The 144,179-nt window shown below is 37.1% G+C and overlaps 4 protein-coding genes across 10 annotated transcripts in view; 2 read left to right on the top strand and 2 right to left on the bottom strand.

Moving 5' to 3' along the window:
* Window positions 1–13,022, bottom strand: part of scn3b (sodium channel, voltage-gated, type III, beta) — a 14,099-nt gene extending 1,077 nt beyond the window's left edge. Inside the window, exons 1-7 of one of the 4 annotated variants that reach the window (XR_005282030.1) lie at window positions 12,251–13,020; window positions 9,782–9,948; window positions 9,448–9,676; window positions 3,099–3,237; window positions 1,783–1,855; window positions 827–878; window positions 1–94 (exon numbers count right to left, since the gene is read on the bottom strand). The exon at window positions 1–94 is cut by the window's left edge and continues 1,077 nt beyond it. Coding sequence is in view for 3 of the 4 variants with exons in the window: in XM_038299633.1 (XP_038155561.1) it covers window positions 38–94; window positions 827–878; window positions 3,099–3,237; window positions 9,448–9,676; window positions 9,782–9,948; window positions 12,251–12,305 (699 nt within the window). In the remaining variant the exon portion in view is untranslated. Of the gene's footprint in view, window positions 95–826; window positions 879–1,782; window positions 1,856–3,098; window positions 3,238–9,447; window positions 9,677–9,781; window positions 9,949–12,250 lie in introns of all 4 variants that reach the window. The other 3 variants (XM_038299633.1, XM_038299634.1, XM_038299635.1) reach the window with 3 other exon arrangements.
* Window positions 13,023–28,879: 15,857 nt separating this feature from the next.
* On the bottom strand, window positions 28,880–122,882 carry LOC119792815. The gene is made up of 103 exons (XM_038299623.1): window positions 122,804–122,882; window positions 122,610–122,718; window positions 122,411–122,498; window positions 119,292–119,480; window positions 119,092–119,197; window positions 118,767–119,000; window positions 118,577–118,678; window positions 118,184–118,375; window positions 117,834–117,944; window positions 115,413–115,605; window positions 115,152–115,288; window positions 114,660–114,884; window positions 114,345–114,486; window positions 114,121–114,244; window positions 113,574–113,765; window positions 113,332–113,469; window positions 111,714–111,896; window positions 111,404–111,598; window positions 111,132–111,280; window positions 110,875–111,043; window positions 110,666–110,800; window positions 109,552–109,704; window positions 107,958–108,159; window positions 107,407–107,547; window positions 107,098–107,283; window positions 106,806–106,877; window positions 105,558–105,684; window positions 105,344–105,477; window positions 104,710–104,907; window positions 104,372–104,521; window positions 103,693–103,872; window positions 100,268–100,384; window positions 99,491–99,640; window positions 99,232–99,384; window positions 98,825–99,040; window positions 96,772–96,876; window positions 96,053–96,197; window positions 95,758–95,969; window positions 95,338–95,556; window positions 95,095–95,222; window positions 94,492–94,645; window positions 94,014–94,113; window positions 93,486–93,658; window positions 93,016–93,252; window positions 92,746–92,933; window positions 92,497–92,617; window positions 92,027–92,177; window positions 91,761–91,900; window positions 91,048–91,194; window positions 88,849–88,956; window positions 76,962–77,117; window positions 75,645–75,761; window positions 75,395–75,556; window positions 73,389–73,607; window positions 73,049–73,219; window positions 67,228–67,368; window positions 66,304–66,519; window positions 64,711–64,889; window positions 64,298–64,400; window positions 64,042–64,200; window positions 63,047–63,209; window positions 62,666–62,769; window positions 59,523–59,702; window positions 59,204–59,425; window positions 58,876–59,055; window positions 58,591–58,782; window positions 58,050–58,199; window positions 57,861–57,961; window positions 56,898–57,100; window positions 53,037–53,257; window positions 52,756–52,902; window positions 52,061–52,225; window positions 51,292–51,443; window positions 50,964–51,132; window positions 50,786–50,894; window positions 48,653–48,789; window positions 48,381–48,506; window positions 47,318–47,497; window positions 46,020–46,244; window positions 45,818–45,944; window positions 45,480–45,676; window positions 45,190–45,402; window positions 44,458–44,603; window positions 44,147–44,274; window positions 43,852–43,996; window positions 42,725–42,857; window positions 40,464–40,622; window positions 40,244–40,370; window positions 39,954–40,165; window positions 39,689–39,851; window positions 38,029–38,117; window positions 37,316–37,476; window positions 37,108–37,222; window positions 35,218–35,393; window positions 35,089–35,137; window positions 34,854–35,006; window positions 32,672–33,004; window positions 32,446–32,543; window positions 32,252–32,358; window positions 32,097–32,170; window positions 30,980–31,008; window positions 30,747–30,875; window positions 28,880–29,764 (listed from the first exon to the last, which is right to left on the bottom strand). Exons 1-103 carry the CDS (start codon window positions 122,880–122,882, stop codon window positions 29,531–29,533), a joined length of 15,945 nt encoding a protein of 5,314 aa, XP_038155551.1. The 3' UTR covers window positions 28,880–29,530.
* Window positions 122,883–123,688: 806 nt separating this feature from the next.
* LOC119792819 lies at window positions 123,689–130,400 on the top strand. Of its 3 annotated transcripts, none has more exons than XM_038299628.1 (10): window positions 123,689–123,818; window positions 123,896–124,198; window positions 124,280–124,333; window positions 124,438–124,473; window positions 124,566–124,682; window positions 124,795–124,819; window positions 124,938–124,978; window positions 125,062–125,112; window positions 125,203–125,258; window positions 129,258–130,400. In XM_038299628.1, the coding sequence occupies exons 1-10, from the start codon at window positions 123,770–123,772 to the stop codon at window positions 129,387–129,389; spliced, it is 864 nt and encodes a 287-aa protein (XP_038155556.1). In that variant the 5' UTR covers window positions 123,689–123,769; the 3' UTR covers window positions 129,390–130,400. The 3 variants fall into 3 exon arrangements, with proteins under 3 accessions (XP_038155556.1, XP_038155554.1, XP_038155555.1); XM_038299626.1 differs by having other exon boundaries at window positions 125,203–125,306; XM_038299627.1 differs by lacking the exon at window positions 124,438–124,473 and having other exon boundaries at window positions 125,203–125,306.
* Window positions 130,401–131,289: 889 nt separating this feature from the next.
* Window positions 131,290–143,830, top strand: spa17 (sperm autoantigenic protein 17). Of its 2 annotated transcripts, XM_038299631.1 has the most exons (7): window positions 131,290–131,358; window positions 131,595–131,770; window positions 131,851–131,930; window positions 132,024–132,067; window positions 134,518–136,159; window positions 140,041–140,245; window positions 142,934–143,830. In XM_038299631.1, exons 2-7 carry the CDS (start codon window positions 131,617–131,619, stop codon window positions 142,987–142,989), a joined length of 2,181 nt encoding a protein of 726 aa, XP_038155559.1. In that variant the 5' UTR covers window positions 131,290–131,358; window positions 131,595–131,616; the 3' UTR covers window positions 142,990–143,830. The 2 variants fall into 2 exon arrangements, with proteins under 2 accessions (XP_038155559.1, XP_038155560.1); XM_038299632.1 differs by lacking the exon at window positions 131,290–131,358 and having other exon boundaries at window positions 131,403–131,770; window positions 140,041–140,199.
* The last annotated feature ends 349 nt before the right edge of the window (window positions 143,831–144,179 follow it).

Below are 144,179 nucleotides of genomic sequence, written 5' to 3'. Positions count from 1 at the left end.
CTGGGGGGAGTCACATGGCTGTCAGAGAAACTTGTCCTCATGGTGGCACAGAATGGATTGGGCAGTCTGTGCCATTATCCTGAGTGGTCAATACCTAAAGAGAGTGAAGGACATGATTATCTGAGTTTAACTGAAATAGTATGTACAAATTAGTTATGTATTTATAGAAGTTATGTTATGACTTCTAGAAATGGAATACCCATCAAAGACCAGATGGGACAAGAAATGTATTAGGTGTATCTGATAACTGCTGTTTGTTAGGTTTTTAGCTTTTTGGTAATGATACTGTTGGTGATAATGTCAGATTTTAAGAGAGTGAAACTGTTTAATTTTGATATTTTTTTCAAACTATGCATTTGAATCGCATAACTTATTTGAAAGAAGCAACAAACAATCAACAAACCTCCTTAGACAGCGTTTATTCAATTTTACATCACTGTCTATTTGGGCCTCTTTGGAGTTCACCAAGTCTTGGCAACTGTAATTACTAAGTTATAAGCGTCTTTCTGGTCCGGCTCCTTAATATTTAGAAATGCATATTTCTCAGATATGCAACAATTCTAATCTTCTTCTCTATGCTGACTTGCTTGTTTTAGTTGTCAGTTCCAAAATTCTGATCTATGTGGAGTAAGAACGGTTTTAAATTAACTGAACCTTGTGCTTTGAACTTTCTACAAAATAATTTAAAACTGAGGCAGCTGGTCTCATTGCAATATTTTCAAGACTTTTAAGTGATATGTGAGCTTCAACATCAGCATAGGCTGTTTTACATGATAATGAAATTCATGGTTAGTAAATAAACAAATAAATAAAAAGAAGCACTGACCTTCTCTGAGCTATGCAGAAAATCATCCATCTCATAAAGATCAGGTACTGAACTAAATATAAATAAAGAAAAATAAATAAATACTTTGAAAAGCCTTTAAAATAGTCTACTTTAAAATAAAAAATAAAAAAAACTCTATATATAATTGTAATGGACATTCAGTGCCTTACAAAGCTGTCCATAGCTCTTAAAACTTAATGGTGCAAGTTAAAACAATAAAGTTTAACATGCTTTATCAGAAATTTTATGTGAAAACCAACAAAAAATCAAAACAAATACATGCAAAGTGTATTTCTGGCTTTATTCCATAAATGCCTTTTTATGATTAATTAACGTAAGTAGTGAAACAAATTATTTGTTAGATATTTGGTAATAAGCATATTTATTGGTCTTTACAATTTAACCAGGGTAATTACTTTGGTCTGTCAAATCAGTCCTATAACTGAACTAAGGTTTGTGATACAAAAAGCGATAAAGCTCAAGATGTATGATTACCATTTGGAGGAACTGTATCTCCAAGGTTTAACAAAGGTTTTATATCTTAAACCATCTAATTCGCATAAACAAAAAGTATGGAGCACTACTTATCATGTAAACATCACACAAGTCACATATCAGTTTTTACAATGTTTACAGCATACATCCTGTAATGTATTGTTTATCCAGAAAGATCGTAGGCATGGGCTCAATATTAAAAAAACATGCATGTTTTGTCTTCTTAACTTTTTGAAAAGAAAATGATAAGAAAATAATATGTTTTTTAATATGAAAAATCTAAAAGGAGTTTTAAATATTGATTAAAAAGATTAGGTGAGTCCAAGGAGGACAGATATGAACGCTCTTTGAAAATGGAATATGAAGAATGAAACACAAAGATGGCTGAGACCACATAATTTTGTTGTACAAGGCTGTACAGTCATGATGATTATAGTTACAAATGATCACATGTAAAATACCGTGTCATTTTATTTGGTAGCGGGAGCAACCGGATTGTCTTTCTGCTCAGAAGGAACGGCTAGGTAGTTTGTCCTGCAGGAAAAAAGAGGAGTGTCTAAAATTGATTTAGTTCTCTTTTCTTAAAGGTACATAACAAAATGTTTCTTTTAAGATTGGTATAACTTTTTTAACATACATTTCTTTTTTAATTGCACAATACTTTTTTGCACAAGTCTTCTGCATGTTGCATTAACAATGAATTACACATCCAAAAGTTGACAATCATTCATTATATATCAGCAAGCTCTCAGCCTCTTGAATATGCTGCACAAAAAATGCCTCCATCTACAACAAAAGATTCAACAATGTCTCTCTTTTTGTTGTCTCTTCCCATCTACAGCTGTCATCAGATTAAGGTTATCTCACATATTACAGTTAATATGTTTAAACTAAATAGACTACCCACTTAACCCCTTCTAAAAGCTAGATACTTTTTCATGGTTGACTTTGGTCTCGTTTGATAAAGAAATTGCCAGGCCACAAGTCTCTGCAAATGTTTAACATCATCTAATTACCTTAATGTGCTTTGGCTAAAGTAAAAGAATCTTATTAAGAATTCAAATATATATCAGGGTCAGTTAATGCAGTGATGATCAGTTCACATCTTTAAAATTACTGCTGACCTCATAATTTCCAGAGGAAACAAGCTACTATATTTTAAAATATTTCCTAGCAAAAATAAATAAATACACACAAAAAAAATGCTCTTTAAGTTCCTTTTTCTATTTCAACCATTGTGTTGTGTATTTTTGTATTTGCTTCACTTTAGTAAATGAAAACTGTTGTTTTTTTGTTTTTTGTTTGTTGTACAAACTCAGCGGTGCATGGGTTGGCTCAATCAGTGTAAATCCAGTTGTAGCTGACTGCACAGGTGGCTTTGAGTCAAGGTGACACAAAAAGCCAGTTTGCAATGGTGCTGAAACTCCTGCTTGGTTGTAAAAAGCTTGTAAAAAACGAACGCTCAGCACAGCTTGGAATAATTCAGGTGTATCTGGCTGGCTGCGTTAGAAGAAAGGAGCGATTAAAGATGTAAGAGGGTTAAAAACCAGGGCACGGAATGTACTCAAGTTTCAATTATTCCCATGTCTGTTAGTCTCTCTTTCTGACAGCCCATTAAATCTCAGCAGCTGACGTGTGGGATTTTAAATTAGCATTATATAACAACAAGAAATGAAAGCAAATGTGATTCATATCTAGAGCTGTATATCACAGCTGACCGCTGTATGTTTTTCTCATATCACATTGATCTGAGTGTGTGGATCTGTTTAAGACTCACAGTGCATCCTGTGCTTGGTCGTCAGACTTGGAGATTTTCTTATAGCAGTAGACCATTTCCACCAGCAGCCATAAGGTCAAGAACACCAGCAGGACATACATCATGATCTCAGAGTAGATTGCAGCAGGGTCATTAGAGGCTTTGGAGCATAAACAGTAGAAAGACACGTTTTATTCAGGATGAATTAATTTTCCAAAGCATTTGTAAAGAATAACAAAATAAAGACTTCTGCAGCTAGATATGCTGAGTATATGGAGACTCCTGACACACAATCTAGTGTCATTTGTGTTGGGACGGAACAGGGATCAGCAGCTAACCTTCACATGACTGTATAAAACATTCAATATATCCTTTTATAAAAGATTAACTAATCAAATTTTTTAATCAATCACTGTAAATTAATGTGCCTCAATTCAGTTCTTTATTATTTATGTATATGTGTTTATATATATATATATATATATATATATATATATATATATATATATATATATATATATATATATATATATATATATATATATATATATATATAAGGGATGGAACGGTTTTTATGAAAACCATCCGAACCATTCTCGGTTCGATCTCGGTTCGATTCACGTGTGTTGCGTTCGGTTCATGGGCAGCTCCTTTTTCTCATAGGCGAAGCGTGTACACTCCAGAGCAGAAGGTGGCAGTACTGCGATCGAAGCCAACCACCAGTAGTAAACAAGAAGAAGAAGTGAAGCAGCGTAGCAGAAAAAAATCTGTTGTTGTGGAGAATTGTGTGGGTATGGCGAGTGGGAAAGAACAGGAATTAGAAGACGCACCAGCAGCAGTTTATAGGTCTGCTGTATGGGACCACTTTGCATTTAGAGTGACCTACGATGACGGCGGAAAGAAAGTTGTGCGCAAGCATTGTGCAACACATTTTGTTTATGCTAACAGCAACATGACCAACATGTCAGGCTAACAATCAACATATACCGAACCGAACCGAAAACCGTGACCACGAAACCGTGAACTGAACCGAACCGTGGATTTTGTGAACCGTTCCACCCCTAACATATATATATATATATATATATATATATATATATATATATATATATATATATATATATATATATATATATATATATATATATATATTTGTGAGAATTTATTTGACCACAAATCACCCAAAGTTTCAAAATTACACTCTATAGACAGATTTCTCAATGCAAATATAAACACCATGTTACAGTTTTTTTTTATTAGTTCCAACACACTCGTTATCATCTTGACTTCCTCTTATCTAGGAGGCAGCAGTCTCAGCAGACACTACCAGATTTCCCTCTCTCCAGACACCACTTCCAGCTCTGCTGGGGGAAGCTTGAGGTGTACCCAGGCAAGCCAAGAGACATAGACCCTTTAGTGGGTCCTGGGCCATCCTGTGGGTCTTCCCCCCAGTTGGACAGGCCTGGAACACCGCCTGAGGGAGATGTCCAGAGGGCATCCAAAAATGATGTCAAAGCCACCTCAGCTGAATACTTTTTCAGAGCCTCTCCTGAATAACCAAACTCCTAACCCTATCTTTAAGGGAATACCTGGCCATCCTGCAGTTAAAGTTCACTTCAGCCACTTGAACCCTTTATCAAATACTTTCAGTCATGTTCTAGATTTCAAGACCATAGATGAGTGCAGAAACATAAACCTATCGCTACATTGTGAGCTTTGCTTTTTGGCTCAACTCTTTCTTCACCACAGGACACCAGAGCAGCATCTGCATTTTAGTGGCAACTTCACAGATCTTGCTATTTATCAACTCAATTCTACCCCCTCGTCAGTAGGACCTAAATATGCTTAAACTCCTCTACTTGTAGCTGAAACTCTCCATGAAGCATGCAAGCCACCCTTTTTCCGGTTGGGAACCTTGGCATGGGACCTGGAGGAGTCAATCTTTATCCTGACTGCTTCGCACTGTGCTGCAATCTGCCTCTGTCCGTGTATTCAGTAGTTCTTAGCATAAGGGAACCAGCAGAAGCATGGCATCCACAAAAAACAAGAACAAATTCCACAGGTTTCTAACCAGACCCCTCAGACACTTGGTTGCACCAAGAAATCTTGTCCATTAAGATTATGAACAGGACCGGTGTCAGAGGACAGTCCTGCTGGAGTCCAACATGCACTGGGAACATGTTCGCATAATGCCCACAATGTGGAGGAAACCCAAGCTTTGCTTGTACAGTGACCAAATGGCGCCAAGTAATAGGCCCCCAACCCTGTAGTCCTGAAGCAATCTCCACAGGGCACCACAAGGAAAACAATCAAATTCCATCTCCACACAGTTTGTTCTGGAGGTAGATGCTTCTTAAACATTCTATCAATGTTTGGACAATCATGGAAAACTACATCCCTATGCCTTCTTTTCCTGAAGCTTATACCTTGCTGAAAGGAATGAAGATATCTTCCCTGGGTAGAGTATGCATACAATTCCCATATTTATTCAGCTACAGGAGTGTCTCCTTTTGAAGTTTAACTTTTTTCCTGCCGATGACAAAGATATTTCAGTTACCTCTTGAAGCATCACATTCATCGCTGCAAGGTTTGGTCAAACACTGCTGCAGCTAATCTTATGTGAATTCATGCTTTCCATGTCAATATAACTTCAGTTTTAGATTAACCTGAAACAATACCTTTAAAAGGTTACATACAGTACATAATATGATAAACATATGTATAATTTTTAATATATACCATATATCATAACCTAAAGAGGTTAAAAAAGGTACCTTGCAGAGAGCTATCAAAGTTATTTGCAGGTGAAGAAAAAACCTGCTTAATGAAATATGAAAAAGCTACACAAAGTGTCTTTGTATATTATATAGGATGGAGGTGCAAACTTACAGTGATTCCTGCATCAGGTTTCTTTTTTATTCTTAGATGTAAATACTGTTTGAAAACAGTTATCATTCCCAGCTGAACATGCAGTAAAGAACAGTTTCTGTGTACTGTGATCATTCACTGTTTTAAAATTTATAGAAGAGAAGGTATTACTCATGCCTACAATCTTGTTTGTTTATACATTAAAAAATCATCAGGATTGCTAGCGAGCACAAAAAATGTAGACAGAAGTGCACTGCAAAGGTATTCAAACTCCTTCAACTGTTTCATAAATTAAAAATTTATGACCACTGATTTCAATGTATTTTAGGTGATTAAGTGTGACTGACAAACTCAGCAGAGTGTTTGATTTTAAACAAGAGGGGACATGATATATGTTTTAATGCAAATAAAAATGTAGTTCTGTTGTTTTAAAATTCTGTAGTTTGTTTATATATTGTTTATATTAACCGATTTAACACTTATACGCACATGATGACCCCATACTTCCTATTATTAAGGTGCTGCCTATCCACAGCTAGAGGGAGAACATGTCAGTCAATAATCTTCTACAATGTAGAAGTATACATATTTGTTGTACAGGCAGTATGTCAAGTTAAGTTACTGTAACAGAATGACAAAAATGCATGTCCCACCTAAAATTTTAATTTGTAAAAAAAATTGTATATAAACAGCATAATATATTAATTTTCTTTTACTTAATATTTGTCACTCATTTTGTTTGTCTGTCACACATAATCCTAGTAAAAAATCACTGTATTTTAAATCCTCGTAAAAATACATTGTGTGTATATGAAATGCATTATAAAAAAATAAATATTATGATAAGCTATATCTCCTTGAAAACACATGCAAGCATTTGGCAATTGTAAAAAAAAAAAATAGATATATAATAATAAATAAAGAAAAAATAATATAGTAAAGCTATTCGTCATGTGATGTTTTCTTTTTTTACCCACTGTGGGTTTGTACCAAATTCCAGAAAACCTCAAGAGAAGAAAACCAACATATTTTTAGATTGATTTTTCCCACCCCTTCCAAATAGGCTGTTTTTGTAACATAATCCCTTGGATGGGAGCGCACAGATGCTTTGATCACAAGCTTTTCCACTTGGCCGCCATTGCATTACATTAATATTGTAGATGGTTAATGAACATTACTGAAAAAGCTTTCTGAAATTTGATACCATGGGTGTGAAATATGAGTAAAATTTCAATGTGCGTGCACATCAGCATACATAGGTGAAAAACAACAATGTGTACTTCTATATGCTTCTTCTATATATATTTCTTAATCAAAATTCTACCATATGCAAGCTTAAAAAAAAAAATTGAAAAATGGAAATAATTACGTTCAAATATACATTTTGATGTGTATATTTGATTTTTGTGGGGAAAAAAACACTCAGCCGGCCAGACTTTCGAGAAGCACAATACATTACCCAGTTTTAAACAGTATCTGCTGGTTTGAAATAAGCTGTTCCCTGACAACAGAAGTATGCTTTAATAGAAAATAAAGGCAGACAAAACCAAACACATTTGTTATGGATACTGAGGAATTGCTAGTGGCAGACTGCTTTCACAGTAATGCATCACTTAGCAAAAAGAACAAGCTGAGTTTATAATTGAAAAGCAAGTCATGATGGCAGATAAACACTTTAGAACCAGATGAAGAGGAGAAAGAGCACGTGAAAGGACTCTGTGAACAGATGTCAACACGCTTTTGTACTGCACCTAAACAGTACAGCCTTGATTAAATTTCACTAAAATAATTTTAGTAAACAGCAGCTAGATCAAATCATATTGTAATACAAGCATACAGAAAATCATAGTTGTAACACATATTATAAACTCTGAGATACCATTTAGGTTAAAACACAGCTGTTAACACAGACTGTATAAAAAAAAGAAACATAACCGTTTAACTTTTTTTCCATACTGTAGAATAAAATCAAGACTTTTAGCTTAGCAAGGATTAGCAAAATTACTAAATGCCAGAATAATTAGATAAATATTTTTTGTATGTGGAGTGGTCATAACAAAGACATATTTGGCTGTGTTAAGGTCAAGTTGTAATTGCAAAGATATTTCAAACAAAGTGAATTTTACATTAAAGATGTCATGATTAACCGAATGACATTTTATAAATGCTTAAAACTGTTGTTGTTAAGTCCTTGATGTTCATGACAGGTGTTATGCTATGTGTATGGCTTTGTAATGTCATTCTTATGCACACCGCTTCAAATAAAATTTTACCCAATTTGCTGACCTAAATCTAGCTTTTGAAATTATACTTCCTGAGTAATGAAGCTTAAGTGTATAATAAACCTCTAAGACTTATCAGCTTCACCTGAACCACCTGCGATGCCCCTCGTTCAGCACCAGCCAATCAGCTTGGGGGCCACACCTTCTGTAAAGCCAAACATCTTGCAAGCTCCCCTTCATTAAGCTCCTGGTTCAGCTGCTCTCTCCATCTCCTCCTTCTTTCTCAGTCTCACTCCTCCTCTGGCTTATTGCACCACCAGTGTCCGGCTCCTGGGGGAAGATTACTATAATCCTTTTCTAGGTTACTCATCAAATAAAATGCTGATTCAAAGCTTCGAAGTCTTCTGCCGGGGCCTGAGTTCTTGTTTCTTCATCTGCTTCTGTCTCTTTGAACCCCAGTCAGCCTCGGCAGAGGGCCACTCACACTGAGCTCGGTTCTGGTGGAGGTTTCTTCCTGTTAAATGGAGGTTTGCTCTCCACTGTCGCTACATGCATGCTCAGTGAGAGGGATTACAGAGAGTCAATGAGTCTTTGCAATCAGCTTGTTTCCCTTAGATAGAAATATTTATATAATATGATGGAGTGAACTGTATAAATAAATTGAATATTTTCTTACTGCAACTAATCTGTGTGTGTCAAGCTCTCCAGGTTGAAATAGTTTATCTTTCTTTGTGTGGCCTTTCAGTCAAAGTTGAGAGAGGATTTTTATTTTACTGTAGATAATCAACTAAACACATACTTATAATAATCAGTTACTGCTAGCCTCTTTTCAATGTCTTACTTTTGTCACTAGGTTGATACACAGCTCCAACTAATTCAGTTTAACCTCTGAGACACAGACTATTGTGAAATTTACAAAGATCTTATACTTGCATCTTATTGTTTCAAAGTGTGAAATACTTGTGCATGTTCACAATTCTCTTTGTACCCTTCTTCTGATTTCATCATGGTGCTACATGGTGCATTTTTGGTATATATCTAAGTTGTTGAAATGAAGCTTATAACGTAAAAAAAAATGTACATGTAGTTTCCCAAAGAAACCAGGAAAACATCTGCTCCCTTATTCTGGCATTTAAAAAACAGAATTGCTAATCTTATTAGATCTACAACAATAAAAGTTTAGATTTACACAGTAGAAGGAAATTTAACTTAATCTTTTTGTACAGTAATTTAAGTTTCTGGTTTTTATTTACAATAAAAAACCAAGGACATAAACATACCTTTTTCTTTCACAGTCAGAGTGAAGTTTATATTCCTTCTAGCTGTAGGCTTGAAGGCTCCAAAATCAAATGTTCTAAAAACTTCGCACTCATAGAAACCGTGGTCCCTCTCTGAGACATTTAAAATCCAAAGGGACAAATCTTGCAGGTCTTTGCTACCGTTCCAGGTAAGACGGCCATCAAAATGCCCATCAATAGGTTCCTTGACATCGTTCTCAACTTTGAAAATCTAAGTGAAAAGAAAAAATCAAGAAAATTACATTGTTAGCATGCAAAAAATAAATCCGCAAAAAAGAGGTTGTATATTTTATAGACGATATGTCTTGAAACCTACTTTTGTCTTGTTTTGGGTTTCTGTTGGCGTGAAGTACCAAATAACATGTGTGTCTACTTTAACCTCTTCCCTCTTCAGGCAGGAGATGCATGTCAGCTTCATGGAGTTTCCCAGCACTGCTTCTGTATCCGATGGCACGTCAACACATACTGGCTTGCTCAGGTGGACTAAGAAGCAAAAAAGAAGCAATATTACACATGTTTAGCACTGTGGACAACTTACATTTTTATCCCTAAGGCAAATTTCATTGTAAGATTTACAAAATTACAAAATTCTGAAACAAAAATATACAGCATTTTCTCTATTTGTTTGTTGACTGCCTTGATATAAACTATTAAAATTATTAAGTCATGGGGTGATCCTGGGGGTTTTCCTAAAAAACAAAATAAAATCTGCATATATATATATATATATATATATATATATATATATATATATATATATATATATATATATATATATATATATATATATATATATATATATATCTCAAGTACATTTCTCAACTGTGAGATCAATTAATTCAATAAATTAAGGCTATAGGCTATAAATAAGTGCTGCTATGTAGACCTAAACAAACTATAACAACATACACATTCATCAAATTAAAGAAGAAAAGCAAGAATTTTTGTTTCTTTATGTCATGTTTTCTATTATTATAAAATGCTTTAAATACTTTAAAACTAACAGAAATTCAATTATACAGCTCTGTAACCAGTGGAGAGGGCTGAGGAACAATAGATCAGTAGAAACAAACTTTTGGCCTCTGTTAAGTTAAATTTGATTGGAGTGGGAGGGCTACATAAAGACAATTCTAGAAACTGTGGATGCAATTTGGAGGTTGTATAACTGGGGTATAATTGCATTATGGGTAAATTAATATGTACAGTGACTGAGAAAATGGAAAAAAAAACAGAATTGTAACAACTGAACAGACTTGGAGTCTGTAACATCCAACTCCAAAGGCTTACATGGCTTTTCAGCTCCTTAAGAGTTGCTCTTAAGAAGTAGGATTAATTAGACTACACAAATATATAATAGATTCATAATATTATACTATATTATTATTATACTATACATTATAACTGACGTTTTTCATCTTCTATCCATTTCTTACAAGATTGGAGGGTCAAAAAAAAAAGAACATAACAACAGCAAAAGGAAGAACACAGACAACCTAAGTAAACATTAAAAAAAACTTCCAGAGCAGCAGGTATTCCTTAGAAATCCAGGAATGGAAGGCAAAACCTATGGTGATTATACAATATTTTCAATGGTGGTATATATCTGTTGCTGCCATTTAGTATTTAGTATGAGTGTATCAGTGAACACCTGTAACCAAACTCCCATGGTATCTATGCATGATCATGCTTGTGTATACAGGATTACCAAAGCTTTCTCTAAAGGAAAATATGCTTAATAGCAGGTGTGGGCAGCCCAAGACTCACCCTATTGGGCCAAGGAACAATAAAGAGGCGACAAGAGCTCCACATTTCCAAATGCCTCCCAAATAATTGGGACACAAGATGGGCAGACATAGGGATGGCCACACCCACCAGAGAAGGGCAGACGAGAGGACTCAGAGTATGATCACTGAGGGGCCAAAGCCCAAAGGGGCCCAGAAGGGGGAGGAGACAAATCCTGCTAATACTTGGGGCCTAGGATGTTCCTGTAGGTAGGGGGGGGGGAGACACACAACCTGACGAGTCAAAAAAAGAAAAATTTACACTCATCGAGTCACATTCACACATTCCCACCCTTACACCCATTTAATTATGTTTAGATAGTAAACATACTCTTACAGTCCTTATACATAAACTATCGTGACAGGCATAAAACTAATGTTGCACTGTACACATTATTTTCACAGTGAAAGATGGCATTAGCAGGATCTAGCAGTGGGGAGGTTTTCTTTAGCTGGAACAAGGGAAACTGGTCATAGCTGTTAAAGTAGATTAATAGATTTACAGCTGACTATTTTACCCCATAAAAAGCTAAATAAATAGGTAAATAAATACATTTTGAAAGAAAAAATAAATAAATAATAACAAAATAAACACTGATAAGGTTTTTAACTTCGGAAAATGTAAAAAAGCTCAGGGAAATGAATGCTGTAGCACAGGACATTACATATATGAGTGTTAGACCAACTCCCATTATATAACTAGAGCACCACTGGGCAAAAAGTGACAACATTGATTTTGTCTTTTCAGTGGCTCTTTACACAAACGCGTGGGTGGAGTGAAGCTACATATGATGACAGAGAGAGAGAGACAGGATGGAGATAAGAGAAAATACACAACTTAACATTGATTTATTTTGGCAGTTAGCCTGTCTATGTGAAATGAACTGCTGCCATCAGATGAATCGTTGTTCATAACCATGAATGTTCAGTAGCTAGAAAAATTGCATGCAATGCTCTTTATCTAAACATGGCATTGTAAATGCCATCGTTAAATGGATACTTACCAACAAACAGTAAAAGAAGCAATGTGTGCGGATGAACTCTGCGCAGAGTTACCATATTCAGCCCTACGAGGAGCTGCTGAGGGAACAACTTCTGAAGTAGCTCTACTAATTCCTAATAGTCTCCAAACCAAAGTCCTGAGTGAGAAATCTGAGTTCAGGACCACGAACAGCACCTTTTTTCTTGATCACTAAAGAGCGAAGGAAACTTTCTTCTCCTCCGAGAGAAAAAATCCCAAAGAAGCTGCTTAAAGAAACGATCCGAAGCGACAAGGAAATCTAATCAGAAACGCTGGGTTAGAACTTTTTTTTTTTTTTTTTTTAAGAATTCAGGGCGTCAAGATCTCATCTAAACAAAGGCAGGAAAATTCATAATCTCACTTTGATTGGGGCGAGCAAGTCCGTAATGTACTCGAGTGATGCAACAGTTTCCTCGCCCACGGCTCAAGTGCCTCAGCCCAGATTTACCCACAAACAGACATATTTACTGTTATTTTCTTGTAAAGTATACTAGACAAGATCAATACCTGTGGATTCTAACAGTATAGCCGGTTTACTCACGTACAGCCCCGAAATTGGAAGTCTTGATTAGATCTATATTGCAACGCCTATTTCATGTTACGCAAGAAAAGATTGATAAATATTTCAAATAAATTTCTTGTTTAGGAGAAAGAAACTGATTATTTCCTCGCCGCTTCTCATTCTTTGTTTTTCAATTAGTGTCAGAAGGAGAGCGTCCGATACGCATGCGTGAAGTCTCTCCCTCCCACATCAGAACGTGCATGATCATGTTATGGCCAGTATGGTCCTGCCTGCACCTCAAGGAGCCTACCCCTCCATTAACTTATCTTTTTTTTTTTTTTTGTCTCAAATCAAATCACTAGAGCCCCTGAACATATTACACATGCAGAAATCAATTGGAATCGTGTGTAGTTAAAAAAAAAAGAGATGTACAAAAGAGAGGGGGGTTCAAGTCTCTTTAACGTGGGTTACATAATGTGTTTAGAAGCTGCTGAAGGAGAGCCCACTCTTGACATTTCATTTGTTCAGCTGGGCGCTGCTTTTATTCAGCTTCCCCAGTTTCACAGTTAAAGCACGGACACAAAGTGTTGCAGGCAGTCAAGCCTTGGTAATCAAAATAAAATGAAGTACATGCAGCCCCTTAAAAAGTATTCACACCCTTTGTTTTCCTTTATATTTTGTCATATTGTTACAAGACAAGATGTTTTTCTTAGAGTAAGTGTATCATTAGTCTAATGGCCAGATCATCTGGTAAAGTGTTGAACTTTAAGGTGAAATTTTGATTCACCCCCTAACATTATTTCTTATAACACTTTTATTTTATTGTTATTTATATAGTTAAATAATAACAAAAAAATACCAATGACATGTATGGTTTGTGTTCTCTCAGTTGAGAGCTCAATTTTATTTGGAACGTTCCTATTCATCTTGCTGTATTCTATTCCCCTCTGCGTTTTGCTGTGTTAATAATTTAAAAATAAAATATTATAAATCTAATAATTTAAAAATCTAAAACTCAAAGTTTGTTTAAATATAGGTAGAACAAAGATAGACACCTCTTTGCAATATATACTGCAATATGAAATCTGCTGGAGTTCTTTGCAATCAGAAAACTACTGAACGAATCCTCTGTATTCTACAAGAGCCCTCACACAGCCCTTTCCCAGTGTTTGAGTGACTTCCCCTGGGACACAGGACCTGGCTGTTGGACTCAGTTAACAAAGACAACTTTTGTCCCTAGGGGCAGCCAACTCCTTAATTCCTAACCTTGTCCTGAAGTACACTTACATTCCACCAGCAAAAAGAAGAACCATATAATTTTTCTAGTGCTTCAGCTCAGTGCAGCTTACACTGAGCCTTGTTCTATTGGAGGTTTCTTTCTGTTAAAGCTGTGCAAGGAATTTGAAGTAGAGTCAACAATACAATGCAGTATAAGCAAATGTACACTGTTGCCAGACTCCTGCAATCAATGACTCATTACAATCAGCTGCTTTTCCTTATAACTTTCAACCAATCTGAGTGTATGATCTGCTTGAACTGTCTCTGTAAAGTGCCCTGTGATGACACGTTGTAATGTGGTGTTATATAAACAAACTGAATAATACTGAAAATGACACTAAAGAACACTAAACTGAATTAATGCACTTCATGTTTATTCCATTTAGGCTAACTAATGGAATTACCAAAATAGCATTTATCCAAACTTAATTGATTCGGTTAAACTTGAATAAACCAATAAACAGCACTAAATGAACCAAATTGAGCTGAACTTTAACTTTTTTATTGAAACACTGGACAACAAGTCACCTGAATTCATTGAAATTCCACTGGCCTGATTTTGAACCTAATTAATTTTTAATAGAGGAGACCTTATGTGTCTTTTACACAATATGAGCCATAATTGAATAAAATCACACATTTCCTATACTAAAAAAATATACTGTGTTAAATTTGCACTTTTTGGTTGATAAAGGTTGGAAAAACATATGGACATTCGTGGAGCTTCATTAGCTGACCGTTCAGTGAAGACATTTTCCTCAAGATATTTAATCCTTGCTCAAATCTATATGTGCTAATTCAGGCTACTAAAGCTGTATTTTACTATTAAATGTACTATTAAATGATGTAAATTGAATCAAAATTAAACTTTTGATTTGATCTAAAATATTGTTTTCACCAAGAAAGTCAATTTCATGTTCTAATCTGTGAAGTCTGTGAATAAAACGACAAAAAGGAATGATAGTTTAAAACCCAACTGTGATAAAGCCTGAAAGCAAAACAATAATCTCAGTGTATTTAATCCTGCAGCTCTTGTATCTGGAACAATAAGAGGATTACTTCTACAGAGCAAGAATAGAGAGTTGCTGAGATTTACCATAATTCTTTGATTTTATGTTCTCTATTTGTAAAAATTAAAACTAAAAATGTTGGTTTACAAATTAATTATATATCTACAGACATGAAACTGATGACTACATTTGTAATTGATGTGCAGTTGTAAAACAGTCCAGACTTACACAAAAATGGTTTCAGAGCTTTCACAGAAAAACAAAAAAATAAACAAAAAAAACAAGAGGAGCTAAAAGCACATCAGCAGCAGACTTGCTTGCTGAGAAGCAGACTAAATATGGCAGGTCTGGTTGAACCACATCCTGCAGATAAGGAAACCATAGCAACAGTAATGCAGTGCCATGGTGACTAGGCGCCTGCTTAGTGACAAGCTGCAAACTCATTATAAGCATACAGGAAGCTTCAGAACTATTTTCGTCCTTTATCTGCATCCAGACCTATTAGCTGAAATAACCAAACCCAAATAACTCCAACAGAAAACGGCGACTACATGTTTTCTCAGGTAGATCTACATAAGGTGGAAACGTGTAACGAAAAATATGATAATTTTCCCTAAGAAAAAGGTTTTAAAAATGCATTTAATTTCACAGTAAACTGTCACAGTGCACAAAACAAGCGACTGATTAAAGTTGTCAGAGGCACATATTGGTTCATAAATTAGCAGATTGTTTTGTGTTTGGGTTATAAGTGGTGGATTAAAAAAGGGATTTGGAAGGATTTCAAGATCATTAGATGATTACAGACAACAGTCGTAGATCAAAACAATTGAGAAATTGGGATCTAAACACCTTTTAAAGTTATAGATTGAAAAATAGGACTTTAATCATCATTTGGCATTATTATCTCTCATTGTGTGCACTACATCTGTTGACATGCCACAATAATTCCTTTAATAAACTTCATTTGTCTGATGTCTTAATAGTTTTTTTTCTAATATTTTTTCTTCAAGATTTTCCTTTATTTAGTTCAATCTTCAATCTTTCAGTGTGTCTGTGGTTAGGTTTTCAGGTAAATGTAAAGAGGACTTTTATCTGCTTTTCACCTGCCCTACTTGGCCTGGCTCTACTTCACCTCACTAGTTTTCATTTCCATTTCTGTTTTTTTGTTTCTTCTCAGTACAAGTCCTGTTTTTCTTTCAGCCCTTCTCAGGCATTAAGTACAACCAGAAATGAGTAGGGCCAAAAAAAAAAAAAAAAAAATCAGTACCAACAGTGAAAAAGAGGTAACATTAATGTTTGAAAACTGGTGAGGTGGTGTAGAGCTAAGCTTACCTTTTATTTTTACTCCAGTTAACAGTTATCATCATTTTGTTAGTAACCAATCAAAAGTACAATGTATAATATAAATTAAAACATACCCACACAAATGTAACACAAAACTATACTTCTTCAAATAACCCATGTGTTGTGATCTAAACAACTAGAGCAAACATAATTTGGTGCAACTGCAAATCATCCCACATATTTACACACACAGACATCAGACTCCTCAAGCAGTTCTCTGTCTCCATGTGCTATTGTAAAACAGAAGTGCATGCCACATCAGCGTTAAAATAAGCTAATCTAACTGATAAAGCACATAATATCAGGTCATTCACAGAACAACACCTCACATACTAACACAGAAGCACCCACTCATAGCTGCAGGGCAGTGCCAGATTCAACCAGGGGGACTTGGCATGGAGCTGAAAGCTAACACTGATATTAAGTGAAGACTTGTTCCATCTGACCTTCTGATTTGGCTCACATCCCCCCTGTAGGAATACTGACTTTCTATTATAAGACCCAGAATCTTGTGTGTCAGATAAAGCAGTAGAGCAGAAGAAAGCAGCAGTTATGAAGCTAAGACTGGCATGCATGCTGTGGAAAGGGTTATAAAACCTTTTCCAGAAAACCACAGTGAGAGTAATTATTGATAAATAAAGACAACATAGAACAGCAGTGAATCTTCCCAGGAGTGGCCAGCCACTCAATATTACTCCAAGAGTGCAATAACAACTCAGCAAGGAGATCTCCAAAGAACCCAGAGAAAAAACACCTATAGCATCACAGGCCTCACTTGCTCCAGTTAAACTGTGTTAACTCAGCCACATCGAATAAGGGTATCTCAATTAAGGAAATAAGATATAATAGTTTATGTATAAAGATTTGTATACAATTGATTATATATTTGTTAAAAATATAATATATTAGAAATGGTAAAAAAACAAAACAAAAAAACCAAAAACAAAGTGAGGCTTGCTTGATACAGTAGACTGATGAAATATAACTGTAATAATGAGGCACCGGGTGACATTCATGTTGATGTTATTGTTGTTGCCATAAGAGTCACTACTAATACTATTAATAATATTCAATATATTATTTCTGGAATAGAAGTCAAATACGGTCATGAAGTTAATGGTGAAACCTTTATAGATTAAAATACTAAGTAAATGATTGTGTGCTTTTGTGTCTGAGCGTGTGGCCGTTATTTTGTTACTGTGTGGGGAAGATTTCCCAAGAATAAGCAAGATTATGGGGACTTATGGGTACTTGTGGGCACCAACCACAGGTTCCCATGAGGAAAGGTTCTCTTCTTGTGTTGGGGGTAAGGTTAAGGAATAAGCTGTGATTTGAGTTCAGTTTAGGGTTACGTATGAGTTGGCAATGGTTAGGCTTAGGGTAATGGTCTGGGTTAGGCCATAGAAGTGAATGGGAAATAAATGGAACAACATATTTGTGCTCTTGTTTTCAATACATTCTGGTACCCATTTGAGGAAAAACAGCCCGCCGTGGAGATCTACTGCTCCTCATGGGATCTGATGCCTGAACCCAATGTGGGGAATCTGTGTTTTTGGGTCGGGGGTCATATTTTTGGACTAAGGTACGAATTGAGTTTAGGTTGGGGTTAGGGTTAGCTATGAACCTATAAAGGTTAGGTTTAGGGTTATGGTAAGGCTGTAGAAATTAATTGAGTCAGTAAAAAGGCATTTATAATATTCAAAAGTTTATGTAGGTGGGTGTTTGTGGGTGTGAGTGTGTGTGTGCACAGTATGTCATAACAGGGGTGGGTGTGTGGTTGTGTGTGTAGTCCACCTTGTCCCTACAGTTGTGGTCTGCTGCTTGAAGATCAAGACTTTCTGTCTGTGGACTTACCTGAATATTGCATTTCAATGCAGAGACCAGGACCTGCTTTTGGAGAGTGGCTACTCACTAAAAATCATGCATGAGCGTAGCAACATATATCAGAAAAATAAAGAGCAATCTGAAATTGCACATCTGGTAAAAAGTGATGCCTTGGGCAACACCTTAGCCTTAATAAAATTGTGTCATATATACCATTTATAGAAACTAAGTGATGTTGAGAAATTCTAGGTATGTATGTATGGATCTGTTGAAAATAGGGTTGAGAATAATAAAGTTCTTCTTCCTCCCATTCCATTTTGAGCTTGTGTGTCTCAGACCAGATTAGGATTCTTTTAAAGACATTCATTCAATTAAGTCTGGCATTAAACTGAAAAATTATTTCAGGAAAAGGACATATTAATAGTCATGAAAAAATCTTAAACTTTGTTAAATGGACAAGTCAAGATTTTGACAGGACCTTATAGAAGCCATTCATGCACAAAACCCCTTTAATGCGGCTAAATTAAAAAATTTCTGAAGTAAAGGGTGGCTAACATTTTTAAGACATAGCTGCACTGTGCTCATAACATATATATAAAAATGGTAAGGTAGGAGTCTGGAGTTTATTTGTTTGTTAAAGGATCAAATCTAGAAAATCCCAATTTACATACCTACTACTTTAGTATTTTTGTAACTCAGTGTCCAAACAAGAGACAAACAATGATCAGCATTGTCAGAAATATAAAGAGCAATTAGCAATAATAATGACAGCAAGTGCTTCAAATCTGAACAAAACACATAATGTCTCCTCCTCTTCCTCTTCTTTGGAGAGGGTCCCAGGTTACCAGATTAGAAAAGAGAAGGATGTAGTACAGCTAAATTCATATAAAGAGGTGAAAAAAATTCATTGCAAATCCTTTGAAAGAAGAAGCTTCTTAGGTATTGTTGAGACTAAATAAATATCAGAACTTCAACAAATTACTATTTAATTAAAGGCAAAGTATGAAACCAGATTCTATTGCTAACAACCAGCATATATAGGCAGGTTCTCTCAGACTCACTCTTTTGTGAAATAAATAAAAATTTGTAATACTTATCACATAAGGTATAGTTTTGGAATTTCTGAAATAGAAAGTTTTCATGAAATGAAATAGAATAGTAGTAGCTTTGTTGTAACAGAGAGGGAAGATTTCACGTGTCCCAACAGCAAGTAAACATTATATTCAGTATGCATTAAAAGGCTAATGTGCACACTTCTGACACCATTATAAACCTATGTTCTCCATAATTATGACTAACTTGTCTGGAGTAGGCAGAATTCTGTGCTGTATAGCTATCAAAATGCCATTTGGTACAGATAGTTTTGCACTGTGTATCTATTCGACATTTGGAAAAGCTGGAGCACAGAAAAATTGATTCATGCAAGGTATAGAAGAAATAATGATGAGTCTTTTTGGTTCTTTTCAATGTTTATGACTTACTACTTTATATCCTTCACTGCTAGTCCATTCGGTGGTAAGCCTGCAGAAATTAAACCATATAACTAGTCATTAAAATCCTAAAATTCTGCCGCAAATCTCTAAAAAATTAATAAAGAATTAATGCACAAAGCATTATGTAGTTGCTTCTCAAAACAAAAGTCCCTCTGTGTACTCCTTTAGCACTTAGCGGTATCATGGTGTATTTGGATATTGGATCATTTCTCAAAAACAAAAGCTCTTGTAGGTCATTAGGTTAGTAATAACTGCCTTTCTCTCCAGACCGACAATTGTTTGATGATGTTTATTGCTTGTAAAAGGGTAGAAATTACTTACACAACAGAGAATCTAATAGTACTAATGGATTTGTCCATTTCTTTATGAGGTACATCATTTTAACAGATCAATGAGAGTTAATTTGTTTCTTTCTAAACAGGCTACTATCAATGCCAGCACTAAACATGGCTAACATGATCATGCTGATATATAAAAAAGGTATTTTAAAATACATTTTAATTGTTCAAAAGAGATGATTTGAATAGATCATTCAAAGTGTGTAGTTTAGGTAAAAGTCTTGAGCATAGCTTTAATCTTTCTTGCAAAGAATGCTGTGGGCAAATGTGTTGTTGCCAATCATAAGTGTACTTGCTTATGTTTTATTGAGCTGTTTTTTTCCAGACCAATGCAGATGTCAGGGATTGAATAATTGTTTTAAATTTAATGGTGATGTAAACTTTCATAGTCTAAAAGTATTTTCACACTGAATGTGAATGCAATGGCTGGAACAAGTAATTTTGATGTTATTCCTAAGTGTTCAGGAGCAACGAAACAGGGTAAATTAATGTGTGGAGAGAGTCAAGTTACAGAAAAACAGCTAACTTTTCTGTTCATTTTTGTCTGGTTAACCAAATAGGAACTGGAGACTTTTGTGACATGGGCTTCAGTACGGTAGCGGATGCAGCAGAGTGTTTTCCAATAAAAACTGCTGATTGGAGCAGGTTGAACCTTACCCCTGTAGTGGGACACGTACTCCTGATACTGAGTCGATCCGACATTTGGTATAAATTTCCATATCACTTACAGTGTTGTCACTCTCTGTAATGATGAGTTGACACAAGGAACTGGTGCTACACCATACCTTATATATCCAATAATAAATATTGAGCCATAGGGCACAGAATATGGTGTAACACGGGTAAGTGGATAGATGCTCCTCCTATTTGATGATGCAGTGAGGTAAGCTTGTTTGAATTTCACCACGCTGTCAGCGATAGGGAGTTGAAATATTGACCCACAAAGAAGTTTGTTTGAGCATACCTTCATAATTAAAATATTTAGTTAATTAATGGGAATTAACCTTTAAGGTGGATTCCCACTGATCCTTCTGGGTTTTCAGCATGGTTTGTTGGTCGGTTGACAATTTCCCTCACTGTATGGCATAATCTTTGCAAACAGCGCTGGTCCTGTGATCTGCCTGCTCGCTTTACCACATCATCAAACAGGAAGAAAGTATCAGCTTGCAGGTTCCTGTTTTCTTTTCTACTGATCTTGGTGGATCTTAATTTCATGGAGCGAGACATGGCGCTGTAATGTAATATTGAAAGCATAGACTTAGACATAGACAAACTTTAATGTCATTTTGTACACTCTAGTTTGTATGAAAAGAAATTACCTTGCTTATAGCTTACAACTGTGAAATGAGCAGCTTACAAGAATGAAAACAGAACAACAGCCTTGGCTGGTAACCCTGGATTCACCAGATCATCTTCCAGTTATGCCATTATCACCACCTGCCCCAGGAGCTGGATGATCGCTTCCAAAGGTAATGCTATAAGTCCAGAACCCATTATTAGGGGCTGCCTTTGCAAGTCAGGGTAACAGATCAACCTCTTGTGAGTTATTGACTTAAAAAGATTCATATCCGCTCTTTCTATCATCACTTTGGCAAAGTAACTGCTTTGTTAACATTCAACTCTGCTCCTAGCATCATTATTAAACATTCTCCCCACCTGTGTAAATCAGCTCCTTCTTATAAGGGGGTAATGCTTAAAACCTGCTCCCATGCCTATAAACCAGACCTTAAATTAGTTTTTGTTGCCAGGTTATTTTTAAAGCCTCACTGCTTGTAGATGTCCACCGTTCCTTCCGTTCTTTCCGACCTGGTTTTTGCCCTGTGACTACTGATTCTGACCATAACATTGATTACCTTGTTCTGGTTTAATCTTCTTGGCTCTGACCCAGTTTCCGTCCCACAACAATGAGTACTGCCCCAATGTGTTCGCCCCAATCTGTTCTTGTGAGTAGCAGGCTCCTCATCAAGGCAGCAGAGACATCACCACTGAACCAAGCATTACTCTGGGCACTGTTGCGAAACCAAAGATTAGTATCTTCATTCCCACAGAGATTCTGAGAGGGTTAGTTGCTTTATTTATGAATCCTCTATTCTCACTGAGTTCCAACCCAGCCACTAACCTGATCTCTTATCCTCAGAGGTTCCTGTACCTACTGCTGTTTGGGTTCTCGCTTTATTAATATTAATAAAATAGTTAAGCGAAAAAGATTATGTTTGATTATATATTGGATCCTCAGTCTGATTCTTTACACATCCATCCATTGTAGTAACTTAGTAACTTAATGCATATTGACAGAAAAGCACATTTGCATAAAACATTTTTTTGCTTTGCTCTATTTGTGTATTTACCTCCCCTGAAACCATTCTGCTCACTCGACCTAATTTGGCAAGGCTCAAAACATGTCCTTCACATCAGTAACCTCTGATTTAAGCCTGAATACACCTTTACATAGGGATAACAGGTATATCCATGAACACGCTTATCCAGTCGCTGGCAACTCCTGTGGCCACCTCCATTATGATTTTATAATTTGACATTTCTACTATCTATTTTAACATTTAATAAATCCTGAATATATATTTAAGAAATAACACCAATATATTTAATATAGTAACATTAAATATGTTGTGTTTAATATGGGTATATTTAATCAAATCAATATACTGACATTGAAGATGGAAAAAAAAAAGAAATCTATATTCATGTGCTTTTGAGAAACTTTTTATCATTTATGTGTCCCTTCAAGTCATCCAAAGATCCGTTATGCAATTTTACAGGTAAAGAAATGCTCAATGCAACTAATACATACAATGGAGAACTATAAATAATTTATTCAGACAGTATAGATGTATACACGCTGTTTCTCGGCTGGCCTGGGAACGCCTTGGGGTTCCTCCTGAGGGGCTAGAAGAAGTGGCTGGGGAGAGGGAAGTCTGGGCCTCCCTTCTTAAGCTGCTGCCCCCGCGACCCGACCCCGGATAAGCTGAGGAAGATGGATGGATGGATGGATAGATGTATAATTCTGTGTAGATAGTAATTAGCAAGTGCTTAGTTTCCTGTTGGTAGATTGTGATTACTCTAAAGTAGATCGACCCTGGACTACTTTTGGTGCTTATGACTTTGAAAAAATTGTAAAAATCTATTCTGTTTTTAAGATAATGAAAGCCTTCAAATGAAGCCCTAAATGTACAGAATGACCTCAGTCTTTTCTACTTCAGCAAAACTTCAGCATTTCAGTATGATTGTTTATTTGTCTTTCTAGAGAAGCAGATATAACAAGTAGATTTGGGTGATTATAAATGGGGTTATCTGCTGCAGTACCGAGCCTGCAATGGATTGCTCTGCACAAATATTTTCTCAGAAACCTTCATTCATATCATTCTTTGAAAACTCTTTATCAAATGCCTTTACCGTTGACAATTTAATTCTATTTTTGAGTAGATCTATCACCTAGGATCCTCTCCAAAGAGCTGATGTTGCAATTTATGGAAATATCAAAACAATATTATTTTTGTCAGGTGCTGTATGCACTGGAAAATCGTTGCTGCAGTTGACAGAATTTTACACCCTATAGTGTCAACAAAAATACTAAGCTTGTAAATTAACTTATAACTGATGCTGAACAGTAAAATTTGCCATTACTGTGTTCATATTGATCGTTGTTTAAAGTTGAAGATAAGACACCCAGTCAAATTTAAAAAAATATTTATATCCCTCAAATTTCAAGTTGAAGAAGATCAGGAAGGTTAATTTAACATAAATTATTATAACCTCCTCTGCTGTTTTAGTTTTTCTCACCAACTCAGCTCAGTGAAGAGAGGTCTAAAGTGAAATCCGATTCAGAGAAATGGCTTCACTAATATGCCATGCTGCCCATCTAATGTATCAAAATTAAGTAGAAAAAATAAACTATAAAAAGTTATCAGCTTATATCACAAACTGTGCCAGGAAGATAAGTGAGCCTCACAGAGATCCATATCTCTGTTGAGCTCCAATTAAAAGAAAACTACAACAGCTGTACTGTGTTGCCTTGATTTCACAAAGACATAGTAATGTCTTATGATGCGTTCAGACCAGACCTCATTTCCACGGTGAGTGCAGTGGATTCATATAGGCAGGGGCGGATCTAGAAAAATATTTATGGGGTGGCAAGAGGGGGGCAGGAATTTTTTAGGGGTGGCAACATATGGCATTTGTTTACACTGAATTTAATCACAGTTATCAAAGTTTGGTGAGAATAGTATGTACAGTACTAGTGTTTCATGTGAAACAGTTCATATTAATAATACATCGTACAATGTGATCTCACTTAATAGGAGATAGAAGAATGATAACACTACTTCTAGAGGGGCCTTATGGCAGGAAAGGTATTAAGGTAAGACACAGGTGCTGAGTCGCAGATGTGTGAGATTGACTGTCAGAGAGGCAGCTTTGCAGCATTTGCACAAGAAGAAACTATAGAAAGAAAGTTTCCCATCAGAGATCTATGGACTGAGCTGGACTAAAGTGAGCAGAACTACACAGTAGAAATAAATGGGTCAAGGCACCCGAACAAGGTACTGGACATCTATGTATTGTTTACTCTGAACACAGATTTACCCCATTTGTTCCTCAGTAACTTGACATACAGCAGTTACGGCAACATGAAAGGGACATTTCATGCATGTAAATATGCTGTAGATAGAGCTGTATGGAGGACCAACTCCGCCATATTTAAAAATAAATACAGAAATAAATAAATGCTCAATAAATATATAAGCATACAATTAATTGCCACCAAAAATACAATCAACAAATAAATGTAATTAGAAATTATATGATAATGGCAGGCAGAAATGTTAAAAGGGCAGGCAGAAAGAAATAGCGGCGAAGAAATAACTAGGGTAAAAAAATACAAAGGAAGAATAAAACAGACAAAAATATGATAACATGCACATAAATAAATACTTAAAAATATAAGTAATGAAAAAATGAAGTTGAAGATAATAAATGACAAAAAATAAATAAGGTAAATATTAAAAAGGCAAAGAAATAAAGAAGCCAATTAAAAGAGTTATATACCTTTATGACTAGCTGTATAATTTAATTTCTACTCACATTTATTTGTTGTTTGTATTTTTGGTGGCAATTAATTGTATGCTTATTTATTTATTAAGCATTTATTTATTTCTGTATTTATTTTTAAATATGGTAGAGTTGGTCCTCCATACTGCTGTATCAACAAATCAACAAAAAGGCGGGTTCTGTATGTTACATCAAAATCTCCACAAATCTGAAAAGAAGCAACATAAAAATACATTTTGCTTGTGAGTAGGTTCATACGGGTCATTTCTGGATAATTTCATACTATATATACAAAAAATGAAACAACAACACTGCTTCATATTAAGCAGGATTCACACCAGTATCACACTTTTAACTTTTAACACTTTTGGTTTTATTAAAGGAAATATCAGATTTTCTCAGGTGCCAAAACAAAATGTAACAGCTCTGTAAAGGTTCACCAGAGAGCAAAACATAAAGTTAACATGACTATAACAGCTGAATGCGGCGATTTCCATGTTGCTCAGCAAAACGCTTCACAACTTTATTTAGATCCAATGCCTTTGTGCGTTTTGATTTGAGTGCAACCAAACTATATAGTCTCTTTTCTGTCATAGTTGACCGCAAATATGTCTTTATGAGCCTGAAACGTCAGGCCTAACTAACATCATAGTTAGAGAAATAACGTTCTGCACCCTGATTTTTATCATCTGTAAATCAGCATTGCAGCTATGCTAGCAACATTGAGCTTTCATTATGATTTCATTTCTCGATAGATAGTTAATCAGTTTTTACCTGTTTCATCCCGTGTCTCCTCTCCCCATCACCCCAGGCTCCCTCGCTTTGCCTCATTTGGTTTTCAAAACAATCAGTCTCAGTCGCTCTCGCGTCATTTCGTGCTGCATTCACTGCAGTCCGGCATTGGAAATTAGCGGTCGTAATTCTCAAATGATCCATAATTTATAAGCCTCGCCACCCCTACCGCCAACTGGGGTGGCAGCAGGGGTGGCAAGGCTGTCATTTAGGGTGGCAGTTGCCACCCTATGCCACCCCAGTAGATCCGCCTATGCATATAGGATTCCTATATGCGGTGAGATTCACTGCTCTGCTCTCTGCTCATGCTACTGGGCGGAACTGAGGTGTTGTCAAACAGCTGCACCACATGGTGATCGCTGAACTTTACTGTAAAATCGCAAAATGGCAATACAATCAGGAACTGGCTGTATTCGAATCTGTGCCACTTAAGATGGAAAATAGAGAAAATAATGTTAAAAAAGATCAAAATAAGGAATGATCTCAAGAGGTTTTCAGGTGCCTTAAAAAGAAGCTGTTTTAATGTGGCCCTAGAAGCACTGATCATCGTCCTCACTTACCTCCAGCACAGAGCCTTGTCTGTCAGTGCCCACTGTCCAGCATTGGTCCTTTCTGTGTGTGGAGGTTTACAAGGACGTACTGCCGAATCCGACCATTATCCAGACACAGCTCTGGATGAAACAATGTGGACTAATTTTTACAGACCTTTTTGGGCTTTTCCAAGATTTTAAAGTCTCCATAAGGCAATTCAAAAGTTGTTCATAGAGAACAATTAAACAGTAGTCCATTATGTTAAGTTTCCCCTGTAGTTTTATTGTGAAAATGCCAACAGCAACACCTTGACAGGAAATGCCAGGGGTAAAGGCAGGTCCAAAGTGAAGGGTCTGGGAGGCTGGTGATTTACTAAATGTTGAACAATCATTCCAGCCCCTAAATAAGGTGAACATGCCGACTTTCATATTCAATACCAGCACAGGAATACCATGTGACGTTATGCCATGACTTTATATCAGGAAACAAGCGCAGCACTAATGTCTACTGGAATAGCAATGTCATCGGCCGAAATTAAATAATTAAAAATGATTCCATCGTAAAAAACAAATCAGGACAAATGATAGTTTACCTGCGCAAATGAAATAGCATTAAAAAAATTAAATAAGCCAGATAATTCTGATTAATATCAAAGCCTAAAGGGGGGATATTTGACATCTGGATGACCTAAAAAACAAAACTATAGTATCTCTGAAACAACGGTAGCACACATGAACTTTTTTTACTTATGTATTTTTTATTTTTTACAAATGACCATATCATATGCACCAACCTGCACTAAGAATCAATAACCATTCAGTCTATTTGCTGAGATTTTTTTCACGTCAGTGGGGTGGCAGCTTCATGCAGCTGAAGCTCCTCCTATTTGATGACACGGACCAGGGTGTTGTCACGGCTCCAGTCTGTGTGTTTGTTTTTGTGTTTGTCTCCCTTCCACCAACAGGAGGCGCCTGGTTCTGGTCCGCCTCCTCACACACCTGCTGACGGTTACGTCGTTAACGGAGTGCTCCTAAGCTGCTGATTGCCACTACCTCTATGCCAGAGTGTTTGCCAGTTTTTGGTACTCTAGCCAAGCTGAGTTTTTTTGCTGAGTAAGACTGAGTTCTTATCTACCTGAGTTTTAACTTTGTTTTTGTCTTTGCCTCTCGGCAGGAAGTCATCCTGCAAACTGGACCTTTTCGGACCTCCACTCCCAGGAGGGATCAACTGAGCCTTAAACTGAGCCAGGGATTCAAACAGGAGGTTTGGATCCAGTCTCCTTGAGAGGACGTTGAAATTACTCTCTGTGCAAGGGAATCATCTTCACTATGACCCGTTCAAGTATAGCAGGAAATCTGAGTGGCAATCTGTTCACCTACACCGTCCGAGTTCTGGGTAAACCCTGTTCCGCCCTCCACCGAATCAGACAAACTCTGGATAACAACACACAGATTGGAGTCAAAGATCCTTCACTTCTCTGGAAACATGAGTCAACAACCAGATCCTCTTCTTCTATTCAAAAATTTTATTTCCCACTGAGCCTGAACTAATAGTCTGTCTTCCCCTCACCTTCCAGTTCCGGCTGAGCAGAGTTCAGAGCAACACGGCACCGTGCTTAATCTCTTCAATAAAACCTGTTAAACTTTTCATTTGTGTTTCTTTGTTTGGACTTCTGCATTTTGGGTCAGACCTTTAATTACATCATGACAGGTGTAAACACTGTGTATCTGAACTGCAAAGCGGTGAACTACCTGTGGTCACCACGGACACGGTCTGAACATACCATTAAAAACAAAAAAAATAAATCCGGACAAAACAAAACTGATGCTATATTTGAGGCAGAGACAGGTTAAACTGGCCAGGTTTCTTTTTATCACTTTTAGAAACAGCCCTATAAATAAATGAAGGGTGTTTAACTTCTCACAAAAAAAACTTCCAGTGGGTAGAAATGTTACGACAAACACATTTGCTCCAAACATAGCACATCCCTTTATTATCACTATATTAACTAGGTCTCACTTTACACATCTTTGAGAAGTTCTTTGTCTCTTTAAACTCCTTATTACAATATTTTTTCCCTCTTTTTGATTTGCTTCAGAATAAGCCAGTTATGATCAAATAACCCTGTTTTTGTTTGTAGTATTTTGCCTTTTCTTCATTGTGGCCATACTATACCATCCAGACTGGCAGTTTTATCTAGGCCTTATAATTCAAAGTTACGAAGCACAAATATTTGTGCACCACACAGTCCTAAAATAAAATTATTCATAAATAATTTTATATCATAAAATTACTTTTTCAGATTGCCTTGCAAATGTATGAAAGCATAAATCTTGTAAGCATTTTTGCCTCTTAAGATAAAACAGCCAGTAAGTTGTAGTCTTCTTATGAAGACAAGGTTCTTATCAGGAAACAAACACAGAGACATTTGTGAGTCAGCTTAAGTTTATTATCAGTATTAGATTATAATAATTAACAAAGAGTATATTAAAGGCCTGAATCCACTCTCTTTATCCACACCTGACAGGGAACCTATTTGGAAAGATTAAAGACTGTTATACTGCAACTCGGTGGCATAGTTTAGCCTGTTATCGCTGGGAGTTAACAGAGCACAGCTGAAATGTTTTAAAGCTGATGCATGCTAAGACTGAGATTACTGGGATCATGCTTTAGCAAACAAAACAGAGTATTATCTTGTACAAAGATTAGCTCAAAGCTATTATAGGTTAAAAATAACAGATGGGAAGTTGCAGAGGGCAGGAAATAGGAGTGCAACATTGCCATCTAACAAAACAAAACATCAAAAACATGTTTGTCATAGTTCTGTGTCCTTTTCCATTTCCCATTTGGTCTCACTATTAGGCTCTAAATTCCTTCTGACATTTTTTAGTAGAACTGACCTTTGGTCTTAGTCATAGTTTGGTCCATTGTTGTATCAGGATTATTAGACTGAACAGAGCCATTTTGCTGCTGGTCAGAAATATAACTCCCTATTGTATAATCTAAAACATTAGTGTTCTCTAGCCTGTGTGGGCTTGGCTTCTGATGGGCTGAAATATTGGATGACCGCTGTTGATAGGTAGGACTTCAAGGATCCCTTGCAGGATCGTGCTCCTTTTCTCTGTGTTGATCAGAGCCTTCATTGCTTTCTTTACAGCCTTCGTTTCCATCTTTCAGCCTGCTGTCAAACAGCTGGCACTGTCTCATTTGGCTTAATCTGGCTTGGAGCTCATTGAGGCGCTGTGATGTATAACACCTCTTCAACTCCAACAGGATCGTTCCATTTCGACTCAGACTTGGCATGTTTGTTGATGTCTCCCTCTGCAGATATAGATCATTCATATATATATATATATGCATACTAATGTCTGCTTCTATGTTATGCGTCAAGGCTGACTAGGAGCAAATTAACATAACCATGACAGAGGGATTTGTTTAAAAGATTGATACCATTCATGGCATTACAAGAAGGCAATATGCTTTTTATTTTTACAGGGTATAGCAAAATTGTTCACATTCCTTAAACCTTATCACAGTTTATTCTGTGACCTCCAATAATATCAGAATATTTTAAAGGCATTTTATGCTATAAAAAGTTGGGTGAATATAGAGTATAAGTGCAATGTGCATCTGTATTTAGCCTCTTTTACTCTGGTAGTCTTAAATAAAATCATTTGAAATTGTCTGATTTAATCTGAGAAGTTTAAAGCATGAGATTACAAACCATCATCCCAACGTTACATTATATTAGCTCATAAAGTGCTGATAGGTCATTAACGCTGGTGTAGTGCAAGAAAAAAATTTGTTTCAGAATTGAATCCCGACCCAAAGACCTTGGTAAGACGTAACACAAATAAACACCACAGATTGTGTTTAATTTGTTAAAGGGAAAAAAAAAAGAATATATATATATATATAAAACATTTCCTTTCACATTTCCAATTATGTGCTACTTAAGTTAAATTGAGAAATACTTAATTCCAAAGGGAATAAATAACTTATATATAACTTATACCTTTATAACTTAATAAAAAATACATTTAATGATTCAAAGATAACTATCACTCAAATACATTAGTTTGTTGTTGTAATGTCATCCACTGTTGTTAGTCTCAGGAATGTGAATATTTTTGCAAGTCCCTGTTTGTAATTAAAAGAAAATTTGTTACAAGATCCTTAAATTACATATACAATGAATAGATTAGAAATAATTCAGATGAAAGATAAATAATTTTGGGCTAGACACACCAAAAATCAATTAAAACAAATATTAATTCAAACAATTAATTCACTGAAAAGATACCATCTCTTCTCCAGCACTGCTCTCTGTATCCTTTAGTTTCAAGCTTATTTGAGCTCTCTCCTGCAGTTGCAGGCTTAATTGCAGGAAAGATTCACTAATACGGTCAATTTCTTCCTCTACACATGACATCTGAAGCAAAGGAAAATGGATTATGTATGTAAAGTATACAGGAAATCATGATTATTATCCTTGGTCATTTTCTTCTAATTGTTTATGACATGCAACTTTGTTACCTGCAGTGGTGTCCCATTTGGTGGTAATCCTGCAGAAATTAGACTACATGCTAATAAGTCAACATAAAAAAAAAAAAAAAAAAAAAATGCTTCATTAAATCTCTGTTGAAAGAATTAACAATTAATGCACAGAGCAGTATGGGGTTGCTTTCCAATAAAATAGTTCCTCTGTGTACTCCCACAGCACTCAATGGTAACATAGTGTACTCAGATGTTGATTCATTTGTTAAAAACAAAAGCTATTAAAGTCATTCAGGAAGTAGTAATTGACTTTCTCTCCATATGGACAATTGCTGAATGATGCTAATAGGTTAAAAGGGAAAAACAAATAAAACAACAAAGAGTCTGATAGTGCAGATGGATTTGTTAATTTGTTGATGATGTGCATTATTCTAATAGATTAATTGAACTTTATTGTTTTCTGAACAAAGGATACTAATCCAATAAATACCAGAACTGAACATGGATTGCATGCTCATGTTAAGATATAAAAATCGTTATCTTTTATTTTATTCTTTTTATTTATTTATTTAATTTTGTATGCCTTGTGTAGTGGTTCTTGAGTGGTTCATAAGTGTTAACCTAATGACCAAAATATCCAATTAATAAAATACATCATTAGTTTAACTATGTACTAATAATATATTGACTTGAACTGGCAGTGTTGATGCAAAATGTAATTGCTCAGATTTTAAACAGCAGAGCTAACTTCTCAGAGCTATTATCTGGTTAGTGGAAGCATCTTAATATATGACTTCCTGCCTTTTATGCTCTGTTTCCAATTTCTTGAAGAATTGAAGATTTTTAAAAGAGATACTCTTTGTCTACTATGACTTCCCCCTTCTTGTTAGAAAGCTAAAGAAACAGAAGGCAGACTGCAAACACTCTTTGTTGTACATTTTATACTATACTACATTGCCAGAAAAAGTTAAGAAAAATTTTACTAGTAATAGTCCTTATGCAAATTATAAAGGCATCTATACATTGAGAAAGAAATCTCTTTTTTTTTCTCCAAGTCCCCTAAAAGTATTTTATATGCATTTTTTTAATAACGTCCAAATTGGAAGAAAAGAGCAGGCTTATAAAATCATACATTGAGCACTAAAAGCTCCCATACCTGCATTTAAATCTGATCTTTGTTTGAGGTTGCAGACAAAATCCTCCAGTTTAAAATACTTGTATCTCTCTAATCTAAAACAAAAAAAAAAAGAGAAAAGTTATCATCAAATGAATATAATATCTTCTGCTGTAAGCTTTATTTTTCTCACCAACCTTCTAGCTAATTGGTACTCAGTGAAGCGCGCTTCAGAGGGAACTCTGATATTGAGAAATTGCTCCACTAATGCACTGTGCCGCCCATCTAATGCATCAAAATTAGGCTGAAAAAAGAAGCTATAAAAAGTTATCAGCCTACATTTCAAAGTCTGCAAGGATGATGAGTGAGTTTCATGTAGCTCTTAACACACCTCTGCTGAGCTCCATTTAAAGGAAAGGTTGAAAAGCTGAAGGCTTATAGTTGAAATGGCCTCATGTAGAGCTTGCAGAAACCTTTGGGGTTTGGATCCTGGATAACAACAATGAAAATTAATCATTCTGCTGCCGAAGAAGATTACATACTTTCTGCTCAAATATGATTGCACAGGCTATAATAGTATGCATGGCATTCAGGACTCTCTTGTACTTTTTTATTACCTACTGCTATGTGGGCCATGGACTGCAGAATGATAGCAATAAAGTGCCCCACATGCTGAAGCTTTGACTCTGACAGATAAAGGATTTGATTGGTTGGATCAAAATAGAAGTCCCCTGTGCAATGAGCCAAGAGATTCTCGTTATAGTGAGATGAGCAAAAGGGAACGGACTTTGCCAGTAAAAGAAGCACAGAGGGGAACATGGCGGAATCTGCAAGCAACTGCATCACATGGCAGCCAAACATGTAAACAGCTGAGTGGTGTGGAGACAGGCTATCCAGGGCAGTTGGAATTAGATTTCCATCGTGGTTCTCTTGGATATTAGGCTCCATTTCTGCCAAAAGAAAAAAAATGTATCAGAGTCTTATGTTTGGGATTATTTGACATTCCTTACCTTGCAAAAACAATCATCCCCCTTGGATTTTTCCCACCAATTTCTCATATTCAAACCCCTTTTCATTCAATAAGTTTAACTGTGCTAGGCTGACAAAAATAGTGCTTAATCCCCATACAGAAAAATAGTCTTGATGTTACTTTTTCTCCACATTTCTCCAAAAAAGACCAAGGAGATGGTGATCGACATCAGGAGAAGTCCCCCACCTCACTCCCACTAGTGAGAAAGGCCGCCTCTGTCCTAGGCTGCACTCTGGACTCAGTGGAGGAAGTGTGTGAGAGGTGGGTGCTGGTCAAGCTTATATCCATCATGGACAAAACCTTCAACCCTCTGCACCAGACTGTAGAGGAGCTGAGCAGCTCCTTTAGTGAAAGACTTAACTCCCTGTTTGTAAAAAAAAAAAGCGCTACTGCAGGTCATTAATTCCTGTTGCAACCTAACACTACAATGCAACACAACAATGGCAATAGCTTTTGCAATGTATAATGTGCAATCACTATTTATTACCCTGTGCAATAACGTGCTTCTTTATTCTTGATATCCAATGCAATAGCTATATATATAAATGTCCATCTATATAAATAACCATGTAAACACAAAAAAAAAGCAGTCAAACGTGGACGCACTGTATATATTGTATGTATCCCATCAACCTTTTTCTTCCTTTGGCACCTTCTGCTTCTCTATTTAAAGAAAATTTAAATGTCTCCACTGTGAGATCAATAAACTCAATCAATCACTTAATCAATCAATCAATCAAATAATCGGTTTAATATTTATTGGTGATCCTCTCTCCATTGACCCCTGAAAAATACAGTGTGGAGAATTTTTATCTAGCATAAGAAACTATATTCCTCGATTCAACCAACTCACAGAGCACTGATTGATCGTTGTGTATCACTGCAAACTTACCAAGGCATGGTTGACTACCTAATTAAACAGAGTGGGCAAGAAGAGAATGAATCAGGAAAGCAGAGAAGAGGCCAATGGTTACTCTAGAGTAGCTGAAGAATAGCGCATGTAAAATAAACTACTGTTAATGATGTAAACCAGAAATTCTGTCTGTATGGAAGAGTTGCAACAACAAAATGTTTAATGACAGAAAACATAAGACATTCTGTTTGCAGTTGCTGCAAGCTATGCAGGGATAGATATGAACATAAGTGCTCTGGTCAGATTTAATTGACACCTTTGGCCTAAGTGCAAAATGCAGGTTCGAAAAAATAATAACAGTGAGTAACCTTTAAGATCACCATAGTGTAGCAAGGTGGTAGCAGTATGCTTTTGCACAACAGAAACATGGAAGCTGGTCAAAGTTGAAGGGAAGATGGAAGAAGCTAAATCCAGCCCAATCTTTAAAGAAATTTTGTTAAAGGCTTGAAAGCCCTTAGAGAAGGGAATAGAAAATTAAATTATGCCCGGGCAAAAAACCCTTAACATCCCATCAGATCTTCAATGGAACAGTTAATCAAAGCATAATTATGTGTTACTAATGCCTTTCATGTAGAAATTTGCACCACCATCTTTAGGGAATTTGCAAAGAATTGCAAGAATCTGTATTCTGTAGATGTGAAAGGTAAGGGGAGATGCCTCCCCAAGAATTGGCATCTATAATTGCAGCAAAGGATGGTCTACAAACTAAAAACCTTTTTTATGTTTTGGAATTATGTACTCTTTTGTATCGGTTTACTGAATAGAATATTAATAACATGTGATGTTCAAGAGGTGACAATACTTTTGCAAGGCACTCTAAACTGTTTATTCTGAAGAAAAAGACAATGTTTTGTACTTGCGCCATTGCAGAGATTCTGATGTGACTCATCCTTGGTGAGCTGCTGTAAGGACTGCTGAATATCTTGCAGAGTTTTGAACAAAGGAGATATGGTTACCAATTTGGATAGATCGTCATCACTGAGACAAGGAGCTGTGGTCTGTTCACAGTCTATAGAACAGAGAAATATTTTTAGACACATACTAATACTTTGGAAAATAAAAACCTAAGAATGTAAAGATTTGTGTCTAACCTGTCTCATGAGAAGGAGATTCTCTTTTATTCATAGACACTGAGGAAAACTGGGGTCAAATAAAAGAGAAATACACCTTTATATTCTCAAAACTTGGTTTAAACAATTTATAAATGTTTCTAAATGTACCTGTGTAAAACACACATTGGTGTCTCCAGGATGCATATATCCAGCCTGAGCCTCACAATCTCTAGAACATGGTAAACCATGCAGATCCTGGTGTTGCCAAGATTCTCCCATCAGCTTGCATAAGAGACCATCAACTGATTTAAGAACAGCTCCCAGTAACGACACATATGCTTCAACTTGGGTGGTGGACATGCCCATTTGTAGGAAAATAAACAGATAACAAACATTTCATAAATTCAATGTATAAATTTAGCAAAATTTTTGTTAGTACATTTCACTAAACTGGTCAAAATGATTAGATAAGAATGATTTAGAGCATTAAATCTGAAGAAAAATAAATAAAAAACACACCTCTTAATATCACTAACACCCAATAAGTACCAAAGACAGACTTGCAAAACAGACCTCAGCACGATGCTGCCCATCTATGTTTGATAGGTTTTAAGCATACAGTATGTAACCTTAATGTTAAAGCCTAATCTTGACTCCTCTAAACATACCCCTTGTTACTGATGCAAACTGATTCTATAACTTTTTTTTTCAAAACACATTTAGTTAATCTAATTGGAAAACTATACATATTGGTTGAGCTGTTGGTGCTTATTTGAAACAGGGCCTCCTTCCTGGTTGGCACCTTGACAGTTCATTAAAATGTAAAACTTATATCACTGGGAAATGGTGGACAAACATCTTCCATGACCACCATGCTCTTAAAGAACAGAACTATAATTAGAGTCAGGAGTTAGGAAGTTAACCAATTTGGTTCTATTCAATCTTTTCTGATAGGACAAGAGCCAGGACTTTAGAATTTGGGGCCAAAAAATTTATCTTTAAATTGCTAAGACACATTAAATGAAGTTTGAGTTGAAGGATATTCCAAGTATTGATCCTGTAAGTATAATCTTGACTGTATGTGGATTAGATACAAGCCACAATGAATTCAAAATGTTTCTTCATGGTTTTTTGTTTTTTTTTTGTGTGTTAAAACCTTGTCTTAGAAAGAAAATGTTGAAATCAATCATTATAAGACCAATAAAAATGTTGCTAATGAGAGATTTAACTATGTGACTAGAGCTAGAATAGAAGAGAATAGAAAGTCCATTTATTGTCCCAAAATGGTGACTTGTATCTTATGTTGACCTAGTGGCCAGTTTAAATGATGCATTAGATGGAACAACAAATGAATATTACAAATTTAATTTGCCATTCATCAGATTAATTCTTATAGTTAGAAGACCAACTGTAATAGACAGGAATTTGATGATAATAGATTATATCTTTCGATCCAACTTTTATTATCTGTTAGATTTATGTCTTGATGTTTAATAATAATAAAAGCTCATCTTAAAAGATTCCCTCTAGGAGGTTTTCAGATAATATTAATATTTTTTTAGCCTGTAGTCACACGCAGACCACTCGATGAGCCATTACAGTAAAGCCGAAGAGTGTGCCATTATCGCTCACAACAGATGGTTGTGAATGCTGTCTTATGTGCTGTCTTAAGTGTTGTTCATATTTTTTGCAAGAAGAGTGCACATGTTTTAATGCAACAACCACTACTGCAGTATAAAGTGTCAGCAAACAATTTATTCTTCTCTGTTATCCATCAAGTATGAAATGTAATGACAAATTACATAGCGAAAAGATCATCTTTTTCTTCTTCTTTTGAAGTATAATAGAGATTTTAAAAAGCTGCACTAAAGTTGCACCAAGACATACAATATGTATCTTAATTGAATAAACCAACATAATGGGAATAATGAGTTTAATTGCTGGCTTCTCTATATGTGTCCCACTGCTTTTATAAATGCAAATTATGTCTCTCTTTGTTGATAAAGTAACATGTTTTTATTTTTTATTTTTATTAAAAGCTAGTACATATATTCTTACCTTGCTTGTCACTCTCTCCAATGTAAGTGTGCAACGGTCTGGCGTTCATCGCATTGTGGCCAAGCATCTCTTTAAGGGCACTTAGGTTTTTATAATCCATATTTTCAAAGACATCCTTAAATAATAATGCAGTTTGTTTTATTTTTTTTCTATATATCCTTAATGCTGACTAACCTATTTGAGTAAAAACACAAACAAGTGAATAAACCTTCAGTGATTCAGCCTGATTGCAGATACTCCTATAAAATTCCTGCATGTCTTTGCGATGTCTGGCCAGCTGGGCGGCGATGTGAAGGTTCTGGTCTTCTAGTTTGTCAAAAAGAGTCTTCACATTGAACTCCTCCAGATCAAAGCAGCCTGGCACGCTTCCTAAATGTGATAATTAAACGTCAGTCATCGAGAGATTATCTTCTTGGTGCATGGCTGCACTTTGAAGTAAAAACTTTCCTTAATTTGACCACATGTCATTTCACTGAGCTCCCTCTCTCCTTAAATAAATGATATCAGCAAAAGTCATTACAGTCCAATATTACGTATTATTTTCTCTACCGTGTGTCTAATTCAGAAATACGCTGTTAACTAGAAGCTGTCATGCAGAATGAACTCATAATAACCAGCCCATTTAAATATCCTATAAAGCTGAATGAATATTACTCACTAGCTGAGCAACATTAGGGCCAGTACTACTATCAGTCAACGAGCACACTACCAAACAATTACAAATGCAGTGAAAAATAAATAAGTTGGAAAAGTTATAGAAAAGTGTTTCTGAAGATGCTCTGTTTCTTAAAGAAATACAATTTAATTTACTTGGTCAACTCTTTCATTTTCTCCTTCTTTATCAAACACTATTCTGTATGTTAAATCTATTTAGTTTTGGAACAAAAAGTTGCAGAAAAATGAGACAAACAAAAATTTTACCTCCCTTCAATACTGCAGGCTCCTCGGCTTCTGCTCCCTCACCTACACCACGGCTACCAAGAACGCCACCTTGACTCTGGACTGTTATACTAAAACACATGAATAAAGGAAAGCAGCCTTTTTGAAAATAGCATGTTTAATATCTCTAAAAGACAATTCAGATGTTTTCAGCCATGTTTTGGAGTGATATATTGAAAGTCTTTATTTCTATTAATTTTAATAAATATGGCTTAGAGTTTATTAAAAAGAAAAGAAAGCATTTTATCATTTTCCAAGATAAAAAAAACAGCATATCAATAGGGAAAAGTGTAGTTCAGGTGTAGATATAAATAAAGCAAGAATTGAGTGAATTTACTGTTCAATACTATAGCTACAAATTACTTATTTATAGTCCCACATTTTTTTTTGCATTAATTTATTTAATATGTTTAAGTTTTCACTTATTGTAATCGTAATGCTTATGTCCTCAAGATTATGTACAACCCAAATTCAATCGAAGTGAAAATTACAACACTTATAAATATTAAAACATGTCTAACACCCTAATAATTTAATTAATTGTCTAAAAATAGTTCAATGATTAGGGTATTCCTCTTTCTTTACTGGCATAAAATATGTTGGATTTATAACCCCAAAGAGACAATATGAAGTATTGTTGAGCGGTAGATGAGACACTGGAATCAAGAAAAACACTAACTTTGCAAACTCATCAGCAAAAATAAATACTTGAAATATATCCCTGAGAGTAATAAATATACCCTTTTGAATTGAATTGTCATTGTATCACTGTGAATAATGTAAAGTCAAGTAAAACCCTATGCAAATGCTAAATAGTTTAGTCTTATTAAACCCTGTTAATCAATTTCCATTTTATACATTCAGAGAGCAAAGCAGAGACTTATTAGTATGGAACAAGGTAAGGGGAACTGTGATAAGTTTCCTCACACTAGGAAGGAAATCAGCCTGTCCAGAAGCAGTTAACACAAAGTAATCAGCTAAAGGGACTCATCAGTAATTGTGTTTGTTGGCAAAAAAAAAAGCTTATATCAAGCACTTTGTTCCCCCCAGCTGATCAAATAAGTCAACCTCCATAGGTTTCTAACCACCCTTTTGTTATGGATATAATCACATAATAAACTAGGATTAATATGTGAAATATCCGGTCTTAATCTATAATTAGGAACCAACACATTTTTTTTTTACTGAAATTTAAATGAAGCACAAACAAAAAAATTCTGCATTATTTCTTATTGATTAGCTGGAGGGGTAACAGCATGTCAATAGAAGTGGGCATTTGATGATAAGTCAAAAGAAAAATGGCTCCTTGAGATTAACTGCCCCCCAGCAAGCCATTTAGAAACTGGTTTACCACATGCAGGTCTATGTTTCTCATCTCACTATTGACAGTTAAAAAATATATTAAACTATAACTATATGATTCTAAACTACAAAATTGAAATCCTATATTATTGAGGTATGTTCTTCCATACACAGAAAAATAAATATATTTTTTCCCTCCAGTTTTAAGGTGAAACATAAGGCTTTAGTTGCAGTATACCTTTCTAAGTATGGCAACATTCATATATTATATATTCACATAGTTAAGAGAGTAAATTATTATAATTTTTTTAAGTATTACTTTTTTTTTACATTAACAAACCTTTCTCTGCTGCAAACACACTCGGCTGGGCAAAAGGGCTCTCCAAGGCTTCGCCACTTTGGTTTTATCTTCCAGTGGGGGGCGAACTTTGCGTTGCTGGGTCGTAGAACCAGCATGGTTGTGGTCAGGACTACAACTAGGACCAACAGAAGGCTCAGGATCCCTGCACACAGTTAGTGTTCATTTATAGGGAAATATGTTAGGTAAGCATACAAACCCCATTAATCATACTGAAGGGAATCTTGAAAACATATGAACAACTTGCCAGTAATGAGTCCCCAGTCAGGCAGAAGGTTTAGCTGGTGATGTTTTACAATCCCATATTTGACCAAGTGTGCTGGAGTCATAGGTTGAAACGTAGCTGCCCTGGTGTCACATTCTGTCCCTTCCTCACTGACCACCACAACCATGCTCCATTGAGGGACAACACTGTCCACAAACACATACTTTCCCGCTTCTGAAAAAACATGGGCAAACCTGAGGAGAGCCCCAGAAAGGAGATAAGATTTTAATTTAGATTACATTTTGTTATATTTCGTGTGGAGTCAACATTACATTGAGGAGTTAAAATGTGTTTGCTTCATCAGGATCTGCAGATGTCTGAAGGCTCCAAAGTCCCAGCTTGGGTTACTGTTGAACAGGTGGTCCTTATGGTACACTGGGAAGTGGCTGAGACGGCGGTCTACAGATAAAAAAAGTTAGAATAACAGGAACATAGCTAAAATAAAAAACAAATGAATGCCACTATGATGCCAAATGGATAAAAGCAAAATACCAGTATGGTTGATGGTTAGATGAAAAATTAGCATGTCACCAGAGGAAAGGCAGGATATGGGATTTTGGATTCGAGGTAGGGCATCAGCATTATTCTCATCATAATCCTCTTCAGTGTCTCTCCTTTTTCTAGATCTTGCATTTAAGATAGAATCTGGTTCTGAGAAGAGATACTTGATGAATTTTGGAAGTTCAACATATTTATCATTATGAGATAAATAAGAAGAGTTGAGTGTAGGCTTTGGAAGAAAAATACAGATCCTTTCAAAGGTCATCCATTATGAACATAAATAGGCTTTTTATTTAAATATTCAAACAACTCTTTTTCCAGAGTGGAATAATTATGAATCAAAAACTTCTATGATTTGTTAGGACAGGATCCGGTTGCAGAAGTTTGCATTACAGCATTTGTTATATAAGTAGATGCTTTAATATTTTCATAGGTTCCTGATATAATGGAGTAAAAAGCCCTTTTGCAAACTCTGTTACATCCCTTTTTTTTTGACTGATATATATATATATATATTTTCTTTTAAATGGCTTGGCTTTAAGCATTGATTAGAGATTTTCTTAATGAGTCAGAAAATCCATCCTTGAGGCTTATCAGCCTGCTTTAGCCTTTATAAAAACTCTGTGTCTAGGATAACAATCCTCTAACCAAAATAAAAAAAGGAATTAAGCAAGACAAAAAAATAACTACATCGACACACTGAAGAGAATGGCTAAAGTTGATAAAGATTTCATATTTCATAAAGCTTTCTACCAGCTTTTTCTAACAGTTTTACTGTACATTGCATAAATAAAATTGCATAAAATGAAGGAATGGTACACATGAAAAAGAGCTGTTAAATTATTTGTGTTAACTTCAGATGTACAGCTAGATCCTTAAGATTTGGATACAAAGGTTTTGATCCACCAGGATTTAATTCCACCAGGATTTGATTCCAAACATACCTCAAAGTGCTTTGTAAGGGATCGAGCAGCCTAAGATTATTCCATTGTATACTTTGATCTATCCATCTACAGTAGAATGCCTTTCGGGAGAACGAATGGTGGGTCATTTATCTGCATCTTACTTAAAATGAGCTTAGGAGGATGGGCCTCCAGGTGCCTAGAAACATCAAGACTCCAACTAAAGGTTGCTCCAATGCAAGCCGTCAGAACTCACAAAGACTCCTGCATAGGGGATGTAACAGAAAAAATGAGCCAACCTGGTTGCTTCCAATTTAAGCTTTTGTTTGTCATTACCATGACGAAGATGACGAAACAGTTGCACATGCAAATAATTTAGATTTCAATTAATTAAGAAACATTATAAAAATGTTATTTACATAAAACATATCAAAGCTCAGATATGATAAGTATTTTGATAAACTCTTTTGAGCAGGAGTTGTTACTTCAAAAATAGTTTCAATTCCACCTCCCTTATGAGAAAATTGGTAGTGATGCCAAAAAAGGAAAGTCGAAGAAAATCTGAAGGAAGCTATTGGAGGTGTGGAAGTAAAAACATGCTATTTAACAGTTGTTTAGGCTAGGTTTATTTTAACAAGGACACTTCACTTTTCTTCCTACAAAAGAATGAAACCATTTAAAATGCAGTGAGATATTAAAAGAATGCTTTACACTATAGGAGTGTTTTACATATGCTTAACTGTAAGGAAATCATTTGCTGAAGTCTGATTGACTGGCAGAGGGTTTGTATGAAGGAACATAAATCAACTGTGGCTTTGCATGTGTAAGCTTAGTTAAAAAACTCTGCATAAAAAGCCATGAGTTAATATGACACTGTGACCATGAATTTCATAATACTGTTCCACTATTGTAAAATTTTACTTTCAATAAAACTATAGGATGTTGGTGTTTGTGTTATATTTTACATCTCATAAAAATTAGGAAAAATACTTAACTAAAGAATACGCCAGAACACTGCAGAACTGCATGAGGACAATTGCCATTTAACCTTTAATCTAACCTTTAACTGTAAGCAAAAACATTGACAAACTCTGCTGACGCTGACTGGTAGAGTTATTAAATTTACATCCAGAATTATGAGTAGGTATATTAATATACTCACTCTGTATAATAAATGTGACTCTAACAATACAGTCCAGTTTATCCATATATTGATTTTAATTTTTTTTTTAAATAACAGAAACTCCTTTCCTTTTTTGTTAGCAGCGTTTCGGGAAGGAACTTTCCTAAAATTATTACAGTTTTGCCAATGATAGGTGAATCTAAGCATCCCACTGATCCAATACTCACCTGAAAGGAAAAGATTAACAATGTCTCCATTAAGTGGAATCCAACCAAAGACACCTTCAGATGTAAACTGCATCAAATGTACTTTTCCAGATGTCTGTGCATGGATATCTGGGCCTAAAACATTTGTCACTGTCTGAAAATAGAGGAAAGAAACTGATAAACCAATGGCACTGCAACAATCTGCCATACTTTTCTTGAACAGAAATAATGTTGTAAACATTTTTGTTTTAACAAATAAAAATCACTAAATCATTTAATTTTTAAAACCTTTTTAAATTCCATTTCTAAAACAATGTTGCACTATAATGCATTGTTCTATATTGATATAAAAACGATATTCCTCATTTTGTGAAGGTTAGTACAAAAATTGACCATAGCCCATTGCCATTTCGTTTTGTTAGTTCCCCCAGAATGTAGTAGAAAAAAATAGATTACTGTTTACGTTTTTATAATTGAAGATAAGAAGGGAGAGCAGGAAGAACATAAGTAATTTCCATAATTAAGTAGAAGAACTAACTACTATGTGTTACTATGGCAACTCAGTGCCAACTTATTCTTGTCTTTATCTGTGGATTATTGATGGGTTTGTTTTTTTTTGTTTGGTATATCCTTTTTTTCCCTCTGTCTTTGTTTTTTCCCTGACTACTTTATGCATTTGGATCCACAAACTTATTTGTGTGCTTAGTAAACATTTTTAATAAGACTCTATATTTATTTCTAAATTGAACTAATTTTACCTTACCAAAATACGTGCATATTCATACTGACTGAGGTATCAATCACACACTCAGACTTAGAAACTATTTTGTGTAGTAAATAAACAAATTGTGTTGTTTTTGTCAGAACAAATGCTTATTAACTGGAAATGCAATGCAGCTGGAGCAATTTTCCATCTATTCTGTTAAGAGTCTGGAAAGTTTATTTAGGTAATAATAATACAGTCTGAGCTCCATATTTATAATCCTGGTAGTCCATTGTGTCTGTTTTATTCACATCTAGCAGTTTTCACATCTGCACATGCAACAGTTTGCAAATGGTAAATAACTGATTATGATGGGATAATCCGCTGTGATTTAAATCTGCAGCTGATCATCATTCTGTCATTGACTCTATCAGCTTCCTCTCACCATTTTCCAGACTCTGTTGTTTTGTTCTCTAAGGCTCATATGCAAGTCTCCATCCGGCATGAGCTTGGCAGACAGCTGAGGAAGCCTGAAAAGGCAGGAGGTATTGCAAATCTCCTCTGCAGACACATATCGCTCACACAGACAACTGGGACACCAGGAGAGGGGATAGGAGACAAGGCATATCAGACATACTGAGCTAAAAAATACAGTCGAGGTCTCTACGCTGAGATAAGTTTTGAACGGCAATTTACATCGGTAATGTATCAGGGAAAAATAAATAAATAATGAGACTAACATGCCCATCTCTACATCCAGAGTGCCTCCATGTAATCCACAGGTTATATTACAGGAGTGGAGGGATGGTGAGACACACCCCCTGGAGGCTGCTAATCGTACTTCTCCTGTACTACATCGTCTGTTCACCTAGGAAACACAAAACCAAAAGACGCTAACATCAGAGCAGTCTTCAAACACAATGATGTTGCTGATTGTTGCATCACTGCCACCTTTAGATATGCACCAGCCAACCTTTAGACACCAAAAAAATCAGTTTTGATGCAAGTATTCAGGTCAAAAAAATATTCTTTAAACCTTTTCTTCACTGACCTCAGGCTGGCAGTCCAATTTACTGTCAGAAGTAGAACTTTTAAAGTCCAGCTCATTGTAGTAGATAAAACCAGTTCTGCATAAACAGGACCCATCAGAATACTGGAAGGCTCGATTCTTCCCAGTGCAGGTACATGAGGAAGACCCTGCAATCATTATTTTGCAATACATAAAGTTGTTTTGGAAAAACAATAACTACTTATTAGTTTTGACTTGTTACTCAAAATTTCATCATGTCATGGTTTTTCCTTTTATTACCTGTCAACAAATTGATTTTATGTCTGTGTTTAGGAAATTAATGTTTAACTTATATTGTGTTGGGCTTCCTTTTGTGTTGGTTCTTTTTCTGTATTATTCCGTGGAAAGGTTGGCTCTGCTCTAGAATTTAACCTCTGGGCAGAGGGCCTCCCTTATAGCGTGATGGCTCATTAAGCATGCCAGCTAGTTGTCTGTTTTTATCTTGTTTAAAGAAATTTAAGATCAAAAATAAGAGAAGGAAGAACAATTTATGATATAATGATCAATAGTTCTGTAATTTCACAGAGATTCCTGCAGTAGTTAACTATGAAATATAAACAATTTACCTTTATAGTTTAACCCTCTAAACACTGAATTATAACTTTTTCATTCCCTGAACCTTAAATGATAAAACTTGATATTTAAGGAATAAGGTTTATACTTAACAACCAGTTTTTATTTTATTTTATGTATTTTGTATTTGTGGTATCTAACCAGGTAATGAGGTGGATGAACTGCCACATGGAAAGCAGGCCCTCTGAGCAGGCAGGTGATTGAAGGTGTTGGCAGGACAAGGGTGACAGTCGTCCGTGTCCTCTGCATGAGTCAGGTTACCAAAAGTGCCAGGTGGGCAGGGCTTTGGCTGGGTGTATCCTTTTCCACAGAAATATCCACGAGGGCAGGGATTGCTGTTATAATTTTCTGTGCCTTGTTAAAGTTGCACAACAAAAAATAGATAAATATTGTAAATTTAAAGGGCAATATGGAATTAGTTTTCTCAGTACCTTGGGGGCAGTAGTATCCCTGTGGACATGGAGCGCACTGCAGACTTGTGGAAAGGTATGGACGATAAGTTCCACCTCCACACAAGCTACAGCTATTGTTTGGTCCTCTGAGGCCGCTGGTACTGACAGGCATGGATCCTCCAGGACAGGATTTCATTGTAGAGCTGTTGGCAGGGCAATAGTAGGGAAATGGGCATCTGTGGAGTTATGGAACAGGGTTATTTACAAAATGTGCAGAATCTGCTATAAAGATCACATTTCAATAGGCAAAGCTTCTTCTTAATAAAACGTCACATAATGCATTTGGATCTAACTACACTCTTCAGCTTGTTACTCACTTTTGTTTAGGGTTGTCATATGAATATGATCCCTCAGGGCAAATATAACCTTCTGGACATATCTGAGGCTCAGCAGTCTGAGGTCCACAGTACGAGCCAGCTCTGCATAACATCTCTGAAACCGCTCCTGTGGTAGAGTCAAATACTCTCCACATGCACATCTGGATGTGGTTGGAAATTAAATATTCAAAAAGATACCTACCGATGGGGCACTGATATGAGGCCCTGCAGGGGGTTCCTTCCAGGTTGGGCTTTCCTGTAATGTGAGGGTCAGGGCAGAAGGTTCCCCCTGCACAGGGTTCACACTGGTTGGGTGTAGCAGCTCCAGGAAACAGTCTCCTGGTCCCTGCTGGGCAGAAGATGGGTGGTCCAGTCCCACTGCACCAGAAGCCAGGTGGACAGGGACTGCTGGTATACTCTGTGAGTCCTAGAAAATCCCAAAGCTTTTTTTATTTAATATTTTACTCACATTAAACCAATTAAGCAATCAAAGCAGAAAAAACTGTGTTTTTAAACTGCTTAAGGGAACTAAATGATCTTCAGTGATTTTTATCAGTGATATTTAGTTATATTGTTAACAGTTTAATTTTCCAATTCCAACTAATGAAGTAACACATAAATTGTCATAGATAAGCATTTACCCTGTCACAAATTTCTTCTTCTCTTTTTTCTTTTTTTCTTGATTTTTGTCATACACCTAACATTTATAAGAGAAATATGCAAAACTATGGCTAATGTTATATTTGGCTCTTTGATTTCCTTCTGGAATCAACAAACTTGATTTGAGAGAAGGACTCCTAAAACATTTGACTGACCGGTAAATTTGAAACAATGAAGAAAAAAAATCTATTTAGGTTAAACTCCTGAAGGTAAAAATAAATCTGCAGCATCATCATCCTCACAGATTCAGCAGCACTTCAAATGAAGTGATGAATGCCTCAGGGTTCAGACTAAAAAATATGATTGTATCAAGCCTGAAGTTCTTTACTGTAGTTGATGTTATTTAAAACGGAGGTCTTTTCAAATCAGAAGAGGAATAGGGAGGGAAACTATCTGCTGAGCATTATTCATTAGCTGGAATTACAATAGGGCTCAATTTCAAGCCTGGAGCTTTTTAAAAAGGGATTAGGAAGTACTTTTTCTTTGGAACTCCACAACTCAATTATTTCTCTGTGGCCTCAAGTGACCAGTTTTAAATTCAGAGCTTTTCCTCACATTGTATTCTTTAACTCTTAATCAAGGAAGTGGCACAGAAAAAAATTTATAGGTAGCACATGAATACAAATGATAATTTGCTCTGAATTTATTTAAACTATAAAAGTTACAATTTAAGCCCACTGGAGTAGGGCTTCAATTCAAAGTGGGTTTTATGCATTATTACAATTTAAAAAAGAAGGGGGGTGTATAAGTAAGGTAAAATATCAAAGCCATTCATATAAAAACCATGGCTTTGATTTAAACTTTTAATAAATTATCTGTTGGAAAGCTTTTTTATAGCACCTGTTCTATTGCAGTGTGAACCTTGAGGACAGGGGCGGCAATCACCCTTGCTTCCCGCTCCTGGGGAAGCTCGAAAAGTGAACATAGGACATGGCCGGGGTCCAGTACCACCACTGAAGTCAATTCCAGGCAGACCATCACAGTAATGACCAGCTGGACACAGATGAAGTACTGGGTCTCCTGCGATCAAAGAAACCCTGGACATTAGTGATTTTTTTAAAAAGACTTTAATTATTTTTTTTCCGCTTTAATTGCTCTAATATCCGTTACAATTAGTCTGTACAATTCTTGTAACTTAACAAATTCCACTGAAAGGTACACAATTATTGCTGTGGATGAAACAAAAGCAAAAAAGTTGCACACCTGTGTTGGGCAGTGTATTCAGCCTCCATTAATCTCACACCCCTAAATTAGGTGCAATCAATTGTCTTCAGATGTCAAAGAAAATGGTCCACCTGTGTGTTATTTTATAGCCTATCATTAAAGATGGAGAAGTACTGTAAATGTCTAAACAGTTTGATAGAGACCATTAGTAAACAAATAGCACCATTAAGACTCAGAAACACAGCAGACATGTCTGGTATAAAGTTGTGGTCAGGTTAAAGCATATGTTGAGGATCAAATCTCAATCATATAAGCAGTCCACCTGGCGCCACATCGACAGCGTGTGCTTAAGCAGCCAATTCAAAGCCCATGGTCTCTTTAGTCAGAATAGCTCAGTCAAAATTTCCTGAATTCAATAAATATGCTTGAAAAACTGTGCAAAGAAGAATAATCAGCTACTACTTGTTCTTGTTTGTGACAAACATTTTAGACATATTTAAAATGACTTGAGGCTACACAGCTGTAACACAATGCAGTGAGGCTAAATATAAATGCACATTACAGTTTTCCAATCAAATTTCTTAGAGGAATCAGAAAAGCATGTATTCTTTTTTATTCACTTTAAATAAATGCACTTCCAGCTATAAGATGACCACATTAAACCCCAAGTGCCCCAGTGTTATATAATTTGCAGTTGTAATCTAAAAAAGTTGAAGTATGAATCTGTGTGAGCACCCACCAGCTTTGCACCAATACTCTGGTGGGCAGGGTGAACAGTCCTTTAGACTCATCGCCCCAGAGGAACTGCTGACTGTGTTTGCAGGACATGGATGAGCTTGTTCTGTACCTTGAGGACAATAAAAGCCTAAAAAGAAAAAATAGTTTTCAGACAAACAATACATAAATGATTCGAATTACGAATAAACATTTTTAAGAACCAAAAGGATCTTAACAGATTACAGTTCTATATATTGTTTCTGCTGGTGTTTAAAAAAAAAATATGCTTAGTACCTGGTGGACACAGGCCTGCACACTGCACGCCCCACTCACAGTGGGTCGTGTTATACGTTGATCCCTGAGGGGTGAAATCTACACTTCCAGAAATGCATAAATATCCTGCAGCACAATCACCCTGGATCTTACCAGCCCTGTGAAAACAGAATTTGTTAAAAATATGAAACTGTGGCAGCCAGTAAAATTTGTGTTTGGATTATATAGAAAAGTAACATTTTATTTTTGCACTGTATCATTTAATCAGGTATAACAACAATGCATAATTAGGACATTTATTTATTCATTTAAACTTCTCCATATGATATGGCAGGTATCTTAAACTTTTTGATTTTACATGACTAAAAATCAAAATGGGGGTTTCGTACTTGCCTTCAAGCAAGTGTGCAAGTGTGCAAGTGTGCATGGGTTGTGCCAGATGGTGTGAGCACATTAAAGTTCTACAGGTGCTGGTCATAAAATTAGAATATCATGAAAAAGTTGATTGATTTCAGTAATTCCATTTAAAAAGTGAAACTTGTATATTATATTCATACATTACATACAAACTCATATATTTCAGATGTTTATTTTGTTTAATTTTGATGATTACAAATGACAACAAATGAAAATCTCAAATTCATCATATCAGAAAATTAGAATATTGTGAAAAGGTTCAAAATTGATGGCCCCTGGTGCCACACTCTAATCAGCTAATTAACTCAAACCACCTGCAAAAGCCTTTAAATGGTCTTTCAGTCTAGTTCTATAGGCTACACAATCATGGGGAAGACTGCTGACTTGACAGTTGTCCAAAAGACGACCATCGACACCTTGCACAAGGAGGGCAAGAAACAAAAGGTCATCGCTAAAGAGGCTGGCTGTTCACAGAGCTCAGTGTCCAAGCACATTAATAGAGAGGCGAAGGGAAGGAAAAGATGTGGTCGAAAAAAGTGTACAAGCAAGAGAGATAACCGCACCCTGGAGAGGATTGTGAAACAAAACCCCTTCAAAAATGTGGGGGAGATTCACAAAGAGTGGACTGCAGCTGGAGTGAGTGCTTCAAGAACCACCACACACAGACGTATGAAAGACATGGGTTTCTGCTGTCGCATTCCTTGTGTCAAGCCACTCTTGAACCACAGACAGCGTCAGAAGCGTCTTGCCTGGGCTAAAGAGAAACAGGACTGGACTGCTGGTGAGTGGTCCAAAGTCATGTTCTCTGATGAAAGTAAATTTTGCATTTCCTTTGGAAATCAAGGTCCCAGAGTCTGGAGGAAAAGAAGAGAGGCACTTCATCCACGTTGCTTGAAGTCCAGTGTAAAGTTTCCACAGTCAGTGATGGTTTGGGGTGCCATGTCATCTGCTGGTGTTGGTCCATTGTGTTTTCTGAGGTCCAGGGTCAACGCAGCCACATACCAGGAAGTTTTAGAGCACTTCATGCTTCCTGCAGCTGACCAACTTTTTGGAGATGCAGATTTCATTTTCCAACAGGACTTGGCACCTGCACACAGTGCCAAAGCTACCAGTACCTGGTTGAAGGACCATGGTATCCCTGTTCTTAATTGGCCAGCAAACTCTCCTGACCTTAACCCCATAGAAAATCTATGGGGTATTGTGAAGAAGAAGATGCAATACACCAGACCCAACAATTCAGAAGAGCTAAAAGCCACTATTAGAGCAACCTGGGCTATCATAACACCTGAGCAGTGCCACAGACTGATCGACTCCATGCCACGCCGCATTGCTGCAGTAATACAGGCCAAAGGAGGCCCAACTAAATACTGAGTGCTGTACATGCTCATACTTTTCATGTTCATACTTTTCAGTTGGCCAACATTTCTATAAATCCTTTGTTTTTATTGGTCTTCAGTAATATTCTAATTTTCTGATATGATGAATTTGAGATTTTCATTTGTTGTCATTTGTAATCATCAAAATTAAACAAAATAAACATCTGAAATATATGAGTTTGTATGTAATGTATGAATATAATATACAAGTTTCACTTTTTAAATGGAATTACTGAAATCAATCTACTTTTTCATGATATTCTAATTTTATGACCAGCACCTGTATATATACATGACAGAAAGACATGTGCAAAGCTAGTTCTTACATACAAGCACCAGCTGTTGGATCATTCTAGAGTACCTGCAGTACCTCCCTGGAGGGCAGGGCAAACACTCCTTCTCTTCCTGCAACCCACTCTGGTTTGAATGGGTGTATGTCCCATCAGGGCAGGGGTGGGGAACCATGGTCCCTAAAGAAAAAAGTAACAGAGGAAAATAACAAAAACTATCACTCAAATTTCAAACTTTTTAGAGCTTACCTGCAGGGCAAAATGAGTGTGGAGGGCAGGGCCAGGGGTCGCCCACTATGGCTTCTTCACAGAAGAATCCAGGGCGGCATGGGATGCAGTTCTCTGAGCCCGGGTTTGGTTGGTATTCTCCGGTTGGACATGGCAAGGCCATTGCAGATCCTTCAGGACAGAAGTGACCCTAAGATGGAAATGAGAATAAAAGAGATATCAGACGGGAGTCAACTAATCTGTCAGGACATTATTAATTAACGATGCTGCATAGGGAAATTTTGAAAAACAGAGAAAAGTGAAAAAAAATGAAAAAAGGAAAAGAAGAAGTGTACACAAATAAACATACCTTAGGACAAAGAAAGGCATATGGAGTGGTTGAGGAGAAGTCAAATGGACAGTAAAAACCAGCAGAGCATGGGCCACTAGGACTAGCCAGGCCCTCAGAAGAGCAATAGTGGCCAGCAGGACAGGCAATGCAGCTTTCCATGGAAACACCTCCTACAGTCAGAACAAAATCCTTGATGTACTGCACATATTGGTTCAAAACAGATGTCATCAGCTCTCCCAGAGCTTTTTTTAACAGGCTGATAGTGATTTCATCAGGTTTGTCGTGTTAAGGCAATACAGAGAAGAACAGAGAAATGTGTTATCTCTCTCCCATGGCTGCAAGAACAGAAACGGCTATCTTTAATGGTTTTGAAGATGTTGCAATTTATTTTTCACCCTTAATCTGAGGAGACCTCTCAATAAGTGAACATATGCAGATCTTCCAGACTTACTGTGGACGTCCATACTACCTATTGTTTTGTGGCTCTCCATGCTTTGCCTGTAACTAAACATGTTTAATGATCCCTGACCTCCTGATGTTAAAGTTGGTTAAATATAAAACATACCTTTCCTCAAAAAGTTTTATCAATCTACATGTAGACATATGTAAATCCATGTATCAATGTTCTCTGTCAATAGGAAGGTATTGGACTATCAAATGAAATACTAATACAATACAATAAAAAAATGTGTTTATATAGTAACAGAATTTTGGAAAAGCTCCAGGACAATAAATAAAATACATATGAAAGGCACTTAAAATGAGGATGTATCCAACAAACTAGTACCAGTTGAATTGCGGACACTTCCAGCAGGGCATTGAACTGGGGTTATGGACCCTGCTGGGCAATAGTGCCCGACAGGACAGGGTCCATTCTTTGGGAAGGTTTCAGAGCTGTCAGGTGTTGGCCCTGTAGCTCCACCTTGGCAAAAGTAGCCCTGCAAACATGGACCTACAAAAAACCCATCAACACTATTAGTTTGATTAACTCAAGTGACTTAAAGCTGCAGTCTGTAACATTGAGGAGAGAGCAGACTTCGACTGAAAATTTGAAGGAAAACAGGTTTCACTCCACTCCCCCACCCTCTCTGCTTCACTCATGCCCCACCTCCAAGCTCCACCCCTCTCACAGCATCTGCCCGGCTACCGCATGCAACCAGAAGGGGGGGGGGGGGATTCAGCGTGTGTGAGCTGTGATTGACACTCCATCAGACGCTCCTCTGGCTGTGATTGGTTGTTTTGACTCGTCCCGAATTATTCTTTCTAGATTGAAATACAGGCAGTAGGCGGTACCAATTGAAGCAGTTTTACATATTACACAGGTTACATATCACATGTACTGCTGTCTGGGCATAGGGACAGTTTTAGCCAATATGACAAAAAAGTGATTTTTAAAAACTTACAGACTTCAGCTTTAAGCATGATTATACTTTAGTTTTAACTTGGAATGACATCAGTGAACATCTTAGTTTGTGCTTTTACCTTGCGGAGTAGAGGCTCCATATGAGCTACAGTACTCTCCAGAAGGACATGGCAAGCAGGCAGAGAGAGAATAAGCTCCTGTTTGGTTATTGAAAGTACCTCTAGGGCATGCCTCAGGCAGCCCTGTCCCAGCAGGGCAGAAATGGCCTTAGAATGGAAGAAAATATTTATTGCTGGCAGATTAGTAAAACCTGGATGGCAAAACATAACACAGCTGGACAAAAATGAGTAAACAGCTGCAACTATAATGCTGCATCTATAATAATTTATTATGTCCACACCAGTTGGACAGGTAGACGGCTCTTGAGTAGCTGAAGAAGGACACATGGTTCCTTTCAGGCAGAGCTTGCATTGAGCAGCACCGGGGGCGGGACTGTAAGTTCCAGCCTCACAGGGCATTTCACTCACTGCACCAACAGGACAGCTGTGTCCAGCAGGGCAGATGTAGCCATGAGAGCCTTCGGATGGAGTGGGACTGGAGCTTCCTCTCAAACACACATAACTGTAGGCAAGAAAAGAAATATCATATCAAATAAACAATTACAGGACACATAAGAAGAGGCAAAGGCTGACAGTGTGTCATGGTTTTTGTTCAGTTTAAGTTTTCTTTTTGAGTTTTCATTGGTCGTTTTGTGTTGTTCTAGTTGTATAGTTTTTGGTTGTATTTGGGTCAGTCTCCTTCTCCTAGCTCCCTCTATATTCTTGTGTCCACACCTGCTCTCAGTCTGATGATTAGCTTAGTCTTTGTTCAGTCTCCCATATATACTCATCCTCTTCAGTTACTGTTTGCCGGTTCCTTGTCGTTTCTCTGCCCTTAATGTGTGTTTTACCTGACATTTCCTGGATTTTGGCTTGCTGTATTTTGTTTATGTTTGCTTCTGTTGGCCTTTGGAACATTATTAAATCAGCAAAACTCACTGCAGTCACTGCATTTGGGTCCTCAAGTAATTTCCACCAAACTTGACACAGTGTGGGTGTGTCCCTCCAGTGTCACACATCTGGTTTGGTCTTAGTGTTATAGTAAAGGACAATTTTCATTCTTCCTCAAGTTCTTCATTTTAAAAGTGATTGTAATCAACTTTACTAAGAAATTTCAGAATGAAGGAAATCGTTGTCAGTATGAAGTTCATTTGAATCTAAACTGTATGTACTTGTGAATTGTGACTGTAGTTTTGAAGTTTTAGAAAGGAATAGAAGTTTTGTAGTTGTGTATATTTTTCCAACTTTCAGTGACAAAAAGTTGTGCTTTTTAAAGAAAAGTAGACAAACTGGGTTTTCTGTTTCAAATATAAAATCTATATTCAAATCAATCGCAATCATAAAATCAATCACAATTTTTTTACTATATATTTTTTTAACAAAACTACAAATTGGTTAATTCAACTGCTTTAACCTGCTCCAATTAGGGACAAATTCAGCCTTAGAAGTTACACTTTTTACACAAGTTACACTTTTGCTCTCAGTTCTACAACAGATATGCTGGAGTTGGCCAAAAATGAACTGTGACTTGTGGATATTTCACCTGAGGGTTTTGCCTGCTTGGTTAGTCCGCACCAAACTGGAAATAAACATAGGGCATTACGTAATGTTGACTTCTAAGGGCACAGCCATAGACCTTTGAAGGGTGCAGATGGGGACCTGGACTAAAGCATCCGCCATCTCCTGGACAGTTTGTGTTGCAACGAGATGTTGGTGGGGAATAGGCAGGCCAGTCCATGGCTTCAATACCTTCTTCTTGGAGGAACTGCTACCACAGTCCAGCCCCATACGGTCTAGCATTATCCTGCACACTACACCAGCATTGGGTCTCAAAAGGGGTCTGAGGATCTCATCTTGGTAGCTTATAGCAGTCATGCTACCTCTGGCGAGCACTTGGTGGGCTGTGCGGCCCTCCAAAGAAATTACACCCACACCATTATTATTGACCCACTGCCAAATCCGTCATGCTGAAGGATGTTGCAGCCTGCAGATCGCTCTCCAGACCCTGTTACATGTGGTCAGTGTGAACCTGCTTTAATCTTTAAGGAGCATAGCGTGCAACTGCAAATTTGCCAACACTGGTGTTCTCTGACAGATGCCAAGCTTAATGCATGGTGTCTGGCATTTGGTCATTTTGCAGGGCTGTGGCAGTGCTCCTCCTTGTACAAAGGCGAAGGTAGCAGTCCCTGTGCTCGGTTGTTGCCCTCCTACGGCCTTCTCCACGTTTCCCGGTCTACTGGCCTCCCGGTAGTGCCCCCTGCTACTGGAAATGTTCTTAGCACAGCTCACATTTATGTGCCGTCCTGGATAAGTGACACTACCTCAGCCACTTGTGTGGGTTGTAGAGCTCTACCACGAGTAAAATGACCAAAACTGACCAAAACATAAGCCAAAAAGCATAGGTACTGAGAAGTGGTCTGAGTTGTCTACATTGAGTGTCTTGCTAAGTGCCGATAATTTCCACCTTTTGTCTACTGCAGTTGAACAACACCATCTAAAATTGATTGCTAACGTGTGTTGCTTCCTAAGTGGACAGTTCGATTTTACAGAAGTTTGACTTAATTGAAGTAATAATGTGTTGTTTTAATATGCCCTTGATTTTTTTAGCAATTTATTACATTTTAGGATATTTTTATGTAGCTGTGCTGCATAGGCTATGCTAGCATTTTGACATAATGACACCTGTGTTTGTCTTACTTCCTCCATTACAAACAAACATACATTTAAAGCTGACAAAAGCTTTTTAATTATTTATCCTGCCCATTTATGCTTCTCCATTCCTCTTTAGCAGTGTTTCTTCAGGCTGTGGTGACAGCCAAGGGAAGAGTTGTACAGTAGTTGGTCCTTATCAGGGAGCCTCAGTGAACCAGCCGACAGCATGGAATGTTTATTATAAAAACTAATTATAAAATATTTCATAGATTAACAAACATGTTCTCTTTGAATCATATTCATTTTGAAAGTTTATATCGGCCGAAGGGAATCTTGACTTGCGTCTAGTAGAGAATCTGGAGGGAGCTAAAGATCAGGGTGATGATAGGGAGTTCTTATCAAACCTCAAAAACTGGAGTTAATCGAGCCCCCATGAATTTCAAAATGCCATTGGAAACACAACGAGATTTTTAACTAATGTAATGACAGTAAATACTTTTTTTTGTGGAATGATTTAATTGTTTTTGACATAGCACCTTTTAACAACATGTAAAAGGCTTCTTTAAATTAAAACACATTATTTCCTATCTTTTTTATCTATCAGTCAAAGAACAAAATCAGTTCATCCATATTAAATGATAGATGTTTTAAATGACTTTCATATTTATCTTTAACATTTGTTATTTTCAGGTTTTTATTTATTTATTTAAGTTTTGTTTGTAGCACTGTGAGAAACATATGAGCCCTTGTGCAAACCAACAGGTTTGAGAAAGACTCCTGGATAGGTGTCGAAACTACTAAAAAACTGAGCGAAAGTCCAGTTCCCTTCCAATTCAAGCATATTTTGTGGTTGCCATGACCCGGGTGAATGAGAATCTACACAGAAATGAGTTACAAATTTTTGGAGATTGAAAAATGTTGACGTAGAGCTTTGATATCTCAGTTGTCTGTTTAGGTGAGTAGCCTTTATATTCTCAATAAACCAGGCTTTGGTGTTAGCTGGGAATCCTGTTTGACTTCTTATTTGTCACTTTTTATAGTTATAATGAAAATACCACTTCATCTGCTTGCTACACAGGTATGCCAGACGTATTCCTGATATATGCATTATTAAATTAATGCATTATTGAATTAAAGCATATAAGTTTGATTATTATGTACTAATGTTAAATTATTTTACTGTTTCGGAAACGCATTAGTGACATTAATGAAGTCTTACAAGAAGTGCAAAACATCTGCTTATAAAATAAGTCTGGGTATTTTTAATGAAAAAGTTAAAACGATTCTAAGACAGGATTTCTTTTTAAATAGAAATTTTCTAAATTTTGGGACAATATAGTATGATAAAGAGTACATTTATATACATGTTTAAGCCAGAATAATCCGACATTTAAATATGGTTTCCCATGACGTTAAATTATTGTATTGCTGGATATTACATTTTAAACTGTAAAATCAAATTTTAGATAAACTTTTGTAAAAATGTAAAGAAGAATGTAACAAAAAATTACCCAGCGTGACATGGCAAAACGATTGAAAGATCTGAAATTGCAGGTCTGTCACAATACAATCCAGGAGGGCAGGGTGGACATTCTTTCACTGCTTTAAGTCCTTTGGAAATTGCAAGAGAACCAATAGGGCAGGGAAGGGGATGGCCGGTGCCAGATGGGCAGTAATGACCAGAGGGACAAATACGGCTGTTGGTTGATATACCCTGGAATGAAAATATGAAACAAATTAAGTAAGCAGTTATTAATTACCACATTGCATTTTATATAAACAAGGTAAATAAAGTACCTTATATATTTTGTCTGTTTCCTATGTACTATATTACATCAAATCAATATTAATAATGTAAGAACAGAGGGTAACGATCCAAGGAGCCCTTTTGATCCTCTCCCCTACAAATGAAATATCTCTTAAACCAAAAGAACCTACTTACCATTGCAAAGGACATTAGCCATATGCTGTATAATTTCATTATTTTTGTTTTTGTGAATTTTAAAGAATAATCTTTATTCTGTCAAATCAAAAATATGTTTCCTTTGATAGAATAAGGTCTGCTCAGTGGAGCAGTGTATAGCACTGCTGCCTTGCAGCAAGAAGGTTCTGGGATTGATTCCCAGCCGGGAAATGGATAAATGGATGATAAAATAAATATGAAGCTGTCAAAACTATGTCATGTTGCCTTAAGGTTTTCCTCCTTTCAGTGTTGTTTATATTCTAACAGCCTTGAATGGTCAGGAATAGAAAAGATTGAAGACTCTTTTAATGTGTTAAATCGAAGAATAAATGTACCAAGGACATTCTTTTAAAAATACATCGGTGAACTGGTGACTTTAGGTGAAATAAGTTTCACCTAAAGTTAAATCTATTTTTAGATTTGTTATGATCTCATAATTTTTTATAAGATTAATGGATATATATATGTGGAAACATGTAAAGTCTACAAGCAACAGAGAAAATCCTAACACCTCATCTGTGGAATTTGGACTGGTTGATCCTGCAGGACAGTAATATCCTTCTTGACACAGACCTGAGGGCTGTGACAGACCAAACTGAAAGCAGAACATTCCTGCAGAAGGAAAACGTAAAAAGCATTGGCATCATAGTTACTACAAATGATCTATGAAACTAAAAAAGCTAAATATTTTTTTTCTAACCAGCAGGGCAGGGACTGCAAGCATCAGGACTGGAGGCTCCGAGTCGACTTTGTACTGTACCAGGTGGGCATGGGTATTCTTGAGCTAAAATCTGCCCTGCAGGACAGTAATGACCAACAGGACAACGTACTGGCTGAACAGTACCTTCATCTGAGACAAAGAAAAAATAAATAAAATGGAGAAATTCCACCATTTTGCAATAATTTATCTTTGTAGTTTGCTAAAAAATAATCTGGGTTTAACCATAAAATACTCTTTCACCATCTCTAACGCTAAAGCAATCAACTACCATCAGCTGCTTGACCAAATATATATGAAAGGCGTTTTCAAGAGCAAGTTACTTTGGTGGTTCTAAAAAAGATAATAGATTGAATAGCTCCATCCATTTAACACTTAATCTCTTTATTACAAAATGCTAATTAGTACAAAAACAGTAAATAGTGTTAATAATACTACAGGTTTTATAAACTTGTGGTGTTTTGATTATACTTCAGCCGACATTTCTTTTTGCTACATATTATAACAATCTATTGATTTCTACCTTGACAGTAGTATCCAGGGGTACAGGTGCTGCAGTTGTCTTGATGAGTGTTGCCCAATTCCGAGCTAAATGTTCCCGCAGGACAAGCTAAGAGGACTGGTGTTCCACTGGGGCAAAAGAAACCAGCTGGACACACAGCCTGATCTGCCTTGATGGAACCCCAGTCACAATAAAACCCAGCCTTGCAATAACCTGGTATTGTACATGGTTTGAATAAATTATCATCAAATTATCCGTCATAACTGTTTTTTTAATCAAATGAGATAAATCTTTTATTCCATCTACCTGCTCTAAGCCCTTTTTGGCAGAATATTCCAGGAGGACAGAGAGATCCAGTCCTGTTGTCAGTTGGATTTGGCACCTTTGCACCCATCAGACACAGAAAACCATCAGCACACGATCCCGAGGGCTCAGTCAAACCTTCTGATCCACAGAACTGACCTGCAGGACACATTAAGCATTGACCTGCAAAGTAAAAGAATCAAAGCTGTGACTTTAGTCCCAACAGGAAAACAGGCTACCTCACACACACATTTCATCAGAATATATTTAAATTGCTTATATATTCTACAAAAGTGTTGGGGTCTCATAATTTCAAAATCTTTCTCCTTACCTGTAGAGATAAGACCCTGGTTGGAGCTGTAGGTTCCATTAGGGCATGGGACAAGCTGACTGTTCAGACCATCTCTGGGACAGATGTGTCCAGCTGGGCAGGGAAGAGGACTGGAGACTCCAAGAAAAGTCCCTCTATTCGGAGAGGGATTTAGAGCCTGGCAGTGGAACCCGGCAGGACAGGGAATACACTTTTTCTGGCCAGAAAATTCCTGAAACCATCCTGAAAAAGCATTATTAGAGAAATTATCTAAACTTTAAAGGATGAAAAACTGATACCCTTTGAAATTGGAGCATATGCTGCATTAACCAATGTTTACCAGGCGGACAGGGTTTACAGTCGTCTTTGCTTTTGCTTCCAGGATTGTTCTGGTAAAAACCAGGAGGGCAGGGTAAAGGAACACTGGTGCCTTGTGGACAGCAATGGCCTTCTGGACAAACATCTCCAGATTCACCTGAACTAGGAGAGGGAGAGCTAGACCCCTCTAAACAGTAGTAACCTGTGGGAAACAAATTTTTGATCAAATTGAATCAAGCATTTTCAGTTATCTTATACAATATTATTTTACAGCACCATGTGGTGAGTGCTGATTTGTACAGCAGCCAAAAACCTGCCAAAAAATAATTACAGAGAAAATGAGAATCATTTTTGTTTCAGGCTGCTTTTCTTTGATTTAATTAAAAAATTAATCAGTCTGTTATTAAGGCTTTTCAACCATTGTTTTTGTTTCACGAAGCCTGGGTCAAAAAATTGGTTGTTTTCGTGTTTTAAAAACGTATAATGGGAGGGTATTTGTAAAGGAATGTAAAAGATTGTAATTATTATTATGTTTTGAATAAGGAAAATAAAAGTTTACAGTTAAAGAAAATGGAGAAATGGAAGGGCCTCTACTCTTAAGAAAGCACCTGTCCTTGTGATAAACAGAAAGATAGTTAAAAAAAAGAGGAAGCGTTTGAGAGAGCTCGATAAGAGAGGAAAGAGTTGGTGGTAAACAGGAAGCCACAAGCCTGAAGGTGTAGTAGTTGCAATGTTAGCATCATATAACATTTCTTAAAACAATTGCATTTGTTCTTGAATTGAGGAGGTAAGGGAGACACTTTGCCAATGTAACAATAAAAAAATAAAAAAATAGCATTGTCTTATTTGAAGTGCTTTTATCTAATTATCTTATTGAAAGAGTAGACCTTCCCATTCCATTGGCAGATCATCTTATTTAACTACTTAAATAAAGGGTAGATACACTTCAATTAAAAAATTTTTACTTAGTTCTAGAGCGTTTTTCCGGTGGCATGGTTCAGTGGCTGTAAATGGGAGTTTGTGAAAAGCATGACATTGATCTAAGGGTTGTTATGGGCTAGAAAGAAAGTACACATACCACGTTGAAGTTTCCCATAGCTGGATTGATTAAAAGAGGGAGTAGTCAGAAGAAGTTGGTTGAATAGTAATTAGCCCTTAGTCCTCCCTGAAGTGCTCTGTTCTTCGTCAGCAGGGGAAAAGATATAACAGCGTTAGATGCAGCAGCAAGAAAGAAGAAATCTACCATTCCCTGTGATGTGAGAGAGCTGACCTTGGGTTCCAGTTCTTGTAGCTATTTAGTAAAAAAAGCCAAAGTCTAATAGATCAAGACAGGAATGTACTTTATTGTAGTCTTAAACTTGATCAGTGGATCTGTAGATTGAAGAGGAAGAGCGAAGAGAAATGGGAAAGAGGTTCCAAGAGATGTTCCAAGATGAGCCAGAAGAAAAAGTAGTTCTGGCCCACCAGGGTTTGAAGAGTAATAATTCTCAGGGCAAGTTCAGGAATCCAAGTCCAAATAAGGCAGTTGAAAGACAGGCTGAGACTCATGATTAAAGCGAAAAACCAAATTACAAAAGCATGGGTGTGCACAAGATGGGGTTTGACTCTGGAAAGTTGAGGGTAAGAAACTATTCTTTTTAAAGGTCAGTCCTTACCACTAAGAGCAAAAGGTTTTGACTCAACGTTTTTGCTCTGCTTATGATTTGAAATTAATTTTGCAGTTTCATCATAGTAAAAGTACAAGCTGTTCATTCCTCAAATGGATTTTGGTGGGTCAAGACAGGTCAAGTACTTTAGTACAGTTTATCCTTATCAGTTGTTCTAAAGACTAAGGGTGAAGACTGAACACTGACCATCCTGGGGCTGAACAAGTTAGTTTCTCAGGAAAGTCCTGTATAAAAAGGAGGACAGTTTTCCAAGAAGACTGGCGGTACTTGGGCTGAAGGACTTCATTTCCTAGGAAAAGTCCTGTATAAAAAGGAGGACATTTTTCCAAGAAGACTGGCGGTACTTGGGCTGAAGGACTTCATTTCCTAGGAAAAGTCCTGTATAAAAAGGAAGACAGTTTTCCAAGAGGACAGGCCATGCTGGGGGTTAAGAGGTCAGTTTCTTAGCAAAAGTCCTGTAGAAATGAAGACAGTTTTCCAAGAAGACTTGGGGGGAGTGTTGGTGGTGCCACACAATGTCAGCCGACTGCTCTCCAAGGGGCTGAGTTAAATGCAGAGATAAATTTCTCCATTGTGAGATCAATAAAGTTAAATTATTTTTATTACTATTAGACCAGTAGCTGAAGAAATTTGTTTCTTAGGGTTGTGAGTAAGAAACTTCACCACTAAGAGAATGTAAATGTTTTTCTTAATGGAAGCTTGCAAATACACTTAATTTAAGAATAAGAAGAAGAACTTTGTGTCTGTTCCTTTAACCTAAATTGACTCTCAATTTGGGTTAGAGTCAGCATATGTAGTCTTAGAATGGTGCAATAATTGGTTTATTGATTTTTTAATCTTGCTGAAATGCTGCTGGAATCATCCTCTGCTAGAGCATACCCATAAAGCATGTTAAAATGTATATAGGGGTGTATATAACACATCTTTGAACCACATTTGTAAGGGTAAGTTCTTGAATGGTGTAAAATACATGTATGAACATGGTTCTTAGGTATACTTCGAGGTCTGGCAGGTTTGCTGTAGGGCCGAATTTTGTCATAAACCAAAAAGATGGTAAAAGGAGGTAGTCCCGGCTGCTAGATTATCTGATTCAGTTGTTTAAAAAGGGTTTAGGTTTGGGAAGGAGACATTTAGCACACATCTAGGCTCAAAGTCTGCGAATCCAGGTTGGTTTCAGAGTCTGAGCTGAAATCGAAGTGAGGAATGGAGGGGGCTGTTCATTTATTATTGCACAGTCATAAAAACCAAAAAGTGCCCTTAGTTATTTAGTTGCCCCCCCCCACCCCCCCCCCCGCCCCCCCCCCCACCCCCACCCCCCCCACACACACACACACACACTCTTAATGGATATTGTTTATCTAAATGTTGGACATTTTACATTTTGTGTTGTAAGACTACACTGATGCAATAAAACATCAGTTTATTTATTTATTTTTATTTTTTTAGATGTAAGCACATCTTCAGTTGTGGCAAAAAGTCTGAAGGAAACCACGTTTACCTGGGAGGCAGGGTCCAGAGACTGAAGATAGACCAGGTTCTGAACAGTAAAATCCAGGACGGCAGCTTTGACACTGAGAACTGTTTGCCAGCCCACGGAGTTTACTGTCCCAAATATTTCAAAACACAGAAGGAGTTGATAATATTATACACAGAAATAAAGGCTAACATGTTCACCTATATACTAAAAAAACTGATCACAAAATGGTTGAAAGTGAAATTACTTGGAGATACTAAAGAGAATGCAAATATTTAAAACAGGTTAAAACAGCTTAAAATTAAGTTTATGCTCAGATCATATTTTTTCCAGATAATATTTTATGTAGAAAGAAAAAACACAGAAAGATTTGGCTAGTACAAAGTGATACAGCTAAATTTGTACCTGTATGTTCCTTTAGGGCAAGGTTTTGGTACTAAAGTTCCCATTGGGCAGTAATATCCAGAAGGGCATTGGAATCCCGTCAGATTGTCTGCTGGCGAATGTTCAGAGGCTCCTTCAATACAAATGTAGCCCTCAGCACAAAGCCCGCTGGGAACAGTTCTCCCTGAAAGTGCACTTCTTTTTAATTTATTTATTGTTTTAATTGAACGATACAAATAATAGTTTTTAGCGCCTTATTCAAATTGTACCAGACTGTTTGAATTTTCAACACATTTATAGTGGGCATCAATGTCACAACAAGTCCATATTCAATGTAATTTTTCTTACTGCTTTTAACCTTTTTTTATTAAAAAATATAATGATGCTCATTAAAACTTGTTAGATGATCTGTAACTTCTAATGGTAAGAAAGGTCAAACATGTTTTTACTTTAGCCTGTAAACATAATAATGCAAAAATGGCAATTTAAATAAGTAATTTTTTCTTTAAATAAGTGCATCTGTCTTGAATTGAGGAAGTAAGGGAAACCCTTTGCCAATGGAACAAGACTTACATTTAAGATTTTAAAATAAGAAAAAACAATTACATTGTCGTATTTCAAGTGCATATTTCCTAGCTATTATTTTAAGAGTAAAAACAATCATCCCATTGGCAAATCATCATATTTGCCTACTCAAATTATGGGTAAATAGACTTAATTTAAGACAGTTTTACTTATTTGTAGTTCGTTTTGGCAGTGCATATTAACCCTGTGTGGATAAGAGATAATCAAGCAAAAATGGAAAATTGTGTGCCCGTTTTTGTTCTTTAATTCAGTTGGATGTTGAATGCAGTTGGATGTTAAATAGTTATTCTACTCAGAAAAATGTCTAAATATTTCTTATAAAGCTTAAACGTGGCAGTCATGCTTCTGATTAGTTGTAAACATCTACACTGGCATTGTAACTTTTTGCACAGTGTAATACTCTGACATTAAGAGGAATGTCTCCATATTACCTGTTCCTTTGCAGTACATGCCAGGGTCACATGGCATGCACTGGAACTTCTCTGCAAGTCCTGACACGTTTCCATAGGTCCCTGAGGGACAGGGGCGTGGATTCACTGATGCAGGGGGGCAGTAAAATCCCCTTTTACAGGGAAGTGGATGACTCATTCCTGATGTGTTGATGCATAGATTCCAAATGAAACAGTTACTTCCTTAAAGCTCATGTTATCAGCTGCCGAAAGCACATTCATACAATTTATTAGTTACCCTGATCTTGACAGTAGAAACTTGGGGGACATGTTTCACAGGTCCCTTGGCTTTGTCTCTGCTGGTAACTGCCAGGATTGCAAGGTGTCTGCCTCACACTGCCCTGAAATTAATTATTATGAATTATTCAAAAGACTTTTCACCTGCTGAGCAGGTCCTATCAACAGTAATAACTGCAGAGCACGTGAAGAGTAGAGACAGATATGGCACAAGGTGAAACCAGAGATAGTTTTAACCAAGTCGAGAGACACAAGGTGAAACCAGAAATAGTCTTTACCGAGTCGGGAGACATTAAGTGACTTCAGCATACAATAACGTGCGTGTCATACCAAGGTATGCTTTCATGGAAAACTCATGCAAAATTCAGTAGTGATGACTGACAAGAGCTTGAGGACTAATGGAGCATGACTGACCTTCTCACAATAATGTCCCAGTGAGCAGACATGTAGTTGTGGTCTTTGAGATCTCTGTCCTTCAGGACAATAGTAGCCTTCTGCACAGTGGCCACTCGGCTCAGTCTGCCCTTCCTTAGCGCAGTAGTGACCTGGAGGACACAGCTGACATGTCTCCACTGTGGATCCACCGAGGGATTCTAGTGTTTAATGAACAACAACGGTACAGTGAGAGAAAAAAATTATTAAACAACAACTAAAGTAAAATGTAAAACATTTCAAAAGTATCCGTTAACAAATGAAGTCACAACAAAATCATAAAAAGCAATACATTTTCCAGAGATTTCTGTGTCAGGACAACATAATATATAGATACAGGATGTAAGGAAAATTATCAATAATTTTTTTAGTATTTTAACAAAGACAAATCAAAAACTTTTGAAGCCTTAGGTTAAAGGAAAGACTTAATAAAAAAATTATGAATGTAGTCCACATAATTAGTCTCTATAAAAGAGAATCTAGAAGAACAATGATGAAAGGGACCCATTAGGAGTGGTTTTTGTGCTTCTAGCCATATTGCCTAGGCTACTGCACCCAACAATTACATGTTTATCTTCTATTGATAATACAGTTAGCCCTGTTTTTCAAATGTTAACTCTGTCTCTCTATTAAGAAAGTTATGTGCTAAATGTTCATTACAACTAACTATACGTGCATCAACTGTTGCTCAACAAAATTTTGATTTGGGCGCTCCATAACGCTTGTTTACTTCCTTAATTTATTAATAGCTATTAATAGCCTACCTACTGTGGTCAATAATGATCAAAATCAATTTCATGATTTCCATTTTTATTTATTATTAATTTTTTCAATTTCAAATTATTTTACTGGCAACTGTGTTTTTTTTCTTGCTCTAATAGAATGCTATATAAACTTTCAATTACATCCGAAAATATTTATATGTTATGAAGATTTTTCATCAGCTAATGTGCCGATGACTCTGTTTAGCCAAACCACGTCCACTGTGCCTACATAAAAAAAGGGAAAATACAGGCAGCTGGTTAAACTATTTTTCAGTACTGTAGAGGAAAAAAAAGAACTAATCTTAAATCACTTTGTATGTTGAAATAGTTACAGCATTAAAGTAGATAAAAACACAATACAAATGCAAACTACAAAGTAGCTGTTTCCTTATCTGTTTCTTATTCATAGTGGCACAAAGAAGCTACGGCAAACACTTAATGAGCCTGGAGTTGTCTGTCGCAAGACAAGAATATGATTACACAATTAAACCATTTTGTGACAACAATTATTTATGGGCACCCAAAGGAGACAAAATATGCCTCAGTGGAGGTTTTCATATTTTCCCACATCAGTGAGCCAGACAGACAGACATCCCAGGGTAACACTGCGAAGAAATTACAACGATTTCAGCAAAGTGGATCAGTTTTCTTTTTAACTCGGCTCTGGTTTGTGTCAGAATACTGTTCATCTCAGAAAGTCAAGAGATTACTGACTAATTTTTAAAAGCTGTAACACAGAGCCCAAAAAACTATCAAAACACATTTGATTAAGTTGATGAAATCATTTTAGCTATATTAAAAAATATCTCACTTTTAATGGATCCTATAGGGCAGGGGATTGGAAGTGGTGTTCCAACTGGGCAGTAGTGTCCGAAGGGGCAGGGGTTGACAAAAGGGTCAGAGGAGCCCCAAGGACAGTAATAACCAGCTATGCAGGGCCCCGTTGGTGCATCTAGACCAGTTTGGTTACAGTAAAAGCCAACATCACACAGCTTAGGGTAAGCAGATCCAGAAGGACAATAGAAACCTGAAAAAAACAGCAACAGAAACGTTCAACAGAAATATGAAACTCAAGCTAGAAAATCTTAAACTTATTAGGATTATCTTTGTTATGCAAACAATCTTCATAAGCATAGTTATGTTCCGTTTTCATTTTGTTAAAAAAAGGTATTCTTATTTTTGAATTCTAAAGAGTCCCCTTGTTATTTCAGAGCACTAATTACTTTGCTAAAGGATTTCCAATATGTTCTTTTATGGGCTAAGATGAAAAACTACTTTATAGTAATTTAATGTACTTTATCATAGGGCCTCTTTCCAAGAGGTAAATAGAAAAGAAGATGTCAGACTTTCAGATCTTTAAATGAAGGTACTGGGAAGAGTGAGGTCCCATTAGCTTAAGAGGAAACTCAACTTGCATTGGAATCAGCATCTTAAGCTGCTAGGGCCAAGATACATTAAAGATTGTTTAATGATGGCAAGTGCAACAAAATTGTAAGACTTTTGAGAAATGTTTTTTTAATAACAATGTATTAAAAAGTAAGTACTTTTGCTTTAAATGAACATGTCATAACATAACACTTTCTTAAAATGTTTGAAATTACAGAATTATAGACATAAACTAATGATCTGATGCAATTTGCAATTACAGTGACAAGGACATAAGATAAAAATGTCTGCAGCCTAGGGTATAAGAAAGTTACTTTAGAGCACACATTCACTGTCTGAATTTACACACCCTTAGGACATATATCTCCTTTGTAGGTGGAACATGCATAATGTGGACTCTTGAGATGTTCTGCTGAGTGATTCACATTGTTATCCAAATGTGCCCGTGGCACAGCATCTACTTTGATCCAGGTAGTGTTTCTCCTTGCAGCTGAACATGGCAGACAGAACATTTTTACAGTTACATCTTTATAAACAGACAGTACACAGGTAGAAAGAGTGTTTATTTCTTAACATGAAAATAGTGTTTATTTGTTTGAGTGGTTCACTTTTGAGCCGAAAAAACATAGGATCTTTAAAGTTCAAAACATACGAAAATCACATTCAGCCTTACTATTTCTTATTTTATCAAATCCTTTTTTGCATACAGAACCACTGGACCTTAGCCACTCTTAACCCTTTAAAACCAATTGTATCATATTTGATACATGATTTTTTGAGGACTTTGCATCATCAGTTTGATCTTGCTGATCTTAGAAACCCTGACTTACACAATCAGACACATGTAATTAACAGAAAACGTATATAAGATTCTACAGAAATGCCTATGTATCAAAATTGATGCAAATAAATAATCTAATTTAACTTATACAATATATATATATATATATATATATATATATATATATATGTGTGTGTGTGTGTGTGTGTATGTATTCTTTTCTTTCATTTTCAGAGAGTTCAGTGACAACTCTAAATAAAAAAAATTGAATTTTCGGTCAATTATTTCATGGTCCAGGCTTTAAAGGGTTAAACAACAGCAGGTAACAGCGGTGTCACTACGCTATCTCATATAAATAGGAAATGACTGTTTAATGAAGCTCTAGCGGAAGTTCAATTGAAGAAACTCTGACTTACCTCCATCAATCAGAAGCCGATCCGTCTCTGAAGCGAGCCAATCAGCTTCGAACTACTCCACCATGAAGCCAAATCAGCGTCCTGCTTCCACTTTATAAACTCCCTCAAATCTCACCACAGCCGCAATCCTGCAATCGCAATGTCGGATTTCGATTCAGACGACAATCCAATTTTCCCTGCTCGGAGAAGCTCCCGTCTAGCCGCTCTCATCTCCTTCTTCCGCGTTACACTCCAAGGGTATATTGCCAGACTCCGACCTAGACTCTGCTCAGATGTCTCAACGAGCCTCCCTCTTACCTCCTGGTGATTCATCTCCCTCGCCTTCCGCTCTTCAATCTGCTCTGATTCCTGGCCGCAAAAGACATGCAAGTCGCTCCCCTCGCCAAGCGCAGAAGGCCTCCCGGATCTGTCCCAGCAGCAGTCACCACTACGCCCGCTCCTTCTCATCGTTTCGATGCAGCCTTGGACCTTCTTCAGCTTCCTGATTCATAACAGCTCCCCCGTCTAGCCCTTCTGGCGTTTAACAGCTCTCAGCCTCCCTCCGCTCCACCGGACTCTCTCACTCAATCCGTTTGACGCTGTCCGCACGCTCCAACTTGGAAATCCCTGCACTGCCACGTCATCCCTGCCGCTGTCTGCTCAGACGGACCTCCCCCTCCACTCATTCACATTAGGGAACGCCCGCCGGGCCAGCCTAAGGTAAGACGTATTCAACCATGTTTTCATTCATAATTTTCTATCTATTTGAGTTCGCTCTTTATGCTTTGTCTGCCTCTTATTCAGGCATACCTTATATTAACATGCATGCTGATATTTCCACTAGCCTCGTTCTAATTATTCAGGGGAAATGTTTTAATTTAGTCTTTCTTATTCTTCCCTCCCCTGAAGTCAATCAGCAGGTCGCTTCAGCAGGTGACGTCACAGTTTTCCTTAATCATCCGATCTCCGTCTATTCAGAGATCCTCTATTGGCAATTTCCTGCCGCATTCAGCATCTATCCATAACCATAGCTTCCGCAGGAGGCCATTCATATCAGTCTATCCCCGCCGTGCACGCTTCACATAAATCGTACCTCAGTCTTAGCGGCCCGTCATCTTACCACCCCTTATTATTTTTCTGATTATCGTCTTGTCTCCTCATAATCTGTCGTTTGATAATAATATAATAATAATAATAATAATAATAATAATAATAATAATAATAATAATAATAATAATAATAATAATAATAAAAAAAATAAAAACTGGTGTTCTCCATCAGTCATTTCTAAATGCCAATTGCGCTCCTTGCTAGGTCAGCTAATTTGCCATGCGCTTATTTCTCAAGGCCGCTCTTTCATTCCCAGTTGCTTGATCCGGCATTTTCCGTCCCTCTCCTTGGTCAGATTACTGAACGTAGGCTGCCGTTCGGATCTCCTGGTCAGACTGCTTCTAAATTGGAACGAAATTTCTTTTCTATGTCGACATTATCTATCTCCTGCCATGCTTCAAAAATTTTACGGATGTTGCATCCGTAGGTTTTGGGGGGTTCTTCAGGACAGGTGGTTCGCGGGTTCATGGCCTCTTTTATTCACACCCAATTATGCTTGTGTGAGGTCTACCCTTAGCTAGCTTGCCATCGTGGGGCTATGGGAAGGTATCGCGTCCGCCCACTGCGATAACATCGTAGTAGTTGAAGCCACTAATAAAGTCACTCCTCCTCCCAGTCTCTCATGCCCTTCATCAGAAGCATCACTGGCAGCAGTCACTAACGTTTCATCATCTTGGCGCGTCATGTTTCAGGCATTCTAAGCACCTTCATTTCGCCCAAGGGTTACCCTACGTCCCCGCTTCGCAGCTACTCGCGGGGTTCTGAGGCTTCCCTCAGCTGGGCCGATGGTTCACCAGCCTATACCTCATTCATCCGCCCAGAACTCTCACCAATTCTCGCAGCTCAGCGCTCTCTCTGCCTCTAGGTAACTCTATTACAAATACTGGTGGTGGTTCAACTCATTCTCATAATTTTCTGACCTAATCACGACCATCCTCTAACTCATTTTCTACTCCCACTCCTTATCAGTTTTCTTCATTATTCCCTGCTTCATCCAGTCTTCCATGCTGTCTCCTTGCTATATTCATTCTGGCTCGCATTCATGCAATCTCACCTTTATGTCAGGCATTTACATGCATTCTCCTGTGTGTCACGTCACGTCTGGTCTGTGTCTCGTCATGCATTCCCTAATGCATCAATTCTTCATATATGTTATCATCCGCAATATCATTATCAGACTCATCGGCAAGATTCATTATCAGACTCATCCGCAAGATTCATTATCAGACTCATCTGCAAGATTCATTATAAGACTCATCTGCAAGATTCATTATCAGACTCATCTGCAAGATTCATTATCAGACTCATCCGCAAGATTCATTCCCTAATGCATCACATGCTCCCTATCTGTGTCTCGTCGTGTCTCGTCATGCATCCTTTACGCCATTTTGCATGCATTTTCAATGCATCAATATGCACCATGTCTGCGTCTCGTCATGTCTGTATCCTGTCATGTTATATGTTCTATATGGACTCATCTGCAAGATTCATTATCAGACTCATCCGCAAGATTCATTCCCTAATGCATCACATGCTCCCTATCTGTGTCTCGTCGTGTCTCGTCATGCATCCTTTACGCCATTTTGCTTGCATTTCCAATGCATCAATATGCACCCTGTCTGCGTCTCGTCATGTCTGTATCCCGTCATGTTATATGTTCTATATGGACTCATCCGCAACATCATTTTCAGACTCATCCGCAAGATTCATTATCAGACTCATCCGCAAGATTCATTATCATCGTCATCATAATGGGATACATCATCGTCATCATCATCATCATCATCCGCAGGATTCATCATCATCATCCGCAGGATTCATCATCATCATCATCCGCAGGATTCATCATCATCATCATCATCCGCAGGATTCATCATCATCATCCGCAGGATTCATCATCATCCACAGGATTCATCATCATCATCGTCATCCGCAGGATTCATCATCATCATCCACAGGATTCATCATCATCATCGTCATCCGCAGGATTCATCATCGTCATCCGCAGGATTCATCATCATCATCATCATCATCCGCAGGATTCATCATCATCATCATCCGCAGGATTCATCATCATCATCATCCACAGGATTCATCATCGTCATCCGCAGGATTCATCATCGTCATCCGCAGGATTCATCATCATCATCGTCATCCGCAAGATTCATCGTCATCATCATCATCATCATCATCATCATCATCATCATCATCATCATCATGGGTAAATCATCATCATCATGGGTAAATCATCATCATAATCATGGGTAAATCATCATCATGGGTAAATCATCATCATGGGTAAATCATCATCATCATCATCATCATGGGATCATCATCATCATAGGTTCATCTTCATCATGGGATCATCATCATCATGGGTTCATCTTCATCATGGCATCATCATCATCATGGGTTCATCATCATCATCATCATCATGGGTTCATCATCATCATCATGGGTAAATCATCATCATCATCATCATCATCATCATCACGGATTCATCATCATCACGGGATCATCATCATCATCATGGGATCATCATCATCATCACGGATTCATCATCATCATCATGGGTTCATCATCATCATCATGGGTTCATCATCATCATCATCATCATGGGTTCATCATCATCACAGGTTCATCATCATCATCATCATCACGGGTTCATCATCATCATCACGGGTTCATCATCATCACGGGTTCATCATCATCATCATGGGTAAATCATCATCGGTAAGTTTTCGGCGTCTACCGTGGTCGCCATCCTCATCAACAACCTGGCCTCGTCCTCGGCTTTTTGGGGGAACATCCCTATTCACATTCATCTACTCATTCATGTTAAAGCATAATTCAGCATGAATGTTCCTGCCGAGGTCTGAGCGCCAAAGACTATACTTTCTTATCAATAAATTCTTCTAATTATCTTTTCTCTCTGTGTGATTTTTTCAGATTGAAATGAAGCTCTAGCGGAAGTTCAATTGAAGAAACTCTGACTTACCTCCATCAATCAGAAGCCGATCCGTCTCTGAAGCGAGCCAATCAGCTTCGAACTACTCCACCACGGAGCCCAATCAGTGTCCTGCTTCCACTTTATAAACTCCCTCAAATCTCACCACAGCCGCTATCCTGCAATCGCAATGTCGGATTTCGATTCAGACGACAATCCCCCCAACTCCATCCCCTTCTCCGCCATCGCAGCTGAATCGTCCTCCATGACACGACTTCACCTCAACCTCATCAGAGAGTATTAATCCCAGTTGTCACCATCCCTCATCTCATCGCATTGGTCCGGCAGAAGACCACCATGTTGAGCCCGGTTCTGCCAGAGGTTTCTTCCCAAGGGGAGTTTTTCCTCTCCACTGTCGCTTCATGCTTGCTCATCATGGACAGTTCATGGTACCTGCATCACCAAGCAGGACCTCTATATCCCGAGTCTGAGTGAAGCCCCGGCGTCAGCTCCCTCAGTCTTCTAGTCCCACAATTCTGCCCAGCAGATCACCTTGTCAACCAGCTCGGATTAAACCACCACCAGTTTCAGGCACGGGGGAACATCCCTATTCACATTCATCTACTCATGCATGTTAAAGCATAATTCAGCATGAATGTTCCTGCCGAGGTCTGAGCACCAAAGACTATACTTTCTTATCAATAAATTCTTCTGATTATCTTTTCTCTCTGTGTGAGTTTTTCAGATTGAATATACATATGTATTCCCATTTTAAAGTATTATAAGGCCAGATTTGGACAAATTTCATACAATTAGAGAAGGAAAAGTTGTAAAAAAGTTTGGCAAAGGTTTGACTTTGAAGGGACTTTAAAGAGAAGTCAGTTATTTTCCCAGCATCTATTGCACTACATTAATATTAGAAAATATATTAAAATACCATGTTTAGCATAGAAGTTAGAGCAGGATAAGTTGTACATCCACAAGGCAACATCTATTTCAGTTGAGTAAAGGTCTAAGATTTCCCCAAGACAATTAAAATCCGAGGATTTGGCTCGTGGTGTGGGGCTGTCAGCACCTCCAGAACAGAAGTACCCTGTAGAACATAAACCTAACACAAAAAGATTGATAAAGAGATAAGAGGTTACATTTAACAATCTGCCATGAAACCCACAAGATTGCTTGTATTTTCTTATGTTATTCAAACATTAAAAAATGATTATTGGTTCTATACCTTCTACTATATATGGATAAAGTCAGACAGAAGTGTAGTTTCCCACCTGAAGGTTTCAAAGCTCCAGGAGTTAGGCAGTATTTCCCTGGAGGACAAGGACGGCAGTGGGAGACGAATGAAGCTCCGACATCTGGAAGGAAACTACCAACGGGACAGGGTTGAGGGGACCGACTTCCCAGAGGACAGAAGTGTCCCATGGGACAAATATCACCATATGGCTGGGAGAGAGGTGAAGGCTCTACAGAGCCCTGGGAACAAAAATGCCCTGTAGAGAAACACATGGACAAACATCTATCTAGGGCTTAATGAAATATTTATTATTTTACTATAAGTGCACACATTTTCAGAAAAACAGGCACACTTATTAATGGTACACCAGATTTATTTTAAGACTTTTTAAAATGACAACTGTAAAACCAATTGTTTGGAAAATAGAAACTTTAAAAATGAACATAAAGAAGCAAGACATCAGAAAGAAATATACATATATAATGTCTGATTATAGAGGTAAAGATCAGTTGTTATTGAAGCATCTTTGTCCAAAATTCACTTTGTCAGTAGTTTTGCCTATCTGTACATTACTGGAGTAATTTTACTTTTACTCCTTACATTTTTTTTATTATCTGTACTTATTACCCCTTATATTTGAAAAATCGACTTGTGAGTTTTGTTTCTTCGTTATGACCTCTTGGTATTTAAAAAAAAACAAACAAAAACACCCAAATAAATTGTTTCATTAATATAATTACCCCTGCACCATATTTATTTTGCACTGCACTGAACTTTTTCTTCTTAATGCTCTTTTGCACCATTATTTTAGACTGGTTCCTTTTTCTCGTACATTGTTTAAATTTGAGTGTTTCATTGTTTACATTCTGATCACTGCTGCACTTTATTTCAGTAATGTAATCATCTGTAATGTTTATCTTACTCCAACTGCAATAGTATTACACTTTTGTAAGTTGTTTATAATGGAATTCAGTTGGTATACACTCTGTGCATACAAAATTACAAAACGGTTTGTCTAGGTCAGACAAGGAATTTCTCACTTCTCACTCCAAAATGGAATTGCACTCAATACTGCACCAAGTTGTTGCTGGCCACATACCAAAATAAATAAATTTTTCGGGATGATGCAAAGTTGAATTTGACACTGTTGCCCTTACCTATAAAACTAAGTTAAGGAAGTTATCATCCAGAGTTATATAAAAATATTCCTTTAATAGGGTAGTGCAGTATCAGCTTTAAAGGTTTGGGCCTTATCCTTTTTTTCCAGCATTACTTTTACTTTTAGACTTTAAGTAGCTTTAAAAATTGTACTTTTAGAATTTTACTTGAGTAAAAAGCTTAAGCTGATACTCCAACTTCTACAAGAGTGTTTTTAAACAACATGATATACTTCAACTTGAGGAACAAATATTAATACCTGTGACGCCTCTGCATGTGAACCATTTTCTAAACACTTTAAGATCTAAATTCATTTGGCAAATGTATTTCACACAGGTTCAAAGCTAGAATTACAACTTCAAATTTAAAATTCACATTTTACTCTGTTTCTACTTGGATTTGTTTCTTTCTCTCTTTTTTTTCTTTCTTCATTTGCACCTTTCTTTCTTTCTTTCCTTTACTGGCTTTGACTTGTATAGTTAACTAGAATGCTTATAACAAAATAATCATATTTTCACTTCAATATCCTCTTTTTTTCACTTTTTTTGTTTGCATATATAATAACTATCCACACATGCAAATAGAAAATTATGGCCAATAAAGCTGATTCTGTTGGTAAAGCCTTACTTCATCAATTATGAAAGCTTTTAAAACTATTGTGTTAATAAAACTCTATCCCTGGTGCATAATTCTAATGACACCGTGGTAGAAATTATAAATTAAAATTTTGACCAAATTCTGCTAAATTCATTTTATGTGAACTTTAAATATTAAACTCAGCTATTCAAGACTCTAACTGGACTGCAACAAACGTCTTCTGTACAAAAATACCCTTTACTAGCAAGGCTTTTTTTCTTTTGACATACTGCCTGGTAACTGACAGACCTGGGCTGCAGGGTCCAGACGGTTCTGTCAGAGCACTGCTGTTACAAAAGTAGCCGGAGGGGCAGGGCAAGCAGTCACCCAGGGACATCCTGTCAGCTAATGGACTGACATAGCCCAATGGACACGGAGAAGGAACAGAAGAACCTTCCACACAATAAAAACCTGGAAAACAATGGCATATTCTTTCTTTTTCTTAAAAAAAAAAGTACAAATAGGGTATATGCACAAATTAGTGGCAGAGTGCAGTTACCTGGTGGGCAGCTCTCACAAACTGACTGTCCAGATAAAGACTGAAAAGTGCCCTGACTGCAGATGACTGGCTCTGCGCTGCCATCTGGACAAGCATAGCCAGGTGGGCACAGGTATCCTATGAAATAATCAGAAAACAAAGCCCTGGTCTGTCATTTGCTACCTCATTGTTCAAAACTAAAACAATTACAATGTACAGTATGTATGTCTTACTCATGCAACATTGCAGCAGCTTTCTGAAGTTTTAATGGGCTCTATGCACAGCTCCACTACTTTCTGAACTCAAGGCAGCTATTTTGTTTCCTGTCTTTCATTACTGGATGGACTCATTAATCCGTGTGCCCCTTGCAATGCTTACTGGGGTCAGGCACACCTTGATTAATCAGCTCCTCACGTAGATAAAGAAAGAAAAGAATTAGGCTGCCTTGAGGTGAGGAAGTAGTGGAGTTGTGCATAGAGCCCATTGTGGAGAACAACATATGTAGACAATGCAGTGAAGACAATATTAGCTCTAAGCAGAACTAATTTTTTCAGAGAAAAGCGGGAGGGGTGGGGAGGAAATGGTTAGTGGTACTATGAAAATTACAGACACAATTTTAAAATTCATAGATTTTGGGCCACTTCCTGCACACTTTAGCAAAACCCTCTGTGATTTAAAACGAGGTATGATGCAGGAGTTCTCTTTAACTCCATTCCTGGAAGGTGACCTACTGCTGCCAATAACTTCAATTTCTCCTTCTATACATGATACACTCAGCCCTGTCTGTCAGCGCATAACCCTGTCCCTCTCCTATAGCCGAAAGCTGTCAAAAGGTGTTGTTTTTCATATGTATCTGGTTGTGGCAGCTGCTACTAAGTAGTTTGAGGACCTAGATGAACAAATAGCAAGAATAATTGGCATCCTGCAAAGTCAATGACTTCATGCATTCAGCTGGTTTTCCTTAGGGTGAAACATTTTTACCAATCTGTGTGATTTAATTTAATAGCCTCTGTGAATTGATTTGTGTTGTGAATTGGCGCTTTTTAATAAACTTAATTGAAACTGATACATAAACTTTAAAATGCTTAAAAATGCTACCATAAACATACAGTATTTATGGCGGAGACTTTACTGTCACCGATCTAATCTGCCATTCATCACTATGGAGCCCATTTGGTTTAAATCAGAATTTCAGCAGCTGCTTATGGATAAGTTTTTGTGCTATTATTGAAAAACTGCCTCTTGCAAACATTTCTCTATAATGGTATGGGAAATACCCATTGCACAGATATTTCAGAAAAAAATATATTCTGTATCTCCTGATCATTTGAATTATACCTGGCTGATGTCCAGATGATGATCCGTTAGGACAAAACCATCCTGAGGGACAGAGGAGTTCCACGGACGTCTGAGCCCACAAGGGGCAATACCAACCTTGATGACAAGCCTCACAATCATCCTTAGAGTGAGCTGCAGTCCTACCCAAGAAAGTACCTTTTCAAATGAGATAAATGACTCTGTAAGTCAAAGTGATTCATCGTCCTGCGCCCCTTTCTCACATACACACATGAATCTATACAGACTTGAAAAGGAATAGGTTAATTGTCATGTGTGGTCCACTGCCCCATTCATTCACCTAATTAAGTACCTATTTGACCATTCTGGCAGATTTATGTGGACTCCTATTAGGTTTTACATATCCCCATAATGTTGTAGATACATAAACCTATCAAACATTCACTCTGGCAGATTTATGACCCTTTGCCCTACCGACACAGGAAGTGTGTTAAATGCTTAAGGTCAGACACATAGCTCATGTGTGGTTGTGACAAAGCATGTATTCTTTCTTTGAAAGTCAATTCATCATCACTATTAGGACAAAAGAAAAAAAGTTTAAGAGGTCTACATACACTTGTTAAATGTTGGGGTTTTTTTTTTACCCAGCTATTGTTACTGAATTGGGTATTCTGACAACCAAATAAGTCAATTATAGATCAATTACTAATACGTTAATGTTTGTTTTCTTTTACTGTTAAAAGTGTAAGTAACAGAATCGTGTGGAGTATTGTTGCCAAGGCAAGTAGTCAAGGTTCTGTTTCACGGTACCTGCAGATTGATCGGCATTTTTACCTGTCTTTTTTGTTTGTTGTTGTTTTTTTTTTCTTTTCATAGGTTGGAACTAAAAGGGGGTGATGGGGGGGGAATACGATCAAGTAAAATGATACGACTGGCATAAAATCAGATATAAACAGCATAAAAATAAAACAACAAGCTGGTCCCATCTAGGCGTAATCGGAGACAATGACACACTTAGAGTGCTCCTGATGTCCAGTCTGCTCTGTAGCATTGTTTTGGTCGCTGTAACCACAGAAAATCCTGCTTCACAAAGATAGGATGTTATAGATAGGATGAGTCTTGAACTGAATTAACCTGTGTCAAGAGGCACAGATGCACCGACTGATGTAATTGGGAGAGAATACTAATAATTTTTATATTTTTCAAAATAAAACATCACTCAGACTCTGATCATCGATAAATTATATATATATATATATATATATATATATACTTTTTTCTGTGCGGCCCGGTAACAAAAGACCGACGGACCGGTACTGTTGGGATCCAGAGGCTTGCCCACCAGAGGGCGCCGAGGATCCCTTCCTGATTGTTTTTACTTCTGTGGGGATCTGGGGTGCTGTCTACCTTCCTCCACCAGAGGGCGTACTGGATCACTTGAAGCTGGAGCTGACTTCACCAGCTGCTGCTCATCTGCTCATCAGGGGACCAGTACTTAAGTGGGCTGTGGACAACACCCCGGCGCCAGAGTGTTTTGCCAGTTATGGTTAGCAGATCTGAGCCAACCTGCCTGTCTGAATCTAGACTCCCTGAACCTGAACCTAATCTGTTTTTGTCCTCTCTGCTTCTAGGAAGAACCTGTCTGAAACCAAAGACTCAGGAAGAGTTTCTCTGTCAGAAACTAGTCTGTCTGACTACTGAAGAGCCCTGGAGATCAGAAACTCTGGAAGAGTTTCCCAGTCTGAAACCAGTCTGTCTGATTGGGGAAGAACCCTGGAAAATCAAACCTGTCAGCCTTCAGTCCTGCCGTCTGCCTCTGGACCCTTCAGGTTTCCCCCTCTGCCACTCTGCTCAAATCTCAGAACAGTGAAAATCAGTCGTGACCAGTCCTGGACCAGATTACCCCAGAATCAGTTCTGTGTTCAACCAGTGTTTTTTCAATAAATCTTTTGAACTTTTTCCCCTGTCTCCGGTTGTGTTCTGCATGTGGGCTAGCAACCAAAACCCATCATGACAGGTACCGGTCCGCGGCTCGTTGGTTGAGGAACGCTGCTCCAAGTCACATCCATTGTATGCTGCTCAAGCCTTGTGATCTCGGGTAACAATATGAAAACTGATGCAGCTCTTGATATGTTCTTTAAAAGACTTTTATTTTCCACTTGCACTGAAGGACTGTAAGCCTATATGACAAGTGAATGGAAATTCTGTATGTTTATATATTTTTTCACTTTTTGTGCTTTATAAATTCTATTGATAAATAAATATTAATAGTGAAATGGTATTTATAATGAAATTAATAAGTCATGTATACTATTGTAATATGATAAAAATAATTATTATATATCAGTATGTAAAATAATAACTAAATATCAGCAACCCAATTTGTTGGATTAGAAGAACCATGGAGTGTAGTCAATTTGAGCCCTTGGTGTATTAAGGGACCAAACCCAAGTATTTGGTTTAAATTAACTCAGCGTGTGTTATGTCTAATATTCAATCAGCTCTGAGTTGGTAGACTACCCAAATTGGGTTGTTTTTAACCCAGCATTTTTTGTGTGTATCAACATACAGTGCTTTTCATAGTCTATACATTTAGGGAAAACTAAACCATTTAACATTTCTGTTTGGGCTTCGTGTGTATGAAGGACCAACTCTGCCATATCTAAAAATAAATACAGAAATAAATAAATGCTCAATAAATGTATAAGCATACAATTAATTGCCAACAAAAAAGTGAGACATAAATGTATAGAACTCTTAATTAGCTTCTTTATTTATTTGCCTTTGTAATATTTACCTTATTTATTTTTCTGTCCTTTATAATCTTCAACTTTATTTTTTAATTACTTATATTTTTAAGTATTTATTTATGTGCATGTTATAATATTTTTGTCTGTTTTATTCTTCCTTTGTATTTTTTTACCTTAGTTATTTCTTCGCCGCTGTTTATTTCTCTCTGCCCTTTTTACATTTCTCTCCGCCCTTTTTACATTTCCCTCTGCCCTTTTTACATTTCTCTCTGCCCTTTTTACATTTCCCTCTGCCCTTTTTACATTTCTCTATGCATTTCTGTCTCATTATGCAAATGAGGAGGGGGGGTGTCCTAGAGAGTCAACTTCTGCTCATTGGTTGGCTTGGCGGTCCATCTACTTAACTCACAGAGCTCAGAGTACTAAGTTAAATGTTCTCTTTTCTGTTGCTGTTGTTCAATAAAAGTACGTTTTAAGATCATTTGAGGCGAGAACCTTATACTTTTAAGCATCACCATATGGCCCATTCACAGATGCGTAATTTAAAAGAAAATGTGACGAACTTCAGAGGACCGTGGCAACCAGCAAAGCTCCGAAGCTGACGGCAGCCAGGTCTAACCACAGCCCATCTGCAGCGGCCCTCTCTCGGAATAGCCGTGTGTGAAGCGTGTTGGTTAGCATTTTACTACATCGGTCGAATCTACAGGAGGAGAGTCTGATGTCGAGTCTGAAGTCATTAGAACTTGAGTAGGGACTTTGCCAAACTTTGCCAAATACAACAAAAAAAATCGCCATCATAGCCTGGCTATAGACCTGGCTGCCGTCAGCTTCGGAGCTCCGCTGGTTGCCACGGTCCTCTCAAGTTCGTCACATTTTCTTTTAAATTACGCATTAAATCTGTGAATGGGCCATATGGTGATGCTTAAAAGTATAAGGTTCTCGCCTCAAATGATCTTAAAACATACTTTAATTGAACAACAGCAACAGAAAAGAGAACATTTAACTTAGTACTCTGAGCTCTGTGAGTTAAGAAGATGGACCGCCAAGCCAACCAATGAGCAGAAGTTGACTCTCTAGGACATACCCCCTATTCATTTGCATAATGAGGCATAAATGCATAGAGAAATGTAAAAAGGGCAGAGATAAATGTAAAAAGGGCAGAGAGAAATAAACAGCGGCGAAGAAATAACTAAGGTAAAAAAATACAAAGGAAGAATAAAACAGACAAAAATACGACTTCCGCTTCCGGCATGCCTGAGTAGAGACGCTCACAGACGACGCTCTGACCGAAATAACTCTTAATTTGCCTGCTATTAAAATTTAATTCCACCTACATATCCAGAACACGCTACCACAATGACCTCGTCACAAAAGACTACAAGAAGAGAACAGAAGACGGGGAAAAATGATGATGCGAAGACGATACAGAAGCAGCTAACACTTGATGCTAGCTTAGCTCAAAATGAAACAGGGACAGACTTGTTGATGCTAACAGAGCTCCGTAAATTCCGAGAAGAATCTAGAACGGCGCAACGAGACATTCTAGAATCCCAAGCCCGGATGGAAGCATCGATTGCAGAAATAAAAAAGAGAACTGATGCACTAGAAGAGAGACTGAACACAGCGGAAGAGAGAGTGAGTAACGCAGAAGATCGTGGCTTACAGCAGGAAAGGGTGCTAGCTTACTTACTCAAAAAAGACGCTAAAATAACCGCAAAACTGGATGATATGGAGAATAGGATGCGCAGGAACAATATAAGAATGTATGGGATAAAGGAAGATTCAGAAGGAAAGGAGATGATTCCGTTCATTAAAGAACTGTTAAAATCTGCGCTGAAGCTACCTGAAGGTATGGATATTTGCATTGAGAGAGCCCATAGAGCCACAGTTCCGAAACCGAGGCCAACATCCCCGCCGAGATCCATAATAGTTAGTTTTTTGGACTTCAGTGTTAAACAGATGGTACTACAGTGTGCGTGGAAGCAGCGGAATGTAGAGTTTCTGGGAAACAAAATCTTCTTCGACCAAGATTACTCCACTGAAGTGCAGAGAAAAAGAAAACAAGTGCGTGAAGTCATTAAAAAGCTGAAGGAACGCAATATAAAGGCGCAGTCACCATACCCGGCTCTACTTACAGGTGCTGGTCATAAAATTAGAATATCATGAAAAAGTAGATTGATTTCAGTAATTCCATTTAAAAAGTGAAACTTGTATATTATATTCATACATTACATACAAACTCATATATTTCAGATGTTTATTTTGTTTAATTTTGATGATTACAAATGACAACAAATGAAAATCTCAAATTCATCATATCAGAAAATTAGAATATTACTGAAGACCAATAAAAACAAAGGATTTATAGAAATGTTGGCCAACTGAAAAGTATGAACATGAAAAGTATGAGCATGTACAGCACTCAGTATTTAGTTGGGCCTCCTTTGGCCTGTATTACTGCAGCAATGCGGCGTGGCATGGAGTCGATCAGTCTGTGGCACTGCTCAGGTGTTATGATAGCCCAGGTTGCTCTAATAGTGGCTTTTAGCTCTTCTGAATTGTTGGGTCTGGTGTATTGCATCTTCTTCTTCACAATACCCCATAGATTTTCTATGGGGTTAAGGTCAGGAGAGTTTGCTGGCCAATTAAGAACAGGGATACCATGGTCCTTCAACCAGGTACTGGTAGCTTTGGCACTGTGTGCAGGTGCCAAGTCCTGTTGGAAAATGAAATCTGCATCTCCAAAAAGTTGGTCAGCTGCAGGAAGCATGAAGTGCTCTAAAACTTCCTGGTATGTGGCTGCGTTGACCCTGGACCTCAGAAAACACAATGGACCAACACCAGCAGATGACATGGCACCCCAAACCATCACTGACTGTGGAAACTTTACACTGGACTTCAAGCAACGTGGATGAAGTGCCTCTCTTCTTTTCCTCCAGACTCTGGGACCTTGATTTCCAAAGGAAATGCAAAATTTACTTTCATCAGAGAACATGACTTTGGACCACTCACCAGCAGTCCGGTCCTGTTTCTCTTTAGCCCAGGCAAGACGCTTCTGACGCTGTCTGTGGTTCAAGAGTGGCTTGACACAAGGAATGCGACAGCAGAAACCCATGTCTTTCATACGTCTGTGTGTGGTGGTTCTTGAAGCACTCACTCCAGCTGCAGTCCACTCTTTGTGAATCTCCCCCACATTTTTGAATGGGTTTTGTTTCACAATCCTCTCCAGGGTGCGGTTATCTCTCTTGCTTGTACACTTTTTTCGACCACATCTTTTCCTTCCCTTCGCCTCTCTATTAATGTGCTTGGACACTGAGCTCTGTGAACAGCCAGCCTCTTTAGCGATGACCTTTTGTGTCTTGCCCTCCTTGTGCAAGGTGTCGATGGTCGTCTTTTGGACAACTGTCAAGTCAGCAGTCTTCCCCATGATTGTGTAGCCTATAGAACTAGACTGAAAGACCATTTAAAGGCTTTTGCAGGTGGTTTGAGTTAATTAGCTGATTAGAGTGTGGCACCAGGGGCCATCAATTTTGAACCTTTTCACAATATTCTAATTTTCTGATATGATGAATTTGAGATTTTCATTTGTTGTCATTTGTAATCATCAAAATTAAACAAAATAAACATCTGAAATATATGAGTTTGTATGTAATGTATGAATATAATATACAAGTTTCACTTTTTAAATGGAATTACTGAAATCAATCTACTTTTTCATGATATTCTAATTTTATGACCAGCACCTGTAGACTGTTTTTGGAGAAGGGTATCAAGACCTTCCCCTCTCTGTTGGAGGCCCAATCCACCCTGAAGGAACTCGGGATCCCGGTGGAGGAGGATGAGCGGGACGCCCTGGAGAGAGAGCTGCTACACAACAGCTGGCAGACACAGGGGAGACGTGGAAGGGCTGACCCAGGGCTGGATAACATGGACATCAGGGCCATACTTAACTCGGTGGATCAGCACAAGCAGGGTTGAGACGGTAATGTTTTGCCTGACCCTGCCCTGGTCTAGCTGGCATTCTATTCAAAGGTGGATCATGTTAAAAATATATATATAAAAAAGACATGCAGGTATAATATTTTATTAATACTTATAGATTATCGGTTGGTGTATTCACAATAAGTGTTTTGCTTTTTTCTCTTTTTTCTTTTTTTTTTTTTTTTCGGGCATTTTGTGCAGTAGAATAAGAGACTATGGCGACTACTGCTTACACATATAGTGTAATCCGCCCAGGGAGACCGTTATCCCTGTCCAATTTACATCAGGAATGTGCAGCCTATGTTCTCCAAAAGGGCTGCACATGGAATACTTGGAAGTTCTGTGAAGATGAAGATCTGAGTTCTTGTTCATTATGTTCATTGTTTTTGGGCGAACTGAGTTTGACTGTTAAATATATTTGCATAGAGAACAACATATTACTGGAGGGATGTAACTTTCATATTTTTTCCATATAAATATGACGACTTTGAAAATTGTTACTTACAATATTAATGGAGTAAATCACGTTATAAAAAGGAAAAAAATTCTATCACAATTAAAAAGCTTGAATTGTACAATTGGGCTTTTACAAGAAACTCATTTAAATGAGATAGAACATGCTAAATTAAAGAGAGAGTGGGTGGGACAGATATTCAGTGCATCTTATGGAAACTACAAAAAAAGAGGAGTAGCAATACTGTTTCACAAATCTCTAAGCTTTGTAGCAGAAAACGTACTCAAAGATAAAGAAGGCCGCTGGCTAATGGTGGTTGGTTGAATGGAGGAACCACTCTTACAATTATGAATATTTACGCCCCAAATGAGGATAATCCAGGTTTTTTTCAAGAACTAGCCCAAATCTTGGCGGGTCACTCAAAAGGAGTGATTATTCTAGGGGGAGACTTCAACTGTGTCTTGAACCATTACATTGACAAATTTCCAGCAGAACAAAAATATCAACTATCAAAAACAAAAGCGTTGAAGAATCTATTAGAGGAATTGGGGCTGGTTGATATTTGGCGTGCAAAACACCCAAAGATCAGAGACTATACTCACTTCTCAAAGGTTCATAGAAGCCATTCAAGAATAGACTTCTTTTGTGTTTCCAAACAGGCATCCCACAGAGTGGCGGATTGTCACATTGAACCTCAAACTATTTCAGACCATGGACCTATGATAATGTCTTTAAATATCGACCTGGAGAAACCTTTCAAGTTATGGAGACTGAATGTATCACTTTTAAATAACCCGGAGGCAATCCAATATATAAAAGACGAATTAAATTTCTTTTTAGATATCAATGATGCGGACGAGATTTCACCATCTACTCTGTGGGATACAGCCAAAGCATACTTGAGGGGTAAAATTATCTCATTTTCTTCAAAAGTTAATAAAAGAACGTGAAAAAAAACAAGAAGACTTAGAAGAACACATTAAGAAACTTGAGACCAAACACAAACGAACAAATGAAGAAAATGTATTACAGGAACTTAGAAAATGTAGACAGGATTTGAATGAGTTACTAACTTATAAAGCAGAGGGCGCTTTACGTTTTGCAAACCAAAAATACTATGAACAGGGAAATAAAGCAAGCAGACTATTAGCATTTCAATTAAGAAAATCACAGGCAAGTCGAACCGTTCAAAAAATCACGTGCCCAATATCTAAAAATCTAGTATCGCATCCTAAAGAAATTGCAAATGCATTTTCAAAATATTATAGACAACTATATAATTCGGAGACCAATCCTAACAAATTAAATATAATTAGGCAATTTTTGCAACAAATTAATCTGAATAAACTTGACGAGGAGGAAGCTAAATCATTAGTGGGGACAATTACCGAAGAAGAGATAAAACTTGTTATAGGAAAGCTTAAGAATAATAAATCACCAGGGGCGGACGGATTCCCAGGAGAATTCTATAAATGCTTTCAGACTGAGCTTATCCCACTCTTATGCAGAGTATTTAATCATGCTCTGGGCCACAAAGACCCACCTAAAACATGGGCAGAAGCAATTATTTCGGTTATACACAAAGAAGGCAAAGACCCCACACAATGCGCCTCTTATAGACCAATAAGTCTGCTGTGCAATGACGTTAAAATTTTAAGTGCCATCTTGTCCAAAAGACTACAAAAGATTATTAATAAACTTATCAATCCTGATCAGACAGGCTTTATACCCAATAGACTCGGAATAAATAATATCAGACGTACTCTAAATATAATTTCAATTGGCCAACAAAGCCCTTATACATCCATGCTTCTTGGCCTAGATGCCGAGAAGGCATTCGATCGGGTGGACTGGTTATTTCTGAAGCAGGTCCTATTGAAGATGGGCTTTAATGAAAACTTTATCAGTTGGTTTGAGGTGCTGTACTCCAGTCCAACCTCTAGAGTGCGCACTAACAGTTATATGTCAGATAGTTTTTCCTTGAAAAGAGGAACTCGTCAGGGCTGCTGTCTTTCACCAATCCTGTTTGCTATCAGTATAGAACCTTTAGCAGAATTAATAAGAACAGATAAATCATTTCTAGGCATAACGGATAAAATCAGGACTCACAAAATATCTCTGTATGCTGATGATGTTATATTTTAAAATGCCTGAAGGACTTCGGTGCGGTCTCAGGATACAAAGTAAATGAATCAAAATCAGAGGCCATGATGCTGAGTGGCTCCTGGCCCTCAGAACTATCATAATTAGTGAATTTCAACTGGTCACCTAACGGATTTCGATATCTGGGAATCAATATTACTACGGATGTTTCCAAATTGTATACAGCAAACTTTGGGAAGCTATTGGTCCAAATTCAAAAAGACTTAGATAGATGGGACATTTTACCACTTTCCTTTTTTGGAAGGATTGAAACAATCAGAATGACTATTCTCCCTAGATTGCCCTTCCTATTTGGATTCCAACAACAAAATTAAATAAAATGCAAAAAATGATTTCTACATTTATTTGGCAAAAGAGAAAGGCCAGAATAAAACTTACTCAATTGACTATTGGTAAACCTTATGGAGGTCTTAATGTACCAAACTTAAAATTATATTACTGGGCAGCACAATTACATGCAAGTGTAGGCTGGCTAACACAAAATAAAGAAATAACATGGCTGACATTGGAAGAGAGCGCAAGCCCTAAATTTTCTCTACAGGCCCTGGTATTCTGCTCGACTGAAATATGGAATAAGTACAAAATTACAAATATATGGATGAAAAGCACTCAAAGGACTTTAAACATGATTAGAAAGAATATGAAAGCTCCCCAATTTATTTCCAGAGCCTCAAGAATTTTGGATATAATAGACTTTAAACCAGGACAACAAGATCCAGGATTTCGAACCTGGCAAAACAAAAATTTAATTTTTATTGATGACTTGTTTGAAGGGGAGGTTCTGAAGTCTTTTAACCAGATTAAGGAGAATTACGGCTTGAACACGCCTGATTTTTATAGGTATTTACAACTGAGAAGCTACCTGATGTCCCACAACGAGTGGTCCCTTCTTCAGTCAGGGCCTACTGATTTAGAATTATTCTTTATAAAGATCCCCAAAGAAAAAAAATCTAAGAATACTGTGTCGAATCTATACAAATGCTTACAGTCATGTCTGTCGAGTGCAGCTCCTGGGATAAAAGAAAGATGGGAACTGGAAATGAATGATGTGATTGAAGATGAGGAGTGGGAGCAAGTGTGTATAACTGGACATAAACTGACTAATAGTCCAACATGGAAAGAATTTTATTGGAAAATAATTGTCAGATATTTCAAAACTCCGTACATTATTTCCAAATTTGATCAAACTAAACCAACTTGTGCTGGAGACAGTGCGGACTAGTTGCAGATCAGACTCATGTCTTTTGGGATTGCCCAAAGATTAAGAAATTCTGGGAAGGAATTAGAGAGGAAATTTCAAATATCTTGCATGCTGATATTGATTGGAATCCCCGGATCTTTGTTCTGGGAATTCCACCAAATAATTTAAGTAAAGAAGAAGAACACTTATTTGGTATCCTTGTTCTCGTAGCCAAAAAAATGATAACAATATGCTGGTATAAACCTTCACCCCCTACTGTAAATCAATGGAAAGAGAAACTAGTGAATGTTTATATGATGGAGAAAATAACAGCAAAATTAAACTTGTCCACTGGTCTATTTGAGAAAAGATGGAACCCTTTGAAGACATATTTCCAGTTAATGTGATAGTAGGATAAGCGTAAACACACATTTCTGTTATGATAAAAATAAAAATTACTCGGGAGAGATCTTTCCTTTGTCTGATCCTCCAAGTTAATAAAAAAAAAAAAAAATAATAATAATAATAATATATATATATATATAATAATGATAAAGAAGAAAAAGGAAAAAGAAAACATGGCTCTTCAGCTCGCCGACCTGTTTGGTTGTTGTTACCCAATTTTTTGTATGGTTGTATTGAAACTGTTGTTTCTGGCTTATTGTATGAATCAGTGATTTTGAATACTGATCTGATAAAATAAAGTCTTTGTTCAAAAAAAAAAAAAAACAGACAAAAATATTATACCATGCACATAAATAAATGCTTAAAAATATAAGTAATTAAAAAATAAAGTTGAAGATTATAAAGGACAGAAAAATAAATAAGGTAAATATTACAAAGGCAAATAAATAAAGAAGCTAATTAAGAGTTATATACATTTATGTCTCACTTTTTTGTTGGCAATTAATTGTATGCTTATACATTTATTGAGCATTTATTTATTTTTGTATTTATTTTTAAATATGGCAGAGTTGGTCCTTCATACGTGTGTGGTTGGAACAACTTAACAGTGTAAAGGTTTCGGTCAATTTACCTCTTTGATAGAGGTAAACCATAAATGGCCTCTACCCTTTAAAGTCAGGGGACTTTAAATTGCTTTACACTACATTCAGTCAATCAAGATGAAGAATATGAAGTTGTAGTTCATCATTCCTGATTATTCCATCTACTTTGGTTTAAACCCTAAATATGATGCTACAGTATGTTATGGTTAAGAGGGAGTAGTGTTTTCTGATTTACAAACTTTTTTCAAAGGTGGTCCAAATTAAACATCAAAGATACGCATGAAGACAGATTAATATAAAACTGATTCTAATGAGCCTTGTATGTTACTTCTGACTTGACCTAACATTTTCATATTCCCTTTAGGAGCTCTGTCTGTGTGAGTTGTTTTTCTACCTGGAGGACAGGGTTGTGGTTTTGCGCTGCCTTTTGGACAGTAGTAACCTGCAGGACAGACGTCTCCATGGGCTGAATCATCACCAATTTGGGTTGAAAATGCTACTGCTGGAAGACACAATACATTGTTATTAGATTCCTTTAGTAGATTTGTTAGCAAACTGGCTGACACACCAAAATTATTTTCAGGACCCACTGTTAAAGAGACATACAATAATAATAATTGAATTAAAAAACTAGAACTAATCAGAAAATGTTGAAAGGTATTAGAAATCCTTAAAAATTGATAGAGGGACAATTTACAGGTGCTGGTCATAAAATTAGAATATCATGAAAAAGTAGATTGATTTCAGTAATTCCATTTAAAAAGTGAAACTTGTATATTATATTCATACATTACATACAAACTCATATATTTCAGATGTTTATTTTGTTTAATTTTGATGATTACAAATGACAACAAATGAAAATCTCAAATTCATCATATCAGAAAATTAGAATATTACTGAAGACCAATAAAAACAAAGGATTTATAGAAATGTTGGCCAACTGAAAAGTATGAACATGAAAAGTATGAGCATGTACAGCACTCAGTATTTAGTTGGGCCTCCTTTGGCCTGTATTACTGCAGCAATGCGGCGTGGCATGGAGTCGATCAGTCTGTGGCACTGTTCAGGTGTTATGATAGCCCAGGTTGCTCTAATAGTGGCTTTTAGCTCTTCTGAATTGTTGGGTCTGGTGTATTGCATCTTCTTCTTCACAATACCCCATAGATTTTCTATGGGGTTAAGGTCAGGAGAGTTTGCTGGCCAATTAAGAACAGGGATACCATGGTCCTTCAACCAGGTACTGGTAGCTTTGGCACTGTGTGCAGGTGCCAAGTCCTGTTGGAAAATGAAATCTGCATCTCCAAAAAGTTGGTCAGCTGCAGGAAGCATGAAGTGCTCTAAAACTTCCTGGTATGTGGCTGCGTTGACCCTGGACCTCAGAAAACACAATGGACCAACACCAGCAGATGACATGGCACCCCAAACCATCACTGACTGTGGAAACTTTACACTGGACTTCAAGCAACGTGGATGAAGTGCCTCTCTTCTTTTCCTCCAGACTCTGGGACCTTGATTTCCAAAGGAAATGCAAAATTTACTTTCATCAGAGAACATGACTTTGGACCACTCACCAGCAGTCCAGTCCTGTTTCTCTTTAGCCCAGGCAAGACGCTTCTGACGCTGTCTGTGGTTCAAGAGTGGCTTGACACAAGGAATGCGACAGCAGAAACCCATGTCTTTCATACGTCTGTGTGTGGTGGTTCTTGAAGCACTCACTCCAGCTGCAGTCCACTCTTTGTGAATCTCCCCCACATTTTTGAATGGGTTTTGTTTCACAATCCTCTCCAGGGTGCGGTTATCTCTCTTGCTTGTACACTTTTTTCGACCACATCTTTTCCTTCCCTTCGCCTCTCTATTAATGTGCTTGGACACTGAGCTCTGTGAACAGCCAGCCTCTTTAGCGATGACCTTTTGTGTCTTGCCCTCCTTGTGCAAGGTGTCGATGGTCGTCTTTTGGACAACTGTCAAGTCAGCAGTCTTCCCCATGATTGTGTAGCCTATAGAACTAGACTGAAAGACCATTTAAAGGCTTTTGCAGGTGGTTTGAGTTAATTAGCTGATTAGAGTGTGGCACCAGGGGCCATCAATTTTGAACCTTTTCACAATATTCTAATTTTCTGATATGATGAATTTGAGATTTTCATTTGTTGTCATTTGTAATCATCAAAATTAAACAAAATAAACATCTGAAATATATGAGTTTGTATGTAATGTATGAATATAATATACAAGTTTCACTTTTTAAATGGAATTACTGAAATCAATCTACTTTTTCATGATATTCTAATTTTATGACCAGCACCTGTAAGTTACTTTGTATTTCCTTTGAAATATTTTACCAAATGACTTGTTCAGAATATTTCCTATGTATTATATATACAGTCGTATGTTTATATCACTTTTTTTTCACCAGTGTTTTTTTCATCATTGTGTTTTTATCACTGCTGCTTAGCTTTATCGAGGCTGCACTTAAAAAAATGAAAAAGTCTAGAGAGCTGTACTAAACAAAATTTATTTTTGCACACATTAGACAAATCTGTCTAAGTCTAATTTAATATAGTAATCAGAAGTGCAATGAGTGAAATAGTACTAGTGGTATTTCCCGAAGGTGAGGCAGCTGCTGATCCCTCTCTACAGAAGAAACCAGGGTTGCAGAGTCCAGATGGAGAAGATGCTCCTGGCTTCGCACAGTAGTGGCCGGGCAAACATGGCTGACATACTTCTTGAGACACTGCACCTAATATGAAATAGAAAAAAAAAATGTTGAACAAAAGGAAAAAAAAAAATAAATATGGTATAAAACTGTAATAGTTCCTGGCTTTTCAATGGCTTATTTTTGATTATCAGGATAAAAAACTGATAAAAAAATATCAAGTGGCCATTAAAATATTGCATTGCAAGCTATGGGTAAGATGAAAAAAGTATTTTCAAGTCTCTCAATAATAAACTCTAAATCGGATAATGAGTGTGAAACTTTATCTTCATTCATGTCTTTAATTTACTTTTATCATTTGATCTAATGCATCTGATTGACTTAATTTTCTGCCTTTTTATCAGGGTAATATAATCTCATGTTTTGTAATAAACACTATCTATATATTTATCTATCTATTTTCTTTTTACAGCAGAATAAATTATGTGTAAATAATAATAGATGCTGCATCTGTGCTTTATCATATTTACAACTGACCAAACACCTCATCAGTTGAAAACCTCAACAGTAATTTAAAACTGTGACATATTCATTTTGATGATTGTTTAAAAACAGTTTTGTTTTTTTTTGTTTTTTTTTCATTCCATCACCTGCTATGGAGCTAAAGGTGCCAGCAGGGCAAGGAACCATGTAGTTTGTTCCCTGTGGACAGTAGAACCCAGCAGAGCATGGCCGTCCTGTTGGACCCTCCTCTGGTTGGGAGGAAACAGAGCCTTGGATACAAAGGAAACTATGGAGAGAGAGGACAATTAAGCAGAGGTAATTGGTGTGTTATGTGAACAAATAATAGAAAAACAATTTCAATTAAACGTAGATGGTCTACAATCTTTGTGGGTAAATAACAGCTTTATTTTACCCAGGAGAGCAGACCCCAGAGGGAGCAGCTAGACCAGAGGAACTGCAGTATCTCCCAGGTGGGCAGAGCTCACAGTCTGACTTATTGGACAACCCCATCTGGTTACTGAAAGTGCCAGCTGGGCATGGGAATGCTACACCAGTCTGGGTTCCTGTAAAACATTTATTGTGTCTACAGATGGCTGAGGGCTAAACATCAAAGAACAATTTATGGTGACCATGTCCACCTCGATTATGCTCAGCAATAGCCATTAGTGTAATTGGAAAGCCGTTTAGTGGTGCAGTCACTCATTCAGGGGAGCAAACAAAACAAGTTCAGTAATGCACTCTGTTTACAACACATAATATTCCAACAACCAGTCTCACAGGGGCTGGGTGCAGCACTAGTCACATTTATTGTTGACAACGTAGTGCAAAAAGGCTGTACATTTGCTACAAAGGTCATTTAATATTCACTAGATTATAGCTTACCAGGTGGGCAATAATGTCCTTTAGGACAAGGCATGGGAGTTTGAGTTCCTGACACATTGCCAGCATCTGCATTGATCGAACCAGGACAAAAAAATCCAGCTGGACATTCAATACAGTCTGCCTGTGGGAAAGTAATTATCTTTAGATAAAACTAAGCTTATAATAATTATCCGGGCAATAGATTTTAACACACGGTGCTAAAGATTTTTTATGAGATCTAAAACTATAATAAAAAATGCTTATCCTCACCTGACCGGGCAAGTTTTGATAAGTCCCAGGCAAGCAGGACAACTGCCTATTAGATCCAGGTGGACATTTACTTCCAGGTGAGCAGGTGATACTGTCCTGCCAGTTGCTGTTTTCACTGCTTGGACAGTAAAAGCCAGCTGGACAAATATGAGAAGGAAAAGAGAGCCCTCTACTGATACAAAGAAAACCTACGAAACAAAAAACACATTTGTTAGGTGTCCTGCTACAGTTTCATTGGATTAATACCAAATAATTCAAATTGGTTCCAACCTGGAGGACAAGGCAGGCAGTCAGTGATATGACTGTTTCTGCTTTTGTTGCTGTAATGTCCTGAAGGACAGGGAAGAGGCGCAGAGGAGCCCTGAGTGCAGTAATGTCCTTCAGGACATCTACCACCAGTCACCCCTCCATCCTCTGGTGTGGGCGACCAAGCACCAGAAATACAGTAGTACCCTGCACTACAGAGGCCTGATGCAGCAGCTTTGCCAGGAGTTGCACAGAACGAGCCTGGTTGGTATATAACAAAGAAGGTGTTTTTTATCTCTCTTGTGCTAGAAATAATTTTAAGTTTCATTGGATTTACATAACTAACATTACATCTAAACATTTTAACAGCTCACTCCAAAGAGGACAATAATTTAATATCAAGATTTTTGAATTACCATCATTCATTACCATCATATTATCTATTTATCAACCGCTAAATATTTAATCAATCATAGCACTAAATAATGTTTGACCTGGAGGGCATGGCAAGCAGTCCTGGGGTTTTGTCATCTGAGTGCGAGGGTTGAAAGTTCCAGCTGGACATGGGAACTTGAATTTGGACCAAGTCCCGGTCGGGCAGTAATGACCCAATGGACACTCCAAACTCTCCAGCAGAGAGTTGTTATTGTTGCCAGGGCAATAAAATCTGCTTAGGCAAAACAAGAATGTAATAATATTTTTGTTTACTTCTGATGGCAGAAAGGTTTGTACTGTATATAGTCCTTATATATATATATATATATATATATATATATATATATATATATATATATATATATATATATATATATATATATATATATATATATTTATATATATATATATATATGTATATATATTTATATATATATATATATATGTATATGTATATACATTTAGAATATATACATTTAGTGTATATTCTAAATGTATATACACTTACATTTGGAAATCCCTTACATTTGGAAGGATAAATACTATGTTCAATGTACAACTGATGTACGACTGATAAGCAAGCATACCCCTGGGGACAGACACTGCAGCTGGCTTGGCCATCTTCTGTACTGATGGTTCCCAGGGGGCAGGGTTGAGGAGCTGCAGAACCCCCTGAACAGTAATAACCTGCTTGTGCAAAGACAAGCACCATGAAAGAGATGAACACACATAATGCACAGGAAACAATTTGATTACTATTCCCAACAGAGCAGCCACTTCTGTTTGGTGCCTTTAGCTTGGAAGAGCCTGCAGTTTATTTGTATGCTGAGTTCGCTTAAAGCTTATGTCAATAAAAATGGATGTGTTAAGAGCTAACACATCCCATTTGTACTTTTTCTTAGAAGTCATAAAACATAGTTTTATACTGTACTGTTTTAGCAAAAATAAAAACCTGATCTTATTGCATGACATATTACCACATATTTACACATCTCAGTAGTAATTAATTTCCTTCCTAAAATGATCTTATACATTTTGTAGAAGCTGATATGGATCATTGATCACCTTTTGGGCATGGACCTCCACGGTTGTCTTTGAAAGGAGGGTCAGGACGATCTGCACCCTCAGCGCAGAAGAATCCTTTCCAGCATTTTCCTGAAGGTGCTGAGAGCCCCACTGAGTCACAGTAGTAACCCGGGGAACATGGCTGACAATCCTCCTATAGGAAGATAAAAAGCACGAGGCAGGATATTAACTGTTTAAAAAAATGGAAACTGGTAAATTGGAAAAGTATCCCCAACCAGTTTACTGGTGGAACCAATCCTTTTGTATCATTTTAACTTTGATGTATTTTAATGGGACATTGTGTGATAACCAACACAAACTTGTTTGCTAAGGTAGAACTAAAAGAATGTACAATTTAAAATGTTAAATAAATGAAGAAACAGAAGAAAGGCTTCCAAAGAATGATGCTGCCATTGCAAAGTATTAACCTGTATCCATTGTTTCTGAAATCTTTATGCCAGTTTGTCTTTTGTTTATTTATTTTTTGTAAAAGCAAAATAGCTCAAAAAAGATTGCTCTTAATAATTATATTAAAAATTGCATCTTTAATCATGTAGGCGATGAAAAAAAAACAAAAAAACATAATCCCGGTTTCTTTCGAACCTTGGACACAGCATTGGTGATGTTAGAGAATGTTCCTGGAGGACAGGGCTGAGGATGAATGGTGGCCTGGGGACAGTAGTGCCCAACTGGACAAAGTCCTCCTCCTCCTCCTGGTAAGAGACGCTCGTCTCAAACAGAACACCAGAAGAGAACCACTTAAGACATCAACAAATAAAACAGCAGAACCAAATGGGATTACCTAAAGTAAACGAGTGACACTGGAAAGCAAATACACTTGTTTACCTGCAGCCTGTGAGAGAGGCTGGGGAGAGATGTTTCCATGTGAACAGTAGTATCCTTCCTGGCACGGTCCAGTGACAGCTGTGGCATTTTTGGAGGAGCAGTAATGGCCTCCATCGCATTGTCTGCACTGGGAGACAGACCAGTAGCCAGGATCTGGACCATAGGTTCCTTCTGGACAACTTCTTAAGGTAAATCCAGTCCCTTCAGGACAGTAAAATCCTGAAGTGCAAAGACAAAAAACAGAAATAGAAAACTAAGGAAAATAGATATTACTGGATAACTGTATGCTTCTTTGGTGCTTTTTTGGCAACAGCTCTGTGGTATAGTTACACATAAATATAGACTTAATTAGATTTTTTTTTTTTTTATTTCAGTTTATGTTTATAGAGAACAAACAAACAAACAAAAAAAACTACAAACCTGCCGGACAGAGGTGCAGAGAGCCAGACACACAGAACCAGCCTGGGAGACAAAGCTCACACTGACTTGCATGTGTTATAGCCACATAAGTCCCTGGATCACAAGGCAAAGGTTTAACTGTTCCCTCAGGGCAGTAGTGACCCTCAGGACAGGGTCCTCCTGAAATTCCATCAATGGGGGTAGATATGACAGCTCCCCCCAAGCAGTAATATCTGCATAAGAAATACAACAAAAGGAAATCATTTTGATGAAAAAATGGCCTGTATAGCTCTGCTCTAAAAAAACTTAGCTGTACCCTTCACTACACAATCCAATAGGTTTAGTAAGGCCAGCAGAGTCACAAAAATATCCCCCCAAACAAGCTTTACAATCTTCCTGGCTACGCAAGCCCAAGCTGTTTGACCAACTTCCCTCAGGGCAGGCTTGGGGGGCTGCAGTGCCTTTAAAGACAAGATGAAGAAAGCTGCATTAATAAGGAGTTTGCATAAAACAGTGAATATTCAAAGAATATTATGAATGTGGTGTTTGGTGAAATTATACAGTGTGACAATGCCTCACATAGTATGATCACATAAGAGCAAGGTATTAAAGAGACCCTCCTGATGAATGTTGGGTGCAGCGTTGGTGAACTGACAACAAATCCCTTTTGCCTTGAAGCAGCGTTTTTAAGAGATGGGTCAGCCAAGTAAAAGAGGGCATGCGTGGGACTAACTTCAAAGACAACAGGAAAGCAAAAGTCACAATACATATGTTGTCGGGGTTTGCTGATGGCCTCCAAATGGTAATTAACATGAATAATACATTATAGCTATACACTGTAATGGGCCAAAATGTTAATATTGTCCTTCATTATACATTATTCTACACTGCACTTAAATGAGTAGGAGGTTTTTAATGCAATATTTTACAAACAATACCTCAACAATATGCAGTGCCTATATAGCAACGGTGTAAGCTTATTAAAGAAAATGTATGTGTATGTGGGGTGAGGGGGGGTGTCAAGGAGGTAACAACCTGAAGAGCAGTAGTGACCAGGAGGGCACAGAGAGCCTGAGAAGTCATCCTTGGGGGAAGGTGAGAATGATCCAAGTTTGCAAAAATATCCAGCATTGCATGGTCCTATGTGTGGAAGGACATTTAGATAGTTCATCGATCTATTCAAGACAAATCTACAAGTCTCCAAAGCTTTGCACAGACCACATTTACCAGGGAATCACTCAAATTAGGAGTGGACAAATAAGTATCCTAAAATGATCTTTCAAATTTCACTTCGACGTGTTTTGTAGATCTATAAACTAAGATGGTGTATCTACTTGAAGGTTTTTATCTAAACAATAGGACTGGACAAATAAAATCTAAACATGCAAGGTCTTTATTTTGTTTATCTTTTGGGACAAAAAAAAATTTAGATTTAGGAAAGAACTGGGTCAAAACAAGTGAACTAGTCTGATGGGTTAGATCATTTATCAGATGGACCCTTGGACATTATCCAATATTTTGAACTAGGCTATATGATAGAATAATTAGGCTTCTCTGAACCTCTAAAGAAAGAGAATGCACTAAACCATGCAGAGAACCATGCAGTAAAACAATGCTAATGTTAGTGGGTTTTGTGAACTAGTAACTTTTCATCTCTTAAATTGTTTGCAAGATCCAGTACTAGATTTCCTCAAGATTAACACTTTAACCAAAGAACTGGTCATAAAGTCACCATAGACAAAAATGTGGAACAAATCAGTGTTGATAAATAACAAGTGTTGTGCTTGAATATTTTAGAACAGCCATGTCCAAAGTCGATCCTCGAGAGCCACTGAGCCAGCAGATTTTAGAGGTTTCCGTGCTTCATCACGGCTGATTTACCTTAATAGCTGATTAACAGGCTTTTGTTGAACTGCATTCAACAAAATTAGCTGTACTGAGGGCAAGAAACATTTGCTGAATTCGAATTTAGCGGCTGCAACCTCCGAAGGCCAAATTCGTCAGCTGACTACGTCATAGCGCAGTGCCGATGACGCAGCCGACAAATGCAGCCTTCTTTTTTCTGTTTTAAAGGACGGTCCGCTGTCTCCTACGTAGTCTTGGGTATGCCATGATTGGCCTTGGCATTGCAAGTCCAAGCAAGACAGATGTTCCGTGCTCAGAGGAAAAAGATAAATGGCTCCAGTGGTGAATATTGTAAGTGCGGTTTAATATAATAGAAGTATGTGAATAGTTCTGTCTGAAATTAATGAAATTAGTTGTTTAAAATGGTTATTGAGTAAGATAACTAGTAGTGGGTAATGTTTGGTTTAGAGAAAGGTTTTATCTGTCCCTGTGCAAATGGGTTTGACTGACTTTTAAGCACTGTGTAGTGTGGGGACTATAAATCTGATATTCGTGATGACGGTGCTGCTACTGAAGCTCCTTAAAAATTTTATTAGCACCCAGAATATAAGTGAGAAGTTCGGTATCCATTTTTTTTTTGCCTGTTTTGTGTGTCATATCTCACAGTTGCAAGGTGACAGTGCGTACGGTCTGAGAAAGCCTGAGAAGACTGGACCTGTTTGAATCCATAGCAAAAGCACTTTCTGGCCTCCTTATTTTCACGGACCTCTTAGTCCTTGGAGGATGCAGCCTCTGAAATCCAACGCACCCATTGAAAAGTGGTAGAGCAGCGGCACTAGTGGACTGACATTGGACATGCTTGCTTTAGAGAAAAAGGTATAACAATTATTTGTTTTAATCTAACTATTGCATTCCAAATTATGAGTTGTCTTGTAATTCTTACGTTTCTGTAAAGTTAGACATAAGTCAATTTCAGCCTTTTTGGGGGATTGACAACCTCAGCGAGACAAACCTCTATCATTGTTCTGGTCATGCAACAAAGGGCTGGAGTTTGTGGGTCAAACATTTGATCAATGTTTGACCCACAAACTAGGTTAATTTTAAACCAACAGTCATTCTGGTGTAGATATTCTGTTAATAAATCTAATTGCCACCAGCCATTGAAGAGTTTTCAACATAAAAGGTGGATAATTATTGCAATTTCTTAGAAATTTTTAATATAAGGAATCTAAATCCACCTCACCTGTAGGCTCTGAGAGTCCAACAGAAGCACAGTAGTGTCCAGGGGGACATGGGAGGCACCCTGCTGAGCTGCCTGTATGCTCTCTAGGGTTAAAGGTGCCAATAGGGCAGGGGTGTTTGTTGGCTGGGCCTGTACCTTCTGGACAGTAATGTCCTTTACGACAGGGTCTGGGCAAGGAAGTGTTTACAGGACCCACTCTCAAATCACAGTAGTAACCTTAAAAGAGAGAACAGCTTGTTTTTTGGGTTAGGACAGCCAAAATGTGCAAGTAAAGGTCAAAAATGATGGAAAGGTTTGCACCTGCATATGTCTTATATGTATCTATATTGCAGATGACCAAATTAAACACTACTTTAATAAATCAGCTCTGTGAACAGGTTTGCTTGTAAAAGAGTTTCTGCCCTTACCAGCCTCACATATTATGCAAGACCCCTGTTTTTCCCTATCTTGGTATGTTCCTGATGGACAGGGCTCTGGAGCTGAACTGCCCTCTAAGCAGTAGTGACCAGTAGGACACGAAAGAGCTGTTGCCACACTTTGACCAGGAGGACACCAATATCCTATGGAGGTATATCAAGGAAATTCAAAAGATAAGAGGCACTATAAAAAAAATTGGAAAACATTTTTTTATAACCAACTAATAAGTGAAACAGGTTGTGGATTGACCTTGTCTGCAAGGTCCAGTAGGAGTCCTGAGACCTGCTTCTTCGCAGTAGAAACCTGCCGTACACGGCTGACAGCTAGCCTCATTAGTTAGACCAGATAGTGGAGAGAAGCTTCCAGGTGGACACAACTCTGGCTCTCCTGAACTCTCCACTAGACAAGGAAAGAAGCCAAGAAAAAACATCATTAATTTTTCTATACATTAATCTTTTTACTACAACAATTTCCACTTTTTACAGCCGTCTGTAGAACAAATCACCTCTCGGGCATAATAAAGTTTTATTGAACTTGAACTTAAACTGCCATAGGTATTGAAGAGGGGTGGATGATTTATATCTTAATGTACTTGGCAGAATGAATGGGCTGAAATTCACATGGTTAAGCAAATTATCAGCATGTTAATAAAAATAGAAACACAATCAGTCACATTAGTTTTATCTGTCTAAATCCATGTTTTGTTTCAGACCAAAGGGCACATCTATTTCCTTTCCAACTTCCCTTTCAACCATGGAGAAAACAAATTTAATAGACCCCCACCATATCTCAGATGTAGCCTATTCCTGTGCTCTGTTTGGTTACCAAGCACATGATCTTTGCCCTTTTTAGTAACATAATACTCATGTTAGATGAATGATGACAGCATAGGAAGAATTTTTATATTTTCAAGTTTGGGTGGAAAAATGCATGTTTATTTTCCTGACAGAAACTGCAGAGCTTCAGTTTTTTTTTTGTAAGGACAAAAAAGATAGAAGCACCACATGGAATTAAAGCCGGGCTCACCACAGTAGGTCCCAGGAGGACAGATGTAGCCTGTTACCCCATCAGTTGGTCTGGCCTCAGTAGCTCCTCCAACACAATAATACCCAGGAGAGCAAGGTCCCACTGGCAAAGCTAAACCTTTTGGATAGGATAAAAAAAGAGTACATTGGCATCAGTTGGTACCATAAAAACAAAAAAAGATTTTAAAATAATCTCATATTTTCTAAATACTAAAAAGTATAATAAAATTAATTCATATCTAAAATGATAGATTTACTGAGGGCTGCGCAGTGGGTATCATGGCTGTCTTGCAGCAAAAAGGTTTGATTCCCGGCACGGGGTCTTTCTGAATGCGGTTTGCAGCCTATTAGAGATTCCTAATTTCTGTCTGTCTGAGTCATTCATTAATGTGAGAGAGCAGCTGAAAATGTCAGTTTTACAACATTGAAAGTTTTTAAATAAAATTGTTCGTCTTGTTAGGATTCACTAAGCTACCAATACTAAAATATTTTTCCACCCAGATGATCAAAAAGTAATATCAACCAATGTTAGCGTTAGCGTTAGCCTAACACATAGCATAGGCTACTGCTTTTGCTTCCCCCCCCCCCACAAACTGTAGCTATATTTGCCAAGAAACAACTGATAAAGCTTTGGATAAGTTGGGGGATGTTTTGTCATTACATCATAATTTCTACGAACTACTGAAGCTCATTAGTTTTCAAACTTTTTATATCTTGTACAGGTCAGTTTAACTAATATTTCCAAGTACAACCATAGTAACAGAAGGTTAAGAGTGACTTAAGTTAGAAGTGAAAAAGATTTTTAGTAGTTTAATTTCAAATAATAAAAACGACCAGAAAGCTCTAAAGGAGCTAATTTACGGTAACTGTGCATTCCAGAGAGGTACAAACATTCAAGCTCCAGATTTAGACAGGAAATATCCTTTAGTAGTAAAATAACAATTTCTCAGTAATTCCACTATTTAAATCGAATTAGGACAATTAATTTAAGAAAACTTTTTCTTTCACACATATTGTGTATTATATCCAAGTGAACATGTTCATTTAATACTTAAATGCATAAAACACAAAGAAATACACAGCTGTTATTTAGTAATGTAGTAGCTAGGATGGCCACAGGAATATAGAGTATGTCCTAGATTATTTTTTTCTCTTTATTTTGTGACTAGATATTTATTAAATTGGGGTAAGCAGCATTATCAGATGCCCATTCTGATTTCGGAGGTATTAACGTAACCTAGCAATTGTTTCATAGCTATTTACTTAAATATCACAGCCATTGTTACTATTTTCAATGAGAGGGGAAAAAAACTGAAATCAGTGCCTTTAAACAACAACCATATTTGCTATATTTGCACCTTAAGTACCACTATGATAGTACCAGCTCCGTCATAGTGTATCATGCAATATAAAATCTCTTAATACCGTCTTACAACTCTTAGTTACATGGCAGAAACTAAAATGTTGAACAAACTCTGTGACTGTTGAGAAAATAGAAACCCCAGCATATCTAGATACTGAGCCATTGCACAAAAGGAGCACAATAATGTAGATAATATAATATTGCTCAAATATTTAGTTTCTTAGCGCTGTCTTATGACGATAACAACCATCAAGTTGAAACCATTGAAATTCTAAATTACTCAGATTGTGATACTGTATATATGGTTTTACTGTTAACCAATAAGGGGAGGGACAAGTGGTTCATCATCTACTGATCAGAAGTCAAACAAAGATACATAACAAAAGCAAACGTTTGTTACTGCTGTAACCTTCTGGGGTATCATCTAATTTTAAGTTGAATAAGAGGATTAGAGAAAGTTTTTCACAATTTATTAAAATTTAAAATCCCTTCTGGAAGTCATGCTATTCCAGAGTGAGAGAGAGCATCAAACTTTTAATTAGTGCTTTGCTCAAGAATTGATGATGTAAAGTATGTTGGTGCATTTATGCATGAGGTTATGGCTTGATGCCACCACCAAGAAGGCATTGCTGAATCTGATTTATCCATGTTTAGGAGCACCAAATGAAGGGATTTATGCAAATTACTTGACATAAAGGTTACAAGAGAAAGGGAGTTCCAGCTCAAATAGCTGAACAACACATTTCTGTACTTAGAAGTTTAAAGTACTGTCTGCAAACAACAAAATATGTCTTAAACACCATAACAAAAAACAAATAATTCTACATTTATGTCTTATATGTAACACTTTCTTGTAAAAATCCTTCAAGAAAACAAGGACACAGTTTAGTTACAGAAATAGAATCCTAAAAGGATTTTTACTTGTGTAACCAGCCATTTCGATGATTAAAGACAAAGCTTAAAAACAGCATGCAAAAGGAAGCTAAGTATGCAGCTTTGCCAGAGCTGTGTGTAAAATTGGCCTGCCTTGAGTCCAATCCTGCTACCAAAGGAAAGCACTTTGGAGAAAACAACAACAAAGGGTGTCTTGCACTGCTGAGCAGACGGAGCACTACAGTACCTCAAGGAACATTTCTCTAAGATTTTCTACTAAAACTAAAGATCAGGGTGCTGTTAAAAAGGAGGCAATTCAACACTGCATCTGATCACTTCCTGATTTACTTTACCATACCAAGGGAATATAGAGGCTGCTAAAACAAGATTATTAAAGTGATACCAGGTAAGTCTTTCACAATAGCATTGCAGCGACTTGCAGAACCATTTATACCATTTTATTTTTAGTATTTTTATTACATAATTACAAAACTGAATGTTTTTACTGAGATTTTGTGTCATTTACCAACACAAAGTCATACATATTTGGAATTCCTTGGATACAAGGAATGCATCAGGTGTGCCACACATTTTGAATCATCCCCTTCCACTTTAATGCCTCTAAAGAAAAAACTGTGAAACAGCTGCCCTCTGAAGTTCCCTAGTTTGAAAAGAGAGAAGCTACTGCATTAAGGGTCAGAGCTGAACCCTAAAGAAATACTGCAGAGCACTGCTCGACAGTACAACTACAAACCTATCAGGACATTCCCTTCCAGATAAAGGCACAGACAGCAACATGTGGAAGAAGGTAATCAAGAAAGAAATCATCCTTTGGGGAACCCTTTTGGTGCAAAAAAGGCAGCTGGTGGAAGATGATGGGAAGATAAACTAAAAATAATAATGTAAACCTCCATATGGCTGTACAAGACTGAATCATACAGTTGTGGTTCACCTCGTCTGCAGGGCCTAAACATATACAGCCAGTGCTAAAACTAAACTTTGAAAACCATCTGTGCTTTGAGAGCCATACTTCCATTAAAATGCACATAAGTTCCAGGCTGCAAATGATAAGATGGGGAAAAAACTTTCAGGAAGGAAAACTTTTTGCAAGGCACTTTTTAAAAAAGTAGTCAATACACCATGACAGCTATTTAGCACAAGCTGTTATGGTGATAAGAAAATCTTAATACCTGATTTATTACAAAAGGTTCCCGATGGACAAGGTATAGGCTCAGAGCTTCCCAGAGGACAATAAAAGCCCTCTTGACAGCGCCCACCTGTGGAGGTAGCTGGGCACAGACAGTTGGCGTTTGTGTAATTATCAAGGTCAAAGGGCTGAGAGTTCCATGCTGCTGACACACAGAACCAACCTGAGAGGAACAAAAAAACACAAATGACAAATCAGACATCAGGTGAAACATTTCTCAGCACGAGTTAAAACCAGAAATTCAACAGTGCTGCTATTATTGCAGGGCAAAAATAGCAACACAGTGCAAGGTGAAAGGGATGAGTCACAGTCGAGGAAAGAAATTACTTAATAAACCAGACAGGCGTAGTTTGATTTCCAAAATGAGGGATGTGGGTAACATATGACTGAGGAAAGGACCATTTGCCTCTGCATCTTTGTGCATTAATAAATGATATGCAAAGAATTATTCAAGAACTTTTGTTGCTGCTGAAATTCTTTCCTCTGCTGTGATGTTTCACGCTTCATGCACAGCTATTGTTCTCTTCTTTAGTCGTACAAGCTTCTGCAGACTGGTTTGCCTTCCCCAGAAGCCAAAACAGGCTGGCATGGAGGACAAAGCCCTGATACTCAGAAACTAGACTATCTGCTTGGAAGAAATTAACAAAGACACCATTACTCACCAGCCTTGCATTTTCCAGACACTTTGGTAAGCCGTTCCTTCTCACAGTAGTGTCCTGGTGGACAAGGTAGGCAGCTGTCCAGACTCTGAGTCATAGGCTCTGGGTTGTAGTATCCACGAGGACAAGGAAACTGGGTGGCATACTTAGTTCCTTTACACATAATGTATTGCATATTTCAAATAAAAGAAAAAGAAAAAAAAAACATTTGTATATTCAAAATCCAACAAAGCTGAGAGAACAGGTTTACTGAAGTGGACGTTATAAATCAGCTAAAAATAGTTCAGCCTTCTACTCCTGCAGTTTTTCAAGATGACTGAGAGCATTTTAGATGACAGTACCATCAGGACAGTAGAACCCAGGGGGACAGGGGAAGTTGGTGAAGTTGTCAGTCTTCTCCGGACAGTAATATCCTGCTGGGCATCGGAAACATGCTGGCTGACCTGTGAGGTTGTTGTAGGTTCCAGCTGGGCAGGCCACTGGGCTGAAGCTTCCAGAGGGGCAATAATGACTAGTTGGGCAAAGTCCTCCTTCAGACCCTGAAGAAGGAGATTTAATTGAATGTGATAGAAGGATGAGGAAAACAATCACTGCTTTAAGCCTTTAATGTGGTGAATCTAGTTATAATGACAATGCAGTAATCACCTGTTCTGGTGAGCAGCCTCATACATTTTAGCTTCCTGTATTTACCAACCCTTGTTTCACCCCTAAATGAAGCTCATTCAAGAGATCATGTATTTAATTTCATGCCAAAAGTACTATTATTGTTTTTTATTGTGTGTGTGTCCTTTCAGTTGCAACAGGGATTATCAAAGCCAGTCATTTAGCTTCCTGAAAGACTTGGCAAAGGTTTTACTCCCTAATTCTCCTCTTGGTCCAACCAGAATTTGAAGTTCAGAGCTGATAAAACTGCCTTTTTCAAACATAAATATATCTCCCACCTAAGATAAACACATCAATATTCCTACTTCTGACCTGTGCTAGTTGTGTCTCCACCTGGACAATAGGACCCTGCCTGACACAGACCAGATGGAGTAGTTAGTCCTGCAGTGCCACAGTATTGACCTCCTGGACACAGACTGCAGCCAGAGGCTTCTCTCAAGTAAAGCCTGCAAGCAGAGGAAATGCCAACAGCATTAGTGTAAATCATCTGAAAAATAATGAGTTTAAAACTTCAGACCAATAAAACCTGTCAGAGTAAGTCCCGGGTGGACAGGACAGAGGGACACTGGTGCCTTCAGGACAGTAGCTGCCTTGCGGACATGCTCCTCCGATACCGGTGCTGAAGTTGCCGTCTGGGTTCTCTGAGTCTAGACCTTGTAAATATGAGCATTTTAGAGAAGTTTACTCAGTAGAAATACTTATGCATCATATTGTGTTTAGAGCAGCAAGTGTTGTGTTTTTTTAGCAATAAGACTGAGCATGTGATTATAAATGTGTGAAAGTAACACAGAATATTTTTCCACATTTGTTAGTTTTGATTGGTAACTTTAGTATATGAAATATGTTTTCATGAGAGAAGTTAAAACAAAGTAGCACATTTGTGTTGTGTAAGATTTTTTTTTTTGTCCATTTGTACTCAATCTCTCTGATAAAATTTGAGAACAAACATTTACCATCAAAAGTAACCCAATTACCAACTAAGATAGGCTAAGCTATTTTCACTTCTACAAACTTAACAAGATAAACAACTAAATAAACAACTAGATGTCAAGAGGCTCAATTTGGAGGAGATGCATAGATTTGCAACTTGGGTGAGAAAATCTTTATTTATTTATTTTATTTTGGTTATTTACTCCATACATTTGGTCTTTGAAAAAACAACATTAAGAAAGTCCTGTCTGCCAAAAGCTGTGTAGGAAACATATTAAACATGTGGCAGAAGTTGCTCTACTCAGATGATTCCAGAATTAAACTTTTTGGCCCTACAGTGCATTAGAAACGACTAGAAAAGCAACTGTGAAAATCATCATGTACACACCATCCCTACAGTGATGGCAGCATCATTTTGTGGAGGCTTTTCCGGCAATGATGGGAAAGAGTTTTTAAACTGATGCCTTAAACAGTTTGCAGATATCAAAAAGATGTGAGACCTTGGTAGAGGTTTACCTCATTCAAGTCAACAATTTTCATCATAGAGATAGAATTACAGAGCCATTAATAAGATTAAAGAATGCCCTTGTTCCAGAATTGCTCATTCACTTTCCAGATATAAATCCAAACGAAAACCTGTGACAAGACTTGAAATATTCTATTCACATTCATCCAGTATGAATGAGCGCCAGCTATTTTGATGCTTAAAAAGATGCGGGTCAAACCTTTCAGATTTTAAAACACTTGAATCATCTTCCTTTCATTTTATGCAAAAGTATATAGTACAGTGAAATTTTTCAGTGTACTATACACTAATTTTTTGAGGTACCGTATGTTTTTTTACCTGCTAAGCAGTAGTATCCAGGCTGACAGAGTCCAGTAGGTTCAAACAGCCCCCAATCATCACAGTAGGAACCTACAGAAAATATTGCTAAATGCATGAAAAGTCCTCTTAACAAACTCTCATTACAATATAACACTTTTGTAACGCTTGAATTACAATAAAACTTTAAATTATTGCTCTTTATCTTTATAAGTTCAAGCTTTAATTAAGTTCCATTTTAGCAGCAAATTTTATGTGCTTAATAATGAAATGCTGAAAGGGAAAGCTAAAAACTATGGGACAACACTCCCACCTGCTGGACAAATGAGGCACTGTTCCACTTGACGAAGACCAAGCTGAGGGCTGTAGGTACCAGGAGGGCAGGGCAAGATGCCTTCCACTCCCCCACCAAGACAATAGTGACCTGCTGGACAGAGCTGGACATCCTCTCCAGACAGACAGTATGTCCCAGATGGACATTCTACGCACACCTCTGCTGCTATATTCACAAAAACAAATAAAGTGGTCAAACAAAGCTGAGTTTTAATACAATACTTCTTTTTAAAAAGAATATATAACCGCTGTATTTTAAATTTTTTTTATTGATGAATATGTAATTTACCTGAACTGTTTGAGTATGTCCCATCAGGGCATGGGATTGGAAAAGCTGAAGCTAAGGGACAATAGTGTCCAGTCGGACATATGTCCCCTGTCAACCCATCAAAAGGCTTTGAAAACTTTGCTCCTCCTGAGCAGAAATAACCTGAATTGATAGAAAAAAGTCACAAAAATCATGACAAGACTGGTCTCAATATTTCAAGCGAATTAATTTTTTGTTTAAAATTTTTCATAAATAACACTATAATGGTTTGTTCACATTTTGTTAATCATTTTAACAAGTTCAAAAACAGTTCAAAACTGTAGAAAACATTATTGATTTTATCCCTTTCTTTATCGAAACCAGGGGTAAGAACCTATGAACATGTGTTGCTATTGTGAGGTAAAATTATTGTTGCTGAATACATACTTCTAAACCTGCTCTATTAAAACAGAATAAATAAATTCTAAAATAAACAACTGGTTGAACATGAGTTAAATTCTGAAAAGACATCAATTAAAAAGTGCACGCCATCTTGGATGGAAACTGGTATTCATTGATGGAAAGAGGAATACCAGGGTCACATATTCCAGACGGCTGACTGAGCCCAGTGCTGTTGCAGTAGAATGCAGGTGGGCAGGGCCAACAGGAGGACAGGTTCTGGCCTCCGACTGAGATTCTCCAGGTCCCTATAGGACAGGGGTGCTGCTGTGGATACTTGGTTCCCCGTGGACAGAAGTAGCCGGCAGGACACACGTCACCAGTGGCTACAGCTATCTGAAGGAGTAATAAATAAAAATAAAATAGCAATTTCTCAAAAAACTTTCAGAGCACAAAACCGAAGAGGATTGGTTGTTCGTACATCCTCCAAAATCTAAACTAAGGCATCTTTAATATCAAAGCACATCAGAGTTTGATCTCCATTTTTTATTAAAGTATGAGATGTGGACATTTGATGTTGGATCCTGTCATTTATTTCCTTCGCAATATCAGCAGCTTTATCAAATGAAGGCCTGCAGAACAGCATGATCTGTGGATTTGTATGTATGTTAGCAACAGGAAAATAAATGCAGAGATGTGTAAGATGTGGTGAGATTTGGGGCATCTATGCTCAACTTGATAAGGTCCTTAAAGAAGGACGTTTCTGCCTCTTATTTATTCCGTTTCTTCTTATTTTCCCTACCCCCAACCTCCTCCCTCACTTGCTGACAAATCATCTCACTTTGGCAAAACTGAATTACAATTGAAATCGTTAACAAGCACACATGGTATTTTATTCACTTCAAGGAATAAACCAAATAAACTTAGGACATCAACACATTTTAAGAATGTCCTTAATGCAAACTTATAGTGCGTTTCAAGCCATCACATTTTTACAAAGCAAATGTGTGCAAATGAAATGGAATTCTGGAATTAGCATTGTTACAATTAAAATAATATAATTTAATATTATGCACCTAAAATAAGAGACTACCTTTGTTTTTTTTTCTTATTTTAAATGTAAATTGTCTTATTCCATTGGCAAAGAGTCTCACTTATGTACTCATTCAAGGAAAAAAGTCCCTTATTTTCAGGGGGAAAAAATCATTTACATTTTTTGCAGTGCACTGGAAAAAAGTGAAATCTAGATAAGCCATTTTTTCCTTAAAATAAGTGCATTGTTCTTGAACTGAGGAGATAAAAGAGACAAATACGAGAGAATTTACATTTAAAATAAGAAAATCTCATTGTCTTATTTCAAATGCATAAAATCTAATAATCTTATTTTAAGAGTAAAAATACTCATTCCACTGGCAAATAATCTTATTCACCTACTCAAACTAAGGGTAAATACAATTAATTTAAGAATATTTTGCTTATTTCTAGATCGTATTTCCAGTGTGTATACATTGTCATATTACAACTGTAAACCATAATATATGTTTTTGGGTTTTAATGATAGACAAACACAATGTAGTAAATAATTAGGAAGAGGAGGACAAGCACTACATGATTTGTGAGATGTGCAACAAATAAATACTAGGAATAAATTATCCAAAGTTGGCACTACAGTTTTTTTTTTTTTTATTGGCTGACATCTGAAAGTCAAAAGAGTTCTTAAGGTTTTTCATATGATGTGAATTAAAAGCTTGAGTCTAAACAGTTTTAAATATTCTTATCAGGACTTACTGGGGAACTTGTGGTGGCTCCAGAAGTGCAGTAGTGACCTGGGTCACAGAGACCTTGTGGTTTGGAGAGGCCAGCTCTGCTACAGAACAAACCTGCCTCACATGGTCGACAATGCTTCACATCTCCACCACTTAGCTGGTCAGAGTAGGTGCCCTAAAAAAAACAGATCAATCACTTTTCATCTGCATAAGCAGCATTCATAATGAAAAAAATAATAAATATTTTACGCTTGATACCATACATGCATCAAAATTCAAAACCTGCTTTGGTAACACTTTGTATCTTTTGTTATTGCAAATTCGACATAAGTTGACACTACAGCATATAACAGTCTTAGACAGAGTTCTAACAGAGGTAATGGAAGTGTAGGACGCTTGGTGCAGATCTCACATATATTCTCACATTACTGGTTGGTGTGGGAAAGCAGAGAGAATTGATCCACTTCGCAAAACACAACCAAGTCTATGTTTTTGTTTGCACCAGGACCCCGTGACCAAAATTACCTCATTAACCTGAGCTGTGCAAAAGTCAGGTCCTGCTCTATAGTTGTTATGTAAAATCAAACACGTATGTATTAATTTAAATGCTCACAGATTATTGCACATTAATATTAAATGAAATATATAGTTGGGGGGAAAAAGAGGCTGATGCGTAAACATTACATAGGGCTAAAATTTTGATGGTTAATATATTTTAGAAAAGTATCATAATCAAGAGAAATTTCTTAAACCAGCCTAAATCCTAAAGTCTGTTAATTTCTCACCATTGATTGCTGTGAGGGCACTTATTTTTTTTGTAACAACTGCGCTTAGAAGACAGCAATACGCTTAGCAACAGGGTCAACCACACCTCCTCACTAAGTTAAGCATTTCTGTCTTTGCCAGGAATTTTTAGTCCAAATCAGAGCTCTCTGATGGGACTATGTTAATATTTGTGAATACAGGTTCAGATTTGTGAAGGCTCTAAGCAGGTTAAAGGTCTATTAAGGGTTCCAATTTCCACTTATTCAAACAAAAGCATTTCTTACTGTTAGGTGAGAAGGAAAATGTCTTCACTTCTGTTAAGAAGGATACATTAAAGAAAGGGGGAGACGAAAAAACATGGAGATACTGACTGAAGGGCATGGCCGGGGAGTTGAGGAACCAGGAGGGCAGTAGTGTCCTGCGGGGCAGACTGATGGTTGGGATAGACCTGTTTGATTGCACAGCCTTCCTTCCTGACACGCCACACAAGAACTTGCAGCTCGGCTCTGCAGAAATGTTTTTTGAGACGAGTTAAGCAGTGCCAGAGTTTAAAATGATACAGGTATGTATTACTTTCTACCGGCTGAAAAGTGCCTAGAGGACACGGCTCTGGCTTCACTGCTCCCTCCAAGGAATAAAAACCTTCTTTTACTTCATTCTGTAGTGGTGAAGAAGATCCCCCAGTACAGTAGAAACCAGGAAAACAAGGTCCTGAGGGTGAGGTATTGTTGGAACCTAAACAATAAAACCTGAGATAGAAAGAGTCAGGAAGTGATTCTGATTAAAATCATATATTTTCTACGTATTAGAAATAGGGGTTAGCATGAGGTGAATTACCCAGGTGGACAGCTAATACATTCTTCAGGGCTTCTGAGGCCACTACTGTTGCAGAAAGTGCCAGACGGACAGGGGAGGGGAGAGGTTGAAGCCTGAGGACAGTAACCTCCGGGGGGACATAAACCTCCTGTTGGTCCATCAACTGGAGTCTTAGAAGAGAAAAAAAGGGCTCAGATACATGAGTTGAAAATGTCTCTTTAATTAGTTAAGCTTTGAAATATGTATCCCGATATTTCTAAAAAAAAACGTTCACAGAAATAGTATCAACTCACTGCGGACTTGGCTCCCACTCTGCAGTAGAAACGCTCCTTGCAGCTTCCAGAAGGCTCTGTTAGTCCAAAACTAGTACAATACTGGCCACCACCACATGGGGTGCACTCTAAGACATCACTGAGAGCAAAATGTGAGCTGTAGGTTCCCTCAGGGCAAGGCCTGGGAGTAGAAGAGCCATCTGGACAGTAAAACCCCTGAAACGAGTTATGAATAAAAGGAAACTGGTTTTAGTTTTGTTTGCTTTTTATATAATTAGAAGAAAAAAAATCACTGTAAATTCCAGGAACATAAATGTTCTGTTTGTCCCACCTGAGGACAAGGTATAGGCAAATCAGTGCCTATTTTGTTGCAGAAATGTCCAGATGGACACAAAAAGCAGGCCTCTCCAGTGTGACCAAATGTGTTGTTCCTGAACCTGCCGACCTGACAGGGGTAGGTGTGAGGATGACCGGTCCCTGGCGGACAATAGTGGCCATCGGGACATGGCTCTGTCTTAAATTTAAGAATATACATTAACCGTTAATTTTTTTTTTTCAAAGGTATTGTATGTGTAGAACGCTGGTAAAGATGTGCAAAAAGACATAGATTCCAAGATGATTCAAAGTTTTCTATCTAAGGAAAACCAGTGGATTGCATCAACTAATTGACTCAAAGGTAATCCCTCACACTAAGCATACTTGTAGCGACAGTGGAGAGGAAAAAAAAAACCTTTTAACAAAACAAAACCTTCAGCAGAACCAGACTCAGTGTGAGCGGCTGACTGGGGTTAAAAGAGACAGAAGCAGACATACAGAAAGAAGCAGAGATACAAAAGGCAACTGTCAACCAGCTCCACAGACAGCCCTGTCCAGGAAACACACATCCCAGCAGTTGAGCTCCAAGCAAGCCGCCACGTCAGAGGATGAAAGAGAGCACATCTAGCCAGTCAGCAGGACCACTCTGAAAAGCAGGCTGAGCTCGAACATCTATAAACAGTGGTGTTGATGGCAGCAGCACAGCTGATATTTCTCTCCAAGATGGTGTCACAGCCAAACAAGAACAGACCAGATGAAGCTACTATGAGAAAAAACAGAGAGAGCACAGTGTTAGACAATGAACTTAGTAAGAATAGAGTTAGAATGAGGCAGAATATTGAAAAAGGGGTCCTCCAGCAGTCTAGGTCTATAGCAGCATATCTATAGAGATAGCACAGGATAACCTGAGCCACTCTAACTATAAGCTTTATGAAAATATATTGTGTGTTACTAAGTATCTATAGGAAAAGAAAAACAAAACCCAAAAAATATTTTAGCATTTCTAGTTGCATGTTTGATTTGTGTTTGGCCTTTAATTGTTTTTAACCTATTCCTATTTGCAGTAGCGGTTCCAGGAATTTCTTTTTTTAGGTGTAGCCAAGCAGGCACCATTGTTCACTGAGGGCATACCCTAAACCAATAGCTGCTGAAAGCAGTTCAGGATTAAACTATGCTGATCAAAACAAACCAACAGGAAAATTAATGCGCACAAAATCTATATTTTTTCCAACAAAATCCATTAAGACAAACCAATTTTTTATGAGACCATTGCTGATAAAACTACTCACATATTTATAACTTGGTGCAGTTTAACAAAATGTTTGATTCTACATAATATGCACATTAAATGGATTAAGCAGTTGTTTATCTTTAAATACAAAGAAGACTCATAGATTACTGAAGAAACAAACATTACCCTATAAAACATAAAAAGTATTTCTAAAAAGAGCATGACTTCTGTATTATTCCTCTTTATTTGTATCATATTGTTTTCATTAATTTGTTTCTAATTTGTCAAGTGCGATATCAGGCTTCTGCAGTCAAAGAATACATTAATAAAAGGTGTTTGTTTTACACATCTTTACCAAACAGACTTATATATTTAATCATTATTACTGTTTTTTTTTTCTTACAGGCTTGGTGATGGGCTGCTCCTGAGGCACCTGGGTGTAACAATACTTCCCCTCGGGACACTGAACACACTGGGATACATCACGCAGACCAGGAGACGCACTGTATGTCCCATTAGGGCACGGGATGGGGTTAGGGTCCTGTGCAATCAAATTTGCAGGTTTCTTTATAAAAGTTTATGTATACTTTTATTAATACTAACAACAGTTTCATCATTTACCCATAATACCCACATATTACTCACAATGCCTCCACCAGGGCAGTAGAAACCTCGAGGACAAAGCGTGGCTGATCTCTGAGGGTCTCTGGCCAAACCCTGTGAGCAAAGGAAACCAGGTGGGCAAACCATGACACTCAGCATGGCCTCCTCGCTTGTGGTCTCATTACTGCAGTAGTGACCCTGTAGGCATGGAGAGCACTCCACAGAGCCTTCATCCTACACATAAGACAATGAGAAAAAACTTTCAGTGAGTCAAAGTGAAAGAGATTAAAATGCCCACCGATAACTTAAGAAAAAGAAAGAATTGGAAAATTCTGTAGCATAAAGATTGCCTCAAATTAAGAGATAAAATTATGACATATTATAACATAACACTTTACTATTCCTCCTGCTGGCATTTACAGATGTACACAGTAGATGAGCAATAAGACAAATGCATGTGGGTGGTAAATGTAATCTAAAAATAGGACAATCAAAACCATTTCAGGAGTGACGGGAATCTACTAGTGATGCTTTCAACCAGTGATTTTAGTGGCAGAGTCAAACAGGATTGTGTTTAATGGGGTCTTACAGAGTAGCTGCCAGCTCCACAGACTCTGGGGTAGATAGTGGCTGAGTGGGGACAAAAATAGCCAGCAGGGCAAGGAGGGCAGTCTTCCAGCCTTCGACCTCCTTTCAGGCGGCGGAATGAAGAGCTGAGAGGAAATGTGGAAATAATTTACTGAATTAAAAGTGATAGATGATTTAATCTTTTCCTTAGAATAACATCTTCTATCTGATATTCAGCTTACGTACGGAGGGCAAGGGGACGGTTTGGAGGTTCCCATTTGACAGAAGGAGCCTTCGGGACAAATCAAGCAGTCCTCTATGTATCTGTTGCCCATTTGAATACTGTAGGTGCCTGGGGGACAAGGATACTGGAAGCCATATGCTGTCCCTGAGAAGGCAACATCACCATAATTTAGATACATGACTGATGACTAGAGCACAAATGGAAGATTTTAAAAAGTATAGAATAAGAGATTTAAACATTAAATACTGTTGAATTGTCCTTTATCTTGAGTAAAGAGCTTGAATTATTGCCAATGCTTTCTACTTGTTATGGTTTACCTTCAGGACAGTAGTGTCCAGAGTTACATCGGCCTGATGGAGCTGCAGACCCTGCCAAGCAGTACCAACCTCGAGGGCAGGGCTGGCACTCTGTTTCAGCCTCCAGTCCACTCTGACTGCTCCATGTCCCTACAGGACACTTGTACTGCGTAGGAAACATTGTCCCAGGGGGACAATAGTGGCCAGCAAAACAAAGAAGAGGTGGTCTTTGGATGCCGCCTGTTCCTAATAATATGGCAGAATTGTAAAAAGTCAATATAAATATTCCTGCAGATGCATGACATACAATGATAATTAAATCCTTTTGAAAAATATATATATAAATATTTGTGTTTTATGGAGTTTTTTAAATTTTCAGGTTTAAAACCACAATAAATTATGCATAACAGTGAAAAAAGATGTATAATAATCCTGAAATCAATTTTTTTATATATGTGTACTTCTTCTGTTATAAATCTATTAAAATTGCTAAACAGATAAAAAAATGTGAACCTCTTAGACAGGCGCATCGAGCCGGACACAGCTGACATTGTGATTGGTCTGTCAAATTGATGCGATTGCTAAATGTTCCCGGTGGGCAGGCATTGGCAGGTGCATTAGGCTTCGATGAACCAGGAGGGCACACAAACCTATGAAGAGAGATAAATTCCTTAGAACTGATCATACTATTCATATCTACAGGACCAAACCTTTGAGTATACAGAAAAATTCTTGATGGAAAAAGATTTTCACGCCTCTGAACAGGCTCTTTACCCAGGTATGCAGTCTACATCAGGAGCCCGTAAGGCTATCTGTGTGCAGGCTTTTCCAGCGTAGCATTCCCTGCAATCAGCCACCTCATCCTGCCCCTCTAAGGGGTTGAAGGACCCTGGCGGACAGGGCACCTGGTCACTTGTCCCTTCCGGACAGTAGAAACCAGCTGGACACTTAAGACAATCCTTCACACCTGCAGAGAAAGTTAGAATGCTGAAATCAATACAGGTCTGTGGCTTCCATACTGAAATATCTATTACATAAACCTCCTTCATTGGTTGTCAGTTTTTTCTCATCCCTCATTTTGTCAGTAACTGACTCACTGCACAGCTTTTTTTCTTTTTAGTTAGTTTGTTTCTGTTTGCCCTCTTTAGCATTTATCGACTGCATTTTCTCCTCTGGATATTGTTAATTCTCATGGGATTCAGAAATTATTAATTCAGAAATTTATGTAATCAGGCTTTTTGCCTCATAGATTTGAATCGTGTAAAATTATCTTGGTGAGTGTTTGTAAAATGGTAGGACATGAAAGTTAAGATTTAAATATAAAAATATGCAAATTCTTGCATAAATGCTTCAGATGTTTAAAAAAGCAAAAAACTATTTAAATTGTTTTTCATTTAAAAGCAAAACCTGGTTACTGTTTTATTACTACTTTATGTAGTTTATGAATATCTTAATAATTAAGGTATTTTTCTGATTTGATTTTGTTCAAGAATGGATCCCCTTAAGAGAAACTGTAATTATTATTAATAAAAACTGTCTTTGGGTCAAGTCTATGCATACACCCCCACAAGATACACTTTGATAATTCACATCTCCAGTAATATTTTAGTACAGCTGATTTAAATTTGTTGATTTTCTGCTACAGACCTGAATTCTAAATTAGTCAATAAATTATCCAAGAAGAGACCAGTATCATTCTAGAAGTTTAATTTCACCTTTTTTTCCTAAATAATTTTATAAAAGGTCATTTAATACCTAATTATGTCCAGTTATCAACCAGATGGCCCAAACAGTCACCTGATGTTAAAAAGAAATCAGCTGGGAAGTTCACCTGTGTCTTAATACCAGTAAGACTAAAGCGATGGTGATCGACTTCAGGAGAAGACCCCCACCTCACTTCCCCGTGAACATCCAGGGGCAGGACATATAAACAGTGGAGAGTTTCAAATACCTGGGTGTTCATGTCAATAACAAACTGATCTAGACTCATAACACCTACGCCTGATACCCTGATAAATATCCATCTATATAAATACCCATATAAACACCCTGTGCAATTGCCCTCTATAAGGATCCCACTGTAAAAAAAAATTATAAATAAACTGTCATATGTGGATGCACTATATATACTGTATATATACCATGCACCTCTTTCTTCCTTTGGCACATTCTTCTTCATTGACTGTTTGAGCTGATGTAACAAGCAAATTTCTATACTGTTTCATCAATAAACTCAATTAATCACTCAATCAATGCCTATCATAAACAAGAAAGTGATAAACCTTAAAATAAGCTTGCTTTAAAGTCCAATTCTTAAATCCCTAAGCCATAATATAAAATCAATCGATTTAAATTAATTCCTGTAAATTTCAAATCATGATGATGGCTGCAAAAAGCAGCAACACTATTTTCTTGCAGCAATAGGCAAATATCAGTGGACAGTTTCAGAAAAATAAGACTCCTAATTCTGTAGCAGTAATTTTAACCTACCGGGGATTGGGGTAAATAGATAGTAAATTCTAAAATTAACATTCATTTCTTATTAAAAAAAAAACACCTGAAAGTTTCAAATTCATATGTCACTGTAAGTATACTGCTGACTTAAAGGTATAGAGGATGATCTTTTATTTCCGGGTGGTTTATTTAAATAAATGGTCATCCTAACTGTCAATCATTCTGGTGATATGTTTACGTCAGGCCGCCTACGTGCTAGCCCAGTTAGCTAACTTTTTCTGCGCATGCGCACTTTCATATATGTGTGGTGAGTTATGGTTTCAGACAGTCATTAAGGCTCAGCTTTCTCCCTGCGGTTCTTTGAAAATGGCAGAGGGTCGTAAAAGAATAAATATCTAAGAACTGTATGAGAAGAAAAGAAAGGCCTCAGAAGAGGAAGATATATCCCAGAATGGTTTGTGCGGATAGCTCTCCTCGCAAAGCATTCTGGGATTTACCAAGACCAATGGAGCAAAAAGCAGTGATCATCTGTCTAAATGATAAACGTTAACTCAGTTTGCTATAAAGTCCACTATACAGTCTCATAGCTATTATGAGCTATGAGAACAGCACATTTTAAACAGGGCATACACGAGGAGAAATGGGCTCGTGCATGCTCTTGCACGTGCATTTGGTTTTTTTTGGAGAGGGCGAGTCTTTTAAAAGTCCTCCACAATACCTTTAAATTGCACATTAACCCACTTATTGCTCCTTGATGAGGAGTGAAGGTGCCTGATGGACAAGTCACTTCCTCTAATGTACCAGCTGGGCAGAACCTTCCTCTAGCGCAGGGCAAACCCGGACCTGAAGAGCCTGTTCAATGTAAAACAAATAATGAAGGATTTGGGAGGATCTCATTCAACCTTTATGAAGTCATTTACAAATACACTGTGATACAAAAACAGAAACCCTGGTTACATTTGCTTCATTGTTTTCTCTATCTTTGTGGGTTTTTATCATATGACTGTGATTTTGCTATCTGGGACACATCCTATTTGTATTTCAGTATCTGTTGCTCCAGTGAAGTGATTTCCATCAGAACAAAGACTAACCTGCAGGACAGAAGCGTCCCTCTTTGCATCTTTTGCATGCCGCCCTACTTGTCTGACCCAGTTGTTCTCCTGATGTACCAGCAGGACAAGGTGACCCATGAGGGGTGGCGGTGCCCTCTTCACAGTAATAGCCCCGTGGGCACATGAACAGGGAGGTGGGTCTCTGTGAGCTACCTTCCAGACAGTAAAACCCTTGAGGAAAGTATTTATAGATAAGAACATTTTGTAAAGGACATGACCTGTATAGTACTATAATGTAACTGAAGATGGAAAAAATTTATTCCTTCTTGGTTTGAGGAAATGCAAAGGAGTTAGAACATCTCAGACCTGTAGATCTTATAAAAAAAATTTGGACTTGAAATCATTAAGAAAGCTTTTGTTTTTGTACTGTACCAGCAGGGCAGATTAAACAGTCTTTCAGTCTCTGCAGACCTTCTTTAGGACCATAGGTCCCTGCAGGACAGGGTATAGCCACACCTCCCACACAGTAATGACCTAACAAAGAGAAAAACAGGAAGGAATAGATATTTGGTTTTATTAAGGAACAGAAAACTCAGCTATCAATGAAATCATAAGCACCAACCCCTTGAACAGGTAACACATGTTCCATCTTCCTTCTCCGGTTTGTATGTCCCTGGTCTACAGGTGTTGGTTTGACCAGATCTGAGGACAGATTGGGTCCAGCTAGGTGCCAGAGCTCCCCTGCACAGCAAAGATGTATCATTACATCTACGGCAGGAAGTCTGTCCAGGTGTGGAGGACCAACCAGGAGGACAAAGGAGTGGCTGTGACATCCCACTGTCTGGACAGTAACTTCCTACAGCAGCAGGAAGACATTAATAGCATTTCACTGTCAAATATAACAGCCACAGAACAGATAGAAAAATGTTATCGCATCGCAGTACTACCTGCTGGACATTGCTGACACCGAACAGGACAGACAGAGGAGTAAAAACCTGGGAAACACTCAATACATTCAGAGTGATTCATGTTGGGCTCCTTTCCAGGTCCACACTGTGGATACATAGAATAAAACTAAATTATTTTTCTGTGGCAAACTGGAAAAGCATTTTCTATTCTTTTCATGTCTTTATTGGTTGATGGTGACCTTATAAGGGAGCCCAAAGGTGCATACAGAATCAAAAGGGCAGGTCAGACACTGCAGGACCCCTTCAGGTGAATGTTGTCCTGCTGGGCATAAGTATAGTGTTCCATTGGCCAGGTCACATGAAAAGCCTGCAGGACACAGCCGACAATCCACTCTGTCCTCTGAACTGATCAGGCCTGAGAAACAGGGCTGCAGCATGAAGCAACCAGAAATAAGAACACACAAAGGCAATTTATAAACATTTAAATCTGTTATTTAGCATTTATTTGTATTTAGCTTCCTTAGTCCAAACTTTGTACAAATTCCTTCAGCTGCATCTCTTCATGTGTATGTCTCTAACAGCTGTGCATTAATTCAGTCTGACTAACCTTTGTCAAATCTTCTTGAGAAAATAGCTAATTTTCAGTCAGTCATGCCATATCTCTCCCCAATCAGATGCATGTTTAAGGTCATCATTGAGACAACAAAGTAAAGTGCCTCTTCAATCATCATTTTAATAATTTTCCTCTTTGTGTGTCAGTTATAAAGTTGTCTTCTTTATAAAATGCGTCTGGATAACTGTTTGAATGACTAAAGCTAGAGATAAAAATTTCACATTAATATTTATGTTTTTTTTTTTCAAATTTTTTTAATGTTTGATTTATCATCACGCTCATTTTATCTGCTAATCTTTATATTGCACTGTGAGGCCCTTTCTAGCACAGCCAAAGGCTTTTGTATAGCGTCTAACAAGTTTTCTTCATCCAGTCTTCTCTATTTCGCTTCATTTAATCTTCCATTACCCTTTTCCCTCTTCCTACTAAAAAATAAATACATTTATAGAATTATTACATCACCATGTTCCCTTGTATGTATTGAGAGTGTACATGTCTATTATTTTGGACAATTGCAACACTTATAGAGCTGATTGAGAAGATAAATGCAAAGTGATCTATTTCCAGGATTTTCTTTGATCCTCAGGAGAAGAAGCATGGGCAAAAACAAACAACCAGTGTGACATATACTCTAGCAACTGAGAAATCATAGCAGTAACTAGGGAAACCAACAATAAACAAATGGCCTAATTAATGTAAAACTGTCACATTGGCTGTGTTGAAGTGTTAAAAAAACAAAAAAAAAGACAACGCTTGTGTGCGATGTAAATGTAAATAAAAGATGTTTAATGACTTGTCACTTTGTCCTCTATGACAATTATTCAGAACAAATAAATCAAGAACTTAAATAAAGGAACTACTGTATTTTTGGCATGAAGAAGAGCTAAAGCCTCAGGTTCTGAAAGACACTGCCTTATAAGTATATATTGAAAAACAAGGTTTTTGATTTCTTTCTGAAACAATTAATAACAGTGATAACCAGTCCTGTCTGCACCAATCAGACAACTATATCTAATAAGGGCAAAAAAACCACACCATGGAGTATCCGGGCTACCAACAGGCACATCTACATCTTTTATGAGCATGTCGGATTCCACCACCACCTACTAAGCAGTGAGAGCTTTCATTATTGTGCTCTCAATATGGTAGCCTTCACCAAAACTGATACACAATTTAGACCCAAACATCCTTTTAGTTTTTTTTTCTTGTTGTATATAGTAAGCTATTTAGTAATACATTGTGATCAAATAATGTGGTGACATCAAAAATGACTAATGCACCAAATATGGTTAAATTCACGTTGCAAAGTGTGTCTTAAAAGACTGCAAAAGACGGTCCTCACTGGCTTTTATGTTGCCTTTTAAAAAACTCAACAATAACTGTATTTGATTAAAAATGCTCACTTAATTCAGTTAATAGTAAGCCTCTTACTTTTTCATAAAAGTTTTTGAAAATACTATCTATAAGAGGATCACATTCACAAGTTGTCTAACTTGGTAAATCAATAATAACTCTTATTACTGAACATATCAATTATAAATAATGAGTTAATTAAATTATCCTTCATTCTGGTATATCAATATTTATCCTTTTTCTCTCTGTTACACAAGACCTTCAACCTACTAGTTACTATTTGTTTATTAGTTTATTCAGGGGTTTTATAACACCATAGAAATATATACTATAAAATTGTCATTGTGTATCTGAATGCTCTAAATCCCCCTTATATCGTCTGTAGCTAATTTATTGGTAACCTTGCAAAAACATTGTTTTGTTCATAAATTACCACAGCCACATTTTTTTTTTATATATGTTTACGTTAAAACTCTCATATATTTTTTTTTTTACATAATCATGTCACTAACAAGTTAACCATATTTCTGTTAATAAAATACCTTCAGGAACAAATGTTAAATAGTTAAAACATTCATACTGAAATTAAAATGTGAAAAAACAACCAAAACTATCTTTATAAATTGATCCATAAGTAGTACACACTATTAGGACTCATGGTCTTTATGATCTTAGTTGTCCACCAATGCTCTCTCAAGAAAGAATCAGGAACCAACTATGGATTTTGACTCTTTACCTTCAGACACTTTTGGTTTTCTTTTCATTTGAATTAACTAGATTAATTTGATTGTGTATAAAGCATCTTTCCAAAAAACAATGAGCTAGTCTTCTAACTAATGAACAGTTTGTTTTTTTTTTTCTGACATCTGAACCAGGTTGCCACATTTCAGTTCTTTTTAATTAAAATAATCTACATTTATTTTAAAACCACACCATATCTTAACCTTTTTGATAGCGTTTACAAAAGAGACAAGTTGCAGTTTGGTGGTTGCATTAGATTTTACTCACGGTGTATCAAAGAAAAGATTGGTGATTATAAGCATAATACACACTGTACTTTGCAGACTTAAAAAACCTGTATTATAGTTTTCCTTCTACTCTACTGTTATGCATTACTTCGCTTTGGTGATTCATATGACATAAAGCCATTAAAATTAGAATACATTAGACAATTAGCAATAAAACATTAGAATTTGTTATTGTAGAAGGATAAAATAAATGAAAAGTTGAAGTAGTGTTAACACTTTCAAAAGCACTGTATCTTTAACTCCAATTATTTAGAGATAAAATACTTATTTTCGCTGTCTACATTTATTGGTATGACACGTTTGGAAATGCCTCCTTGAATGCCAATGATCCCTTTGGGGTAAGACATGGGGATAGATGTTTTACCTTACAGTCATTCATGCTGCTTTTTCCTGTGTAGAGGTTGAATGTTCCTGCTGGGCATCGATTAGGTGCAGACACATTTCCAGGGCAACTTAGAGGGTGTATAAGTAGGTAAAACAACATCAGTTATTCATGACCATTTTTATGATATAAAAACAACTCTAGTTCCATAGTTGGTTCCATAATATGGTTGACAACTTACAAATGACCTGATGGGCAGTCTAGACAAAGCTGCCGAGTGAAGTACTTCCCCTCTGGACACACATAATCTTCTTCTTTGCTGAAAATAAGATCTGCACTCCCCTCTGGGCCTTCTCACATAGTAATAGAAATAGGTCATTATATTGATAAATGCGCTTTAAGAAATAATAAACACAGCAAAGCTATTTTTATTACCTGAAGCAGCTCCAGGTTGCATAAGCAGCAGAAAAATCCCACAAACTGGTAGAAAATACATTTCCCTCCACAAGTGCATTATATCTTTATCTTTAATCCAGTTACAGTTTTTCTCCCTTTTTAGAGTAGACCTTTTAGGTTTCATCCTACAAAGATAACTGTTAAGAACCAGAAAGAAAGTGACAGGCCTGTTTCCCTGAAAGTGAAATGAGCACGAAATGCGATTCCCAGGTGGTAACTCAAGCTGACAGTGATGCGAAATTAGGTTCTGTAACTGTAGCTGTGACTTTCATTATGCATGAGAAAACGCACAAGCTAGCCTAGTTGTTATTGTTAGTAGCTTACAACAAATTATTTATGTAACTCATGAGCCGTCACTCCCTCTAAATAGGTGATTGAAGACACAAAAAGACATGATAGATGTCAAAAATCAGATATTTGCTTGAAATTGAGAAATACAAATACAGCACATTATGCTTTCTATGGGGAATAACTGCTAACTAAATGATTTAAAGTTAAACACATCCTTTGCAGGAGCAGAAACAAGGCTGCAAGAAAGAGCGGCACCCTAATGACTTCCTGCATCAGCATGCAATGTGGTCTCTTCCCAGCCAGGTGTGAACTGCATGAACATATTTGGTATTTATGTAATGATAAAAGGTTTTTATCTACAGCTAATATTTTAGTACCACGTCATCATGTTCCGTGATGCATTTTCCCTTTCATTTTTTCAAAAGAACATTTTCAACTGAACTTTTCTATGCAGGAAGTCAAATACGATGTATGGAAACTTGTGTAGTGTCTAACACCATCCTGAATCTTTTTGAATACCACTTCCTGCACCCGAACTTAAGAGAAATAACATATATGTGGGTATATGCAGGTGCACACAACAACAGGCAGCAAAAACACAAGGCATTTCATTGTTTAAATACTAGGAGCACAGAGATAAAAAAGGTAGCAGCAATGAGGTTCTCAGTCTATCTAATCCTGCTCTTCCTTTGGATACCACAAGGTAAAAACCTACATGATATAGTTCCATCTTGAAGGCAACATGATAAAATTGGTAACTAAATTGTCTTCTTTTAACAGTGTGTGCGACTTCTGCAAACACAAAAGTCTCCATTGATTACAAAGTGGTAAAACAGGGGGACAATCTCATGCTGAACTGCACCTACAATTGCTCAGCTGGATTTGTGGATGGCTTCTGGAGGACAGAGTCTGAAATCTCTCCTTGCAACAAAACAAAAACTAATAACTTTTGTACTGTTTCAATCTGCCTGGTAAATATTTCCACCCAAGATGTAGAAAAGAACTATAGCTGCTACACAGAAGTTTCAGACGACCCTAACCTGACAAAAGAATATGTGCGCATTGTTTTCCTTCGACTTCAAGGTATGCAATATATAAATATTTCAATATATAAATGTATAATGTTCACAAAAAAAAGTGAAAATCAGTTTTCTTGTTTTATAGCTCAAGACACCTTCTCCAACTGGACAAGTAACCCGAATATTGATCGTAAAAACAGTGAGACAATTTCCTAATGTCTAATTTAAATTAATTAACCGTTGCAACACTAATAATATTGATAAATCCTTCATTTTTTTATGAAATTATCTTAATTATCTCAGCATCGCTTCCTGCTGAACCAGGAACTTCAAATGGAGGTGTGGAAGCACTTAGAGCAAAAAATTAGAACTTTCTACAGACAATCAATTCAAATGTTATCAACAATGTTGGATCTGCTTCATGTTTACAGGAGAATTTAATGGAATGAAGGTTTTGGCAGCAGTGACCGTCACAGTTGCCATGGTTCTTACTGTTTTGGCTGTCTTCTTGTGTGTAAACCGCAACAAGCAGGTCTGGAAAGGCAAAGGTGATTAACATTTAGTATTCTGTTAGAAAGTACCTTGTATAGTCTCAATGAAAAAGATAAAAAAATGCAGTTTTTTTGCAATACACTACAATAACAAGGCTTCTCACTCTAGGGAAGCAGACTGTGTCCAAGTCATGGTGAGTACCAACTAAGCTCGTCTTTAATCATATCTTTGCCTAATCAACATAAAAAATTTATGTTTCACATATTTCATTAAGGAGTTTTATAAATTTTTATTATTATTAACCCTTACAGCTCACCTCAAGCCCCATATAATGCCCTTCTTCCAGTAAAAGGTGAAACAAGCAAATATATGATAAATAATACACAAATAAATATAAGAGCACTGCAGTTAAGCCTTTCTGTACTTTCCATGCAGGGACATTATCAGCACAAAGCGAGAAAATAACCTTACGGATTCCTCCACCTGGTAAGAGGAACACTCAGAACTGTCAGAATCATAGGTGACATATTGTTGATTCCCTTTCATTTGGAAAATGTATTGTTGTGTTTCACCCAGACAATGAGGGGGATACAGAGGTTCCCTACGCGGATATAATGATCACCGTCCGAGGGGTCAGTACACCCGAGCTCACTCAGGCAGGCTACTTAGGAGCAGGGGAGGTAAGAGACAAAACAATATGAACCCAAACCTACAAATACGCTTATCATTCCACCACCACCGTTTTTAGAGTAGAAAGGTGTCACAACAATCTTTTTGGTGGGCTTTTTTATCTATACAATTTTCATGTATTTAAAGAAAAATCTGTTAAAACGTAAATTCTATCCAGTGTGCTGGATGTAAGACTTTAAAGGAGTAATGTTTTCGTTCATGTGATTTTACTGCCAAACATTTTCTTATTTTACAAGTTAAGGTATTTTTGGATGGCAGCACCAGTTTCCCAGAGATTTCTTTGTTCATTTATACTAAATCAACTCTTTTTATTACTAACTGCCAAAATTAATTAACTCTTTTCCTGTTAAATCTTGGTAAACCTCAGAAAAGGGTGCAATTTATCCATGAACTAATCGGCAACGTGACTTAAGAAAAGAGGATCTAAATGTTTAAAACTAGCAAATTTTGCGAAGTGAAAAAGTTAGTTCTGGATAAATACATAATCAAAACACTTTTCAATTCTATTGTGACATACAGTATACCCAGTATAATTCTAATATCCTGGTAGGCAAGGCAAGGCAAGGCACATTTATTTGTATAGCGCAATTCAGTACAAAGACAATGCAAAGTGCTTTACATGATTAAAATATAGAAAAATAAAACAGACTCAAAGCAAGTAGGAAAAAAATAAAAAATGCAGAAACAAAAAAGAATATTAAAAACAGTTGGACTAAAGAAAATTAAAAAGTTGAACTAATGATATTTCAGTTGAACTGTTTAACTAGAACAGTCGAAGGCAATCATAAAACAAATGTGTTTTTAGTCTTGATTTAAAGGAACTCAGGCTTTCCGCACTTTTACAGTTTTCTGGAAGTTTGTTCCAGCTAAGTGGAGCATAGGAACTAAATGCTGCTTCTCCATGTTTAGTTCTGGTTCTAGGTATGCAGAGCAGGCTGGAGCCAGAAGACCTGAGTGATCTGGAGGGTTCATACACTGATAGCAAGTCTGTGATGTATTTAGGTGCTAAGCCATTCAGAGATTTATAGACTAACAGAAGTATTTTAAAGTCTATTCTCTGAGATACAGGGAGCCAGTGTAAGGACTTTAAAACTGAGATGATGTGCTCTACTTTCTTAGTCTTAGTGAGGACACGGGCAGCAGCATTCTGGATCTGCTGCAGCTGTCTGATCCACTCTTTAGGCAGACCTGTGAAAACACCGATTGCAGTAATCAATTTCGACTAAAAATAAACGCATGGATTAGTTTTTCCAGATCATGCTGAGACATTAGTCCTTTAAGTGTGCTCACTTTTGGACAAAATCCTTTTGATGCATTTTCAACATTTATTTTTTTAATTACACACCGTTCTACCCTACCTCTGTCAGATTTAAAACTGCTTTTATTCAACCAAGAACTCTATCCTTGATACGAACGGACACTCAAATGATACAAAACAACCTACAAAACAGGAAGTTTGGCAATTCAATTTTAATTCAAATTCAGAATTAGCTGATTGTCTATCAGACTGAAACTAGATCTCTGGTTTAGCTGCTCGAAAATATTAAAATAACTTCAAGTCAGACGGAAAATGAGGGGGAACTAAATTGATTATTTTAAACCTTACAGTATATCCACCAGCGCCACCAATAATTACGAGCCTAAATGTTTGTATGTTTGGCACAAATAAACAAGCCTATTCTCAATTTCTCTTTATTACCTTCTTCTGAAACTGGAAAACATAAAATATCAATAGTATCTACTGCTGATTTGCTTTTTGGTTTGTTTATTTTTGTTTTTTTACTGAAAGTCTTAACGCTGTGAGAGCTCCAACAGTTAGCCTTGATTGTGCCACAGTCATGGCCATTAAAGCTGATTATTTTCCGATTATTAGTGACACAATATCTACAGAGAGATGAATGCATTTTCTCGTTATCTACAGTATGAACCCTAGAAAAGCAGCAAAAATAACCTCCAAAAAAAGGCTACAACAGGAATGGCCTATCTAACTCTAAAACCACAAGTGTCAAATGTACAAATATTCTTTACTTAAATAACAGTACAAAAATTGACTTTTTAAAAGGAAAGGTAGTGACTGAAATGGTAAATGGCATGTACTTATATAGCGCCTTTATTCAAGTTAGGAGACTTGACCAAAGCGCTTTACACTACATTCATTCACCCATTCACGCACACACTGATAGTGGCAAGCTACATTGTAGCCACAGCTGCCCTGGGGCTCACTGATAGAAGCGGGGCTGCCATACACTGGCGCCACCGGGCCCTCTGACCACCATCAGTAGACAATGCAGGTGAAGTGTCTTGCCCAAGGACACAACGATACTGAAAGTCGGAGTCGGGGCTTGAACCGCCAACCCTTCGATTTCAGGGCAAACTCCTAGATCCAACGCCACTGTCGCCTCCTTAATTTAAGTAAAAGTAAAAAAAAAGTACTGGTTCTAAATAACTTCTAATTATAAATGTAAAATACTTTTATGGCCTGAGATGATAAAAAGTATTTCTTTGCAAAAAAATGTCATATTAAAACAATCATATGCACAAAGAACATGTTAATTTTTCTCCTTTGTTCACTGTGCTGGTAGAAAGAAAATGGAAAATTACTGACTAGGTCTAGTTTTTTTTTTTTTTTTATCTAGATTTCAACTGACTGCATTCACAGCTGAACACTCTTAGAGCTTGCTGCATGAACACTGCAAATACCAATAAAATTGTAATCGTATTTGAAACATAATAAACATGTAAATTTAAAACCTAATAAAGCAGCAATGGATGTGGAATGTCATCTGATCCATCATCTGCAATGTTTCCTAGTCTTCACCCATGATGCTATCAGCGTTTTTCTATAAACAAACTCCAACTGCACAGATTCTCTCGGTGCTCTTGATTTGTTTTCTTACAGCTCTTAGAAGTAAGAATTTACATTTAGGTTTGAGAAAGTAAGGAGTACAGAATGAGGTTGTTTACTGACATAAGACAAAAAAAATCTTGTGGATGGAAGAAAAATTTATATTTAAATAAAGTATTGAAGTATTGAAGTAAACCACTAAAAAGGCTCAAATTTGCTCAGTTTTTTTAAAAATGTTTTGACACATATCTTTGTCAGTTCTATTGGCTCGCACCAGAGCGATCTATAGGTGGAGCGCTGACTTATTTAAGCAGCATGGAGGTCCAACCTCATAAGCACATACCAAGTCAGATGCAAATCAAATAGCCACCCCTTATTATTCTGGGTTGATCTATTCTGCTCTGTGCCCTTTGATTGTCAACTTAAAGCATTTGCTATTTTGCTGTCTTCATCTGAGACCGAAACAGGGGTGGTTTGGTTAATCCGCAAGCTCTCTGGGTAAAAACCATCTGAAACCATTGTTTCTTTCAATGTAACCTCTCCCTTCACCTGCATTCCCACATCATTAGTGGTTTTACCAAAGTGGGTCTCAGTGTTTACCAAAAGAGGGATGTGGAAAAGAGATTCCCTCTCAATTGGATGTATCTGAATATTTTTGTTAAAGTAAGAATATATTTGTAAATCTTAGTACCTGAAGTATTCTAATGGATTTCCATTTTTTTTTTAAAAGCTAAATGTTGTTTTTAATCAAATCATCCACTGACAAGGTATAACTTGAAGGATTTCCACACCCACCCTAATTATTGCAATTTTTTATTGTTTTTTTTTTTGGGGGGGGGGTTACACTTTTTAGCTCAGGTATTTATCAGTTGCACTGAACAGAATGTACAGAACGTGACATTAAAGGACAAAAGTGTACACAGCTTTTCACATCAATTACCCCCCAAAAATCTGTTTTCTTTAAACTTTAAGAGTCAATGTGAACTGTAACTTGTCTTTATTAAGAAGTTGTAAACTATAATATACCCTTTGATGTGCAGGATCATTAGTAGAGATTTTGTCTTTAAACATCAGTTTTCCTCTGGTTCATGTGCAGTGGCGAGGAAATGACTCAAGATGCCACCTCCAGGCCTCGCGTTCAGCTGACAGACTGCATGTGCCCCAGCCCAGAGAGGTCAGCCGCAAGATGAGCACCAACTCTGAGTATGCAGTTATCACATATGCCTGACCATGGCTGTGTCATTAAATTACATCAGAAATGCATAGACCCACTTATTGTGTAAACCGTGTTTAGAAAACTCCTGTTACTACTGGTTTTGTGGAAGTCCAGGCCTTTTTTTAGTAAGAGCTGCTTTTTATGTAGCGCTTGTTAAAACATGCATAAAAAATTACTTCATGAAAATATTTAGGAACTGTGCACAACTGTTACTTTGTTTTGTTGTTGTGTTTTACTCTGACAACAGTAGACATACATCTATCTATGGACTGCATGTAATAATTAAATATGCTAATACATTTAAATTCTAATTAATTAGTTTTTTTAACTGATTAGTTATTAGGAACAAATTTTTTGACTTGAGAAAAAACACCTTGAAAAGTCATGGTGAGACAGGGAATAATGAAAATTTTTTTTTGTTTGATTCAAAAACACATTTATTCATCAATTTAAACACTGACATCCTTAAGCATTCAGGACTCCTGCTTACAACATTTTCTGAACAATCCTGAATGTCATGAGTGAAGCTTTTCTTTTGTTTATCAAAAACATCATTAATCCCATAAAGTACTCGTGATTAGTGTTTATTTTCAAAACAAGTATATTCTATGTTGTTGTTTTTCCTGCTTTCATAGCATTCGCAGCATTCACAAAACCTACACTCCAGCAAGAAAAGAAGTAAACCTAGTTTATTGCTCTGGTTTACCAGTAAAGTTAGGTTGGAAAAACGATCTTGAAATCTTATCTGGCTAAGAGGTAGAAAACTTCATGTAAATAGCAATGAAAAAGCAGGAGGACTATTTTGCAATGGCAGAAAAGAAGTGGTTGAAAACAGCTTAATATAAACTATCTTAAACAAATAAAATTTCTTGAAACTTTTTAGGACTGTGTGAATTAGTGAACATGCTGTTAATATGCATTACCGTTTTGCTGAAGCAAATTGTCTGTTTTAGTCTAATCGAAAATAAAGGATAACAATCGGCAATAAATAATGACATAAAAGACTTATTGTAAAAGACTGATTGTAAATAGAATATAGAGATATAAGAAATATTTAAAAATTGCACAATCCATGTTTGTGCCGATGACATACACATGTATAGCATATTGTTAAGCATGTTTCACATATCTATCTATATATCTATCTATATATATATATATATATATATATATATATATATATATATATATATATATATATATATATATATATATATATATATATGCTGTAAGAGTTCATATAATAACATGAATTCAGAGGTCCAAACAAGCCACATTAGTCAAACAATGCATTAAGGGTGTTATGAAATAATTTTCAATGGAATACTTGAAAAGATGTGACGACATATTTTAGTAGTAATATTCCTTTTAGTTTTTTGTGCAGCCGACGGTTATTTCGTAAAACTGAAGCACATTGATAGAATACCCATATTTAATGCATAAACTGATTTTTTTTAATGTTATTTTTTTAATAAAAATAATATAACCTGAGAGCTAAAGTTCTTCATAAACAACAATGTTTATATCTTAGAAAACTGTGAAAGTCATAAAATTACAATTCGTGCTGTTGATTTTGTGATTTTATATAATATATCCTCCAGTATTAATTCAATATTTTCATTCATGTCTATTAAAATACATTTTTTATGCATTCATGAATGTATCTTTCCTTTATTCCTTCTCTGTTTCATAAGTCTTTTAAAGATACAAACGCAAATGTTTCTGTGTAAACGTATTTATCTGTATCGTGTGTATAATAAAAATACTACTGAATTATAATAGTCTTTTGTTTTGTGTGTGTGTGTGTGTGTGTGTGTGTGTGTGTGTGTGTGTGTGTGTGTGTGTGTGTGTGTGTGTGTGTGTGTGTGTGTGTGTGTGTGTGTGCAGTTTCTGGCCCTTTTTTGTTTCCGTACTTGAAACCGTCGCTTAGTAACAGAAACCAACAAAACCCGTAACTGACTTTGAAAGCTAACCATAACCGGTAAGCGTGTTGCTAAAAGTAGATTTAAAAACATTTTACGTACGTTGAGACGACTAACTGTTGTGTTTGTACATTTTAAATATTTACTTTAAGAAGCTAACTCTTTAATATATAGTTAGGCCTAATTTCTAAGGTCAGTTAGCTAAATTTAGATCCCATTAAAACCCACATTTTAATTAAAAAAAGAAAGAAAGAAAAGGAAACGAGTAGAAAACGTCTATATTTCGTGGTTATAGTTGGTATCAGACAGCTCTGGAGATGTCAGTGCCTTTCTCCAACACTCACCTGAGAGTCCCGCGAGGTTTCGGAACACTTTTAGAGGGACTGGCCCGAGAGGTTCTCCGGGACCAGCCTGACAACATCCCCGCATATGCAGCGCAGTATTTCGACAAACTTCTAAAAAAAAGAGAAGGTAACTTACACTTCAACATTTTCAATGCTAGACAAACGCCGGTCACTGGTGTTTGTTTGTTTTTGTTTTTTTCCTGGCAGAAAGTGGGGCGGATCCTGCTGAGTGGGCTGCCAGACTAGAAGACAGGTTTTACAACAATCCTGCCTTCAAGAATACAGAGGTATTTATTGTTTTACTTCATAAGATAAAGCTTTTAATATGTCTAACTACTATGAATTTCATTTAATTTGTTTTTTATATTTATTTTCTCCAGACAGCAGGTCCTGAAGTAGAAGCTGCAGCAGAGGCCGGATCTAAGTGAGTCTTGTCTTTATTTGACAGAGGAAGACAGGAAGAGCACAAGAGAAATAATTGAAATATGTTCTCATGAAATTAAACTAAAGTTTATCTTTACATCATTAAAGAACTTAGATTCATTTTGCCATTTATTAAATTATAATATGGATCTCACTGTTAAATCAATATAGGGCCAATTCACAAACCAATAAACTTTTGAGGATGAATGGGACTAATTTATATCCCATTATACTGAAATATAATGGTAAAATGGTAAATGGCTGGTACTTATATAGCACTTTTTTAAGTCAGGAGGCTTGGCCAAAGCACTATACACTACATTTAGTCATTCACTCCTTCACACACACACTGATGGTGGCAAGCTACATTGTAGCCACAGCTGCCCTGGGGCTCACTGACAGAAGTTAGGCTGGCGCACAACGGTGTAGCTTTGATCTCAACTTTGGTAGGGACACTATTGGTCTTAAGTCAGATTGGTCTGAAGTCATCAGTCCTACGTATTACGCATGCTCCTATTTTTTTTTATGCTTGACGTAAGCATCAGGGTGCATTTCCTTCAAAGAGAAATCAGCATGTTTTTGCTACATTCATACAAATTTTATAAGGACTACACACACAAGATGCTGTTTTTAATGTTTGAAGCATGAGTGGCTCGGAATAATGTAAAAGTGGGACAACCTTACACTTTGAAAGGGGTTCCATTTGAACTTACCAGTGACTAAGACGGAAGGTAAATATGTGCCTTTTTAATCAAATATAGTCTAAAGATGTCTTTTGTATGTATATTTATTCGGTGTTTTCTATAGGTAATATGCAGAGGTAAAACCCACTCTAATTTTTTTTTATCTGATATGCTGTTATTCTCTGTATTGTAAAACAAAGCAAAATAACATATTCAAGGGACTGCAAATAGAGTCATTGTATTTACATGGGCGTGGGAACTATAAGAGGAATTGACACTGAGCATTTAAAATATTGACTTAAATATACAAGTTGTGAGAAAAGAAGCGACTGCTGCAACAACGCTGGACTGTAAATTATAAACACGTTATTCACATAGAATTATGGGTAGGGACAAGTAGGTCGGGCCAAAACTTTGGTAGGGACATGTCCCTATGGTCCCTATGCAAACCTACGCCCATGCTGGCACACACAGGCGCCACCGTGCCCTCTGAACACGATCAGGAGGCAATGCAGGTGAAGTCTCTAGCCCAAGGACGCAACAACACTGAAAAGCCAGAGCCAGGGCTTCAACAAACAACCCTTTGGTTGCAGGGTCCAACATCCGCCGCCACTGCCACTCCAGTTAGATCCGATAAATCTATTTTTTTTTAGCTCAATCCAATAATGTAAACAGATTAAAAAACGTACTGACTCCAATTTAGGAGGGATTGTAATACAATACAATCAAATTTAGCTGATCATATAATGCCAATAAGTGGAAAGGAAAGGCAGCTGATTCCATTGAATATTTGGCTTTGCACCAATCCCTCATTCTGAGAAAGGATATGGCAACATTGAAAAAAGAGCGATTCTCCTTTTCACCGGAACTTGTGTTGATGGAAAAATAATAGGCCCCTGCAGTGCCCTCCATCAACCAAGGTTGAGAAACAAAGGTCTTGGTTAGTTGACGGCTTTTCTTTTCTTTTTTTTCTTTTCTTTTTTTTTGTCACAAGTGAGCATGACATGTTGCCTTTTGACATATTTAGCCCATATTATGTAGGTCTACAACTAACAGTTATCTTTCCAAGCAATGGATATTTTGCCCATTATTCTAATTAATTATGAATAGCCATATAGCAAGTGGTGTTTGATATTAGGTGAAAAAAGGAAAAAATAATTGAACCAGATGAAGCCAAAACTCTGCAACTAGAAGGTTTTTGGATAGAGCATATTTACAGACCAAGAGGAATTTTCACCTTAATTGCAAAATGCAAATTTTGTTATACAATTTTGGCGTGAATACTGCTCTGGATGAAAAGGCAGTTTACAATTGCACTTTGAAAATGTGCACAGACATGCTCTGGGTGAGCAAGTTGTTTTGAGCAAATAGCCTATTTTAGAATTTGAACATTTAATAAATTGAAAAGACATTTCATAATCAATTAATCTTAAACAAATCAGATTACCGTAACAGTTTCAGCTCAAATGGTATGTTAACATGTTGTATTGAAGTTATTTCTTGTTTAGTACATTTGTACTTAATACCTATGATTTCTGAAATTACATCAGAAAAATTTGATAAATCAGAGTTAATAAAAAAAAAGAGACCTGCCTGCAAGACCAAGTACATTTCAGATTTACAGCTTCAGGAAAAAGCAGAGCAGAGCTACTTGAGACCAGCAATTTCAGACGCAGGTTTCAGTTTATATGTACAGCTGCATTATTCTAAGCGTTGGTTTGTTCATTAACGTTTTTAAAAATGTCTTCATTTTGTTGTTATTTTTTAGAGAAAAGTCAACTGACTCCCAAACGGAAGAAGAACCAAGTCTTTCAGTCGAAGAAGCAACACTTTCCACTGAACAGTTTCCTAATGCAGATAAAACGGATTCAGCTGGAAGCTCAGCTGATTACGAAAATCATGATACAACAGAAGAACTCACCGTTTCACATGAATTACAGCATACAGAAAACACATCTGTTACTGATAAACAACCAGATGAACAGAGTAGTACAGAAAAAGCTAAAACTAATCAGGTTGACAGACCAGAACGTGAAGTCGATGTTAACCCCGTTCCAAAATGTACAACACACGAGCCTGATATACATCTCTCTAATTTGATGGCAGCCAAAGAAATATCAAATGTAGATATGAGCGAGGCAGGAGTGTTTGGATATGAGGAAGAAGATACACCAGATAATACTTCCAAAATTGAGGAGATTGTTAGCTCCAAAGGAGAGGAAGGTGTTAAAGTATCAGAACTAGTTGAGAGCCTTCAATATTTTGCTCTTGGTGATGCAGATGTCTGTGCTTCAGAGCTTGGAGGATCAAAAAGAACATTAGGAGATGGTATCTCTAAAGAAGATGCATATAGTGCAGAAGAGGAAGAAACTGGTTTTAAAATCCCTCCAGAAAACCATCAGGGAGTACATAATGATGAACAAGAAGCAGATGAGAGGGAAACAGAAACTGACTCTTCTCATGAGGAAACCAATAAAGGATTACTTCACTCTGAGAAATGCTTAGATAACAACTCCTTACCAAAGGAAGATTCTTTGGTTGAGATTAGTTTTGAGGATGATGCGGAGGATAGGTGCATTTCTGAAGTTGTGGGAAAAGATCTTGCGAAGGATGCTGCGATGGAGGATACGATGACTAATGTATCAGAAATGGCCCAACAAGACGAGTTCAAGGAGCTTGTATCAAATTCACCCGATTTGATTGAATCAGACGGTCAAGATAAAGCTGCAATGATGATCATAAGGAAGGAAGTTATGTCAGAAGATGAGGAAATACAAAGCCACGAGGCACCATTTAATACTCTGAAAGATAAAGAGGAAACAAATCCTTTAGATGAGAGTAATGATGATGAAAGAGAGATAGGTAGTAAAACCCCTGAATTGGAAAACAAAATTAAAGATCTGGAAGTAGATCCTAAAAATGATCATGAAATGCTTGATGAAAAACTCAACCTAAATAGAGAGATGGAAGATAATAATCCATCTAATGAGCAGGACGCTAAAGAAGATGAAACAACACACACAGTTAGTACTGAAAGCTACAGTGAGATGGATGATCAGGTCATTAATAAAATGGTAATACCAAACCCATCACTTCTCACTGACTTAAAAATGGCTGTGACAGAGAACAAAACCTTGGAGCAAAATCAAGAACATCTACCAGAACAGAATGAGCAAAGTCCCAGAATAGTTGGAGAGTCAGATGATGTTGCAGAAGAAAAGCAGGACACATTGAAACAAGAAGAAGAAATGGCTAATTCTGAAGTGCAAGAGCCGAGTGAGAAACTGGAAAAAGAGGAGGCTATCCTCTCCACTGTTTGTGCAGATTTGACAGCTGATGACCATAAGGCGGAGGAAAGACCTGCTGCATTTGAGGAGGACACCACAGAATCTGGAAACATCAATGACAAGGTAGTCTTGGTTGTTTGAAAAAAAAAAAAAAAAAAAACTTGTTATGATACATGTCACACTATTTCTAATAATTCAAGCTACAATTTGTATATTCTGTAGGCGATTTCTCATTGATGCCACAACTGTATTACAACTGAAGTATCTTTTTCAGGGCTGAAACAATGAATCGGATGAATCGTGATTAATTGATTATCACTAATTTAGTAATCAGTCAATCATTAACTGGAGTGTAGAGACTCTAAAACATGCATTTAGCTTACATTTAGCTTTAGAGCAGTAATTATGCAAATATTTTATTAAAAAAAACATATCAACATTTTGCATTTAAGATTTAAAAAAAATGTCAGTAACTATGCGCTATCCAGAACTCCTCAAGTAGAAAATGTTAAGTCTCACCTGGTATAATTTCCTAAAAATGATTCTTTAAAGAATCTTTGTCTAACTGATTATAATTTAAAAAATAGTTAACAGATTAATCGACTTGCAAAATAATCATCAGTTACAGCCCTTATTATTTTATTATACTACAGTAATGTCTGAGTAAATGTCCCTTAGTGGATAGAAACCACCCACATTTTAGACACATCAACAAGGTCCTAGTGTGTGGTGTCACACAGTTGAACAGGAAGCCAAAAATGACCGTGGTTACTACAGAGACTTCTGCAGTTAGATGAGCCTATGAAGATGTCCCAGGAGTTCTACTTTAAAATTCTTAGGAAGTATAATTCCCAGGATAGGATTTTTTTTATTTTCATTTTTTCGCCACCTTGAAAACAAACAAATTAAGAATAAAACTAATGAACAAATATATCAGTTTTTAAAAAGTATGTACATTCTTGCAAATATGCCAATAAATTAAAAATGTTTGCATGAACCTCCTCATCACCAATGAACTATCTTGCCAAATTGTGCGTAAAGCATCCAAATGACTACATAAAGGCAGGTCAGTTGTACATATGTAACTCTATATGTTAAATTTCAGCCCTATGTGGTGAGATCTGCACCCAATTCTCCCTTTTAAAAATCATTAATCATATGTTATAATTCCACCTAAACAATAAAAAATAAATAAAATCTTAAAAGCTCAAAATTATCATTAGATAAATACCAATGATTGGTTCATTAAAGCTAACTGGCCTTAATAATAAGACTGTAAGCCCAAAACTCTTCGGAGGGATATGTGTGAAAATATTTTCAGATATTTCTTTCTCCCACAGCACCTTCAATCTGATACACCTCTCTTTTTATTCTGTCCTAGTTATAAATGAGCAACTAAACAATTGGTCTCAAAAAGTAGAACCCCTTTCTGATTTGTCTGGACCAACCAGGCTTCTTTAAACATGTAGGAATGGAGTGTAGGAAGGGGTTCTGAGAATGTTACTATGGTAACTTCTTCACCATGTACGTGTCGTCATGGTTTTAATAGGAGATGTGATGCTGATAGTTGCTAGGCACCCTCTGTATCAGTAACTTACCTTTTAGAGCAGCTTCTAACGCACTGTGTAAAAAAGTAAAACCCCTAACTTTAGTTTAGAGAAACATCTTTTTTTCAATATGGAGACAAAAATAGTAACACTTGAATGTTTGATTTTTTTTTTTTTTTTACTCAATCCAAAATGTTCAGTTGGCTAAACAGCAGCACTTTGACATGTACACAATATATGAAGCAGGTATGAGCAAACTGTCTGCAAAGGAATTCAATACCATCAACTAAAAGGTGTTTACAGTTTCTAAATATTGATCTGTTGATTGTCAGAGTTACTCAGCTTTGAGGTATTACACATGTGTTGCAATTACCATGATAAAAAGCTCCACAAATTGGTAGCGTTACGTTGCTATTTGACATATAAAGCGGATAAATGGATGTTTTTGCTGGTCCTCCCTCTCTCTCGCCGTCTTCTCTGTGAGGCTTGCAGAGGCGTGTGGGCGGCTGTACCAGCTGGGATCAGAGGGATGGAGAGGGCTGTTAGCTCTCTCTGCCTCTAATAAATTTATAACACCTCCCAGCCCCCCCAAAAAATTATCCAAGATGCTCTTGGAGTTTTTGTTTTCACACCAAATGTAGGAATTTTAGGTCGAATATAGTCAGCAGTAATTGTTTTACTGCCATCTGGGCTTTAAATAGTATGTCCATGCTGGTCACTTGTTTTTGTTTTGTTTTAATATGAGGAGTTCCTTAGTGTGACGGAGAAAGTTGTTACAAAAGCAGCTTTCGTGCGAAATAACCTCTTTTTATATTAAAATCATTTAATATCAAGCTGTTAAGTTTTCTCATATAGAATACATAATGCTCCCATGCTTTGTGTTTATCTGCTTAAGTTTGTACTTTATGGACCTGTTAGATATTCGAAGGGTAAAGTAAGCCGAGTAGGTCAGCAACCCAAATGAGGTGGAAAAGATGAAACACATGCTGTTAGGTTTGTAGAAGGTCTCTCTCTCGCTTTCTCTCTCTCTCTTTCTTTCCCTGCCTCTCTCTTTCTCTCTCCTTCTCCCTCTCTGCGTGAGCGGCTGTTACTGAACATACAGCAAATGTTAGCGAGAGCCAGTCAGGCATCTGTATTCTGTCAGAGACCTGCCTAAAGAACATCCTCCTTGGCCCAAGTAGAAATTTAGACGCTAGATCCGTTCACCTGCAGACGGGAGTCATCCGAAAGCAAAAGAGATGGACTGTCATAATGTAAGTAGAGGCTTCAGATAAACTTTTCTGCAGATAACCCTTTAATAGTTGTTTTTGCGATTGAGGTGTGACTTGATGATGACTGGGAGTGTTCTGGATTTTGTCCAACTGCCTTGATGAGCTGGGTTTGTTGTTTTTATTGCGTTTAAAACAGTATGAGGTTTTTTTTCGATAGGAAGAATTTGTAGAAAGAATTGATTATGGTGGATAGAAACATTCTAACTTTACAGATTGGAAAAACAGAGTAATTATGTTGGCAGTGTATGTCTCTGTTCCCCTGTGAAAAAGCTGGATGCTGGCTGCTCTGTAAGCAGTCAGACAGAGAGGCTAATGAATACTGGCCGAACAGGTGGGTGGTCACACTCCCACACTGAAAGGGGTTTCACTGGAGACATGATGCACTGCCTCACCGAGATAGTGGGATGGCACTGGGACTGTTCTGTAGGCTGCCTTTTTTGTGGAAAATGTCAGTCCGTTACCATAAGAAAAGCACGACTTAATCGGGAACTGTTGTCTCTGCATAGATTGAATAGGTGTTTACATAACTCTTCAATATTCGTGGTACTTTTTCACTGACAGTTTGTCACTAGCCAGAATTTCTCTTCCACCCACTCCTGTTCTTCTCTAGGACTGTGGATTCTAAGGGGCTGTCCTGGACTGCAGCAGTTTTTTTGTTGGATCATCTCTTTTCTGGGAAAAACTTGCAGAGAGGGTGAATTTTTATTTGAAATATGGCTTAAAGTGTGAGTTTAGCAACTTTTACTTTAAAAAAAAAAGCCATCTAAGACTGTGCACTGCTATTTCTAGCAGTTTTTTAGTAATAGATTATATATAATAGATGATAGTAATAGATAATACTAGTTATTTCCTAACTTTCTTTTACAATAATAAGGCACACATTTTGGAAAAGTCATTGACATGAACAAAAAAAATGAAGACTTTAAAAAAAATGGGTGTTGAGGTACTGAGAACACAGTAGGATCATAACTGATCACGGCTGCTGAAACAAACATGCTTTAGAGGGAAAAAAAGATACAACTGTTAAGTATTTACAGTTAACTTGGCAAAATATGGTATCCCAATCTGTTTTGATGAATAACTCCCACAAGTGTTTAATGGGAAAAAAAAAAAAAAGTAAGAGAAAACACCATCATACGATCCTAAATCTGTTCCCATGCTGCTGTAAACATACTTTTCCTCGCAGCAGGAGGAGTGCAGCCGACCCCAGGAGGAGGAGGACATCATGGACATCCCCCTAGACGACCCGGAGGCCAACAGAGCTGCTGCCAAGATTCAGGCTGGCTTTCGCGGCCACATGACTCGTAAGAAGATGAAGCCAGAGGACAAAACCGAAGGGGAGGAGGTGAGCAGCACTGGGGATGTGCTCCCCAGCAGCCAGGGGGGCTCAGGTCAGTGAATTAGGGCCAAGGGGTAAGGCTAAGTCCCATAATGCCGTTAAAAAGAGCATTATGGTTAGTGATTCTAAGAGAGAGGCTCCCATCACATGATAACTACTCTTAATAATGTACGGTAAGTGATGGAGAAATTATTAGATCACATTGGTATAATATTTGGATAAAGCCTAATATGTGAATGCAAAATCTGATAATGTCAGGTTGTCTTCTCTGAGACAAACACATGAACAAAATGCAGGAACACAGACTGGTTTACCATCTTTAACATTACAACGACGACCATTTATTCCATTAAATAATTCAGTACATCTTTTAAAAGTCCCTCATGGTTTAAGTCAAGTGTGATTAATGCAAGACATAACAGAGTGACTCATTTAATTACCCCATGGGATAGCGACAGATGATTGAATGTCTCATATCATTTTTTCCCCTTAAGTGCTCGAATGAATCTGCCTCTTGAAGCGAAAGGCAGAAGATGTTCAGGTTTCATTTGCTCGGGAACAATTGCAATGATCTAGCACCAATTTACTAGTCCTAATAGGACACGAGACAGGAGAGGAGAGAGAAAGAGATCAACCTTTAACAACTTTATCAAAAACATTTTTTAAAAATCAGCATTTCTATATGTAACAAAAGCTCAGGATGCGTGAATTGTAATTGGTTTTTGACCCCATTTCTACCACTGTTAAAAACAACTTGGTTAATGGACACAGTGACTCAGTGCACAATAACAGGTTTGGAAGTATTAACACTGAATGTATAACCATAAAAAAAACATTTCAAATAAATGTCCACACAGTAAAAAAAAAAAAAAAAAAAAAAAAACAAGTGCTACTTTAACACCTAAAGAGTTGAATATAACTCTGTTTCAGATAACATTTGGTCCCAGTCCAAATGAGTGTAAAATTTACTCTACAGCTTGTGTCAGATTTTACTTACTTAGTTAATTTTACTCATATTAGTGTTAAAATCAAGAAAACCTCTCAGACTATCGGCTATTCGACACCATATAGAGTAAAGGTTCAACTCCATGGCTGCAAATTTTATACTGATTATTAACTCCAACATTTGAGCAGATATACACTCAGTATAGTTGTAAATACTCCATTTAGAGTTAAATTGGTTAACTCTGAAAATTAAACACACTTTTTTTTTACTGTGCTTGTAGAAGAAATGACAAGAGACTAAAACAGATTAGAGGAGAGGATTTTAGTTAAATGTAGATTTTTCTTAAAATGTGTCTGTTGAAACTTGAGTTAGAAAAAGTTTTCTTCTCCAGTCTGTTGAAACTTGAGTTAGAAAAAGTTTTCTTCTCCAACTTTAAAAAGACAAATCCATGAAATTGAAGGTACAGACTCTTAAACCCGGCTCTTTATAGATGTTTAAAATGTATGTTGTTTCATTTTTTTTTAGAAATCAGTGAATGAGTTCTGTCTCTCCTACCTTATGTTCTGTTTGGTTGCTTTGTCCTAGTCCCCCCTTTTCTTCCAGAGAAGTTGCATAATATACTTTATTAATTCAATTGAGTGCAACCAAATGTAATTTAAGCCATGTGGTGGACATTGCATAGCAATAATAAACTTGAAGCTGGAGTCGAAAAACAAAACAACAAAATAAAACTTGTAGCAACAAAACAAAATGACTTTAAAAAATGAATATGAATTAAATGAAATAAAACTCAAAACCATATCCTCATACTTTCTGTAATATTTCCAAAATAATTTAATTGCATTGTGCTAAACATTTTACAACCATATGCTGGATTTATTTTTGTTTTGGTTCTGATCCTTATTAAGATATGTTGACTCAATATCAAAGGGAAATCAGTAAAAGTAAATTATTTGTGGTCAAATTGTATTTTCCACATTTACTAAAAGGTTTACTTTGGGTAGACTGTTGGTTGTGAAAGTGGTTTCAAAAACATGTTTAGATTAAAAGGTCCAAAACAGGTTTTTTACCAAAGCAACATATGGTGAAGAGGTGAATGACTTTAACTCCAGGCAAAAAAATAGGACAGACAACAAAAAAGAAGAAAGGAAAAAAATTATCAAAAGAAGGCTATTTAAAATGAAGGTAAAATAAAATACAAATGCAGGTAAAAGTTACATTTTTAGAAGCCTCCTTTTATTAAAGACTTATACATAAATTAAAGGCAACATGAATGACATTAAATAAAACTTTAATGTATATGGCCCAACGTTTTCCCCCAATTAGGGCTACTTAAATAAGTAGAATTTTTAACATGGTGGATCTGCATCACTGGTTCCTCCTAACCTAGTTGCTGGAAGCTTTGTGTCTTTAGGTAGGAGTTGTATTAATAGCTGCAGGTGCATTAGGTACAGTACATGCCTAAAACAGCCGAGCAGAATTAATGGACCTGTCGAAGTGGAAGTAAGGCATCTTGAGCTCCTCCCACAGGGGAAGACCCCCTTTTTAGGAAAAGAGGTGCTCATCAGTCATTCCAGCTGCCACCCAGAAAACTCTACTTTAAAACTTAGTTAAACCAGTAAAGATTTGGAATAATATAGAACTCCTTTTTTTCCCTCAACTTATGTTACTTCAGCCCAACCCCAGTGTGTCTTTCTGTCTCAAAGGCTCTTTAACATTGAGTGTAGTGTATTCAGAGCACTTCTTTCTTGGTTCTCCATACCCTAACTACGCCTCACCTGTTTCTGTTTTTAGAGACAGGAAGATCGGGGGCAGTAGAGAGAGACGACACATCTGTGCCGGAGCAGTGATGCCCCTGGCCTGACCTGAGTGATGAGAAGGAGAAGAGTCAAGAGGAGGTGGTGAGAGAGGGCTGGCACAAGCTGGTTTTCTGGCTTACCTTTTTAACCCTGCCCCCTGCACAAATGATTCCCTTTTTTTTCTAACATGAGTTAGCTCTAGAGAATGAACAGTGTTGAGGGTGTGTTATGTGAAATATTTGTGAACTTTAACACTCCCTCCTTGCTTCTTCGATGGCCTCATCAATGCGGATATGTTTGACCCAGAATTTGCAACTCACTGCATGTACTTGTGAAACTTCTGGTACTGTGCTAGTTTTTAGATCATGATCTGTGAATGTGAAAAATGAATGTCCTCCAAATGCTAAACAGGGCTTATGTTTTTTGAATGGATCAGTACATATATCCTGTGTATACACCTTGTATGCATCACTTTTGGTGATTAGTGGCCTATCATGTTTGTTGATTTGTAGTGTTTATTGCAGTGCTTGTATTTTGACAGTTATCTGATTTGCTTACAAAATTATTAAAGCATCCAAATCACCAAAAGAAAGTAGCTATGTATGTTCTATTTGTTCTTTTTATTTTTTTTGACCGCCTGATAAGTCTTTTCACAACTCCAAGCATTTTTTCTATAAATCTGATCTTCCAGAGCATTAAGCATGCAGTATCTCCACTCTTATCCATATGCATTTTAGTACAGCATTACCTTATATGACAGTTCTATATGCTCTCTTTTTGTGTTGTGTATTATGAGTTTTAAATACCCTTTATGCTTCAAAAATTAACAGAGTAAAATCAGAGTTTTGGTGTAGAGACATGGCATTACACTAATAAATCCATTCCAACCACACAGCGAAACGTGAAGATGTGTTTGTTCCAGAAAGGCCACTTTTATCTTCGTCTTTGCCTCGTTCTGCCGTTAAATGGTGAAATGTTCAGCAGCTCTTCCTTCTCTGCAACAGAAGCTGAGTATTTAATGAGAGGAAGCATGTTTTATTGAAAGTTAAACATTGTTTGGTCTGCTGTGGTGTTCACTTATGTAATAAATCTTGTGAATATTTTATAACATAAATGTGTGTTTACCGCGTTGCCGACAAAGTTCTGGGGTGTCTTTCTACACACAATGATATATGTTGTTGTTATATACAGGTTTGAATTTGTTTCTAAGTTTTGTCTTGTGCACTACTTCAATCAATTGC

This window comes from Cyprinodon tularosa, unplaced genomic scaffold (assembly GCF_016077235.1).
Source record: "Cyprinodon tularosa strain WSP-4 unplaced genomic scaffold, ASM1607723v1 ctg431, whole genome shotgun sequence".
NCBI classification, from domain to species: domain Eukaryota; kingdom Metazoa; phylum Chordata; class Actinopteri; order Cyprinodontiformes; family Cyprinodontidae; genus Cyprinodon; species Cyprinodon tularosa.
The sequence above is the reverse complement of the archived record's forward strand: the minus strand, read 5'-3'. Positions and strand labels throughout refer to the sequence as shown.

Coding starts and splice junctions, on each gene's coding strand:
- LOC119792815 (XM_038299623.1), bottom strand. CDS start 122,882: ATGCACTTGTGGAGGGAAATGTATTTTCTACCAGTTTGTGGGATTTTT. Junction 67,369..73,048: donor TAACTTCTATGCTAAACATG/GTATTTTAATAT, acceptor TGCCATGTTCAG/CTGCAAGGAGAAACACTACC. Junction 59,703..62,665: donor CTCTGGACCCTGCCTCCCAG/GTAAACGTGGTT, acceptor TGTTTCCCACAG/GTTACTACTGTTTAGAGGGG.
- LOC119792819 (XM_038299626.1), top strand. CDS start 123,770: ATGAGGTTCTCAGTCTATCTAATCCTGCTCTTCCTTTGGATACCACAA. Junction 123,819..123,895: donor CTTCCTTTGGATACCACAAG/GTAAAAACCTAC, acceptor TTCTTTTAACAG/TGTGTGCGACTTCTGCAAAC. Junction 124,474..124,565: donor ACCAGGAACTTCAAATGGAG/GTGTGGAAGCAC, acceptor TCATGTTTACAG/GAGAATTTAATGGAATGAAG.
- spa17 (XM_038299631.1), top strand. CDS start 131,617: ATGTCAGTGCCTTTCTCCAACACTCACCTGAGAGTCCCGCGAGGTTTC. Junction 131,771..131,850: donor ACTTCTAAAAAAAAGAGAAG/GTAACTTACACT, acceptor TTTTCCTGGCAG/AAAGTGGGGCGGATCCTGCT. Junction 131,931..132,023: donor CTGCCTTCAAGAATACAGAG/GTATTTATTGTT, acceptor TATTTTCTCCAG/ACAGCAGGTCCTGAAGTAGA.